This window comes from Ascaphus truei, chromosome 1 (assembly GCF_040206685.1).
Source record: "Ascaphus truei isolate aAscTru1 chromosome 1, aAscTru1.hap1, whole genome shotgun sequence".
In the NCBI taxonomy this organism is placed as follows: domain Eukaryota; kingdom Metazoa; phylum Chordata; class Amphibia; order Anura; family Ascaphidae; genus Ascaphus; species Ascaphus truei.
The window spans coordinates 24,331,281-24,475,459 of NC_134483.1; positions in this window are offsets into that span (position 1 = coordinate 24,331,281).

Below are 144,179 nucleotides of genomic sequence, written 5' to 3' on the forward strand. Positions count from 1 at the left end.
TATGATAGAGGGTTCTTGGTCTTAGGTGTTTATTCATTTGTTTATCGGAGCATTAACAATTAAGAGATAACAATAACTTTAGAATATTAACATTCCATTTTGCAGGTTTAAATGTTGTTTCTACGTTGATCACTTGGTTTTTGTTATTTGTATGTAAATATATTTTATTGTGTCACTACACCCCCATCCTGAGGGTGCTGCTCACGCTGCAGAGTTGGCTCCGGCTTTCTTTAGGCTGGGTCTCGTTGGTGTTGCGCGTGTGACTTACTCTGCGGGGATTTACGTTTGGCGGGTGATATGTTATTTAAACAACTAACATACAAGTGTACTCACACTTTGACAAAGCGCCTTTGCCGAAACGTGTTAGAGCAGTGTTCACCTGCTCCATACCATGTGTGCACTTCTTTAATAAATTATTTTAACTTATCTGGCATCATATCCCCCCCCCCGTTTTTACTTTCTACTGCTTGCTGTGCTCCTTTGCATCAACCTATGGAATTTCATATCCAATAGTAGATTGCTAAAGATAGACAAAGAAAGATAAATAGAGCATACATTAAATACATGTATGAATCATCTGACCTCAATCATTATAACCTGTATTGCAACAAACAGTGATTAACCTTAGCAACTTAGCAACCTTAGCAACTACAGCTCAGTACAAAGTCACATTGCAATAGAACAACACACTGTTCACTTCCTGACACAAAGAAATTACCTAAAGTGTAATGTTTATAGTTGGATGCATTAAGCATCAGATTGAATTTCCAGTACTCTATCTCATTTCCATAAAAAAAATGCACGTTTCAAAGATTAGACTTATTTGCATTTTGCACAGGAAGTCAACTGTATTGACACAAACAAAAAACATTTCTTAGAACCATTACTTTTATACATATCACCTTTTTGCTTCTCACGAGGACAAATTATACAAATTAGAAACGTGGCATCAGATTCTTTTTAAATCCAATCATCCTACAGTAAAAGTAATAATTGTACTTGCGGTACTTGTATTCTGTGAATCTAATATGTTTTTATTTTCTTCTGGTTCACTGAATACATGTTGATTAGCTATGTTGCTTATAATGGCATCATAATTACTTCATCAACAAAGAGCAAAATAAAAAGTTACCTCTTGATATTATAAATGAGAAATAATCCTATTACCAAAAGAAATCTGAATGAAAAAAAACTCTCTAAATCTTTATTATTAAAAAATGTAAGCGTTTAAAAAAGGATTTTAAAAATATTTGAAAAATACTAGTCTTAATTTTTATATGGCTCCAAACACCTACATTTAACCTATTAAATGTCATTACAGTACATCACTGTTGCACTAGGCGGGACTGAGGCAGTCAAACAAAAAAAAACAAACATTTAATAAAACTCATACTTTACAGGAAAAACATACATATGACATCTACTCTGACACATTAACTAGAGATAATAAACTTTGGCTCATAATATGGGATTCTCAGAAAGTGTAGGCCGCAGCCATGGTGCGCGCGCCGGCATGCACTACGGCGCGCACGGCTGTAAAAAAATGCAGGGGCCATAGTGCGTGCAAGGAAGCGCGATGGAGAGGCAGAATTTTCAGCCGACTAAAAATTTGGAATTTGTGGCGCGACGGCCGGGTTACATGCACCTCTCAGCCAATGGGGGCGAACCGATCATGTGAGGTCACAGTTATGCATCCCCGTCACTGTGGCTCACAGGCCACAAATCGCTCGGCTGACAGGCGTGCACAACGCCATGCGCTCCATCGCGCGTGCCTACTATATCCGCGACCTTAGAAGGCTCCAAACACGACTCGGGTCAATGAGGCAGAGATAGACAAAACCTAATTTCCCTTTCTAATTCTTATTGCATTTCCCTCCTTAACCCTTTCAGTGCCCAAAGACAAGTTTCCCCCATGTTGATCCTTACCTCTTCCAGTGCTCTGGAAGGGTACGCGGGGGATTCATTTCAGATCAGTGACTCCTGCTGATCCCTCCTCCTCAGACACCAGGAATGATCTGAAATCCCATGGTCTATTCCTATTTGAAGGGAACAGCAAGCAAGAATGAGACTACCTGTATTGTACATGAAGCTGATAAGAAGGTTTATTTGGACAGTTAATCACCCTTGACTAGAAATAAGCACATTTTATTCAGTATTAATACCTTTATGGCATTTACAGTATTCACACTTGCAAATATTTGGCATTCATAAAAAAAACTATGGTTCACCTTTCTTTAAAAAAAAAAAAAAAAAAACAATAAAACAATTCCACCTTTATTTACTAATTATAATTAAATAACTTAAATTAACAACATTTCAAGTTCTCAGGTGTACCCCTTTGTGCACGTTTCGCTCAATGGCTCTTGTTCTGCAAGGTGTGATAAGCACAGATGGCGTGCTATCGTATGAAAAGCCCCATTGACTTTAATGGGGCTTTTCCTGCAATATCACGTCATCCGTGCTTATCACACTTTTATAGAATAATAGCCAATGTGTTATCTCTCTCTCTCTCTCTCTCTCTCTCTCTCTCTCTCTCTCTCTCTCATCTTTTCACAATAGATTTACTGTATCTCCTGCATCTCGAGTGAGTGAAGCGGGTGTTTCAGCTTTTGGTATAGATATATACTGTATATGAGATGTATACTTGATTAATCTGAGGGCCATACACTATACTTCTGATAAACCTATGTTTACACTTATTATGCTAAATTTCAATGTCTGTATTCTAAGACTGCAGACCGAAATTGAAAAGGGGCAATATAAAAATAATAAAGGTAAGAAGGCATCCCATTAAAGATGAATCATAATGCTTATATACAGTACTGCAATAAAATGAGCTGAATGCTAAATTGGTAAACACATTACATGTAGCTGTAAAATCTTTTTCTCTTCAAACTTGTAAGTTTAGTCATGTTTTTCTAGATAAAAAATGACTTAACATTAAACCATAATGAGATTGCATTTTTTTAGGCATTAATGATATGAACTTACGCAGCATGTTCATTTTCTCTAATAGACTATGATCTAATTAACATCTGAGTATGTGGCCAATTTCTAATGGGCATGATCAACACAAACTTGTATCAACAGAGTGATAAGCATTAACATTTTCTTATATTTTGCTCCTTTCATTTAGTGATAATTAACTAGAAATCATTATCTTTCCATATTTGTAATTTTTACTGTGGTAATATCTTCTTTTTTTTTTTTTAGCCATTTTTAATAGAGCAGCTTTTCTTGTAAAAATGTACTTATTTCACATTCTGTAGTGTAAAGTACTGTAGGTCATATTGTCAATATTTAAAACATGTTTGGCAAGGAAATGTTATAATCAGGCACTGAACGTCCTGTGAAATATGCATTATGTAATGTAGATTAACCAGCATAGGTGGAGTTAAATTTAAGGTATCCTAAAACAGAGTGGAGATCTGTTGGAGTACTACTGTATACATTTGGCACATATAAACTGTTTAAGTGGTAAGCATATTATATAAATAAGAATGTTTTAACTTTTTTAGTAAAAATTAGAAAAAGGAATAACATTTGTATCCACCCAATAAGCTTAAGTGTAAGGCTGGCTAATTGCTTATGTAACACCTTTTCCCCCCCACCCCTATCGCAGATAGGGACCATGTGGGGAATTCTACACTTGTGTTACCTGGTGTGGTGCGTTACCTGATAGGCTCACAGAAGACCTGAACCTCCGCCACTGGGAGCCTGGGGTTACCTGATTCGTCGTATACAGCGCCTCCACCTGTAAGGGTTCCCGCCTGAGTGGGATGGTCCTCTTATAGGAACCTCAATAATAAAACACGCACACAGTGTATGCTAATAACTGTTTACTATTGTAACTACTAATAATAACTTCGGTACCTGTACCACACAGAATAATGCATATACACACACACATGGACGTGCACCGGGTGCACATATCAACATAGGTATTTCCCCAAATTACCTTATGTTCAAACCCACCCAAGTGTGTTGGAGATAGCGCTATCCCTGGACGTGTTGGTGCACTATTTATAGATACCTGCCCGAGGCTCCAGCCCGCGGGTACCGCTATACAACTGGTATGGATCCGCCTGATCCGACGAGACGTCCTCCTACGCGTGGGGTGAATTCCGGCATGGATAATATCACCACGGCTCCGCACGGTCTGTACCTTGACGGGGATCCGTCTGCCGCCAGCAGGCCGAGTCACTGCGTGGCGTGGCCTCCGTAAAAATAGTCTCTATATAACTCTGGGGGGTCTGAGCCCAGGCCCAGGAATCAGCTGTGCGCCACTGAGTGGCTTCTAACTTAACCCAAACAGCTAAAGGGGCAGAACTCCTCAAGTAGGGCCTGTCCCTGAAGCAACCACAAACTGGGGCAAATGGCAACTGTTATCTGGGGCATCTGGGATTAACTAGGCCTAATGCCAGGGGCTACTACTCCCTGCACACACACACTCTAACTCACCCAGCTCCCAGCTCCAACTGACATTATGCAAAACCCGCTAAATGTATTTCTTTCCCTGCTCCCGGGAATCCTGGCCTCTCATTGGCCACTCGGGGACACCTGGTGTCTGCCTACCTTGGCCTCATGGGACTTGTAGTCCTGTGGAGGCTACAGATACATTGGGGCCGTGAGCACGCTCATACTGCACATGCGCAACTTTGGTAATGGCCGCCGCACCTCCCGAACTTCTTCTGCGCATGCACGCGCATTTACAATGGTGGCCACCGCTAGCCGGGTGCGCCGCAGAGCCTTGGAGTGCTCCCTGCTCCGGCCCCCACCCTTGCAAGCAGCTGGCGGGTCCATCGCTGGCTCCAGCGGCACCCGCGACCGTACGGCGATCAAGGAGGGGGGTCTGTGGGTACCGCGCAGGGGACCGGTTCTACATCTAGGTAAAGCACGCAATTGCTCTGTGGTATGTTGGTCAATACTAGAAATAAGACAACATTTTGACTGAAAAAATCACATACCTCTCACACCAGCCAGCATGGTTTGGTCTTTTACAAATGAGTACAGTAAATGCAAATCTGGCCTGTGAGTTTGCCATACAGTATTTTCAATAGTCTGGAAATGGTTAGACTCATATTTAGAAATAAATCATACAAACATTGATTCTTCGGAGGTTACTATTCAACATCATTATAACTGGACAACTTTGTGAGGAATCACAATGCTTAACTAGAGCAAACCCTAAAAAAAAAAAAAAAAACATCACAAACATACAATGTTTCTTTGGGGAAACAAGGTCACGGCTTTATTCAATTATATCGACAAGCATATGATCTTGCCAGGCTGCCTGGTTGTCAGTGAAAACTCAATTATATTTTTTTAAAGACAGAAGCAGTAGGAGATCTGCTTAGAGGACATAGTAGAAAAAGAAAAATACATAACATTAAAAGTTTAGACTTTCTTGATCTGGTGTTACCGTGGTGTGGGGGCCATCATGCTTTGGCCAAAATGTGTAACTAAAACACAGATTTAAATTATTAGTAGAATGATGTGTAGGCTTTTATGCAGCATGGTATAATTAGTAAGAAACTGTTAATAATGATGAAATTCCATTTAATTTGGATGTGAACTGTGTTTTTTTTGCTGCTACAGTATTTAGTTACATACTGTAGGTTTTTCTAAGAAATTCGCTCAAGCTAGATTTTAACTTAATTGTAATGAATTTTAAACTTGAGTGTTTTATTGCAGCAATTTTCTGATGCGAGAAATAGTGAATTAAACGATAGTTGTCAGTTCAAAAATCACGTTCCTTTTTAGGCGGGCAGTATTGTCATTTCAATGTCAGAAGAGTAGGTCTTCATTCACAAATCAATGTAAAAGAATGATACAGCACACATACAGTAAGTACAGATGTAGAAGATGCTATGACACCCTATGGCACGCTATACGTCTGATTAATTTTGCATGTCTGCTGGCGCAGTTTAACTATGTGTGTTATCGCCAATCACAACTATACTGCAATACCAAGTATGATCACTAGGTGATTCCAAGAGCTGTATTGCAGAGTTAAAAGAAAAAGTGAAGTTCCAGCACTCAAAAATTAATTCGAGGAAATAATGGATATGCCAATTGGTATTTTAATATATTAGTAAATGTGTATGTAATGCTCACAAATGCAAAATATGCGTGAAGTATATACCGTATAGTATTGAAAAACAAATGGCAAACGACAATAGTAAATATGTTCACAGTAATGTGAAACCATCAACAACTATAGAATGCAACATGAGGGTAGGGAGGGGAAAGAAGGGTAAGGGGAAGGAGGGAAGGGAAAGACAAAGGGTAAATGGGTATAGGGGAATAAGGGGGGCAATTTTTCGGGTGGTGAGCCCCTTCCTCAGGCCCGTTCCCAAAGACCGATTAGCTCCTGTGGTGAAACCTCCCTACTACATAGGGTATAAGTAAAGTCCCTAATCATGGGTACACAACCTAAGAGATTAGTGAGGCAACCCAGTACAGCACTATAGTCAGTCTATCCTAAAAAAGTGAAATCAGAGACAGCCCACAAGGGCAATGAACTAATGCAGCCAGGGCACAATTCACCAACAAATATTACATTTCCTTCTGCAAAATGTTAAGTGCCTTGTTGGAAATCAATCTGTGACAATAACTGTGGGTAACATGTCAGTATTACGTTTTGTTGAAATCTGGTATCTGCCACAAAACCCTATAGGATCCTTTAGCGTGGTCACAACGTTCGGGCAGTCAGCAAAATGGTTTCTGATGTGCAGCTGAAGCAGGGGCATCTGTAGGATTAGCTGTAATGGAGACTTTAAATCTCGACCAAGCGATGACGTAATTGGGGGTGTAGCCTATGTTAGGGAGCACCATTTGTTCGGGACAGGGTGATGTTGCTAGTCACGTGGGATGTCAGACGGCACAAACCCGGAAGTGCAGTAAAATGTTTATTTTAAGGTTGTCAATTTAACCACCCCCCATCCGGGGCAGCAGGTGCATGTAGCAGGGAACATAGAGAAAAAAGGTTAATAAAGATTAGATGTATAAATCACATAAACTGTTGTCATATGTGCATGAAGAAGTGACACAGAGTACCACTGAAAAACCGGACAAGTGATAATACAGCCCTTGGAGTGAGCAAAGGTGTAAACACCCAGACATGTCCCTAGCCCAAAGCGGAGTAACTGAAGTTCTGTAAACGGAAGGGCAGAGGGAAAGGTAGAGGTGGGTGAAGACCATGGCAGCCAAGGATCGATCACTAAGCACATATGAACGATAACGGATGGCAGACTGGAACAGGTGACGGACAAACACTTAAAATGCAATGGGCAACAGCTCGACATGAGAAGCGGAAAAGTCTGAGGAGAAATTAAGAGCATAACATAAATACAAGAAGGTCCATGCACATTAGTCACCTACAGTATAGAGACTATAACGACATAGGGATAGGCACCATAATGGGGTAATCAACCTGGGCATAATCCACCCATTCATTAAAACCAACATCTTAGAACAAGTTATGTGTTAATACCCTCAGGTGTCATGGTGCCTAGTTGTCTAATCCATTTGGATTTTATCTGTAATGATGTAGGCGTCTGAATAGGATAATGCCCCGATGGCTCTTTTAAACTTCATCTATGATTTGGTGCCGCAGTTGGCTTGTATTGTGTCCAGTTTGTGTGAAGTGGTGTGCCACTGGGGCCTCCTGATCACACCTGCGGATAGCGGCTTTGTGTTGTCTAATCCTGTCCTTGATGCACTGTGTGGTCTCACCAACATAACCCAGCCCCTAAAGGCATTTAACCAGGTAGACAAATTCCTAGACAAGCACGTATAGAATTTTTTTATAAAGAATTTTTGACTGACATTTGGTGAACAAAAAATATTCCTTCTTGCATGCTGTCACATTGGCTGCAGCTGAATAACCTGAAGTTGTCTACTTTGGGTGTCCCTAAAATGGTCTGTGTCACGGGAGACTCCTGTGGCGGGTAGGATCTCGGTGGCCAGAACAGCACGAGCGTAGTAGGGGTCACAAGCAGGGGTCCGAGGCAAGCGGCAGGTAGCGAAGTCAGGTAACAAGCAGGGGTCTGAGGCAGGCGGCAGGTAGCGAAGTCAGGTAACAATGTGGATAGAAAAACCTCTTATGGCGCTGAGGGTAGGTGGCTGGAACAAAAGTCTTGTGCTGAGGTTTCTGTTGTATAAGCTCAGAGAGGGAGACAAGAGAAATACAAACAACACAATAGTGTATTATCCTTTAGACAATGTAAGACATGTGGATGGAAAATGAAGCAATTTATTAATTAAAACAATTGTGACTACAATTGAAATAAAACATGAACTGTAAAATAAACAGTGGATGATCTTCTGTTAATAAAAGAGATAGGGGCTTCTCAGCATTTAAGCAGAGAGAAGCCTTGCTGCTCCACCAGAGGTAAAACCGAAATCCTACTCACCGTCCTGGAGTAGGACATGTGCATTGGTACGGGGTCTTTAGCCAGGGGTAGCTGTCTGCTGTGGGGTGCCGGACGTCTGCTTAGAGCGTGCGGGGAGATCTCAGGAATACTCGTGCATTCAACAACACCGCGTGGATTTCGCGCGTCTCCTCCGCTGACGTCACCGCCGGATTAACTCAGCTACGGTGTCCCTGGATGACCAGAATACCTTCCTACGCGTTTCGAAACACTCGATCACGTGTTTCTTCGTCAGGGAATGAATGCTACACCGGTTGGGCTTCCTTATATACCCCCAATGTTCTAATTGATCAATGGGAACTCCCAGAAGGGCGGGTCCAAAAGATAATGAGTCCATAAACATTTGCCTTGATCATATCATTGGTACAAGGAGATATAGAGACACAAGATAGTTGATTAAATAGATACATCAGTGAATGAATAGTTGCTGCAAGGATAAATACCCTGCAAAAACTTATATATATATATACAACATACATAACAATAGAATGACAGATACAAATAACTCACATGAATAACGATTGGTTTTTGTGCTGATGTTTCTTGAGACCATATTGTTTGTTAAAACCCAATTGATGCCCAATATAATTAATTGAATTGATTATTGGTAAAAGGGTTGATTGGTATATAGATGTTAACCAAAAAGTCAGAGTAAATACAGCACCTTAACCAAGGCTATACACTGGCGACACACTTTATTCGAGCTTGGCTAGTCCCACGAATTCGGGTATACCCGGGTGTATTGAGGTTTGTGACTGTTTTCTGCCCGAGTGCATTGGGTTATTTTCCAGGCAGGGATTTAAGCATTTTATTCCCGCTGGCTGCAATACTGCACAGTATATATATATATACTGCATTACAATTCATGAATTTATGCCATCTGGTAGACACGCGAAGCATTGCAGCCTATTAAATCCTAATCATTATCATTTAACAGATCAGCCGCCCGTCAGCCAGGCATGAACCCAGGCTGGGAAGGCAAACGCAACGGGGCTTGTTAGAGGTGAGGAGCGGCGCATTCCAGGTATCTGCCAGGTACATACTGGGTATTTGCTCGAATAAAGTGTGTCGGTGCAGTACGTGTGTGATACAATACGATCTATGAATATTAGGATGCAGATATTTTAACAATTACTAATACAGTGATACCAACACTTTATCTGCATAATGGAGTCTACAACAAAGTGGATCAAATAAACAAATTTCTATCCTAAATAATGATTCTTTAAACACTATAAAGACTATTATATAATAATACAGACAGTTAGATAATTTAATCTGATAATTTCACAATTCAATCTGTTAGTTGTATATTTCATAATAGCCAGAAAAATGACACATTTGATGTAGTAAACATCAAATCATGTCATTTGTAGAACAATACATATGTATAGGACCACTAAATGAAGTCCTATTTGGAAATGGTCAAGGTGGAGAGGCACATCTCACATGGACAGGGAGGAATTCTTAGAGTCAAATTGAACAAGAAACTTAATGTGATTATTATTTTAAAAGTGTGTTTAGAACATTGATTATAATTAATAGTGCAACTATTTGATTCTCATTAATCTGATAAATAAGTAAATATAAAATCAAATCATAATAATCGTGTAATAAATTGTTGATTTAGTGTAGTAACTTAGTTTGTGTATTTATAATTTTATAAGTGTAACAACAATGTTCTAAACACACTTTTAAAATAATAATCACATTAAGTTTCTTGTTCAATTTGACTCTAAGAATTCCTCCCTGTCCATGTGAGATGTGCCTCTCCACCTTGACCATTTCCAAATAGGACTTCATTTAGTGGTCCTATACATATGTATTGTTCTACAAATGACATGATTTGATGTTTACTGCATCAAATGTGTCATTTTTCTGGCAATTATGAAATATACAACTAACAGATTGAATTGTGAAATTATCAGATTAAATTATCTAACTGTCTGTATTATTATATAATAGTCTTTATAGTGTTTAAAGAATCATTATTTAGGATAGAAATTTGTTTATTTGATCCACTTTGTTGTAGACTCCATTATGCAGATAAAGTGTTGGTATCACTGTATTAGTAATTGTTAAAATATCTGCATCCTAATATTCATAGATCGTATTGTATCACACACATGTATAGCCTTGGTTAAGGTGCTGTATTTACTCTGACTTTTTGGTTAACATCTATATACCAATCAACCCTTTTACCAATAATCAATTCAATTAATTATATTGGGCATCAATTGGGTTTTAACAAACAATATGGTCTCAAGAAACATCAGCACAAAAACCAATCGTTATTCATGTGAGTTATTTGTATCTGTCATTCTATTGTTATGTATGTTGTATATATATATATAAGTTTTTGCAGGGTATTTATCCTTGCAGCAACTATTCATTCACTGATGTATCTATTTAATCAACTATCTTGTGTCTCTATATCTCCTTGTACCAATGATATGATCAAGGCAAATGTTTATGGACTCATTATCTTTTGGACCCGCCCTTCTGGGAGTTCCCATTGATCAATTAGAACATTGGGGGTATATAAGGAAGCCCAACCGGTGTAGCATTCATTCCCTGACGAAGAAACACGTGATCGAGTGTTTCGAAATGCGTAGGAAGGTATTCTGGTCATCCAGGGACACCGTAGCTGAGTTAATCCGGCGGTGACGTCAGCGGAGGAGACGCGCGAAATCCACGCGGTGTTGTTGAATGCACGAGTATTCCTGAGATCTCCCCGCACGCTCTAAGCAGACGTCCGGCACCCCACAGCAGACGGCTACCCCTGGCTAAAGACCCCGTACCAATGCACATGTCCTACTCCAGGACGGTGAGTAGGATTTCGGTTTTACCTCTGGTGGAGCAGCAAGGCTTCTCTCTGATTAAATGCTGAGAAGCCCCTATCTCTTTTATTAACAGAAGATCATCCACTGTTTATTTTACATTTCATGTTTTATTTCAATTGTAGTCACAATTGTTTTAATTAATAAATTGCTTCATTTTCCATCCACATGTCTTACATTGTCTAAAGGATAATACACTATTGTGTTGTTTGTATTTCTCTTGTCTCCCTCTCTGAGCTTATACAACAGAAACCTCAGCACAAGACTTTTGTTCCAGCCACCTACCCTCAGTGCCATAAGAGGTTTTTCTATCCACATCCTGCATATCTGGTTGGAAGATCCCAGATTAACCCTCTACGGCAGCTCCAGGACTACCTACCCCCTAGGACTGTATCTCAGGTTTTGTTTCTCCTGTTTGTTTGCAATTGTTGCACTAGCGCTTGTATACACTTATTTTACACCTTTGAAGTCAGGTAACAAGCAGAGGTCGGCAACGAGGAGACTGAAACAGGACAGGCGGGGCAGGACAGGGACTGAGAACAGGGAGCAGGGACTGAGACCGGGGAGCAGGAACAAACAGGGACAAGCCAGATTAATAGCAAGGGCTTTTACTGTGAACAGACTCAAATACAGGTACAGGTACAGGAACAGATCAGGAATCAAAGACAGAGGCATGTGCATACTGTAGGGGTCTGACTTGAAGTAAAAGCAAAAGCAACAGACAGGAAGCAAGCTATAAAGGACAGAGACAGGAGCCAAAAGAAGACAGACAGAGGAACCTAGAGCCAACAGAAGGCAGCAGCACACCCAGTGGACAAGGAAGCTATGGCTAGGCAGGAGGTCTAGGCGACCCTGACATTACTCCCCCCTCTCGAGAGCGTTCTCCGGACGATCCTCCAGGCTCTTCCCGGAGGCCTTGATGAAAAGTGGACTCAAGGTGACCCACCTCTGGTGGTTTGTCAGCGGGCAGAGGGTACTCCACAGGTACATTGGTTGCTGCAAGGAACCTCCGAATGGGTGCGTTCAGCCCAAAAGAAGGGGCAGAGACATCAGGAATGTGGGCATCAAGGACGGCTGCAGCCTTTTGACATGAGTCATTGGGGACACAGAGTTCGCTCTCCATGGTCTCCTCTTGCGACTGCCGTTTCGTGGCATCACCCAATGAAAAAACAGCTATTCGAGTTTTCAGCTCTTCCTCCAGCGAGGCTCTGGTTATGCTCAGTGTGGCCTTCAGCTCCTCATGCTGTTCTTTGGGGACACACGGGGTACTCAAATAATCTTGCAGCATCTTTATTTTGTAGGCAGTCTGGAAACTTTCTTCCTGGAGAACTCGCTGCTTTTCTTCAGCATTCACCCATTTCTCCTTGGTGTCCTGCAGATGTGTACGCAGTTCTCGCAGCTGACTCTGCAGCATATTTTCTGCTTGTGTGCGCCGCTCCAGGGAGACATGTTCTTCTTGCAGCACTCTCTCTGCATTCTGCAGTGCTGTCTGCACATCTAACTTTTCCTGGGCCAACTGTTTCTTCTCCTCTCCTACTTTATGGAGTTTCTTATCTCCTTCACTGACTTGGACATAGAGATTCTTGCACTCTTGGGTTACAGTTTCAAAACTGATATTTAACCCTTCGAAGATTTCTCTCAATGAACATAGTTCTGTGTTGAAGTGGCAACTCTTCTCCTTAGAGGCTTCCAGCTCTGTAGTAAGCCTGTGAACCTCTTTCTGAGATGCTTCCAGTGCTGCGTCAACTTGAGCCATGAAAGTCTGGTACTGGGCAGAATCAGCGTAGGCCTTCTCCTACTTACTTGACAAGATCACCCTGTCATTCTCCAACTGATATTTTTCTTTTTCCCAGTCACCCTCTGCTTTTTCCAGCGCTAATTGCATCCTTGACTTTTCTTCTATCAATAGTCTCTTCTCCTATTCTGATTCATGGAGTCTTTTATCTCCTTCACTGGCTTGGACAGAGAAGTTCTTACTCATTTGGTTTATAATTTCAAACCTACTATTTAACTCTTCGGAGGCGTCTCTCATAGAACGTATCTCTGTTTTCAAGTAGCATCTCTCCTCCCGAACGACTTCCATTTCTTTTTTGAAGTAGCAAACCTCCTCCTGGGAGACTTTAAGCTCTGTATTAAGCCTGTCAATTTCCTTCATAGAGATTTCCAGGAATTCGTTACTTTTAGAAGCGAGGCGCCGATTCTCAGCAGCATCAGTATATGCCTTCTCCAGCTCAGCTGAAATACTATCCAGGTCACTCTCCAACTGCTCTTTTTCTTTCTCCTGGAGAACACACTTAGCAATTGCTGAGGATAGACAGTTTTATAGTGCAGAATTAGCTTCTTGCTCCTTATCTAAACGTCCATAAAGACAATCAATCGCTTTCTGTGCAGCTTGAAGCGTAGGGGCATCTTTCTTCTCTTCCACTATTCTTGGGATACGTCTGTTAGTTGCCTTAAGCTGCAGCATATCTCTTTCATCAAATGCAGACTCTGAGGTTAAATTTTCATTCTTAATTCCTTCTGCAACTTCCACAGTAATGCCTCCCTTCTTTTTCTTCTTCTTCCTTGCTTTGAGAAGTTCTGAAGAATCAGTGGTACTGTGTTCACATTTACTGCTCAAGACTGTTTGAGTGGGAGCCATAATTTCAGACATGGGGAAACCACACTTCCCAAGAAACCAGTAAAGAGGAAATGTGTTTTTAAAACAGAAGCATTAGAATGAACAACAGGAATATTAGACACAGAGAGACACAAGATCGGAGAGCTGACCTTTTGAGACTTTAGCATCAGTCACAGAGATTTAAAAATGCAAGGAAAAAACATAGACAGAGAAACCTGTAGTTATATGTGAAACTTTAGAAATCAGGCGTAGGGATATCATACAGACAGAGAGAACCTGCAGTTACATCTGAATCTTTAGGCATCAGGCGTAGGGATATCATATAGACAAAGAAAACCTGCAGTTGAATCTGAAACTTGAGATATCAGGCATAGAAATATCATAGACAGCAGGAAACTAATAAAGAGAAAACTTGTAGTTAGATCTGAAACTTTTGACATCGGACATAGGAATATCAGACAGAGAACCCTGCAGTCAAATCTGAAACCTTTGATATCAGGCGTAGGGATATCATATGTTGCAGAGAAACAAACTTTAGGGGAACTTGCAGGTAAACCTGAAACCTTAGAACCAATCATATGAAAAACTACAGATTGCAGGAAAAATCACAGTATGCAGTAAAAAAATAATAGAAGTACTCTTGTCTTTTGAAATGGGAACCCTGTGAACAGCAGTGGTCCAACCAGTGATGCAGAGACAAGCCTTATCCAGGGAATGAAAAGTCAGAGTCTAAAAAGGTGGCAACAGGTACTGCAAGGGTTAACCCAGGCACTGCACAAAAAGAAAAATCTCAAAGAAAGCTGCAATAGTCTCTGCAGCAACAGTTCTAGTCTCAGCAAAAATGTTTTTTTTTTTGTTATAACGCAATAATTCTTGCAGAACACTTAGCAGCAAAAAAAAAACCTTTTCAAAAAAAGAAATGAAAGTACTTATTTTCAACCATGCGGATGTGGTCTGCTGCAGCAGGCAGGAAAGGGTGCAGGCAGAAGAAGAATCTGTTCCAGGGAGATCCAGAAGTGGCCTTTGCTTTCTGTCACGGAAGACTCCTGTGGCGGGTAGGATCTCGGTGGCCAGAACAGCACGAGCGTAGTAGGGGTCACAAGCAGGGGTCCGAGGCAGGTGGCAGGTAGCGAAGTCAGGTAACAAGCAGGGGTCCGAGGCAGGCGGCAGGTAGCGAAGTCAGGTAACAAGCAGGGATCCGAGGCAGGCGGCAGGTAGCGAAGTCAGGTAACAAGCAGAGGTCGGCAACGAGGAGACTGGAACAGGACAGGCGGGGCAGGACAGGGACTGAGAACAGGGAGCAGGGACTGAGACCGGGGAGCAGGAACAAACAGGGACAAGCCAGATTACTAGCAAGGGCTTTTACTGTGAACAGACTCAAATACAGGTACAGGTACAGGAACAGATCAGGAATCAAAGACAGAAGCATGTGCATACTGTAGGAGTCTGACTTGAAGCAAAGGCAAAAGCAACAGACAGGAAGCAAGCTATAAAGGACAGAGAAAGGAGCAACAAGAAGACAGACAGAAAGAGGAACCCAGAGGATGGCAGCAGCACACCCAGTGGACAAGGAAGCTATGGCTAGGCAGGAGGTCTAGGTGACCCTGACAGTCTGTGTTCTGCCCCCTTATTCAGTCTTAATAAGGTGATCTCTAAGGTTCTTCCCTCGTTTATGTAAAAAAGAGGGTAAGTGGTCAACACAGAGGCAATGAGTCATCAGTGCCGCAAGATAATATTTTTCACCCGTCCACTTCAGGTGCTATAAATTGAAACAAAAGGAATGGATAATTCTCTATTCAGGCCCTGATTTGGAGGTCCCTTATGAGGTAATGATGTCCTTAAAGGGATATCAACTTTGCCCGTTGATCCTGGAGGACTGGGGCAGGATACCCTCTCTTCTCATATTTCCTTTGCATTACATTTAGACTCAGTAATACTGCTTCAGAGGTAATAATGATTCTCCTATCCCTAAGAAATTGGCTATAGGGGACATCCTTGATGGTGTCCGGGGGATGGAAACTCTGAAAATGTAGTAAGTTGTTTCTATCTGTTATTTTAGTATACATTTTGAAAAGAGTGGAGATGAGCGCATGTAAGGAGAAGGAGCATAAGACAATAAATTGTGGTAAAATTGAAGAGTGTAAATAAACGGTAGGTTGAGGGGTGGTGATACTATAGATACTCACATGGGCACATGTGAGCAGGATCCCTCAGCATTGCCTTTGATGTTCTTGGTCTGGTCACGAAGTGGGATCATCTACTGGAGCGGATACTGGCTTGCATGGGTCACTTGCTGATGTTTTCTTATATCCGTATGTTCTGGCTCATAAGAGCCGTGGCAAACACACAAGAGACAGACACACAGAGGAAGGTCCAAAGTGAGTGAACAAAGCTAAAACACACTAGGGTGTCACCAGCCAAAGTGCATAAATAAATAAATAAATACACTCACACGGGCTTGTGAGAGTGATGACAATTAGGGCAACTGTTTGCAGCATGTGGTCCACTGTGGGTGGTAACTTTATCTGCGATCTTAGTGTCTTGCAGTAAAACACAGGGAACAGACACACATATAGAGATACAGAGTGAGTGGAAGGATAGAGATTTAAACCACACTATGGTGTTAATAAAAATAATAAATAGTTAAATAAACTCACACAGGCTTGTGTGAGTGTAGGTGATGAGGGCAAAAGCTTGCAACATGGAATCAACTGTAATTGCTGTATCTGTAGTCACGCAGTTTGGACTCGGGGTAGTTGATAATCAGACAGTTGGAAAGATAAAAAGTGATTTTATTAAAACAGATAAATTAAGAGCTCAAAGACTTACATCAATAATGTAGTCTCCATGGCTAGAACCAGTTCTGGTAGCAGTAAGTCCCCTTATCCGCATCCGAGTGCAGGGCTGTGTTCCAGAGGCTGGAAGCAGCTACGGGAGCAGTTGCAGGTCAAAAAGGCTCCACGCTATACCTCGAACGACGCATTTCGGAAAGTCAATTTCCTTCGTCAGGTTCAGGTGATAGCTTAAAATATCTGGAGCTTAAAGTACATTTCTAATGCTAGGCGGGTTGGCTGCAGTCCATGAAAGATGATTGCAAGCATTGATTCCATCTGGCGCAGATTCTGCTGCGCTGTCAGTCGGCGCCATGATGTGCGCATGCGTAGTATGTCGCGTTCATGGTGGGCATCTGCGCATGCATTAAATTTGGTGACGTCAATCGGAATGACGTCCTGGTCAGGGATATACAGATGCTGTGCGCCACTGGGAGCAGAGTGAAAATAGAACAGACAGGAGAGTAATATGGCAGAGTGTCTTTGGCAGAGTGTTAATGCCAATCGAAGTAAATATTAATACAATCAAAGCACATAAAAAATAATGCATACTTGATAATACATAAAAAAGAGAAAATAAAAAATTATAAAAATAGATAATGGCAGTACAAATGAATGAGGGAAAAAAGGGCTCATATAAAAGAGTATTGGATATAAAAAGTGCATAATTTATAAAAAACGAAGCGATGTCAATATCTGCATTCAGACCTCCCGGGGCCAATGTCTTGAGTTTGTAAATCCAGAATGTTTCTTTACGGGATAGTTTTAACATTCTGTCTCCACCTCGCCAGCAAGAAGGTACTTGCTCAATAGCACGGTATGTCAAACCTGTCACATCGCTATTGTGTTTGGTTTGAAAATGTTTGGGCACACTGTGAGTCTGAAGTTGTTTTCTTATATTGCTCATATGTTCCAGTATGCGGACGTGTAGTGGTCTACTAGTGCGTCCAACATACTGGAGACCACATGGGCATTCGAGCATATACACAACAAAGCTTAAATGGCAGTTGATGAACTGTTTCATTGTAAATTTCTTGCCAGTTACTGTAGACTTAAAAAGCATTTTCTCTTTTGAACCATGGTGGCATGCTTTGCATGTTTGCCACTTGTGGAAACCTAAAATTTCATTGAGCCAGGAGGTCTTGATACTGGTACTGTACTAGATTCTTTAAGAACACTTGGCACAAGTTGATTTTTAATATTATCAGCCTTTTTAAAAATTATTCTTGGGTTTTTCGGTATATGCTCTTTTAAAACTGGATCACTTTCTAAGAGGTGCCAGTGACGCTTAAGAATTTTTTGTATTTTATCTGCGTCTTGATTATATTTAGTTAAAAAAGGGGTCATAAACTCTCCACCTTTGGTTTTCTCTCCAGGCGCTAGAAGTGTCGTCCTATCAATTTGGCTGACGTGTGTCAATGCAGTATTTAAATGGTCCCTATCGTAATTCCTTTCAATAAAACGGTTTTCTAAAAGGCATGTTTTTCTTTAAAAACATTGTCGTCGGTGCAGTTGCGGCGGATGCGTCTAAATTGGCCCGATGGAATATTTGATAAACACTTTCGATGGTGCCAGCTGCTATTTAGGAGATAGTTATTGCAGTCCACTTCTTTGAAGAAGGTCTAAGTTTTAATCAGACCTTCCTCAATATAAATGGCAAGGTCAAGGAAGTCTATTGTTGACTGACTCCACTGAGACGTGAATATAAGATTCTGATCATTCTGATTTATATAGTCGATGAACAGTTTCAGGCTCTCTTCGCCCCCCTGCCAAATAAAAAACACATCATTGATATATCTAAAATAAAATTAGGTTGCCATATGATAGGGGTGAGCATATTGAGAACATCTGTGGTATCTCTGAGTTAGGATATCCCAGTCACAACATACTTTTGAAGAAAGGTGTCACGTCCAACTTGTCTGAATATATTGCTCACCCCTATCATATGGCAACCTAATTTTATTTTAGTTACATGTGACGTAGCATCGTTGTATACATCCATCGATCACACCAAGGGGCATGAGACAATTTGTACAGTTTTAAACCAAGATCAGAGTATGGCAGTGGAACAGATCAGATTTCTACTTGATAGTATTACTTTTATCCTTGAACATAATGTTTTTAATTTCGATGGCAATTTTTATCTCCAACGTCACGGTACCGCCATGGGGACCAAGTTTGCGCCTAGTTATGCAAACCTGTTCATGAGTGTGTGGGAGGACAATACCATCTGGTCCCCCAACAGATTTGGCGCAGACTTGGTTCTCTGGCGGAGATATATCGATGATGTGCTCATCTCCACTCTTTTCATCATTATACTGAGGATCAGGGGTTGATCCTATTGATTGAGCCGCAGTACCATAAGGGCCAGTATTAATCCTTTGACATTTAATCCTTGTCACTCTGAGCCTCACATTCTTTCTTGATGTATGCCACCTTAGGGGATCTAAATAGATTCACCCACCATAGGGAGCGCCACTGTTTTCTCTTTTTTCAATTTTAGTATACATATCTGATTCCAACTTCTGATTAATGATCTGAATGGTAGTGTCCAGGAATTAAAAGCTGTCTTAGACTTCGTCAAGGCTGAGAGCTTGCTCATGAGTGTGCGATGATAACAATTAAAGTAAATGGCTGGGTCCATGCTGCACACATGCGTGCACTCGAGCATGCAGGGGCGCAATGCTTGGCAAGACAAATATTTTTTTATTTGTAGTGCTTGCCCTGGTCACGTGCGGTAGTCAGCCATTGATGTTGAAACAGTCACATGAAGTCACGTGCACGCCTCCTGGCATGCCCCCCTTACACGCACAAGTAGCTGGCCAGTAATCGCCCAATCAGCATGAGCGCCTGACGTCACTGTGCGTGCTCACTAATACCCTAGACGAGGCCTTATTAATCACAGAGGTTAAACCAATGGTATCTTGTGAGGAGTTGAGATGCATTAAAAGGTACCAGATTCTTCCCGGTCCCTGCCAGATAAGGAATATGTCATCTATGTACGTCACCCACATACATCCACACATCATGAATAGTGGATTGTGAAAAACAAAATCGTTCTCGAACTGATTCATTTGTATGCTGGCGTATATGTGGGTGCCACTTTCGATTCCATTGCCGTACCTTGTACTTGGATATATAAAGTATCCTCAAAAAGGAAAAAGTTTTCCCTGATGATGATGTCCAAAAGATCATGGGAAAACATGCGTTCTTTAGGCGTGAACAGCCTTTCCAAATTAAGGGACACATTAACAGCCTCGATTCCCTCTACATGTGGGATGGAGGTGTATAAGCTGTTCAAGTCAAAAATCACCAGCAAAACTTCTACTGTAAGTAGTGGAAATTCCTCAGTCTTTCTTAAAAAATTAAGTGTATCCTGGATATACAGTAGGACCGTGAATTAATTACCAATGGGCACAGCAATTTATCCAAAAAGATGGCTAATGGCTGGAAATATTATTCAGTACCTGCCACGATGGGACGGCCTGGAAGTCTCATAAGATTTTTGTGACTTTTCAGCAGAAAATATAGCACTGGAGTTATGTGGTTGTATGCAAGATCTTTTTAGCTTCATCCGAGGAAGGGTTTTGAGTAGCCATTCTGTAGTTAGATATACCTGACAGTTGTCTAATGATCTCTTCCCTATAGTATACCTTTTTCATCACTATAATGGCATCTCCTTTGTCAGCTGGCTTTATAACAATATTGGGGTCCATTTCTTGTTCCCTTATGATGGCCCTGTCGTGTTTAGAGAAATTGGTGTGTCTCATATTTAAGGCAATTGATATTTTTCTGTACCAAGGAGATGTAGGTTTCAATAGTGTGGTTAACGGGAGGGGGATTTAATCTACTTTTGTTCTTGCACTCCTGGGTCAATAGATGAAATTGTGTATCATCTTCTACATCCAAATTTAAAAAAAAAAAAAAAATTAAATGTCTTTTTTATTTGGTGCTGTTTTTTTTTTATTTGCAGCTTGTACTGTACATTGACGGCCATAGGGCATGGTGTGCCACTATGCCAATCAATTGGTTTATTTTCATTTTTTTTAATTCAAATTGAATGTATTTTATATTTGATGCTGATTTGTTTTATTAGCAGCTTGCCCATTGACTGACATAGTGGCAAACTATGCCCTAGGGCATGATGTACTACACTGCCAATCAATGTGTAGAGGAGGTGGGGGTAGTTGCCCCAGGGAGGGTGGTTAGGCCTTCCGGGTGGGTAACGGGAGGGTTAATAACTGCTAAGTTACCCAGGGGTTAGTGGTCAGTAGTTATTTTTTTTTTATTTTATTGTCAGTGCCCACTGAAAAAGAGGAAGAAGAGGGGGACGAGGATGGCCTTCCTCCTTTCAGGGGTAATTTCAAATTTAATTTACTATATGGTGGTTGGGTAATGTTTTGGTAATGTTTTATTTTTTTATGGGCACATGAGCTTTATCCAGATATGGATAATATGGATTTAACCCATTACTGTACTGTACGGTATGTGTTGAGAGAGGGGGGTATTTGTATTGTAATATTTATTGGGGGTAGAAGGGGGTAGTTGCCCCAGGGTGGGTGGTTAGGCCTCGGATGGATAGTGGGAGGGGTTAACCCTTTAATTACCATAGCGGTTACTACAGCTAATGTAATGACAGGGTTAACTCCTCCCACAACCATCCCAGTATGCTTAACCACCCACCCTGGGGCAACTACCCACTTTACTCAACCCCTCTTCCCTCAATAAACCAGGTAGTATGACTTAACCCCTTCATTGCCTTAGCGGCTAGCTGATAAGTTAATGAAGCTGCTTTTATTTTATTAACATATTATTGTAGCAGGGTTCTCCTGAGCTTAACAGCATTAATTTCAGCCTTGGGGCTTGATTCCCAAGTTACCGGCCCTGTTATGGGTTGCTGGTATACCTCTTCTATGTTTACATGTCCCGATCACATGGGCCGTGACGCGGGAGAATTTAAACATGGCCACTGGGATACTGGCACCCAATAACAGGGCCTGTAACTCGGGAAGCAGGGGGTCTCCGGACCTGAAATGAATGTGGTTCAGCTCCAGAGACCCCCATACTGTATTATTAAAATAAAATAAAAGCCCCACCCAATTGCCTGTTAGAGGTGCGCAGGGAGAGTGACTGATTCAGTCTCACTCTTACTGCACATCTCTTACAGACAGGTGCAACCCGGTAGAATTCACACAGCGCGAGTCCCTTTCAAACGCAGTGTTAATCCGATGGGCCATTACAGCCAGTTAGGCACTGGCCACGGTGAGTTGCTTAGTGTTTGGGTTATTTCCCTAAATGGCTGAAGACAAAATTCAAGACTGCATCTGTAGTTCTCATACCCCTCCTCCAGCAACTGTTGTAGGTCATGGTATCCAATGCACTGGTCCCAAGGAGGCCCTCCCTGCTTATCATCCTCCTTGCTCAGGCTAAGAAGGAGCATGGTTGATGCTGCCCGTATTCCTCTAAAAACATAATAGAAACCCAAACTAGTGTACTGCGTATACAAAATGTTAAATCCTCACACCGTCCATGAATTAGTTACCGTAGATAGAGATACAGTGCACTAAACTCACTTACTCTTGTGAGGCAAACTAGAAGTCGCTGCTGATAAATTTTGTCCCAGTACTCCATCAGGAACTGGTGGCAGAGGAACCCGGAGAGGTCTGGGACCTTTTGCCACCAAAGGCACTGTGCAGCTGCCATTTAGCCACTGCTGTTGAGTGTCTGGGACATTTAGCCATATGGCATTTTGCTACTATGGTAATGTATAGGGTAACCCCCTAATCTTACCCTTTACCTTAAAAACCCTAACCTTAACTCATTAACCTAACCCATTAAATCTTACACTAAAATCCCTAACCGTAATTTTTAATGTCAATGCTAATCTTTACCCAAAAACCTTAGCCACTTACCTTAAAACCTCTAACATTATCCCTTTACCCTGAAACCTCTTAATTTTTCCCCTTACCCTTAGAAGCTGAACTTTAACCCCTTACTCTAAAAATCTTGATCTTAACCCATTACCTTAGCCCCGTAAGCTTACCCTAAAAACGTAATCCCTTCCACTAAATCCACTAAAGTTAACCACTAATCACTTACTTTAGGGGCAAAATTACTGTCAGCTAACTGTCCTTACCTAACCTGCCGAATGGTTGTTGAGTGGCTGTGGCTTAGTGGCAGCTGTGAAAAGGACCCTGTTCTGACCTAGAGATACACCTAGCATTGCCGTTGGGCTCAGTTGGGCGAGAACCCTACAGGGAGCTCCCTCTGTCTTATGCCATTGTAGAAATGATTTGAAGATTGTATCTGGGGGGGAGAAGGGGTGTTAAAATGTTGCATATTGTTAAACAAGTGTAACCATTCAGTAAGTGAGTGAGGTGTTGCTGGACCTTTACGAAAATTGTGTCTCATTTGAACAGTCAAAAATTCTCCCCTCTCTGAATGTCTCTAAAAAAGATAAATGTATAACATATTTATAAGGTATGAATGTGTTATTTATTTATGGACCAAAAAATGTGTCCCCTTTTATACCACTACAACTAAAGTTTCACACAAAAGCAGCATGCTATTATGTTCAACGTTAACTCCTTTGTTTTCTGTAGTATAGCTTGGTAACCAGAGGCAGCAAGGGAGTTAATGTTGTTTCTATAATAATATTACCTCTCCTTACCAGCACATCATGGGCAGTTCCTTCCTTACTTGACAGTTGCCCATTCCAGCTCCCTGGGGGTACTGACAGTACTCCGCACTTAACCAATAGTCCTCCTGGATGTCCTCCAAGAAGGGAAGTATCTATAAACATTAGGGAGCCTTCTATTTTTTTGCAGGAGGTTCACCTTCCCTTGTATATTTTGTATACTGTTGGGGAATACACTCACTCAACGATACCCCATCCATCTGACCTTCCCTATTGGTCATTCAGCCTGGGCCCGGGTCTCCTCTCCACATGTTGTTGGGTTTTCAGACAAAGTGGGTGAATGGTCAGAGTCCAACCATAGTTGTCTCCCTCTATCGTCTGACACCATCTTCCTACCTGGCCAAAGATATTTGCATTCATCCCGATTATGGCTCTGGTTCATCTTTACTTCGGTCTTCGGGGCATATTAATGCAACCACTGCCAAAGGCCCCAGACACGCCTGTAACCTTCATTAGGTTCTCCAGTTCCACTATTATGTACCCTAGGTATGGGTAGTTGGCATCACTGAGGCACCATACAACAAGCCCATCCAACTACTACAATGGCAGATGTTTCAGATGTATATTGTACCATGGATTAAATATACTGGCACTTGTGACCCACTATTTAGATCAACATCACATCTTTTTCCATCCAAGCCTTCTTCCACTTGTACTGAAGGGCCGAGAAGGTGTATAGGCAGGTGGGATCAGTTTGTTTCCTTTGCGGGTGTGGTCTTTGTGGAGTCTTTCTGCATGGGGGCCCAGTATGCCCCTTCACTGAGTTTCATTATAATTTACCTGGTGAGATCAGGACCTAATTAACCTTTTGACCACCAGTGGTAGATTATCCTGTTTCTTACAGTGCTTGGCATACTGTAGTGTCACTTATCACCACACCTTTAGTAGCAGTCGGGCCAGTTTCCTTGAGATTGGGGGGCCTCCTTGTGTTCATTCCATGTCTAGAGTGTGCTTCCCTCCTAGGGGGCCACTCAAATTTTCCCCACCGATCAGTCCGATCATCCTTTTTTATGGCCAGCGGGGGGACTATCGTGTGTATTATTATCCCACATTTAGATTTCTCCTGTTCCCGCTACACTATTGGGCATCTGGGCAAGGTCAATATTTTCCTCACACATACACAGAACCTTTGGTATCATAACGTAACACTTTCCTCTTTATTTGAGCCCTTCACCATACGGGTACAGCTCCCAGAACTTTTTTAATGGCTGTATTACCGACTCTGTCAGGGACCATTATTATTGCAACTCATGCAGTTCTTAGCACACCAGATGTTCAAAATGGCCGCACTCATGGTGAAGGAGTATGTTCCAGAATGAGCTGGTTACAATTTAGTACAATTTTAGTATACAATAGTCAGACCATTATTGTAACTCAGGGGAGGGTGTGTGTGTTATTCACATCAACTAAATCTCAGCAGTGCCTCCAATGTATCCCCTCTTTATTTCGATAGGTGTCTTAGTATGGAGATACTAGCAAGGTGACCTCAGTCCTCCTCCCTTGTGTAGGATAGAGAATAATTAGCTTGCAAGAGCCAGGCTGAGGTCATATGACAAATAATGCTGTCTGTGTGGCTCAAAGGCAGACAACCCAGTGGCAAAAAGCCTAGTATGATGTTGAATAGAGACTCATGGAGAATGAGAAGGGAGAGAGAGGTGGAGAGATAACTGCACGCAAGTCTGCAATATAATTAGATTACCAGCTGCATGATGCACAGTGTAGTTGGATCAGTGTGGAGTTGCTTGTACTCACAATGATGCCGTCCTCCGTTGCTCTCGCTCTCTCTCCCGGCGTCACGTATACCAGGAGGGATGATGACATCACTCCATGGCGCGGGCACGATCCAAAGTAAGTGAAAAAAGAGTTGAAATTCGATGCAGCAGCCACTCCAAATGACTGGGACTCACCAGGGGGAAGATTAAAAACTGAAAATGTTTATTGAACTACATAAAAAGGGACACTAAGGATAAACAAAAATAGGGGAACCTCCTCCCACGCGTTTCGGGCATAGACTGCCCTTTCTCAAGGAGTTTTGAGGTCATATGACACTGAGAAATATGTATCTTTAAGTAATCGTACTTTATGTATGCTGAACACAATCTTTACATACACAGGCCATCGTACTCGGAGGACCCTGAACAACACATGTACTGTACTTGCAAGGAGAGATTAACGGTACCTCACTGCACACTTTCCATACAATGTCTCTCAGTCGGTCCCAGTGGTCCCAATACTATCTATAGGGCACTGTTAGTGTCGGCCCAGCATTGGATCGTGTGTAGAATATGTTGGTATTATAGGTTCAGGCCTGTTATTATGCAGAGTTGTGTTATGAGTGTAAAAAAGAATGCTGTAGAGTAGCAGGGGTGGTCCCCTGGATATGGTTCCACATGGTCTACTCACTGCTTCAGAACCCTCAGGTTTATGTGTACCCCCTTTACACTGATGGAGAACTCTCTGGAACATTCCAGCTACAGTACATCCAATATGCACTGCTCTGTCAGACTGGGAAGGTTCTGCTAGATGCTGTATCTCTTGTTATGCTCGACAGTACAGGAATTCCTTCTCTGATGCACTCTGCTGCTCTCCCCTCATCACATCCCACTTATATCTCTTGTCACTCCTCTTTTGTGATGTCATACTCCCAATGTCCTATGATCTTAGTTCTTTCCATGTGTGACACAGTCCTTGACCGAAGGGCATGTCCATCAATATGCATATGTGTGTCCTTAGGGGGGTTACATATATCAGTGCAAATATCAATACAAATATCATATACAGCTAACATCCTTTACAACTGTACAAATAGATACATGTAAAAATGAACAATACTCAAAGGAAAATTAAAAATAGAATCATATTGAAATGGAGGCACCAAGATGTATAAAGGATACATCAAATACTTTAATTAATGTTTATAAAATAAATAATAATGGCGATAAACATACATACTGTAGTATATTTATAATAGCAATCTAATTTAGAATACAAAGGGTTTGCCACATTAAAATAAATAAAAATCATAAAAAATAATTGGTGTCTCCCTTCCCTGTTCGATTATATTTTGCATTTGTTGTGGAGCCAAAAGAGCCTAGGTTGTCCAGATAGAACTGTATGTTTCTGGTGCAGCCAGCCATTCTGGGGCGAGAAAGATAACCTCACCCATGTCCCTTCCTGTAGTAGGTAAAATCACGTGGCTGGGGTTTAGAATTGCAGCATTTAAATAGTTGTTTTCCATGTAAAACCATACTTGAAGATGTTTATCTTAATGCCTTGGGTAAGAATAGAGATGAATTGATAGATCCTAATGGCAGATGAGGTTTAATACAGGTAAATGTAACGTTATGCATTTGGGATGCAAGAATAAAAATGCGACTTACAAATTAAATGGAGATATATTGGGGGAATCCTTGATGGAGAAGGATTTAGGAGTGCTTGTAGACAGCAGGCTTAGCAATAGTGCCCAATATCATGCAGTAGCTGCAAAGGCAAACAAGATCTTATCTTGCATCAAACGGGCAATGGATGGAAGGGAAGTAAACATAATTATGCCCCTTTACAAAGCATTAGTAAGACCACACCTTGAATATGGAGTACAATTTTGGGCACCAATCCTAAGAAAAGATATTATGGAACTAGAGAGAGTGCAGCGAAGAGCCACCAAATTAATAAAGTGGATGGACAATCTAACTTATGAGGAGAGGCTAGCTAAAATAGATGAATTTACATTAGAAAAGAGGCGTCTAAGAGGGGATATGATAACTATATACAAATATATTCGGGGACAATACAAGGAGCTTTCAAAAGAACTATTCATCCCACGGGCAGTACTAAGGACTCAGGGTCATCCCTTAAGGTTGGAGGAAAGGAAATTTCACCAGTAACAAAGAAAGTGGTTCTTTACAGTAAGGGCAGTTAAAATGTGCAATTCATTACCCATGAAGTCTGTGATGGCAGATACAATAGATTTGTTCAAAAAAAGGTTGGACATCTTTTTAGATGGGAAAGGTATACAGGGATATACCAAATAAGTATACATGGGAAGGATGTTGATCCAGGGATTAATCCGATTGCCAATTATTGGAGTCAGGAAGGAATTAATTTTTCCCCTTAATGGGGTTTTTTGTTTGCCTTCCTCTGGATCAATAAGTATAGATATAGCACAAAGTATCTGTTGTCTAAATTTAGCATAAGTTGAACTTGATGGACCTATGTCTTTTTTCAACCTCATCTACTATGTAACTATACTCTATTTACCAATCATACTAATAAAAGACATGGGAGAACTGGTTTGACTCAGTATACATCAAATGAGGACCCTCCATATTTAATTACACAGTTCAGCAATCAGGCCTATGCAATCAAACGGATCATAAAAAAATCACTGGAGTATCCTCTTGATCCATTATTACGAGGAATTAAATCTACGAATCCTAGATTTGTGTTAAAAAAAATCACAAACATTGGAAATATTGTCTCTCCAAGTATGTTAACCCTTTGCGGTCAAATTAATTTTCATTAAGTGCGCCAGTAGGTCTAATTTAATTTTCAGGGAAAAAAACACATACGCTTTTTTTGTTTTTTTTTGCACACACACTGCACACACTCACAGCACACTGTGCACACTACACTCACTGCCCACACGACACGTGCTGCCCACATGACACTCGCTGCGCACACTACACTCGCTGCGCACACTACACTCACTGCGCACACTGCACACTCGCGCACACTGCACACTCGCGCACACTGCACACTCGCGCACACTGCACACTCGCTGAGCACACTGCACACTCGCTGTGCACACTGCACACACACACTGCGAATATACACTGCACACACACACTGCACACACTGCACACACTGCACACACACAATGCACACACACACTGCACACACACTGCATGCTGACACCACACACCACACTCACAGCCCTCTTCTCCCCTTCCTCCCATCATCCGGTGTCAGCTGCTGGGGGGGGGGGTCGGCACAGAGTTGGAGGGGTGGTCAGATCAGCGCAGGGCTGGGGGGTTGGTCAGATCGGTGCAGGGCTGGGGGGTGGTCAGATTGGCGCAGGGCTTTGGGGGTGGTCAGATCGGCGCAGGGCTTTGGGGGTGGGCGGAGCGGCGCAGGGCTTTGGGGGTGGATGCATTGGCGAAGGGAGGGGGACGGATCGGCGCAGGGGGGGACGGATCGGCGCAGGGTTTGACAGATCGACGTATGGGGGGACGGACCGACGCATGGGCGCACACTGCACACACACACACTGCACACACACTGCATGCTGACACCACACACCACACTCACAGCCCCCTTCTCCCCTTCCTCCCATCCTCCGGTGTCAGCTGCTGGGGGTGGGGGGTCGGCACAGAGTTGGAGGGGTGGTCAGATCAGCGCAGGGCTGGGGGGTTGGTCAGATCGGCGCAGGGCTTTGGGGGTGGGCGGAGCGGTGAAGGGAGGGGGACGGATCGGCGCAGGGGGGGACGGATCAGCGCAGGGGTGGACAGATCGACGTAGGGGGGGGGACCGACGCATGGGTGCATCAGTGCGGTGCAAGGGGGATGTGCTGCGGGCTCCACACTCCACAGCTTTCCTCCCTCCTCCCTCCACCCAGTCCGACATTGGACCGCAAGTGGCAAATATTAGTGTCGGATATACTCCAACATTCGACCGGAAAGGGTTAAAACATTAGAAACCTATTAACAAAAGAGAGTTCTTTCCCATCCTAACTGGTTGTTTCTCTTATGGCCGTTGCAAGATCTGTAAATATGTTTTGGAAACAAAAACATTTGATAGTATGGAGGGTACCAAATCATTTAATATCTTGTTTTTCATCAACTGTATCACTGACTTTATTCTTTATGTGCTTGTTTGAGGATGCAATAAGAGATATATTGGCCTAACTACCAGAATGTTCAAACTCCGTATTATGGAGCATATGAGACTTATTCTTAAAATAGAGCTTATTCATCCAGTCTCAAAACATTTTAGCAAATGCCAATCAGGATCCCTTACAAACTTCAAAAGTATTGCTATTTAACACATTAAAATTCACATCAGAGGAGGTGATAGAACCAATATTCTCTATAAAAGAGAAATCTACTGGATCTTCTCTCTTGATACTTTAATCCCAAAGGGGTTACATTCTGAGTGGGATCTCAAATATTTTCTTTTATCAGATTTTAACATCTAATATTATATTGGTCTATCATTTGACTGTGATGTGATTCTGTTGTCTGAATCTGCTATCTCTTTGCAGCCCACATATCCAATTAATGTTGAGAAATATTCACAAGATTACAGCTTTATCAATATTTATCATGCTCGCAAGAATTGCTTGTTTCTATTGATTTGTCAATTGATTTTAATCAAATAATCATGAGAAATTCCAATTTAAGATATATAAATCATATATCTGACTGTGATGTGTTTAAAATAACTCATGTTCTTTATACCAAGTTTCCTAATGATCTGGCTTAAACCTCAAAATGTGCATTTAATATATACATGCTATTTACAATTCCAGTGAAATAATGCTGGATTTGGATAAAATATCTACTGTGCTTGTTATCTTTTTATACAAACTCAATATAGCACTATTGCTTTAATATTAGATTCCATGAGAATTTTCTCTCAAGCAGATTGTATATATTTTTTTTACCATGTAACTTCTAGAGTCTCTTATGGGCTTTGAACTTTGCTACGCTTACCATTTTCTTCCAATTTGTGGTTTGCTTTGTGAAGCTGCTTATGTATCTCTTTTATATGTGTCCTTTACTGTGGATGTAAGAATGTTGACCGTTATGGTTAATACTATAGTATTAGCATTGCTGGTATGTTTACACCTTTGTCCTATGAGACTTTTCAGGCTGTTTGAAAACTTATAATTGTGGATTATTATCGGACTAATCATTTATTGTCATTTGGTTTTGGTTAATATAACTTGTTACTTTTTGTCATTTCTTACCAAATCATGTCCCATATAAATCCTATGTATTATGTTACTGTATATCTTGTCACAAGGATCATTATATTGAATCTTAGTATCAGGTGTTTTCATTTCTACAAATGCCTACTACGTATGTTTATGCCATCTTTAAATGATTACATTAATGATATTCAGATGTCTCTGATTTAGAAGGAGGGGCTATATAACTTACCTGTGTTCCGACCCCAGTATACTCCTTGAGAAAGCGCTGTTAGTTTAGTGTGAAATGCATGGGATGAGTTTTCCATTTTTATCCCCAGTACAGTATGTATGTTCTATGTTTTTTTAATATGTAGTTTAATAAACATTTTTATTTTTCCACTTACCCGGTGAGTTGTTGATGCATTTTTTCCTGGGTCCGATGTCCCACCAATCCTCTGCTGCTTCAAGGGATACTGAAATGGATCTAGCTCTAAGGAGGCTGTGGGGGAGAAAGAGGTACAGAAGGAAGAAATAGGGGGAATCTGATCATGTTATATTCAACATTAGTCCCTAGCATAACTCAGACCGACCCTAAAAATATAAAACAATTAGATAGAAGTGAATAGAGGTTAGAACTGCTATACAATAAATAAATGAATACAGGGAAATTAATGAGTCACTTCAAGTCAATTACAGTCTATTTTGGACTTAGTGGAAGGACATTTGTTTTCTTGATTTGAATCTCAAAGAGCAGATGACCTGGAACCAGAAGACTTTTCACATCACTGAGGCTATACAGAACAAGCCTGTCCCAGACTCCAAAATATAACCACAAATTTACGTTGACAATAAATCTTTCATTTATAACTAAACAAAATGTAAATCCCCAAAAACAAAAAGGCTAATCTGTCACCCAGAAGAAACTATAGAGCAGTGGCAAAACTTGCATCATTTAAATTAGACTATTTACTCAAATATTTTAAACTCTATAGATAGCTGTTTGTACAATTACAAATAAGAACTATAAACGGAACAGCTACTGTATTTAGTACCTCAGAGCCAAAACACTGAAATACTGCAGCAGAAACAAAGACACCAACCCAGACCCAGACAAATATTGGGAACAATGAAAATGCTTTTTGTACAACTGTAAATGTGGACTTTAGGATTAATACATACAGCCCATGATAAAGGCAGATACGATTTATGCATGTGTAAAGTTCCTCACCAAATAATCTTATAACATGGTGGAATAACAGCAATATTAAGCAGCATATAGTGGAAATATAAAGCAACAGTGTGGATATCCAATGACATGTTTTATTCTTGTGTGTTGAAACTTTCTCATTATACTCCGTGTGTTCATGCAGAAGTTTTGATACAAATCAAGGCGGAGAGCCAATGTGAAGGGTAAACAATGTATAATAACAGACCTAAAAAAAGACAAATCAACCGCAGGATTCCGGTACCTGCAGGTCTATGGATTTATAAGACAATCTTTCACGAATACGATGGACTGTGCGTATACTGGATACATATTGCTTACTACACATATGAAAAAAAATGATGGCCACTGTACTGACTCATACGTATCTATTAATATTAATATTGAGCTATATAAATATGGATTAAGCAAATAATAAGATCTATTACTGCAAGATGATATGTTAAGCACTCAGTGAACTGCTCTTCATATAGTATTATGGCGTTATGCTATACTGTATTAGTAAATTATATGGTCGGGGTGCATACCCAATTGTCTTTGATGTTGGATAGATAGGGCTCTATGTATTTATATATTTGGAGTTACTACAGTATATTTTGTGCATCATGTCAACACACATGAATGATATTTATAAAATAGGAATATAAATATTATTGACAATGATAAAAGCTGTTGCAAAGATTTTAATATTTTATGCTAATTTTGATTTATATTTTTCAAGAAGGTCATACAGATTTGGCAGGCATTATTACATTCAATGGTTCAATGGTAGGAAGGTAGCGGGTACTCAAGAAGTTGGAGAAAAGGTTTCTTTATTGAATGCACATATTCCTCCTAAGCGATTGAGTCATCAGGGTTTGGGGAAACATTCACACTTGGGTCCCTTCAATAACCTCTAAGGATTACCCTCCCCAAATTGAAATCAGTGAAATTAGGGCAGCTGGATCCCTGATTCATCGGCATCACATCGGCATCATGATTAACACAATGAGGCCTATTTAAAAAGCCTCGATAACACACTTTTGACAAAGCGCTTCGGCGTGAAACACGTCAGAGGATCCGCCAGAACTACACTACTATGCTACCATAAAAAAATTTCAGTCACAACCTCAGCCTTTGCATTTTTTCAATTTGGCGGTGCACCGTTTCTTTCTCCTGTGGGAGGAGTGTCATCGTATGCAGTGTTGCTTCCGGTAGCACGCCGAGTTGCTGTACCAGCTGAGCAGTTCAGGCACCGCCGGACACAGATCATTCACCAGGATGGACAGAGTCACCTGGTGGATTGCGGTGTGCCTGCTCGACGGAGGATTACATTGTTCACGGGCTCGGCTGTATTCTCTTCACTAACTGTGAGTCACTCCATTTTCTATAGTACTAGAGCTCTGGTGAGAGCCAATTGTTAAGAGAGACTGTTTATTTTCACTGGTTAACATTGAAGATTAGCCGTTGCCCTATCCATATACATTCACTAAATGAGCAGGACTCAGCAACCTTGTTGACTTTTGAGCACCGTGAACTTCTTGGTTTACCTTATATCTACATTGATAACACACTTATCAAAGCCTTTTCGCCCCAAAATGTCTACTGCTATTCTGTAAACCTCGATAAGGGGGCAATAAAGGCATGAATCGCTAATTTTTTCAGCCATCCAAAACAGATCGCCGGGTGACCGGCGATAAACCACTTATTGGCAGGTTCTGAAACTCGTGCAATTCTAGTAGCCTCGATTAGTTTATCAAGGATAATCACGGCTCTAGAATGGCGTTTCTCCCAAAATCCTCACACCAGGAAAAGTTGGTGTGAGGCTGGGGAGAACCTGCTGAGAAGGCGGTGAGAGAGGACTTAGAAAAAAATATGCTTTTTTCCTGCATCAGATTGATGCCGGGAGTCTCCAGAGCCGATACCCATTAATATCAGCACCGGTGACCCCCGGCATGAATCCCATGCAATAAAAATGCATTTACAGGCAACTTCATTATCTAGCGACTAACCGCTAAGGGGTTCACTACCGGTGCCATGTTTATTGTGGGTAGTGGGGGTGGGTGAAGGTGGTATTTGGCCCCTGGTAGGTGTTTTGGCCTTGTGGGCGGGTTGCGGGTGGAGTTAACCCCTTCATTACCATTGCGGTTAATACAGCTATGGTAATGAAGGGGTTAACTCCTCCCGCTACTCTCGGTAGGCCTAAACATCCATCCTTGGGGCTACTACCCCCTGCACCCAATCCTTCTACCAACACTAAAAAAAGCATACAACAACCCTTCTACCCACAACACATACAGTACACTAATGGGCAAAATAACTATTATCAACATATGGATAATAGCTCATTTGCCCATTCAAAATCAAATTTAGCCAGCCAGCATAAATAAAGTAAATAAAAATTTCTACTTACCCCTGCCCTCATGAAGGGCGTCCTCGTCAGCATACTCCAGGTCCATGCCAGCAAGAGTACATGAAAAAAATATAATCTAATGGTCCCTAACCCTTTAATTACCTTAGCGATTAATAACTGCTATAGTAATAAAGGGGTTAAACCACCCTCCCTCGCTACCCACCCAGGAGGCCTAACCACCCACCCAAGGGCCACTATACACACCCTCAACCAATTTATTGGCTCAGTGGTATATCATACCCATATAATATGGGCATGATTAGCCACTATAGCACTCAATGGTCAACCTAATACAAATCATGAAGTCCAAAAATACACAAGAATAAAATAAATGCACAAACACCTAAACACCCCAACAATAAAATAACTAAATAGCTTAATAGTGCACATCACAAAAATGTATCTACTGTATCACCAAAACAGCTAAATAATTAACATTATGTTATTCCAAAACATAACAATACAATTAAATAAACAGCTATCCAAGCAAACTATTCAAGTAATAAAACCAATAGCCAACCAATGAATTAAATAAATAAAAGCACTAGCCAACAAATCAATTAAATAAATAAAACCACTAGCCAACAAAACAATTAATTTAAAATGCTAACCAATCCTAAAATGTACTAAAAACAAGTCATCCAAATTCCAAACAATTTGTCACTGTATTTATTTGTACCCTAAAAGGGGCACAGATTATACATTAACAGTCAATGGGCAATACCAACCATAAAAATAAATAAAAACAATTGTCAATGTTTGCAAACTCACAAACAGGGTTCGTTCAATAATGAGAAGTTTATTGCAAAGTATGATCATACACATTCAAAAGTCTACAGGCTGTCAGGGAGTGCCCAAACAACCTTTTCATAAAATTTTTATTCCTTTGTTCTAAATAGGTTTCCAGACAGAAAATACTAACCACTCCTTAATTCTTAAACCAATCATTGTACAGCTCCTTAAAACTAGATTAAAACAGTTCTCTATAGGAACCAGACACTTCTTGTTACCAGGAATGTGGGTGTTACTTCAGACACAGTCTTAAATCTACTGTGAGCAAAACACATTCAAACCACACACTCACTCTTACACACAAAATGGAAACTGAAAACATAACAGACAAATGTAAACAGAACATTGCCTTCAATCCTTCTCCAGAGAGACCCCCCTCCCCCCTTAGTCCATTTCAGTAATATCAACAGTATTTTCATTTCGGTAATATTACTTCATCACAATCAAAAAAACATTCCGTTCTGGGATCGGAAGTCCAGACCTTCTCTGTGGTCATGGAGCCTAATAAACAGGAAGAAGAAAACAGCGACAGGGGAATTAACAAGATATTTAACCACAAGATCGGAATTTACATTTGACAATTTAGTCAGGGGAAATGGGGAAGGGAAGGTTGGGGAAGAAAAGGGAAATATCATAAATCTGTTAACAATCAAAATATTTCTACAGTATACTGTATACTGTAGAAAAATATAGCATATACATACCAATAGAAGCGGAAGATATAGTAACGATATAAGATAGTTATTTGGCAGGTGGGAGCAATCTTTAGGCAACAATCCTGTGGTTCACAAATGAAAATAAAAAAAAAAGTGAAAAGAAATAAGAAAAATATAGGTTAATTATCTTATATCCAAAAAACAGCCTAAGCTCAATAAATCATTTAAGCCATGAGGAGTTACAGTATTAAGTTGAAAAATCCATTTTGCTTCTGCTCTAAGTAATAAAGTCCCTCTCTCCGTTCCTCCTGTGGATTTAGCAATCTGTTCTATTCCCATTAATCTTAATTGTGAGGCTGTGTGACCATGTGTTTGCAATGTTGTATTAATAGTCAATTCTGTACCTTTTTTGATCACACTTTTATGTTCAATAAAATGCATTCTTAATTCTCAAACGGTTTTACCTATATAGATAACTCCACAGGGACATTTAATCATATAAACTACATGTGTAGAAATGCATGTTATGCGTTGCTTGATTTCAATTTTATTGTGAAAATTAGTAAAAGATTAATTTCCGTTTATATTATTGCAGATTGAGCAGTTACCACATCTGCAGCAACCTGGTTTTGGTTTGAAAAAGGTGCTTTCTGTGGTGTAATGTTTGGGGTTATCTGTTGGGGAGTCATTAGGGTAATTTCATCAAATGTTCTGAGATATTACCACCTCTCTCGTTGGTCATCATACAGGGTTTTTTGAATGTATGTATATCTGTGTATGTATATGTATTATTTATATACTGTAGCAACATTTATGTACATAGTGCTTCACAGCAGTAATACACACAACATAACACATAATTGGCATACGAGCTGCTACAGACATCAAAGTAACAGTAGGAAAAGGAGTCGTTTGTTACTATTTCCTACGATCGATTGCAAGAAAGTGCCAATGCTGCTTTACTTTTTGTTGAACGAATGTACTGGCTGTAGAGTAAGTACATACAAAAGCTGCTGTCGGTTTTTCTTTTGCTTTTATTGGTTAATTGGTGGTGATAATTTGTTTCATATCTGAAAGAGTTGAGGAATTATAGTACCTTTCTGTAAACCTATTTTCAATATCTACCGGTACCAACACTGTATCTAGATTCTCTGTGTGATCAACAATTTTGGTTGCACATGTAATTAGGGATTTTGGAAAGGACTTAATTACATTAGAATGATGGTAACAGCATGTAGAAGAATGTTCTTATCTGTAGGTTTTCTATTCTGTATATAGTGGTAGAAAGTTTAACAGCGCATTAGAGATCAGTGGGAAATATATATGTGAAATGAAAAAGCATAATAAAACAATTAATAAAACATAATGGTGTTCATGCGCAATCATGAACACAACAGTATATAATACATAAATGCATAAATTAGCTTATAACAATATTAATAAAAAGTGCAGTATGCGGGTAGCACAGGGAACATGGGGAAGATGGCAGACAAGATGTATAAACTCTGAAGAACAGTTAATACAAGGCCATGGTGCATATGATTAACTACATGGTTTTTGTAGTTAATTGACCCAATGAAATGCCTAAATTATGCCACAGCAAGCAGACTGGTGGTATGGACTTAGGGCATGGGCTTTATCTTGCATGTTTTTGAGAATTAATAGCTCTTTACAACAAGGGTGCTAACATTAATATTAGAAGCGAAAGTGCATAGTCACGGTGTGCCTTTATACATACTACTTTCTAGCTGCAGTATTGCACGTATTCTCTTCGTTTTATTTCCTCCTTTTCTGCTCTATTCTTTTTGTAATAAAATATATATAATAATATATCAACTGGATTGTTAAAACAAAACTACTGTACAATCTAACTTCCTTGCTCATGCTCAAATGATGCACAAAATACAGTACTACCTATTAAATTGAAAGAAGGGCTGAAGCCTGGATTTTATTAGCGTGCTGAAAAATGTAAAATTCTTCTTGAAATGCCAAAAGCTTGCATCTTTTTATTTTTTCTTAACTGATTAGAAAACTTACCCAATCAGTATAATATTTACAGTGCTTATATAATTGATTGACATTAATAAAATAATATATTGTAGATACAAATTGAATATTATGTCAGGGCAAAAGCAACAATATGAATTTGTAAAACATTGGATGTGCTACTGTTTTGTGATGAGTAACTGTTGTAAACTGGTTATTCCCAGTAGTGCTTAACACTTCTGCATTGTCGGTGTATGGAGAGATTTTGTGCAGTATTTGATGATCTGGTTTGATTTATCAGTGTCAGACTAGTTAGAACTTTAATTCTGTTATGCACATAAAAGCATGTATATTTGTCCATCATAGCTTACAAATTAATTTGAAAAACTTTTCAATTATTTTAAAATACTTAATTACATGCTTTGTTCCCATGTGAGATGAAAAGGTTTAAACATTACCAGGTTGGTTAAAGTGGTTACCTCATATCTATATACGAATGTAACAATATGAATAGACAGTTTTCAGCCTTTGAATGTTACTGCACATTTTTTTTATCAAATCCAGAGTATTTGGCGTGTTTGTTTCTCTTCCATAAGACACGGTTACAAACATAGAGACATGGCAAATAATTATTTTGCCAAGCTATCCACTTTGATTTCTCATTTGTTTCACATTTGTTGAATTCATCCTGCATGAGGCTGCCAAAAATGATTACATGCGCAGCATCAGAAGAGAACTCAGATGAATTATGCATTTAGAGAAACCTACATTTCTGTCAAAAACATAAACTTCAGCGTCTTCAAATTAAAATGGGGACAATGTATTAAATAGATATTGATGGACTGATCCAGGTAGGTCAGCAAAGACCAGTTTAAACACATTTTTTTTTTCAATTAATTGACCTTGATAATGTCTCCAAAGAAGCATTTGCTACCAGTTGAATTCATCAAGAAACAAACTGCAAAATGTTTCTGTTTCTTCTGCTTTTCAGAGGACAATCCTACTTTATTTCATTATCTTGAAGGTTTTTGTTAAAATGTAAATATATGTTACAGTATGTATTTCTAGGCCATCTAGCACTTGCAAATATCAAGTCATTTGATAGCGTGATACTGTATGTTTTTTTCTTTGCACCCTGATGTATTCAGCATTGTTGCTCTCCTATTTCACCAATAGATTATGGCCGTGGATTTCAGATATTATGGGGCAAAAAAATAAATGCTATTTCCAAAAGACCAAGTCTTTCACTTTGCTTTGGCAGACGTGGCATCCTAGACTGATTAGTGGCAGCGGCAGGTCTGATGTGCATAATCTACAGCTGTAGATGTTGTGTAGATGTAATGTTATTCATTAACCTGTTATGGTGCCAATCAGGATTATTATGATAATGTATTTATAACTCAGTAACATATTCCATAGCGTTGTACAATAGGGTTGGAGAAAGAACAATAAGTAATACACATACATTGTTTCAGTAGGTTAGGAGGGCCCTGCCTCAAGGATCCTACAATCTTTAAGGAATGTTAAGTGGAAACATAAGGTACAAGGAGATAGGAAGGTTGGTGTTTTTCTGATAGCTGCTTGTTAGTTGAAGGTGTTGGCTTTTGGGAAAAAGTAAGTGGGATTATGCGGCAGGGGAAGCTGTTAAAATGGAAATGCTTCAATATAAATCAATTTTTTTTTACCAATAATCTAGCAGCTGTAACAGCAGCAAATGGAAACACACTTTGGCTGATGCCTTTGGGGTGACTCAGGTGGTATGTCCCAGAGATTCTTTGGTAGAAGAAAACAGCAGCATAACACACAGTACATCATGTCAGACATGCAGGAGAGAGGGGCTAAGGAACTCTAGGTGGTATTTGATGGTGGTCTTTGATGGTGGTATTTTTCTTCATGCTGTTAACCCCATCCACGCTGACTTAGTTGACAAAGGCAGTGTACAGTGGCGGCCGCCTATAGCCTCGTGCGGCTGTTTCGGCGCGATTTTTAAAATCGTGGACAGATGCGGCATGTTACGGCCATGTTCCGGCTGTTTTAGGCGCCGCGGGCGGTTTTATTGTTTAGCGCTATTAGCGCTGACTAGCCATGAATGCGGCTGAACGCGGCAAAGTGCGTGACATACGGAAAACATCCCCAAATTTTTTCGGGGATGTAGGAGAATAAAAGGGTCCGCAACAGTAGGCATATTGAGGAGCCTCTCTTAGCTAGTGTCATGCTGTGCAGCCCGCAGAACAGACCAGTCCCCTGTACTGAGGTGGGATGTAGAGTATACGCACCGACAGCAGAGGGGGCATGTCCGGAATGTGGCGTAGTAGCGTGGCCAGGCCTGGATGTAGATAAAGAATGGTCAAGTACTTGCCGAGTTCGAGGATATAGAAATTTCCATAGTCAAAATCCGTAGCTGAGTCCGAGGGTCTTAGAGGTAGAGTAGTCTGTAGGAAAGCCGAGTTCAGAAGCCAGAGGGGGTATTCAAATGAGCCGGGTCAATAGCTGTAGAAAATAAACACAAAGAGAGCACGACACAGGTTCCAGGCAACACAGGTAGCAAGGAGCTATGCAGAGCAAGGAAGTGAAAGCAAAGCAGGATATTTAAAGCAGCAGTGACCAATCCGGATGAGGGGCATGGCGGGGGCGTGTCAAGAAGCTGCTCGTGAGTGGCTGACAGACCAGGAAGTAGTTGAAGACAGCTGAGAGTGCTGGAGACATGGTGAAGACTCCTACGCCGAGCGGGGGGCAGAGACAGGCATAATAGGCGCACAATCAATCCTTGAAGGAAGCGCGCACTCTGCAACACCAGCACCAGAATCCAAGATGGCGGCCGCGGCGGAGTTCAAGGTATGCGCTGGGTGGTGGCATGGGTTGCTACGGGGGGCAGGGGCAGCAGCCGCAGCAGTACTGGTACTGGGTAAGGAGGGGTCACGCCGCAAGGGACGTGGCCCCCGATTCCTTACAGGTAGATGGATACCTTTGGGGTGACTTGGCTGTTATGTCATAGAGATTCTTTGGTGGAAATGAAAACCAGTACATAGTACACAGTACTTCATGGCAGACATCATGCAGAATCTCCCATTGGCATTAATGCCTCAACAAGTAATATCACAGCTAAATGAATAACCATCAAATTGACTACATAAGATACACAACCTCTATGGGTCCACATCTGTAGTGTTCACAACAAACTAAAACCTAAAATAATTTGTTGATGACTGTCAGAACTCTTCATGGATCAGTAACCTGCTTTTGGAGGAACCACAGGTTTAAAATGCAACAAACGTGAAGTACTTTTACAGTAACCATGGAAGAAGCAGCTTAATAATGATCTCATGTTACATTATATTGTATGACATTTTCATTTTTTAAATATGTTCTATTTGACATGAGATTTGAGTCTAAAATACTAATGTCTATTTAACTTCAAGTTCCAGTTCTAATCTTAGACACCAATTGAAGCTGCACTAGCCAAAATAGAGCAAACAACAAACTAGTAAAAAAAAAGTCAGACTACAGGAGTCACACTAACCTCTGACCTACTGTTAACAATCCAATAGTTTATAACCTAATACCTACCTGTGCACAAATTGAAACAATGCTTCTAAATGCAACATAGTGTATACAATACCATCCCCAACCCAACATGATTAATGAGTCAGGTGTGAACAAAACCAAAATGTTAAACCAGGTATTTGTACTGTAGCTAGCTTTGTGTAGCACAATACACTTTGGGCTAGGTCCACAAAGCATTCTTAAATCAGGACTCAGTGTCCTAACTGAAAACTAATTGCATGTAAAAACAACGTCTGAAATACATCTAATTGGAAAAGGCTTTACATCACGTAACATAATGTTACGTTATATTCCAATAACATGACGTTATCAGTATTGGAGTTGCGCCTATCCAGACTTCAAAATACAGGTTTTTGCTGAAGTGGAGAGAGAAGATATATAAATAATATCAGGAAATAAAGCTATGATATTTAAATTATGCCCAACTGTAGCACTATACTCAAGGAGACACTGTAAAAGCCATAATTCAGTGTCTGCATGAAAGTTGCTATTTTTATATAGCCGAGCTCACCCTCTTACCTCTGTGCTGGGAGGGGGAGGCTGCAGGCTGGCAATTGGAGCGCCGAAGATCTGAGCTCTGCGGCATACCCGGCAAGCCGGTGCCGCCATCTTGAGTCTTTGTGCATGCGCAGGAAGCTGATGCGCATGCATATTCTCAGTCACTGCGATGTCCATTACAGATGCTCCGCAAGGGACTACATTTCCCAGGATCCTTTAGGGTGGCCCTACAACATGGGGCAGCACAGCTAATAGTGCTCACGGCAGGGAGACAGTTGTGTTTGGCCCGAACAAGGGACCACGCCAGTCAGGAGCACGACACCAAGGGAAGAGGTAATGTCCCAGTTTTCAGTAGCCTTTGGACTAGGCCTTGTCTACCCACAGGTCCCAGCTAAGCCCTGACTCTCTGTAGATTGTGCTTGCTGCAAGGAAGGCCCCAGATAGGGATGATCCCCTGAGCACTTTAGTGATAGAGTGTTAGTACACTGGTGACGGACGCCACTCGGTGAACTGAGGCCTGGGGTCTGGCACCAGACCACAGGTAACTCTAAGAGACATTAAGAGACACCCTCCAGCTGGAGCTCTCTCAAGAGACGGACTCCATCGAGAAGGAGAGGGAAAGGATTAGCCGGACACCGCGTTGTGGGATCACGTTCCGGTTCTGCGGATCAACTATTCCAAGTTGTCCTGGTCTGGCCTAAGACCAGGAAGGTACCCACATACACCAACGGCCACAAAGACGGGGTAGCACTACTCCACACACTCATCGGGTGGGCTGGCTTGTGGACAACGGGGTGGTTAGGTGCCCAGGGCACTTTGGGGGTTCCCCCGGCGGTGGTGTATATTGTGCGGGTACTGTATTGTGGGGCCTTGTATTGTTATTGTGTTAGTAAAGATAAGTTTGTTATACCAGTGTGTGTACATCCTTATTCACTGACTGTATTGGGTCCTGTGAGGGCTATCCTGCAGCGCTAGGATTCCTCCCAGGTGAAGGCGCTTTATTCAGTAAGAACGAGATCACCCCAGGCTCCCAGTGTGAAGGAATAGGCCTCCTGTACGCTAAACAGGTACTCAGCATGCGTAGTTCCCTTAGACACGGGGGAAGGCGGCTACATTTAGTAACAGGAACAATAAGTAAGAAGGTATTGTTGGATTTTCAGTACAAGTTTTAAATAACGAATCAATGTAATTGAGCCAAACACACACATATGGCAAGGGAGAAATCCTCTTGATCATTTCCCAAATGGTGCATTAAAATAGCTACAAAAAAAAGACTGAAAATTACAGATGAAATATCTGTATATTTTGCAGTTGATTAATGACCAAAAAACATTAATCAAGTTTGATACATTAATACATAATTGTATTCTTTATAGCAGAAATTAGTTTCCCACTGACATAGAAAAAAATTCCTTAAGGATATTGACAGGCCTTTTCAGCATCTGGTTTTCAACAATTCCACATCTGTATTTGATTTTAAATGCCTTGCATGTTGACGAAGCATGACGCCAAGGTTTATTTTATATTTGTTAGTGTACATTTTAGCAGCAATAATGTGTGCACAGGGAAATATTTATGCTACTAACCTTGCTGCATACTGTAGGTGAGGACATTTCTTGTCATTTGTTCATGCCAATCCACTAATTAAAGTAAAGACATGAAAGGGGAAAGAGATAAATAGAAATTGTTTGGTAATAGCTAAACATTGCTGTAACTAAATATTTTATTAGATATTACTTTGGCTATTTAGAGATTCAAATGAGATGATCACGGAAGCAGAACGTCAGCTAATCGAAAAACAAAATATCTATGCACATTTCATCTTTAGTTATATTTGTATTTAGTATAAGGATGTGATCACACAAAAAGAAAAAAAACAGAGAGAAACCACCAAAAGAATGATGTAATGGAGAAGAAACAGCATAGCAACAGTGGTAATAAAAAAGATATATTATCCTAAACATATTACATAGTTACATAGTTACATAGTAGATGAGGTTGAAAAAAGACATACGTCCATCAAGTTAAACCTATGCTAAATTTTGACAAGAGATACTTTATCCTATATCTATACTTACTTATTGATCCAGAGAAAGGCAAACAGAAAACCCCAGTGACATATCCTCCAATGATATCTCATAAGGGGAAAAATAAATTCCTTCCTGACTCCAAGAATTGGCAATCGGATTAATCCCTGGATCAACATCCTTCCCATATATACTTATTTGGTATATCCCTGTATATCTTTCCTTTCTAAAAAGATGTCCAACTTTTTTTTTTTTAACAAATCTATTGTATCTGCCATCACAGTTTCCATGGGTAATGAATTCCACATTTTAACTGCCCTTACAGTAAAGAACCCTTTCTTTTGTTGCTGGTGAAATCTCCTTTCCTCCAACCTTAAGGGATGGCCCTGAGTCCTTTGTACTGCCCATGGGATGATTGCATATAGTTAGGGTTATGGATATGCATTGACCTCAGGGAAAATAAAGTTTTTAATGATTTTGATAATGTCTCGATATTAGCCCAGAGTTACATAGTAGATGAGGTTGAAAAAAATATATATCATATGTCCAAATTTTAGCTATGTTAAATTTAGACAACAGATACTTATCCTATATTTGTATTTACAATTAACATACTTCTGTGGATCTTCAAGCCAATAGATCTTAATATCTGCATACTGTTTTACTATACTGTACTAGATTTGTACACAATTCATACTAATAAAGGATTCATTTAGACAGATTTAAAGTATTCTGTCACTGTCATAATACAGTATGTTAATCTGCAATTAGGCAAGCAGCAACTGTATTGTAGCCTTGTAATGTATCATAATTAAAAAATCAAGAGATTTGCTTTAAGACACAGGTATTTCAGAGTACAGAGTATCCTCTAATGTATATGTGAAAAAAAAAAAGAAAAGAAAAAATAGTGAAACTCTGTACACAATAATCAATGTTGAGTGGCTGTCTTACATTTTGTGGGTACCCTTTCTTTTCATATTTTTAAAATTATTAATTTTTTATTATGCTTAATAACTATATTCCTCCTTAGATTGCATTTTTCTTTATACTTTTTATAGATATACTGTAACTTTGTGCCCGACAAAAATGTATAAACGAATTACGTATTTGTTTTCTTACATGTTACACTAGGTATTTGACACATTGGTTCCACTTTGTCTGCCTTATTTGATATATATTCAATATGAATTCTAACTAATATCTCTTTTTTATAGAAACATTTCTTCCTGGTTTATATGTTTGTGAGCCAGGTCCCATTGGTTCTCCCTTCAGTTCCCCCCCTTACCTCCGCTGTGCGAAGGGAACTTGCAGCCAGTGCGGGTGTTGGCGAGGATGGAAGCGGACTCAGCGGGAGGCAGCGGGAGGTGCAGGTTTTGCAGGGGGTGGACAAGTTAGGAAGGTGCGCATGCACATTGACACAGGAGAAGTAGCGGTCATATTCTTTATAGCTCCTTAGGGAAACTAAATCTCAGAGGATCCACTGGGATGGCCAGATCACGTGGTGTGGCTCAGCCAATAGGGCTGCTGCATTCATGGTAAGGAAAGAGAGGCATTTTGGCGTGAAGAAGCTCGCTCTGACAGTTGGAGACAGTTGGAGCCAGGATAGAGAAGGGGAAGATAGGGTCTGGGTGTCAGTGGCCCCAAGACTAGGCCAGATTTGCCCCATAGGTCCAAGATAGGCCCCACTCACCTAATCAGATTGTGGCTGCTACAGGGAAACCCCAGCTGCTAGGGACATTTCCCCAGTAACTGCATACAGTTACTGAATAGTGCCAGTGACGACGCCACACATGTGAATGGCAGCCTGTGGACTGGGACCGGATCACCACCATACTACCAGAGACTCTCTTCATGGTGGGACCATCCATCTGGAACCCACCCCACGCAGAGGCAGAGGCTTCGCTGATGACAACGTTATTGGATCAGCGGATCCCTTTTATTTTCGGCCATACCCGGGTGCTGGAACACCTGGGCAGGTACCTCACAACGTGCACCAACTATAACACTTTCAGTTACTGTGGGCAGCGCTGTCACATACATTATATGGGTTGGATCTTGTTGATACCAGGGAGGTTGGGTGCCTAGGGGCACCTCAGTGCTTTGTGAGAATCCCATCAGGGTGTGGACACTGTGGTTGGAGGGCACTGTGGGGTTATGGCTGTGCGAGGCCTATATTGTATGGGATAGTGATATACCTAGTTTTACCTGTGTTCAGTAAACTGTTATTATATACAAGTGTGTGTCTATTGTATTGGGTCCTGTGCAAGGGGGTATCCAGCAGTGCTAGGATTCTTCACAAGTGGAGGCGCTGTCAGCAGATGGATCAGGTACACCCCGGGCTCCCAGCAGCAGAGGTTCAGGCCTCCTGTGAGCCACAGGTAACACACCACACACGCAGTAGCCGCCATATCTCCCATAGGGTGGGGGAAAGTGCTCTACATTTGTAGTCCCTCATTATTAATTTTCTGCTTGTATATGTAAACTATTTATTAATGTATGGTATAGCTTAAATTCCACTACAGCTATTTTATAATCTGCACCGTGATGTTATGAGACTATATACTATATATAGCACCCAAGATTGAACATTCCACAATCTCTGAGGAAGCTCATAGTGAGTTAAATGCTTTGGATTATAGAGACACAGTGAAGTGAATCCAGGAGTCCCAAACCCCCAGTTGTTTTCAGAAGAATTGCCAATACCTCCCAACATTCTATAGTGATATCATCTGGACACGATGCAGTGTCAGAACACGGGAGGATTCGGCCTCTGATGCTGAGGACACTGCTCCAGGGTCTTTCTATAGACCTTGATGGTCTAGTTTGTGAGTTCAAACCAACAAATTATGAGTTGGTACTCTCATTATGTCATTTTTTTTTTCATTTACCAACATTGTTGCACTATATTCTGTGTTTCTGTCTTATCTTATATATCGGAAGACATCTTGGAAGACCACACGTACCTCCAGATGCATCCGAGTCTCTCCAGTCATACTACTTGATTTAACCACTAAAAAGTGAGTAATATTACTACACTGGCGACACACTTTATTCGAGCTCGGCTAGTCCCACGAATTCGGGTATACCCGGGTGTATTGAGGTTTGTGACTGTTTTCTGCCCGAGTGCATTGGGTTATTTTCCAGGCAGGGATTGAAGCATTTTATTCCCGCTGGCTGCAATACTGCACAGTATATATATATATACTGCATTACAATTCATGAATTTATGCCATCTGGTAGACACGCGAAGCATTGCAGCCTATTAAATCCTAATCATTATCATTTAACAGATCAGCCGCCCGTCAGCCAGGCATGAACCCAGGCTGGGAAGGCAAACGCAACGGGTCTTGTCAGAGGTGAGGAGCGGCGCATTCCAGGTATCTGCCAGGTACATACTGGGTATTTGCTCGAATAAAGTGTGTCGGTGCAGTATTCTTTTCCACTCAACGTTGATTGTTATCTACAGTGTTGCACTATTTGTTCTATTTTTATTTTTTGACATATACAGTGGCGGCCGACCTGAGTCTAAGTCGGCTAGATCCGCGGCTCTCAGATAATCCCGGTCAGGTGCGGTTTTTGTTTTTTTTCGCCCGGAGTGAATTGCGTTATTTTAGCGCTCGTAATATTAGCATTTTATTCTCGCTGTCTGCAATACTGCAATGCCGTGTAAAAACTCAGGGGGGCGTTTGCGAGCTGTTGTCTTGGAAGTCTAATACCTTCGCGGTTCAACCTACGTCAGAACACAGTCTGTGTGTGCGCGCACAGTAATTGTAAATTTGCATATTTAAAGAATACATGCATTTGCAGTGCTGTGCTGCTGTACAGTATGTCTCATTTGAAAATTGTTGAAACGCATAGGCGTGTACAGTGTCACATTTCGGCATATACAGCGCTCTCCCCTCGCTCAGAATAATTAACTGCACTGCAGGGTATTTCAACTTCTTATCTTCTCTACAATGCAGTACATTTCTCCCACACCATTCCTTTGAACGTGTTTCTGGTTTCAATCACATTCCTGCTTGACAGCAGGTGATTACTACGCATGCGCCTGTTACTTCGCCCACCACTGCTTGCTTGCTTGAGTGAGTGACCAAAAAAAAAAAAAAATTGTATTCTAATTTTTTTATTTTGATTCAGCAATGTGCAGGCATTATTACACAAAGCGATATTATCCATCGAAATCCCTCCATTAGCCGTTTTCTTTTCTGAGGAAAAACAAAAAGAAAAGTTTTACTGTAATGGTCAGTCCCCTAAAGAAGTTCCCAGCCAGTCCCACCAATAATTTTCTCGGGGGGCGTCTCCTGTTCACATGCGCACGCGCCTACCGTCGATGCGATGACACGCATATGCATTTCAAGAAGGCTCCAATGCGCATGCGCCTAGCATTCCACCAATTGTTCAGTATCTGCAGTACTGTAGAAGCTGCTCAGCCAATGATATTGCTTACAGGAGAATCGCTTGACTTTTGAATCGCACCGATATTGATACTGTATTGTCAAAATAAAAAAAAACACAGAAAATAATACGGCAACAATACTCAAGATAGAATTTCCCATTCAGCTGGCGCCGGCGCCGGGCTACTGCCAGTCCAGTGTTCTTGATCATACACGTTGATAGTTGCAGCGGGACTACTACATCAGTCAGCTGATGAGGCTGGAAATTGCTTAGGTACATGCAAGCTTGATCGAAACTGCACGCGAAATATGGCTCAGGCTTCCTGGACAGACAGCAAGAGTTGTCACTGACGGTGGGACCGTTATTGGAAGCCGGTGCTGGTGCTGGCGCATTGCTTGGCAGCGACTGTCGTTTCTTAGTTGGTTTTAACACGACCTTTCGCCTTTTGCCGTCTGCATGATCATAGATACAGGAAAAAGCCGGTGATACACACCAATACCCTCCAAAAAATTGTGGCTCAATACGATAAAAACATGGATCGCTACATAACCTTTTCCTTATTGCACGCTTCCACACATGAGGAGCTGGCGAAAATTTGTAAAAGTCATAGTTTTCAATAAAATACTGATAAATTTGAACAACTGTTGCCATCTTATCATCTGTTGCATTAATCGCGGCCCATATCAAATACGCGTAACTTCTGTCGAGTTTTTGGAAAACGGGCTGCACTTGAACACTCATGGCGGCAGGTCTCTGGAGAATGCTTTAACAGAAACTGGTCTTTGTCTTTCTTTAATGTGAAAAGCCTAAATTGATACAATATTGCAACCTCTTCCTTCAGTCTCAAGGCCAAGTTACAATAGCACTGTGGACGGACGTTCACAGAGGTACACAATTAGGAGGCTTTATAATGTGAAATTATAATAGGCTTTATTGTGCCTGTTCCTTTTCATCAGGAAATTATCCAAACACAGGGGGGGGTGACAAAGCTTCCATTCACTTGGGAGTATTTCTAGTGAAATCCTATGCAATTAGTTCACATCTCCCTTAGTCAAGCAGTTCTCGCAGCCCCAAAACATATAGCATGAAAATAAGCAGATATAAGCAGTCTCTTAAGAATAAAAGTCTTATCTGTTTCTTGGAGGGAAAATCTCACTTCCTGGTTCAGCTTCAGGTGCCAGAGCTCAAGACCGCTCAGCTCCAGAGATCTGGGTTTCTTTTGGTCAGTTTCTCCTGGGACTCAAGAACCTCTGCTCTGTCTCTCCAAACGTCAGCTCTCAGTCAGAGCTAGGGAGGAGTTACTTCCTGTCTGAAAGGCAGGCTTTTTCTACTACCTGTAATCAGGCAGGTGGTGCTAGTTAATTTGCTACCAGCAGTTAACCACCACACTGCTGGATTAGAGGCACCTTTGTGAACAGGGATAAGTCCCCTGTTACATACCTCCCCTGTTTGTGGGAAGCTTAGGCTTACCACGGCCAAAGCCCATCCTTCCACTCTCATTCGAGATCTTTCTGTGACTTGAATGAGAGTGGATGGAGGAAGAGAACCCTCTGTCCCGCTGGGATTAGAGCCCTTTCTCCAGTTTATTTTTGTCTCCTCCCGAAGGTGCTTGAGATCAGCACTCCTCAGTCGCTCGAGGAGGACTTTTTCCACGTAAAGTCTTTTTATCGCTTGCGTGGTCATGAGATTTCTGTTGCGTCGGGCACTCCTCTTTTTATAGACAAAGTGTATGGCAACAGTTGTAGAGCAGTTAGGACTAGCCCTTAGAGTTTTCTGCTCTTCTCCACACCACTGAGTCGCCAGTTCACCTTCTTTGGGACTGAGTTGCACCTCCACCTCCTTTTCCAGAGAACGTCCTATTTTTTCAGCTTCCTCAGCTAAGGATTCTTCTGGCTTTCATTCCGCACTCCTACCTCTGTTTGTTGCCTGTTGGGCAGCTGTAGGTTTGGCTAGTGCTTTCTTAGGTGGCTGTATTAGAGTCTCCTTCATATTCTGGAGCTCCGTATTTTTTGTTGTCAAGGTTGCTGCTGCGTCTGTTTCCTCCTTGGTGTACTGACTCAAGGGAATGGAACAGTCTCTCTGTCTCTCCAGCTCTTGTTCCAGTTTCTGAGCCTTCTCACGCTCCCTCTCATACAGAGTCACCTGGTATCGAAGCTCCGCCTCCAATGATGCTCTGAAGACATGCAGCGTGGCCTTTAGCTCCTCATACTGCTCTGTGGGGACGTACTGGGTATTCAGAAGTTCCTGCAGCGCTTGTACCTCTTTAGCAGCCTGCAGCTTTTCTTCCTGCTTCTCCTCAGAATACTGGAGGTGTGTACGTAGACCTTGCAGTTGGTTCTGCAGTCGGTGCTCTGCTTCAAACATTTCCTCTTTCAAAAGTTTATTTATTTCTTTAAGAGCCTGCAGCTCTTCATTCTTTCCCTTGACGTATTCTGTCAACTCAGAATTTTTTTTTTTTAATCTTAAATTTTCACTTTTTTCAGTCTCTGTACTATTCAGGGCTTCCTTGCAGTCCACCTTCCATTTTTGCACATCTGCTTGGAGGCGGGCTGTCTCCTGGCGTGAGACTTCCATCTCCAGGTTTAAGTTCTGAAGCTCCTTCTGAGAGACTTTGAGATCTAAGTTAAGATGTAGGATAGTTTTCCTTGAAATGTCCAGCTTCTCAGTGAGACTGTGTAGTTCCTTTCTGGAAACTTCCAGGTCTGTGCGGCAGCTGTTAGTCTCATGATGTGAGGCATCCAGTGCTCTGTGGAGTGTCTGAACCTCTTTCTGAGCTACGTCCACCTCTATCTGGACACTGTTGACCTCCTGTTGTGAGGCATTCAGCTCTATGCGAAGAGTGTGAACCTCTTGCTGGAAGACTATCATCTGCTTCAGTGCCTCCTCATACTTCCACTTTAGCGTAGCCACCATTTTATCAGATTGGCTCTGCTTTTCATCCATGGCGGAAATAGCAGCACTTGCTGTATCTAGCTCAGTCTTGAGATCGTCCAATTCTGTCCTGGCTGTAGAGTACATTGCGAGCACATATTCCAGTAGCTTCACATTATTTTTCAGTAGCTCCGCGTAACCATCTTTCTTTTGATTCAATTGTTCACGGAGTAAATCACAGTCACGCCTGGCAATTTTCAGGGCGTCTTCAGGGCTGGTCAAGGGATTGTCACTCATTGGTTCCAGCTCAGCTTCCCTGGGATGACTGGTTGAGGGTTCCTCACTGTTGGCACCGGACAGACACTTCTTTGGGGTACACGACTTTTGCCTTGGACCCTCTGGATATTCGGTTATACGCGGGACGAATTCTCCATTTTCTCTAGCCTGCAGGGCATCTCGGTCCCCCTTTTTCTCCACAGGATCTGCGGACGTGTCTGTTACTTCCACGGTAAGTGAAGAACCGCTTTTCTTTTTCTTCCTTTTTGATTTGGATTACACCGTCCCTTCAGGGATACTGTGGTCTCCATCTTCATTTGAAGTTTTAGCAGCGTCACTGGATCCACCCGGCTTTCTTGCAACTGTAATAGCTGACGGAAATATTCGGTGATCCACTGCTCCCGCTGATCATATTCGTCATCAAAGGGAGCGGTCTTTTCTGTTCATGCCGAGTTCAGGCACCCCCACCATTCTTGGGGTGTTTTGTGGGTGTGACTCGGTTCGTGTTCCCCGTAAGAGATGTCTTCCTCTTTATTGGACTGGAAAGGCCACTCTTCAGTGGGGTAGGGTTCATTATAGGAATGCTGCATCTTGTCCTCCATTTTTAGGCTATCAGGTGTCATTTTCTTCCTGACCTCAGGAGGCGCTATTGCAGCTGTTGCCACTGTATTTGCTAGAACCCCCAAATGTGATAGTCCTACAGATGGGCATATTTTGCTTGTAGAGTTTGTGGCTCTCACAGGCATCTCTGTAGATTTTTCTTTCTTGGGTAATTTTTTTTTTTTCAATATCAGCAGTACTGTGCATGCATTTTCTTTTATCAGGTATACAAGATTGTGCAGTTGCTAGGTAAAAAGGTCTATTTGCTATACACCATTTATTTGCTAGGTACATCCCTCCGCTTCTGCAACAGAATTTGGTTTTCTGCCTGAGTTCAGTCATTTTCAGTCTCATCTTTGGGTATTATGGCATTCACACTTCACACTTTGGGTGTCTGTTTTGCTCCCAAGATAATAGGCATACTTTTTTACTTGCAGAAAAAAAAACATTCTTTGCAGTGGACTCAACACTCAGCAATTGGCTTTGAAAAACCTTTTTCTTTATAGGGCAATTTTACACTCAGCATTTGTTTGCTAAAAATTCCCTTGCTTCAGCACAGTCTTGTATCAATTTTCACACTTTTCTGCATATACTCCATTCACAGCTGGTAGCCCTATGCGGTGTGGCAACCTTTATTTGCAAAATTAGTACCACTCGTGGGTCACCATCTGTATTCACTGCTTCAGCAAAACTTTGAAAACAACAAACACATATCCCTTTCCAAGGGCTGACTCACTTCTTGAACCCTGACTATGGCTGAAAGGCAAAGAACCCTATTTCAATGACCATATTACGCTTTGTGATAGGCAAATAAAGTTTTAGCTGATTCAGCAGTCTCTCTCCTCTTGGGATTGGGGTAAAGAGTCCCTTTGTGTTTTTGTAAGTTTCAATGCAGTGTAAGTTTCAGTGCAGTGGTGTGTCCCTTTAATTCTGATCTCTGCTGCATGAGGTTTTTTTTTTTTTTTTCTCTAAGTTTCTCAGACTTGTTTGTAGGCAAAAAAGCATAACAAAAATTTCACATAAAACTCTCCGGTCCTTTTTACCTACAAAGACACCTCTTGTCCCACCTCGGAAACCATATGTGGATGGACGTTCACAGAGGTACACAATTAAGAGGCTTTATAATGTGAAATTATAATAGGCTTTATTGTGCCTGTTCCTTTTCATCAGGAAATTATCCAAACACAGGGGGGGGGGGGAACAAAGCTTCCATTCACTTGGGAGTATTTCTAGTGAAATCCTATGCAATTAGTTCACATCTCCCTTAGTCAAGCAGTTCTCGCAGCCCCAAAACATATAGCATGAAAATAACATGTTACAAGCACACTGTGGTATCTTTTTTAAACGAAACACCTGCAAGTCGACACATTTCTGAAGCACATGCACATTACAATTCATGAATATCTGCCATCTGGCGGACACGCGAAGAATTGCAACCTATTAAATCCGAACCATTCTCAATAAACGCATCAACCGCGCGTCAACCGCGCATGACCCGTGGCTGAGAACGCAAAATGAATGCGGCATGCTCCCGGTGAAGTGCGTCGCATTCGAGAAAAAGGCCAGTAAAAAAGCGGCGATGTTTTAGAATAAAATGAGCCGCAGCAGTACATTGGAGGATACTTTGCACTGTGTAATTGCTGTTATATATAATTTTCCAAACTTCAACTCCTTTTTCTTTACATTATTATTTACTGTATGTAGTATTGTATGATTATTTATTATATATCACTTTTTTATTATACAATTATTTATATTGCTTGAACTTTTATTTTTTATGGAAATTGCACTGCATTTGAATTTGAGCGCTTATTTTTCTCTGTTCTTTGTCACAAATTACTTTTATAAATTAATCTTTCCAGTTTAACCTTACAATCATTTACTGATGTTGAAGTCACTGCTATTATTATTATTATTATTATTATTATTATTATTATTATTATTATTATTATTATTATCTATGTTGAACACATAAAATATGGTTTTTGATAATTTAATTCAAATGAGACCATGTGATCACTGTTTCCCAAATGTTCTCAGACTTCGTTATAATGCTAATATCATTACCCCAGTCTATATCTGAATAATTAAAATCACCCATTATGTACAGTATAATAATTTCTTGCTGGTGAAGTACCTTTACCCCCAACCATATGTGAGATTGGATCGTTACCTGCATGTTTCCTAGTGATGTGCATACCTTTGAGTCAAGAGGAGGGCTCTGAGTTGCTCCGCGATGGTGTGGGGAGAATCAGGACAGCTTTCAAGGTGCTTATTCCCTGTTGGCAGCGCCTCCAGTCAGCGAGGAACCTGGGTCTGTAGGATGATCCACGCTGACACCTCTCTTATCCCAAGGCAGTGAATCCCACACTTATATGGTTCAACGGATGTTTATTGCATACAGTATTCCAGAACTCGAAAAAAAGAAAAAGAAAAAAACTTGGCGCCAAAAGTTCAATGGAAAATCCTGTACTCCTCAGTGGATCAGCACACTTGCTTGACAGGCCATGTATAGGAAAAAACACAAACAGACAGATCATAGTGCAACTCTGCAGGGTTAAAACAGTTCTATACTACACATACAACATAGAGACTCCTAGTGACTATAAAAATACTATTTATTAAATAAAAAGAACTATGCCATAAAATGGTAGGACAAATTAGAACACCGCTGGTCATCCAAGGTGGAAAAATCAGAGCCCTACTTACAAGCAGCAAGGCATAAACTCGCGATGTAACATAGAGTCCTCTTGGTGCTGATGATATCTTGGCAGAGATGTTTTCCTGCTGTGCCGCGACTCTCGTGCAGACCCTCCCTTCAGGGGTTACCAGGAACAGTGGCAGTGACGGAGGCCCGCTTGTGGGGCACACAGCTCTACACCACGTGAGGCCGCTCTCCTCACTCCCTCCTCCGGTTCCACAGGCTGTCTCTGCGCGCCCACGCGCGAGTGTTCCCGTGCCCTTAAAGGGACAGTACGTGCGTCCTGTATGCCAAGGGCTGACAACTGCAATGAGCCTCCAATTCGAACCAAGTGTCCCAAAAAGTCCAGTACCAAACACAAAGTGACTGTGTCACCTGCCCTACGTGTTTCGTAGACGTTACTCTACTTCCTCAGGGGCCCTTTAAGGGCATAGTTCTTTTTATTTAATAAATAGTATTTTTATAGTCACTAGGAGTCTCTATGTTGTATGTGAAGTGTAGAACTGTTTTATCCCTTCAGAGTTGCACTATGATCTGTGTCTGTTTGTGTTTTTTCCTATACATGGCCTGTCAAGCAAGTGTGCTGATCCCCTGAGGAGTACAGGATTTTCCATTGAACTTTTGGCGCCAGGTTTTTTTTCTTTTTTTCAAGTATTTTCTATTAGTACTGACAGTATTACTAGGCAGCCTTTTTTATTTGTAACTTGTCACATTGGTGTTTTAATCTTTAGCGCTTGTTCACATTTTTTCTTTTTCATATTCCAGAACTCACAGCAGTCCTCATTCCCTGGAAGGTTACCTTAAGGCTTGAGGCCCATCTAGGTTCCCTTCTGGTGCTCCTCTTGAATTCCATAGTGGGATACAGGATATATGTCGTCCACCTGGGGGTTGGGCTTGTAACTCTGCCCCATAACAGGGCAGGTCTGATACTGACAGGCATCACATCAACGGCATGTGACCTAGTCAGTATCCTTCGCCAGGCTACACCCTCAGTTTGTTGCTAGGCCTGCGCTTGGATAAAATAAATGTATCCAAGGCTGCAATAGCAAACTAGACCTTCATGAGGAATTAACCTCTCCAGTGCCTAATTATAGTCCTAGTCAAGCCAATCGAGGATATTGATCACAATAATAAAAAAATATTTCTCAAATTCTAACGGCAGCAAGATGTTTGATCTCAGTGTAATGGAAGAATCAGAATACTCCTTCAAAATGTATGATTGAGAGGAGAATAAAGTAGGTTATGAAGATGGAGAGGCTGACAGCCCTCCTGTACCATAGAATGAGTTCCTTTTTTTTTTAAAGATTTCTGAGTCTTGGATAAATGCCTAAATGTAAGGAGTCCTATGATAGAGATTTGGATTTGCCATCCAAATAAATCCTTCAGAATACTCAACTAGAGATTGCTGTTAAAGCCACTCCAATTCATCAGCACAAGTGTTTCGCTTATTGAATGATGTTGATTGGTAGTTGAAGATTTGAACTATGTTGTTTTATGTTTTGAAATTATAAGCCTTTATTTTGTGAACATTGTGATGGTTCACCATTTTATGTTTCCCCTCACCCTCCCCCCCTTTTTTTCTGTACACTCTCTCCTATTGAAAACTCAATAAAACTATTTGTACAAAAAATTATGCAAACATGACCTAGTGATGCCTCGTCCATTTGCAAAATTATTTTTGGCTTCCTTAATTTCACAGATATTTTGTGGTTTGTAGCATATCCCTACAAACATTTTCCTTTTACTTTTTTACCTCCACTACAAATTTCTATCTACATTTTCATAATTCTTTTCATACGCATCTTCCCTTTATAATAGGTTTTAGATCCGGTTCAGCATATAAACATCCTACACCACCTCTTTTATTTGCTCATTCTCTCCGAAGAAGGGAATATCCCTCTAAATTAACTTCCCAGTCGTGAGTTGCATCCCACCATGTTTCAGTAATGCCTATGATATCATACTTATCTCTTGTAGCTATTTATTAAAGTTCCCCCATTTTTTCAATCAGGTTTCTTGAAAGTTTTTTTTTTTTTTCAGTCTATGCTATTATCTTATATAGCTTCTGTAATTCTGTTGTTTTGGACTACAAGTTCCTGCTTAATTCATCACTTGCTCAATTTTTCTTCTTGTTTCTGCTTTCCTTTACCCCCATGCATTCCTTCATTGTTTAGCTTGTCGTTTTACCCATCTTCTCCTTTTACCATAGCTTTTTGTTAATTCATATCCCCTTGCCCTGCACTTTGTTACCATTTCCTTCCTCCACTTCATTTCATATCTGATGTTGAGTGTACAGTATGTGCATTGTGTGTTTTGTGAGTTTATAGGCAGGGATCTAGCTGTAATCGACAAGCCGGTGGAGCCAACCACAAGAGTTAATTACCTAACTATATCTGACAATCAATTTTTTGAGGAAATCGGTCAATACCAGGTAAGAACAAATAGTATAGAAAATTACTATTTTGATATAAGATCCATTAGCATACTGATTCCTGACCTTTTGCTATATAGTGAACCCCTAATTAGTAAATGTTATTGCCTAGTCAGACTATTGTGAACAAAATTGTTTAACAAATCCCAGCAGTACTGTGTCCTTGGCTTGTGATTGAACACATGCTTAATAGGGCACCAAACTGCACCTCAGTGTGTGCAGACTGCATCGGTAGTATAGATAGAGGGGAAACAAAGTGCAAAGAACACTCAGTGTAGTATGTTAGTAATTGTATTGTATATAAAAGGTAAGGGCTACAATATACTCTCCAATATTTCCAAAGGGGAGGTTATATTCCAATTATTCAATGCTCTGGGTTTTCAAATTGTTTTTCACTTATGTTTATTAGCCTACTTTGCACCTCACTATAAATTAATTCTATTCACCCCTCAATGATATTAGTTCACTATTTAAGTGGTATACACATTTAGTGCACTTTTTGGTTTGTGTTTTTGCTGTTCTAGGAGTGGATTAGCTGTCAATTACTGTGGAAGCCTCCAAAGTGTGGCTTCACAGTGCATGCAAAGAATTGTGGGGACTGACATCTGAAGCTCCTACTGTACTTGACAGCTATACCATCCATGGTAAGGTGCAGTTTGAGGCCTTAATAAGTGAATGTCACGTGCTCAGGAACCAAATAGAGTGCTTGGGATCCACCATTACATATTATTTATGGCAAGCCCCCTGGAGACACATCATAAACCCCTAGTTGTTCGGGAACCCTCTGTTGGGAATTATTAGTTTAGCAGGCTTAACAGAAGTGCAATTCCAGCACTCTTAGTCTGTGTAACAAAGCAGTAATTAGTAGCATATTTTGATCAAAACATGATTCAAGCCTGCTGACCCCATCAAAGAAAACTCTATATAGCAGGTACCTACAGTACACTCAATAAATACAATTTCTTCTGTGCAATCGAATTCTGTATTGATAAGGGAGTAGGGACATCATATTATATATCAAAAAATATTGGGAAAGGCACTAACAAAGCTGATTTTGTTTAAAAGGGTTCCAAGTATAAAAAAAATTGTCTGCTTATACAAATTCTAGAATTTTCAGAGATTTTGAAACTACAGCACGTTGAAGAAAAATGCAAAAAGGCATTTAATGCCAAGACAATTATTGATTGAGAACAATGTTACTGATATTCTCCATTTAGTTACAGTAATATTTTTCCCAGAAGACAGAAGTGAGAAGAATACATGCATTACATTGTGGATGCAGAATAATTCACTAGGAAATATAGGTTGTAACGGCTGATAGACCAACAGCAAAGTAACATCTTTTACTTTACTTTCCATTTCACTTCTGCTTTTGAAAGAAAATAAAGTGCGAAGCCATAAAAGAAAGATGTGAGCATCAACATGTACAGCATTTTCATGTGCGTGCTGATAAAATGTTACATTTGAATAACAATAAATAAGCACGCTATCTATACTAGGAGAATATCTGAAAAGGTTTGAACAGATCTTTGAGGCTTAATCTCTTATATGGACAGATAGAAAAAGATGGAGAGATATATACATTAGATAGATGATGGACATATAGGTGACATGTAGTGTAGATTTATGGATGACAGAACAGTGGAGCAGCTAATGGCTTTACACTCAGTGAGGATAAGTGAAGATTAAATTGTACGTCAAATATTTTATTTATGCAAACTGACTTGTGTTGCATCCACCTATTTAAATAAAAAGAAGCCTTGTCGTACTGTAACTACTATTTATTGAGTGTTTCAAAAAGGGCACTTCAGAATTTGTATATTTTGTAGAGATTTGCTTCTCTGCAGGTTCGAGCAAATGTTTGCAAAATCTGAACATAGTTTGCTATTACCTTTTGGAGCTAAAAGTTCAGGCGAAGTTGCCCAAATTGGCAAAAATTGTTCAAGATTTTCTATTTTGCTTGTTTTGTATGAATATCAGGGAACAGGCCAGGATCGTCGGGGTCACAGGCAGGTGTTCAGGGTAAGGGGCAATAATCATAGTCCGGTTCACAGGAGGTCAGAGGCAGGTGGCAGTGTAGCGTAGTCTGGTCACAGGCAGAGGTTTGCAGCGATTAGGCAGGAACTGGACTGGGACAAAGGAGCAGGACTGGGACAAAGGAGCAGGACTGGGACAAGGAAGCAGAAACAAAGCAACAGCAGCACAGCAGCAAGGAACAGTGAAAAGAGGAACCAAGCAGGTGCTGGAGGAACCAGTATAAACAGGTACTGATAGATAGGAAGGGGAGGTTTATAAAGGCATGCTGAGAGACAGAAGACAGGTGCAGGGTATCAGGTTTCAGAGTCTGGAAGGTTGTTTAAGAGAACTAGCAAGAGCAGCATCAGTCCCAGTGGATGCACATGGGTACTACAGGTCAGGACATCAGGAAGAACCTGGCAGCTGTATTCAGTGCTATAAAAGAGAGGGAATACAGTACATTGAATTATAATACAATTAGTGCAACAAACAAGATCAGACAATAGGAAATAAATTCCTGCCCCATAGAACTTACAATGTTTTAGTGGCTAAATAGCAGACTTGCAACTTTCTTAAATATTTTTTTAAAAATGTTTGCATGAATTTCTAAAGAGAAAGTAAGCAAAGTTTAACAAACATGTAATATCCCTTGCATTTTAAACGATAAGAGAACTTGTTGGGAGATTTTGGATCGAAGCAAACTTTTTCACTAACTACTGTAAAAAGGCTAAAATCTGTAAAGTTGTCGAATAATGTGCCAACTCTCTAATCTTTGGTATTGCAGAAGCACCATTTTTAACCCCCAAAAATAAAATGAGAATTTTTATGGATACAACTGTACCAAATCCCCAAAAAACACTTTAGGTACGTACTGAGAATTTTCTTTAAATACTCAATGTTTAATTTTGTTATGTTTTATGTATGCCATCAAAGTTATTTTTCATTATTTTTTATGATAGAGTATTGAAGCATTTCTCTTATATTTCAGTGTGTTACTTGTTTATACTTTCTACTTCAAAATATTAATAAGAAATATGTAGTTTTTAGTAACTTCCTTAAATAACAGCAATTTCACATTAGCTATGCAGAATAGCAATGGAGAGGTAATAAAGTAGAATCAAATCGGAAATCCAGTTATCTTTAGGTCAAATTAAACCTTGATATAAAATCATTTGTAATGCTCTTTTGTTGTGAGCTATTCTTTCAACATTCATTATTTGCATTCACTATCTCTCATTTAACCAATACTTTGTTTATACATGTAACCCTTCTATGGTACCCCACCCGACATGAGATTGGGGGGTACACTCCTTCTGGTCACTCTGAGTGGTCTGGGTGCTGTGAACTGCTGGTAAATAGGAGGGCTGAGTGCTCCGCGGTGTTGTGGGGAGAGCCCAGGACAGGGACAGGAGGTGTGGTGTGGGACAGGTTACCTTGTTCTCTCAGGGTGCACAGTGCCTCCAGCCAGTAGGGATCCCCTGGGGCCTCCAGAGGAGAGACCCCCACTGACACTCCATTCTCCATACACAAGAACAGGGACACACAGCAGCTTCTATTCTGTGGATCTTTATTCAGCATAGATGTGCAGACAGCAGACAGCATGGTGTAATCTCTACCTTTCTGCTCAAGGCAGCTTAAATTCCCCCCATCCTTGCCCAGGTGGGGCAAGAGGGGGAGACCTTTTCTTGGCTTCTGATCTCTCTCAGCTCTTTCTCTAGAGTAACTGATCACTAACTGAATTTGGGAATATGTCTCAATTTGAATATCCTCAGGGAGTCTCTCTAGCTTTGAATCATTACAACTCAAAGCTGGATACCGATTGGCTCACACACACATCAGGGGGTGTTCCATCCCATATCCACCCTTTGGATTAACACATTCAAATGTTGCTTAGGCCTGCCCCTGAATATTGCTTCATACTCAGAGCTGAAATGCAAAACAGGCCATCTGAAGGAATTAACCTTTCCACTGCCTGTTCTAACAGGACTGACAGAGGAAAGGCCCAGAAGAATACATAGCTGCCGAAGGCCAGGCTATATACAGTACAACAGCGCTAAACTTGATAAAGGCTGCAAGATGCCACCAAAGCATTGGATCATTTTGGCTTAATACATTTCTGTGATATAGAAACTCAAAGGACCTTACTATTGTTTCTCCTGTTACCAGTTACACTCTGGAACTGCAGGATGTCCCTCTATTAGTAAAGAGCACTGGCTTAAAAGTATTATTAGGGATGAATCTTTTCACTGAGTGCCTACATTATCCTTATTCTCTTTACACTAATACAGAGGTGGTAAACTCCAGTCCTCAAGAGCTACTGACAGGTCAGGTGTTAAGGACGGCTTCTGCACAGGTGGTTCAGTCATGGACTGAGCCACTAGTGCTGAAGCAGGGATATCCCTAAAACCTGACCTGTTGTGGCATGATGGATGGAGTTGACCACCCCGTAACTAATAAAAACACTAATATCATATGTAAAACAATTTGCTGATGTATTACATAAGTACTCTAGCAGACACATCTTATCTTCTACAAGCATGTTTATTAAATCATATTAATTCGAATTTGAAATACCATTTGCAAGATATTCATTTGTATGTTATCTGAAAATCTTTGTAGCCCTGGTAAGAATTTGGGCAATATGTCTTTCCTCCTACTGGTCTAAGTCCTGCTAAGGGCAGGCTGCCAGTAGTTATCACGGGTTTCCCCCACCTTAAGCCCTGCCTTGAGTGGTGAAGGTAGACCACCTGACTCTGTGTCTAAGGCAAGAGACACAGGGGAGGGGTCTGCTGACATCATGATGGGCAGGGCTGTCTCAATTTAGTGGAAGTTCCTGTGAGTTCTGAGTCAGTTAGTGTGGAGTGCCTGACTGGACAGTCAGAGAAAGAGTTAGTTAGGAAGGTTCCTGAGCCTAGCCTAGTTAGCTAGAGGTGGACCAATGCCCCTCACCCTGCTTAGGGGGTGAGGAAAGAGCTAGCCTCACCCTGAGTGCCTGTGATTTGGGGTGGTGGCAGGGGAATAGAGAGTCCCAGACAGCCCATCCTGAAGGGGTACAGTCTGGCGGGAGAAGATCTGCTGTACCTTACTTCTGCTGCTGTGTGCTATGTACAATAAAGAGATCTGCTGCTACTTGTTTTACAAAGACTGTTTGAGACTGAAATCTCTCGCCCCACCGGGGGTTCTCTGGAAGAATTTCACCCTACCCTGATAGGGCTTGCCAGAGATGGAGGTGCTGTATCACCACTGAGAAATGAAGGCAAGAACCCCAGAAACCTGTCCCTGTTGTCCCCCATACCATCGTGGGAGACTCAGGCCCTCCTATTGCCAGCAGGTATGCTCCACCCAGACATATGTAATCAGCCCTCAGGGGTCCGATCTGCGACCTCGGGGGGGGGGGTAGGTGGGTTACATTTGTAGGCGAGCTGCTGAGATCAAACAGGACAGGTTTACAGCGAAGCAGAGCTGGAAGTGTTAGGTACATCTTCCATGCAAGTGCTGTAGAAAGTAGGGTACAGATGCATATCAGGGGTAGTCAGGGGAGCATGGACTCTCGCACAGTACGCCCTGGGTGCCTTAAGAGGGTGTTGTAAGAAGGGTGTGTGGCTATAGCTGTTCTAGTCCCTTGAGGCATATAGTGTATGGCAACTGGGGGGGTTAGCCTGTTAACTAGTCCAGGGTCCATGGCCCAGAGTCTGCACTATGTGTGGCCAAAAGTAGGAGATGCCCGTACTTAGGGAGATGCCCGGTACACTAGCCAGCACCCACATAAAACACACCACAGAGTACTTGCAGGAACCGTCAGCGAGTGCGGTGTACCAAGAAGGATTTCTGCCTAGCCTGGGGTATGCCATACATCAGATCAGTGGGTAAAAAGATGCAGAGATTATCAGAGAGTATCAGTGAGAACAGTCAGTGTCTAGGAACGAGTTACACACTAGACACTGAGAATAGCGACAGTATACATTTGGAGGGCTCACTAAAGATGGCGGCCACCAATACATGTGCTCTGCGGAGCATGAAGGAGTTAAAGATGGCGACAGCAGCGTCATTTATGGCCCAGCAGCTAGCAGCCGTCCCAAAATGGCGACTCCTGGATCGTGCACGTGCCGCGTGCAAGCAAGCTGCAAGAGAAATGTGGCGAGAGATGTGCAGGGGTTTGGCGCCAAACCCAGATCCCCTGCAGAAGGAGCGGAGCGGCGCGAAAGCCAAAGATACGCCCACCTGTGCTGTGACTGGCCGACAGAAGAAGCCATGTCACGCTGAACGAGAGAGTGCCCCTCCTCTTGTTTCCACCAGAGGGCGGGGGCACTGTAAGAGCCAATCAGAGTTGTCCTCTCCAGAGAAAGGAGGGACAGGAAGTGAGAGCGAGGAACTTCAGTTTTGCCTAACCATTTAAGAGCAAGGAGCTAAGAGCGAACTGGACTGTTCAACCCCCGCGAAAAAGATGTCTGAATTAAACATGACATCCTTTCAGTTTCCAGGAGGCTTCCTGGTGGTGGAGGTTGATGGCCAAGAGTATCTCCGGTGCCTGTGCTTACACTGCAGGACACCCGGACCGGCCCCAAGCACGACAACACGATGCCCTCAATGTGGCATGTTCTACCTATGACCTGTCGAGCCATGGCCTATGAGCAAGACCCCGTGGGGTGCCTCGCCAGGAAACCTAACGGATGTGGCGGAGGCATCGGAGAAGGCTGCCCTGGTTCCCTGTATCACCACTGAGGTGGGAACCGAGGCTCAGCTAACCAAAGAACCGAGAGATGTCCCGGCGGAGAAGAGCACGACCGCACCGGAGCGGGACCATTTCGTACCAATACCCACTGGCGGTGCGGCAACAGATCCAGGTGACTCCCAAGTGGAGGAACCGGCAAAGTCGTCTTCGGAGGAAGGAGATGGCAAATCATCGGTGGCGATGCGCCTACCGGCGAACCACCCCAGCTGTAATAAAGATGGCGGTCCACTTACCAGAGAGAGGGAGCAGACAAGTCCGGACACCCCCCGATGGCGAGTGCTGGTGCGGCCTGAGCCGCATAGAAGTCCCCCCACGGTGGCGACTCCCAGTGCGGCGGAGACGGGATCCGAGACGGCTCCGGAGGAACCAAAAATCATCACCCGGCAGCGGAGCGGTAAGGAGACACCCCCACCCCCTTACTCCCGCCAGGCAAAGACAGAACCTGCAGAGGGCGAGAGAGAAAAGCTTGCGGCCTACCTGCCTGTCCGCGGACCGGATGATCCACCCCCACCCCTTCCGGTCCTCGACACACTTCAGGTGCGAGACCACGGAGCGGATGGAGATTCCGCGGGCACCAGTGATGACATCACTTCCGGGTCCAGCTGGCAAAGAGGCCCGGGAGCATTGTTCTCAGAGAGGTGAGTGGCTATGGCAGCGGCGCTTGCAGCACTAAAGGCCCAAGGCGTTTCTCGAGGAGCACGAAGCGCGCCAGAGAGGGCAAGTCAAAACATGCCCACTGGTCGCAGCATTGCCCGGCTTATAGACACTTTACCGGATATTGCCGATGCCCCAGTCCCAAACCCTAGCGCCCTTGCCCCGGCACGAGTTAAGACACCAGGCCCTAGTGGGGATAAGTTAACTAAGAATCCCAAGTACTCTACAGATTGGAGGGATTGGGACCTAAGTGATGAAGGGTCTGATGGGGAGATACCTTATGATTGTGTTATTCATGTACCTAATCCTGTGGCTTTTTCTCTTGTACATAGAGGTAGGGCCCGAGGGTCCCACACTACTGCAGAAGCAGGGCCTGTGAATAAGGTGGTACACAAGATGAACCCCACAATTTACACCGATGATACCAGAAGTAGACGCAGCGGCTCGCACTCTACTGAGGCGGCCACGTCAGGTGTGTCCTTACAAGTGGAGTCAGATACAGGTACCAGTGCAGTGTCAGGGTACGAGCACCATGATAAGTGGTTGGCACCTCTGTTTACAGGGTACCACAATGGGATGGACCGTACACAGTTCCTGTTAATTAAAAATAACATAGTTGACTATTGGTGGACTGTAGGTGCCTTTTCTCCCCAGGAGGTATCCGATGATTTAGAAAAGAGATACATGGAGATTGAGCAGAAGAACATTCTTCCCAAGGGTGCCGCCATTCTGTATGATGATACTGCCCAAGAGGAGCCGAAGTTTTGGGTACTGCCAAGCAGGGCAGTTAACCGGAAACAAATCAAACAAAGCAGAGCAGACAGAGCCATAGTGGCCAGGTACAGACAGTCTCATGGCTATGAGTTTCCCTATATGCCTAAGCCTATTATGCAGGAAATAGAGGAGCAGAGAGATACCTGGCTCCGGGAAGCAGTTATGGAGTACTTACGAACTAGGTTCGGTAGGGCGGGTTATCATAACGAAGAAAAGGTCTGTGACGTTATCCGGGCCTGGAGCATTGGGAGAAGCATCTACATGCATAGTGTAGTGTATCAGCCGGAGTATGGGTCGGTACAGCCGTACTATGTAAAAGTTACGGATCACAATGGGCGGGAAGTTAGGAAGCCTGACCCGCGTCATTATTATTAGTAGGTTCTCCATGTTGGGAGTTACAGCGTGTGTCTTTTGTTCGCCATCTGGGTGTAACTCTCTGAGGTATGAGCACTAAGAATAAATTTGTGTTTGTTTTCCAGGTTGTTCACCTGCAGGATGGTGCTGCAAAATTTAGGTCCAAGTGGGGACTATTGGATTTCACCTGAGGGAGAGTGTAGCCCTGGTAAGAATTTGGGCTATATGTCTTTCCTCCTACTGGTGTAAGTCCTGCTAAGGGCAGGCTGCCAGTAGTTATCATGGGTTTCCCCCACCTCAAGCCCTGCCTTGAGTGGTGAAGGTAGACCACCTGACTCTGTGTCTAAGGCAAGAGACACAGGGGAGGGGTCTGCTGACATCATGATGGGCAGGGCTGTCTCAATTTAGTGGCAGTTCCTGTGAGTTCTGAGTCAGTTAGTGTGGAGTGCCTGACTGGACTGTCAGAGCAAGAGTTAGTTAGCTAGGTTCCTGAGCAGTAGGGCCTAGTTAGCTAGAGGTGGACCAATGCCCCTCACCTTGCTTAGGGGGTGAGGGAAGAGCTAGCCTCACCCTGAGTGCCTGTGACTTGGGGTGGTGGCAGGGGAACAGAGAGTCCCAGACAGCCCATCCTGAAGGGGTACAGTCTGACGGGAGAAGATCTGCTGTACCTTACTGCTGCTGCTGTGTGCTGTGTACAATAAAGAGAGCTGCTGCTACTTGTTTTACAAAAACTGTTTGAGACTGAAATCTCTTGCCCCACAGTGGGTTCTCTGGAAGGATTTCACCCTACCCTGATAGGGCTTTCCAGAGATGGAGGCGCTGTATCACCACTGAGAAATGAGGGCAAGAACCCCAAAAACCTGTCCCTGTTGTCCCCCATACCATCACGGGAGCCTCAGGCCCTCCTGTTGCCAGCAGGTATGCACCACCCAGACATATGTAATCAGCCCTCAGTACACCCTAGGGGTCCGATCTGCGACCGGGGGGTGGGGGGTAGATGGGTTACATCTTATTTAATGATTTCACATCTTTTAACATGTATTAATGTAAAATCAACAAAGTGATTCAAATAATAAACATTTAATACTTGTGTAATATTCCTAAACAATATTTTAGGCCAACTTAGTGACTGGCATTGTCTGCAGAGAAAATCATTATTTTGCAGAGGTCTTTACATATGTGAACTTGCATGTATGAACACATACATGAGCTTACATGTATGAGTGGAAAATATGAAATCCGCTCCGTGCTTGATGTTCTGATAAATCCTTGTCATTTTCAGCGGCACTTTTAGAAAATGTGGTAGCATTAATCGAAATCATCACAATTTGTAATCTGGACTACTACTGCTATCAGCGGAAATGTCACTGTCAAGTTCTACATCAATGCTGCTCTTGTGCTGTAAGCTTTTGACAGTAATGTTTTTCCCTAGACAAAATATTCATTCTGCAATCTTTCCGTTTTGTATCTTCTGAGCGCAGGACAGGATCTCGACATTGAACTTTGTGTTTTTTTTTTTTTTGCATTATAGCATTATCATTCTTAGGTCTATTCTACCTCCTAAAAAACGTATTACTTCTTTCAAATGCAGAAGCAATGTATTTGCACTGCTGTTTCATTTAAATAGCTGGTCCTTTATAACACCTAAAATATTTAGAATATAGAAGCGCAAATTCAAGCATTTGTCAACTCTGTGCCATTCTGTTTACACTTTTCTTGTCTTCTTATCTCTGATATTTTTTGTAAATTATTTCTGCGAGAACGTCATCCTTCTTATTTGTGAAAAACAATTTTGCTGTGTTGATTTTCTCCTTTTTTTTCTGCAGAACCAGTATCAAGCTTATCTTGTTTTATTTCTGCTAATTAATAAAGAATTATCAGGAATTTAATTTAATTTAAACAGCACCAGAGGGGATCTAACACAATTGATAGAATAAGGACATAAGGCTCATATTTACTAAGCAGTGATATCCAACAGGACACCTTCCAGCACTGGACGACTTTTGGCACATTCAAGAGAATGAGTCAATAAGGTGTATTTTGACACTGGAAGGTGCCTTAGTAATATGGCATCAATTCCTTGATATGGTCCAAAATGTTGCAACAATTAGAGACAGCCATAGATTGGCCAGTTCCTTCCAGCCCTGGAATCTGGTGGATCAATATCAAAAAGGCCAGTTTTTTTTTTTTTTTTATCACTTGTAATCCGCCCAACTGATTTGGACGAATCTGCAAATATAAAATGCATCTGCAAACATAATCCAAACCAGCAAATTATAGTGGGAGGCATACATAAATAGGTGTCAATCAAGTTTGCGTAGGGGTAGCACCTTGTTGTACGCAGGGTCGGATGTGATGGGTTGATTAGGGCTGCTGCTCCTGTAATAGTGCTATAGTTCCGACACATACATTACTTACTTAATAAACCTTCTAGTTTAACCAGTGACTGACAGGGCTGATCAATGTCTGATCAATGTCTGTGTGTGTCCACCATCCAGTTTGTTTCTGTGTCCATTATATAAATTATATTGCAATATATTAATATTTAGTAATATGAATAACAATAGATTAAAAACTTATACTCATGCTCTGCAACGAGTGTGGCAGTGTGCACCCAAGCCGCTGAGGACAGCGAAGCCACCGCCATAGTGCTTTTCGATTTGTAGATTTGCCACATTGGTACAACTGCCAGTTTTGCTGCTGCAGCAGCAGCTGCACCCAGTCCGGCAAATCGTGAACACTGTGCAAAGTGCAAAAGCAGGACCAGGAGCCTTAGCTTCCGCTTCTGGGAGCCTGGGGTGAACTCTTTCCCTTAGTGTAGCGCCTCCACCTATGAGGGATCCCAGCATTGGTGGGATGACTCCTCATAGGAACCAATACAAGCAGTAATAACAATATCACACCAGATATATATAACTCGTCTTTACTACACACAGTATACTCCAACAACACAATAACGTACAATAATATCACACCCTGAGTAGTTCCCCCAAAGCACTGAGGGTGTCTGGGCACTTATAACCCCAGTGACCGCCAAGCAATCCCACCCAAGTCTGAGGTAGCACTACCCCCTCTGTGATGTGTAGGTGCACTTTGGTACCTTCCTGGTATCAGGCCTGACCAGGGAATAATACTAAGAGGATGCTGGATCAGGTCCCACGCAGCGGGGCCTCCAACACAACTCCCCTCACACCTTTTCAAGGGTGCAGTCCGCGGTGTAATCTCCAGGCGGGGGGTTCCACTTCTCTGCTGCCACATGCAGCACTTGTCCAAGGCCGGATGTAACCGCGTGGATGTCCGTCCTCCGGCGCGGTAGTGTAGCTGTAGTTCTAAGAAGAAGGGTTCCAATCTGGGGCCTTCCCTACATTACTGCACTACAGCTGTCTCAGGGCCTAACTGGGGCCTAGGGGGCAAGATCTGGCCTAGTCCATGAAGTTGACTGCTCCCTGGACACTACCTTTCTCCTTGCTGGTCTCCGGCAGGACTGCCAAAGTCACCTTGAGCCCTGCAGAGGATATCCTGCTTCACAAGGGCTCATCTCATTCCATTGGCTGGGACAGCCCATGTGTTCTACCCACCCATCCCTAAGGATCCTGGGACTTGTAGTTCCTCTACATTACATGCGTAGCCATACAAAGATGGCAGCCACAACCCTCGCTCAAGGCTTCTGGGAATTGACTAACACAGACCAGCCTCACAGTGCGCATGCGCCAGACCCTAGGGGTTACATTAGTTCAAAACAAGCGCTATAAATACCTTTCTAATTCATGGAACACCCCCCGCATACTGGCCTTGACAAAGCATACTTGCGAAACGCGCGCGTCGGTATCATGCAGTCACGTGCACACGCAGAGCCCTCGTTCACAGACGCTGGCTTCATTCAACTAGGGAAAGTCAGCGTGGCTTGGCTGCTGCACAGCTACGGGCTCTAAACAGACCTGATGGTCTTGAGAGCCAATACCAGAGGGAATGATTAAAATCTATCTGGCTCATTACTATTTACTATCTATAATACTAGGGACTACAATCCTGCTACTATCCTACCACTATATTATGTTAAGGGATATTATATACATTACAGTGTCCTATCCAGCTACTATTAACATCTAAAGTTCTGGAGTGCCAGTTTCATACCCTATATGGAGCAGTACAACACCAATTAGGATAAGGTGTAGTACTTAGCAGTTATTCCTTATCTAACCATATAGGAGTCTCAGCAGTGCCCCCACTCTCATCAGTAATTAACCTCTTGAGTACTAGTGTTAACTTCAGATCTGCATACTTCAGATCCCAGGTTTACACGATATAATTTTATTCTCCGCGCTCACGCATAATTAATCCTAATTGGCATCAGTGATCATGATTTGGTGCATAACTACCTAGGATTGTTACACACAACCAATATTACATTAACTGGCTGCAAAACATAGCAGCACAGTATAAGGTCTCTGTATATTGGTGCACCAACTAGTACTCAATTACTGTGGCACTACATATAGGGTTACTACTTTCATTCCCTCACCAAACCATTCCCTAGATAATCACTGCATATGAGGATTACTAGGGCCAGTGAATTCACCAACACTGGACTTTACTACCTATATATATACCTCCACTCCTCTGGAGTATACCTACCCCTAGAGTTTATACAGCGCTTGGTAATATTTAATTATTGCCCATTGTTTTAACGAAGTTTTGAATAAATCATGTTTTAAATTAATTCACCATCTCACATAGGAATAGAGTGCTACATAGGGGTTCTGTCCATCTTCAGTTCTACAAAAATGAAATCTAAGCAATGCCATTTTGACTGTATCTCACGTGCCTCGAAATATGTACATTATTTATAACCCAATTGAATCCATATCAACCACTGTGCATTTCATAACATGATGGCCAAATGCAAATCCAAAATGTTTAACTAAAAAAGAATCCAATTCACAGGCTGTCCCTCATTACAGTGTAGAATGATTAGTAACTTCTTTACCATAGAATTATATATTTTTTCAATAAATGGGAACAATATTCCACTGTTAATATTGTTACCTGTTGCCATTTTTTATGAACATATTGTTTCATATATTTCATTTTCTCAGAAGTGTAAACTTTTATATCTGTATTTCTAAGCAATTTCAATCATTTCAAAATGCATCAATGTGTAATCACAGATAGGGTTGTTCTTCTAAGATATCATATTATTACGTTTAAATTCTGTGCATTTATGTCACTTTTTATGACACTGATGGCAGAGCTTGACATCCCATTTCTGAAAACATTTTTAGCATTTATGCTGTGTCATACAATCTCCCATGGCTGTTTATTCTTTTGCATCTTTGGGAGTTGAAGAACATTTGTTATACAATACAGATATTAATTCATATTTACTGAACTGAACTAAACATTCTTGATGCTACAATTTGGTAGCATGAAACGACTGATGGTGAAATGTACTACACATAGTGAAAATTATATATATATATATATATATATATATATATATATATATATATATATATATATATATCAAAAAGTGTTTATAATTTACCTAGAGAGGTTACTCACGTTCTCTTTTAGAGATATTAAAACATATTAATACATATGTATGGTTTGCCACTAATACAGTTCTTATAACAGTACAGTAGTGTGATGGGCTTATAGTGGTGAAATACCTTTAGTGACTGAGGAATCTAATGTGGAGTAGAGCATAAAGGAGATGTTGTTTTTGTTTTAGCTGTATAAATAAAGGCATGAAGAGGGGCTATGATGAAGGAGGATGGTGCCAGGTTTGACTTGTAAAAGTTCTTGCATTAGCAGACAAGACACAACCTTAGTCCGTACGGTTCTTCAGGTGGCCTGGTGAAAGGATGTTGAGACCAGGTGAGTAGTAGGAGCCAATACAAAGTGTAGATGAAAGTTTGTATCCAATGTTCATCCCTCCCAAATCCCAACTCTGCCCTGTAAAATTACTGGATGGAAAAGATATGTGTGATTCATTCGTATTTAGGGCCACATAAGAAATATCTATTTAAAAAAGACAATTAGATAGGGGAACAAAAAAAAAAAAGCATTTACACATACTGTAATAGAATATTGTTTTACTTGGAGTGTAAGGTTTTAAGTTGGATTCAACTATTTGGGGGCATAAATTGTGTATTGGAACTGATTTATTCCTGTTTTCTGGATAGAACTGTAACTTTTAGGTACACATAAAGACCAGCTGTCGATAAGTAAATAAATATGACTGTAGGAACTTAAAGAGAAATGGAGCTTTTCCTTTAAGTTACTGTAACTATCCAATCCAAAAGGAAACAGTTGATACCTTTATTAACATAATTAATTATATTGATTGGGATAAACATTTTAAATGTTTAAACTATGGTTCAAGATAATCAAAAAGTTTAAAGGATGATTAAAGCATAATAATTTAACCAGGGATGATGATCTGGCTACAAGGTCCAAAGAAAGACATCTATATACCATATATAAAAATCTTTGGTATGTTTCCGTACAAAGGTACAACTGTTGCAGGGTTGCTAAGAAACAACCGGAATGCCTCCTCAAATAGAGGAACAAGAAGGGGAGGAGGAAGAGCGTGAGACAGCAAGGAAGGGAGGAGACAGCAACGAGAAGAGGAGACAGAGAGACAGCAAGGAGAGGAGGAGACAGATGGAGGAAATGGAGAGCAGTGGGCAAATGGTGCAGGAGAGAATGCAAAGATAGGAGAATAAAGACAGCAATGTGAGTTGGAGGAGGAAACAGAGAGACAGATAGGAGAGGAGGAGACAGTTGAGATGAGTAAGAGAGGTGGGAGTGAAACACAGAGAGGAGCAGACACACTACAGTAAGGCAGGGAGTGTAAAGAGAGGGGAGGAGAGTACAAAGAGAAGCAGGGCATGTTGGAGGGGAGAGGAAGATGGGGAGGAGAGACAGCATGGGGGAGGAGAGGCAGTGACAAAGACAGCAAAAATATGAGGAGATAGCAAAGAGAAAAAGAGGCTGAGAGAGAGAGCAAGGAGAGGAGAAGAAAGATGGATGACCAGAAGGAGGGAATGGAGAGGTGTGCACATGGGGAAGGAAAGAGTTCAAAGAGAGGGGAGGAGAAACAGCAATGTCAGTAGAAAGAGGAATAAGATAGACAGCTGAGATGAGTAGGAGAGGAGGGAGTGTAGTGTACACAGACAGAAGTAGACAGAGCAAGGCAGGGAGCGCAAAGAGAGGGGAAGAGAGATTACAAAGAGGATCTGGGCATGATGATGAGATAGTAAGGTGGGGAAGAAGGGACAAAAGATAGAAAGACATTACCGGGAGGGGTGAAAAGAGAGAGTAATGTTTAATTAATAACCTATAAGAAGTGCTAGATGGGCGTATGTTATGCCGGGCACAGCTAGTTTTGAAATAATTATCTATTAATGAAATACATTTGTAAATGTTACAGAGCGACCTCACTTTGAAATTTCAGAAATAAATCAAACATACAATGTCTCAGATGCATTTTCTTAAGGTATTATTTACTAATATCTAAAGAAGATTGTATTATTTAATCATCCAACGTTAACAAATGATAAACATGCACTTAAATTGTTAAAAAATATATACTTAATAATGTGCAACAACAATGGCCATTGTATATCTCATTAGCTTAAGCTTTACACCATGTTAAGTTGTGTTTAGTATCTTACCAAATGGTGGTGTTACTCCCCATGCAGACCCTGAAATATGTTTTTTTTTCCTGGAATATATGCTAATGTAAGTCATTTAAATATACGTTTCATATCCATTTTATCATATATCCCAAGAATTTCAGGTGTGCACGTTTTTGTGTTAAGGTACAGATGTAATTGCCTGTTCTCTACCGCTTGCCTTGAGAATTCGCCACTTTATCCTGTCCTACGCCGCGAGATTCCAGCGACCAGACTAATAGCTCATTGTATTGACACAGCGGAGGTCCCTCGTTTTAATTGGACTCGCGCTGTGCGAATCCTATCTGGTTCCACCTGTCTGAAAGAGACGTGCAGTAAGAGAGACTGAATCAGTCGCTCTCCCTGCGAGCCTCTACCAGGTGATAGTGGGGCTTTTATTTTAATGATGTAGCCAGGTCCCCCCAGGTTTACCCTTATATCCGCAGCCGGGAGAATAGGGAGGTTGCTGTGTGTAGGGAGTGCTTCGGTACATCGGAGGTACGACGCAGTGACCCGATCAGATAGGGTGCCACCATGTTGGTGTTCGCGCATGGGCGGTGAGCCCATGGAGGGGGTGAGGGAACAAAGGTTGCGCATTGTGGCAGGGAAGGGGTTAACTGGGCTTATAATAAAGTTCAGGCCCACTTGGTTAACCCTGATCCGTGTGTTAGGGTCTTAGAGTGTCAGCTCTGGGACCCAGATGTCAAAAATGTATTACTGCAACTGTATACTGATTTTGTGACATTAAAGAATGATGTGATTTTATTTCCTCTCTGGGGATGCTGGGGTCGGGAGATTTCTAGGCTGTAATTTTCAGGGTGGATTTGGCGGAGAAAGTCTTTGCAGAATGCGTCTATGTAGCGGGGTTCCGGGTTATGGGATACCCCAAAAGTTGTATACGGAGATTGAGTGATACCCTCTGATACTGCTAAGCGCATTACTCCGCCAACCTTGTACCCTGAAAACGCTCTTAACACTCTAGAGTGAGGAGCAGGCTCGTGGTTCGTGTGTCCTATTAACTAAGGACTGTCTGGTTTGCATTACTCCTGATTTGCCTCCTCTCTTTGCTGTTCTCTGGTGTTCTCAGTTGTTGCTAGTTCACTAATACATTGTAGCTGTTTGCATGTTGTTAGACCCTGAATATATCTATACAAAAGTTAAACTGTGGATTTATTTTGCAAATTAGATTAGGGAGATTGTATGTGTATTTAATTAAAATATTACTTAGAATTTGTGGAGGGTCTTCTATTGTTTTTACTTGGGGTCAGTTCTGTTGTTGTGGGTTGTGGGGCAAGGGAAGTACCCTCTTGTCCCCTTGGGACTGAGGGGAACGGGCCTGACGAAGGGACAAGTCCCGAAATGTTGCCCCCCTATACTCCCCCGTTGTGACCCACTTTTTTTGTTTTCTTTGTTCCCCTTCCACCATTCACCTCATCTTCCCTTCGTTGTCCCATCCTACTTTTCCTTTATCCCTTATCCGCCTGTACATCCCACGTATGGCCCTACCTATATGTTATCTGTTCTCCCAGTGTGCCGTTGTCAGTTGTTTGACTTATTTGTGCACTGATTACATTTTCTAATTGGTTATATACCAGTGATTTTGTATCTATTATTAGGGTGTGCTGGATTTTCTTCAGTACTTTTTTAAGTTATAGACTCTGGAAGGCACAGATGGTTACTAGGCTCGGCTCCATTGTGTCTGTCCAGGGGCAATACTTTAAAGGGCTCAGAGATGCCTAGGTGTGAGGCCATATGGGCCCTGCCATTATTATAGAGCACCCATATCCTGGCATGAAACAAGACAACCTAACACCCTTTGCTAAACAGCCAGCCGCTGTGGAGCCTCGCACCGTGGGGGGGGGGGGCATAGGGGCAGAGGGGGCTATTTCACCTGCCCGGGGAAAAGGCTCAGGGGTGGGAAACCCTGTATGAGTGTTTTAGATTGGTCGTTATGCGGTTGCAGTGGTTTGAAAAGCCCTGACACAGGTCTGATTTTTCTGTTCTAAGAGTTCCATCTAAGAGTTTCATCAGTTCCATCTTGTGTGATTCGCCTGAGATTCAGTCCCATTGGAGAAGTTCCACCTCTTGAGTAAATCGTCTACATTTGTCAGAGGATAAGTGACCGGAATATTCAACAGCCAGAGGCCTGGAATATTCAACAGCCAGAGGCCTGGAATATGCGGCTGTGTGTTTGCAATTAGGAAAGATTAGTTTTGTTATCCCAGTTTTTCAAAGTAAGTCTGTCTTTTTTTTTCAACTTCAAAATTTTTATTGGGTTTCACATCAAAAACATTATGCCACATCCCATTGTAAACGATTTGAAACCCCCCGAGGTTTACCCTTTTCCTTCTCACTATCGGGGGTAAAGTCACTCAAGAGCAACGAGGGACTAACAACATACACTCACAAGACTAGACAAACCTGACTTACTGGACCAGAGACTAGACAACAGAGGAAAAAACACCAAAGGGGGGAAAAGGAGAGGAGGGGGGGGGGGGAAGGGAATGGACTGCCACCCTTTTCTTTGGTTGTGGAAGATCTGCTGTCGATCCGTAAGGCGTCCTTCTCCGTGGCTCCTGACGACTCCACCTCTTGGTTCCAATTCGAATAGTCGGGGGGGGGGGATCCTACCTGTCATGTGCCTATGTTATAGTATGTTCCGCTCCGTCACCAGAGAACGCACTTGTGTGTATTATAGCAAAATCGTGCTGGCATCTACCCCGGGGATGTCGGATTGGATGAGCCATGGCTCCCATACTTTTAAGAAATTTCGGCCAGAGTCGTTGACCCAGCTAGTCAACTGTTCCATCTGGCAGACTTGCCACAATCTGTTTCGAATTTTAGAAATGACTGGAAGATCTTGCTGTATCCACAATGCTGCGATCTCGCACCGTGTGGCTGTAGCCATATGTGCCACCAGTTTGTGTGCCGATTTCGACAGCCCCTGAGCCCGCCTGCCCAGTAAGAACAGCCACGGGTCCAGGGGGACCTCTAAATCAAGGATACTTTGTGTCCAAGCTCTAATGCTCTCCCAAATCGGAAGTACCTTCGGGCAGGACCACAGCATGTGGACTAGGTCTGCTGTTTCCCCGCACTGTTTTGGGCAGAGCGGGGAATAACCGCCGACAAATTTAGATAAACGTAATGGGGTATGATACCAGCGCATCATGACCTTATATGCGTTCTCTTTTAACGTAGAGCATATGGAGCTTTTGGCTGCCGCCTGTAGGATCCACTCCCAGTCTTTGTCCTCTAAAGTCTCCCCTAGGTCTGTCTCCCATTTAGTCATGTAGTTCAGTTTGTCGGCGTCAGGTCCCCTTGGGCAGATCACTTCCCGGTATAATCTAGAGGTGAGTCCCCGTGTGTCCGTGGCTCTAGAACACAGCTGCTCGAAATTGGTCCTGGCTGGTCTAATTGGAAATTCATTATAGAATGCTCTTATCTGAAGGTAGCGGAATAATTCAGTGTTTGGAAGGCCTTTTTCTGATTTGACGTGTTCGAATGTTTTAATATACTGAGGCCCCTTCAGATTCATTAATCGCTTATATCCCGACTGTATCCAAATTTTAAAGTGCCGCTCTCCGGCCATCCCCGGGGCGAAATCTGGGTTATCGAATAGCGGGGTCATCAAGGAGTGTTTTGTCGTTAGTTTATGTTTAAATTTGGAACTCCTCCACACCGCCAGAGAGTTCACCATGGTCCGTAGCAGCATCCCCACTGTGTTGTCGCAGCGTTTTGGCAGCCAAATTAAATTATACAGCTCAATTGGAGCACAGCAGGTTTTCTCCAGTGCCACCCATCTCCGCAGGGACGGGTCCAGGTGCCACTGGACGATCTGACCCAATCTAGCTGCTTTGTAATATGCCATCAAACAAGGTACCGCTAGTCCTCCTCTAATCGTGGGTCTAATTAATATACTCTTAGCAATTCTTGGACTCTTCTTGTGCCAAATGAATTTCATGATCTTTGACTGTAAGGCGAGGATATCTGCCCGCACCAATGGTATTGGCAGGGCCCGGAACAGGTAAAGCACCCTTGGCAGAAGATTCATCTTAATGCTATGAATTCTTCCAAACCAAGAAATTCCAAACCCCGCCCACACCCTCATATCCTCCCTTAGAGCTTGAAATAATTTGGGATAATTAGCTTTGTATAATGAGTCATATGTCTTGGTAATTTGGATACCTAAGTATTTGATTGAGGAGGCTTGCCATTTAAAGTTAAAATTTAGTTCGATTAATTTCTCCATTGGGCGCGGGAGACTAATATTTAGGGCTTCAGATTTTGTCTGGTTAATTTTAAACCCGGAGATGAGGCTAAACGCACCCAGAATCTCAAAGACATTGGGCAGGGAAGTGAGCGGTCTCGACAGGGTCAAAATGACGTCATCAGCGTATAATGCCACTTTGTGGGGTTGGTCCCCTACGTCTATCCCTGTTATATCTGGGCTTAGGCGAATATGGGCCGCCAGGGGTTCTATACATAATGCAAATAGCAAAGGGGACAGGGGGCACCCCTGTCGCGTCCCGCTACAGATGTTAAATTGCTCCGATGGGAAGCCCTGGTGGCGCACCCTAGCTGTGGGGCCTTTATACAGGGCTAAGATGGCTTCTAGGAGGCGTCCCTCGAACCCAAACGCTCCTAGTACTGCCCTCAGATAGGACCAGTCAATCCTATCGAAGGCCTTCTCGGCATCCAGACTCAACAGCATAGACGGGATATTCTTTCTATTGGCCAGATCGATCAAATCAATGATCCGTCTTGTGTTGTCTGCTGCCTGCCTTCCTCCAATAAATCCCACCTGATCCGGATGGATTAGCCCAGGCAGGACAATGCCCACCCTGTTAGCTATAAGTTTAGAAAATATTTTCACATCGGAATTGATCAGGGATATGGGCCGGTAGCTCTTACAGTCTACCGGGTCCTTGCCAGGCTTATGGATCAGGGAGATTGAGGCCTGGAGCATCTGGGATGGAAAGGCGCCCCCCGCTAAGATCTCGTTAAATAGTTTTAATAGTTGTGGCGCTAATATTTTAAGGTATTTTTTGTAATATAAATTTGAAAAACCATCTGGTCCCGGAGCTTTAGCTGGCTTAAGGGCCTTTATAACCTCTGATAGTTCTTCGAACGTAAAGTCACCCTGTAGTGCCTCCTTTTCTGCCCTGCTCAATTTGGGAAGGCGCGCCTCTTTTAGGAATTTCTGGGTTTTTTCCTCTATTTTCTGTGTGTGGCTGACCTTATCTCCATCATAGAGAACTTCGTAGAATTTTTTAAATTCCTCAACAATTCTTCTGGGATCGGAGGTAAGGTCCCCCCCCTTGGTGCGGATAGAGGAAATACTATAATTAGGGAGTTTGTTACGTAATTTCTTGGCAAGTAAGGTATCTGGTTTGTTGGCTTTGTCGTAAAACTTACGCTTGGACCAGGCCAACTCCCTCTCGGCTCTGGAGTTTAGCAACAAATTGAGTTTAGTTTTGGTGTCAGAGAGTTCCTTAAGGGTAGCGCTCTGTTTATTTAGACTATGACATGCGGAGAGGTGTGCCAGTCTCCCTCGCAGATCTTTTATCTGGGACTCCTTAGCTCGTTTGGTTTGTGCTGCTAGATTCATTAGAAGACCCCTCATGGTTGCCTTATGGGCTTCCCAGAGTGTAGAGTGGGAAGATACACTCCCCGTGTTAATATCAAAGTATTCCCTGATTTTATCTCCTATCGCCCGCTCCGATAATGGGTTTTTTAGCAGCAGCTCATTTAATTTCCAATTCACCCCCGGTCTGTCCAGGAGCTGCAGAGCACACCGCAGCTCGATCGGTGCGTGGTCCGACCATGAAATATCATGGATCCCAGTATGGGTGACCATGGGAACCGCTTTCTTAGAAACCAGGAAGTAATCTATCCTACTGTATCTGTTGTGGGGGTGTGAGTAAAAAGTGTATCCTCTCTCCGTGGGGTGTTTTTCCCTCCAAATGTCAAGTAACTGACAATCGTGCAGCCCGTGGAGTATGGTTAGTACGTCTTGTTTCTGTGGTAAGTTAGTCCCCGTGCATATGTCCAGGTCTGGGTCTAGGGTGCGGTTCATGTCTCCAGCGAGGAATATACAACCCATTGCCACCTTGTGTAATTTATCGAAAAATGACGTAAAGAATTGCGGGGCCTGTTCGCAGGGGGCGTATATTGAGCTTAATGTGACCTCCTTGTTATTAATTGTGCCTGTGACTATAACGTATCTTCCGTCTGAATCTTTATACGATTTAACCATTTGGAAGGGCACTCTTCGATGCACTAATATAGCCACCCCCCTTTTCTTTACTGTCGCCGAGGACATAAAAACGGTCCTGTAGTGCCCGTCCAGGTATTTGGGATGATTAGATTTAGAAAAATGAGTTTCCTGAACAAACACTATATCCGCCCTTCTACGGATATAGTCCCGGAAGGCAATTCTGCGTTTTATTGGGTTATTAAATCCCTTAACATTATGGGAGATAAGGATCAGATCGTTATTCATCTTGGGGAGAGGTTGAACCTGCGACATGTGGCGATAGTGTTATGTGTTTCGCTACTAACCCTGACCGAAGTAAGGCAGTCTCCTTTCTGCTACGCTCGTGGTGATCCTCGGGTGGTGGGTCCTGCGGGATGGGGTGAGACAATAGGAAAACCTGGGGGAAGACACACATAAAACAGTAAACAATTAATGTCCTCCGAGCTGTGGCCCTGCCAACTTGGCTCAGAGTCCAATGCCTTTGGGGACTGGGCACTCGCCCTGGAACTCCCTCTGTCACTTCACCTCTTAATCCCCCTCCCACCCAAAGGACTTCGCTGGGACTACCCCCTCCCAGCCCCTGGCCCATGCGGACCGCAGAGCAGGCCGAGATCCCTCAGCTCCCACCCCGCTCCTCTAAGAACAAACTAACTATAACCTTCATATCTTATTCCTATTAACTCCTATGTTCGATGCTAACCCAGGCATCTGTTTCCGCCGCTTTAATCCCAAATCTATGATCCCCTATTCGGTTGGGTGGCCTCTACCCCTTACTCTATTCCCCGAATACCCTCTGTGGTGCACTCTCCCTTTATGCCTTATAGTGTCTCATCTTCCAACTTGCTTGACCCTCTCAACCTGCTTAACCTTCTTATCTCACGTCTACTTGTTATTGCTTACCTTCCTCCTTCCGTAACGTCCTCTCTCCTATATGGACACCTGCTTTTGCCTTCTTCTCTCACCTCCTCCACTTCCCTTGCCCTTCGCTATCCTACCCCTCTCCTTCTTTCTGCTTCCCGTCTCCTTCCAGCTACTGACACTTCCCTTACGCCCTCCCCTTACTTACTTTCTCCTACCTTCGTATTCCTTCAGTTTACCTTCTCTTATCCCGCTTAGACCCACCGGCCTATGGGTAACCCCCCCTACATCTTTCCTCAGCCCTGGTTGCTGTCCACCACCTTGTAAGCCCTCTGTATTTTGTTTAATTTATTGCCCCACTACCCTCCTCCGAAGACCTCTCCACCCGATTCCCTTTCTAGAGTGTGGGGATAGTGTCTCTTTTCCTCCGTCGCTGTTCACCGCTGCCTCTCCGTCTGTAGCTGTAGCGCTTGAGTAAATTCAAATCTCCCGCTGGTCAGGGCCTCTCGTGTGGTGCGCGTCACTGCCTCGCGACAACTGGATCTCCTCCTTGCCCCCTGCAAGATGGCCGCCCGCACCCTTCCGGTTTCAGCGCCCGAGCATCCGGCCGCCGCCATTTTGGGAACGTCTTTCGACCCGGACGGATGTGTGCGTGCTCTCTGCCTGGCTGATGGTGGTTTCCTGCTCCTGCGTTCCAGACTGGATGCTTCTCCTACCTCGTGTACGTCGCCATCTTTGGGCCTTCATCTGTTATCTCCCAGGTAAGTGCATAGTCTCTTACAGATAGGCAAACGAGGATTTTTTCCCACCGGAGGGGATCTTATTGCGGATTCTTCAACAACGGGAATACAAGCCTGTAACATTTTACCGGGCAACTTTAACTTTAACTGGAAACTGGGAAACATGGTTCCCTTACAACACGGGATGTAATAAGCGTTAGCTATGCTGGAATTCAGCTTTTGGTGCGTGGGGATCGGGGAGATTGTCCCGCCGTTGCCCAGCTGGGGCCCGGGGTCTCTTCCACCTCCTCCGGTGGCACTGGTGCCCCCTTAAGCCCCAGCCTGTGAAGGAAAGCCTCTCCCTCTCCGATCTCCTTCATGTAGTGGGCCCTGCCATTTTTGCTGACGGACAGCCCGAATGGAAAAGTCCATCTATATCGCACGCTGTGGTCCCTTAACACTTTAGTGATTGGGGTGAGGGCCCTGCGGCGCAACAAGGTCAGGGGGGACAGGTCTTGGAAGATAAGTAGTTTTACCCCCTCAAATTCCACCGACTGTGTTTCACGAGACCTGCGTAGGATGGCCTCCCTGGTTTTATAGTAATGCAGGCGTGCTATGATGTCGCGCGGCTGCTCCGATTGCATAGGCCTCGTTCTCAGGGCCCTGTGGCAACGGTCCATTTCTAGTCTCTCTTTGGGGATGTCCGGCAGCAGCTCGCCCAGCCATCTCAGAACGAATTCCTCGCACTCCCCTGCATCTTCAGGGACCCCACGAATCCTGATATTGTTCCGCCGCTCGCGGTTTTCGGCATCCTCCTGCTTCTCTTTTAGGTCAGTGATTTGGATATGCATCTCCGCTGCCTTTTTTGCGTTGCGTTTGGCAGCCGTGGAAGTTATATCTAACTGGGTCTCCACGTGTCCCGTGCGCTCCCCCAGGCTCCCGATCTCCCTCCCCATCTCTTTTATTTCTGCCTGAAGGAGATTTTTAAGATCTGTGTAGAGGCGATTAAAATCGCAGAGCCGCACTGGTTGGTATTCTGGGTTGTCTCCGTCCTCCCTCTCTCCTTCCCGTTCTGAATCAGAGCCCTGATTCAAACTCGGCGCCATTACTGCCTCAGCCGCGCTGTTTCTCGTGCTGGGGAAATATTGTGGGAGCCCCTTTGATTTCGGGGTTTTGGCTTGTCGCTTCGCCATCCCGACAGTTTGACAGATTCTTAGGAGTTAAATTCCCGGGTTTTAGCTTATAATAAAGGTTGATTTATTTCAATAGATTACGAGCGGGGCTCAGAGCAATGGGATCACGCATCCATTCTCTCTGCCCTCGCGCCGTAAGTCTGTCTTTTTACTGTATTTTTGTGTAACATAGTTGTGTGCGTTCATTAGGGGAATAAACACAATTTATTTTTATCTCTCTGCTTGCTCAATCAATGATCCCAGTAATTAAAAGTTTTAATAAGCTGGTTTTTCCGTGACACACAAGCGCAAGAGAAGGTTGCGAAAGCCCGTAAAAGAGGAACGGCTCCTATAGGTGGAGTGCACGGGACTACGAGACCAGGTGACGCCAGGGAGCCAATAGGGCAGGCGGAAAATCGGGAGGAAGAGTTAGGAGGTTGCGCAGGGGTGCACGCTTGGTAAAACCGAGCAGGAGGAGGAAGGAGTTCTGCGTGTAAGGAGGCCGGTAGCCCCCTACACTAGGCCTCATACCCCAGCCCAGTTAGGCCCTGAGTCCCCGTAGAGTGGAGCGGAATTAGGGACTGGCCATCAGATAGGGCACAGCCCCTTAGTCCAGCAGAAAAGTGAGACATTCAGAGACTATTGCATAATCTTAGCAGAGGTCTGGGCTCAGACCTCAGCTGCACAGCACAGCCACCCAAGTGGGATCGCCCCGGGAGGTATCCCTGGAAAATCCATCTGTCGTCAGATCCTTTGTGAAGTTCTTTGGCAGGCCCGAGCGCTGGGCAGGTAATCCCATCAAGTGCACCAACTGTATACATATATTCATATTCGAACACAGTGGCTGCGCAGTCACACACGTATACCTCACTTTGGAGGTGGGGCAATATTGAGTGTGGGAAGTGGACACGGTGTGGTTACATGGGGAGGGGGTCGCATCCTGCGAGACGCAGTTGTATAGTGTCTCCTCTAAGGAGGGACACCTGTTGATTATATGCAAGGTTATGGTTGTTAGAAAAGTCATCGGTTACATATATATACTGTGTGTGTGTGAAATACATTATTGTCCTGCGAGGAACAACTTCCACTCTGCTGGGAGCCATCGCAGGTGGAGACGCTGCACCAAGTAAGAGGTATCCGTATTCATATAAGCTGCCCCAGGCTCTCCGTGGCAGAAGCTCAGTCCCTGCGAGCCAACAGGTTACACAGCATTGGTAGTGTACTGTATTAAATAGGAAGCAGGGCTACAACAACATATTATTGTAGCAGGGGGTATCCAGAGTTGAATAGCATTGATTTCAGGTCCGCGTACCCTTGCTTCCCGAGTTACCCCATTATGGGGTGCCGGGAACCCGGTGGCCATGTTTAAATTCTCCTGCATCACGGATCAGGAGATTTAAACAAAGCAGAGGGATACTGGCACCCAATAAAAGGGCCTGTAACTCGGGAAGCTGGGGTCCCTGGACCTGAAATCAATGTGATTCAGCTCCGGAGACCCCCTGCTACAATAATATGTTATTAAAATAAAAGCCAGTCAAAGAAAGTTCAGTCCGCGCTCTTGCTTCCTAGTGTTGCAGAAATTGATTCTTCTCCCTCCTCTTGCTGCTACTATGACTTGAAGTGTCTCCCCTCACTCAAAGAAACAGACTCCGGTTGCAGTTCCGTTCATGTGGAGGTCCCGTGCGCTGGGACTCACTCTGTAGCACTTGCTGCAGGAATCGCCTCCGCGTATATGCCTATTTGTTGAACATCTCGTAGATTCGGACATGCACTTACCCTTACTTACATGTAAGTTATTTTATTGCTTTGTTGTTTAATACATTTTACAATCATCCTTATCTTGGTGCGCTCCTGTGCTTCTTTTCTTAAAATAAAAGCCCCATGATCGCCTGTTTGAGGTGCCACGGTTTTCTCCCGTGATGCGTTAGAAAACAGGCAGTTGTAAAAAATTGTGTTTGGGGAGTAATGTACTGTACATGTATACAACTTGGGATTCTAATATAATAGGAACTAACTAACATAGTTAAATCCTTGTGTTTACCACTGTATAACAGAGCTCTGTGTATAAGCGTTGTTAGAGGGAACATGTATTTTGCATATAATAAGCACTAATGGCCGTTAAAATTAACACAATGTCATTTGTGGATGATAGCATCACTTAAGCCAGTGTTATGAGCTGTAAATATAAATGTTAGCACTTAGCAAGTTGTTAACTTAGTTTAATACCTTTTTAAGTCAGTAACGGACCACTGTGTATATACGCTTATGTCAGCGATGATTTACCATTTTCGTGCTCGGCTTGAAAACTAATACATTTAACATTATTTATCATATGTTTCTTACTAACCTCTAATTTAAGTCACTAAATATATAATGTTTGATATACAGAATTAGTTAACACATCTATATTTGAAGTTATTTTGTGAAATTGATGACTACATGTTAGAAATGCATGTATTAAACTTTAACTTAGTTAAACACATTGGGGCTTATTCTAGTAGCTTCGATAAAATCACTGCTATCTTGAAAGGTAGGGCATGTTCCCACCGAACGGTTTGTCATTTGTGTTATCACGGTATTCAGAAAGAATTTGAAACCATTTCCACAAGTATCAAACCGTGAGGTAGGAAAATGTCAATACCACTCGGGACAGCAGCGATGAGATCTCAGCCTCTCTCAAAGTTCTCCCCCGTGCAATCCTGCCACAGTCTGTAAGAGCTGCATAGAGAAAACTGCACAGAGAGCCGCTTCTCCTTGCACAGCTCTCATAGGCGATCGCACTTCTTTTATTTAAATTTTAATACTAGTGTATGGGAGCAGGATGTCTCTGCAGTAGAACCGCATTAATTTCGGGTCTGGGGACCCCCTGCTCCCTGAGTTACAGGCTGGTATCTCCTATGCATTTAAATGCCCCGGTCACGTGACGCCTGACATTTAAACAGTGCAGGGGGATACCGGCACCCCATACCGGGGCCTGTAACTCGGGAAGTAGCTCCCATACACTAGTATTAAAATGTAAATAAAAACAGCTTAATTGCCTTAGCGGCTAGCTGTGAAGGCAATGAAGGAGTTAAAACCGGAGTACAATGTTTATTGGGGGCAGAGGGGGGTGGATGAAGGGGGAAGTTTCCCAGGGTGGGTGGTTAGGCCTACCGGGAGGAGTTAATCCCTTAATTACCAGAGCAGTTGTAACTGCTATCACCAAATCCCTCTACCCCCAAGAAACATTAAAAAACATAAGAACTCTACTACCTACCTCCTCTATTCCCAACAACCCCCCTTAACACATACAGTACAATAAGGGGTAAAATGACTATTATCCAGATCTGGATAATAGCTCACTTACCCATTAAAAATGAAATAACATTTCCCAGAAGTTTCCCAGGGTGGGTGGTTAGGCCTACCGGGAAGGTTGCGGGAGGAGTTAATCCCTTAAATACCAGAGCAGTGGTAACTGCTATGGTAATTAAGGGGTTAACAACTTCCGCTACCCACCCGAGAGGCCTAACCACCCACCATTGGGTCAACTACCCCCTTCACCAAATCCCTCTACCCCAAGAAACATTAAAAAAAACATTAGAACCCTACTACCTACCTCCTCAATTCCCAACAAACCCCCTCAACACATACAGTACAATAATGGGTAAAATTACTATTATCCAGATCTGGATAATAGCTCACTTACCCATTAAAAATGAAATAACATTTTCCAGTCAGCATAAAGTAAATTAAAGTTGCACTTACCCCGCCAGGATGAAGGCCACCCTTATCACCGTCTCGGCGTCCATGTCCTCTGTGGGCAGCAACAGTAGAATAAAAATCAAACCAATGGCCACTAACCCCTTAATCACCTTAGTGGTTAGTAACCACTATAGTAATTAAGGGGTTAACCCACCTCCCCTGCTACTCACCCGGGACACCTAACCACCCTTCAAGTGGCAACTACCCCCACCCTCTACCTATTGATTGGCAAAGTGATACATCATGTCCATATAATATTGGCATGATTTGCCACTATGGTAGTCAATGGGCAACCTAAAAAACAAGTAAATCCATCTTCTTCTTTATTCTTTCTTCTTTATCTTCATCTGTACTTGTAATCCAATGGGGTGGATATGGGCACGTCGGTTTCTTAAGGTCAAATGAGATGGGACAGGTCTTATATAAGGCCTGTGACATCACATTTGAGTGTCAGATGGTACTCCCCCATCCAATTAGATGGCGTACTATGTGACAGATTTTTTTTTAAAGTTGTGATGTCATAAAAAAAGGGAAGTACGTAAAATCCATCACCATGGATCACATGCCAAAACATGGTACTAAAACCAATCAGATTGTGAGATATACCACGTGGTACACCCCTAATCCGATTGGTTGAGGGGTAAGTGAGGGTGGTATTTAGCCCGTAGTGGGTGTTTATGCCTACCGGGTCGGTAGCGAGAGGGGATAACCCCTTCATTACCTTAGCTGTAGTAACTGCTAAGGTAATTAAGGGGTTAACGCCTCCCACAACCCTCCTGCAAGGCCTAGAATAGCATGCTCTTTCAAAATGATGATCTGGAGCAGTTTTTCAGCTACCAATCGGTGTGTTAGGGCTGCGGCATTACCGCTCGGGAAAATACACTTCCCGAATGAGTTTGGCAGGTCATCAGAGCATTCTGAATAGCTAACTTGCCAAATCATTTGGGAAGTGCTCAATAAGCTTGATAGTCATCGAAGTTTATAGAATAGGCCCATTTGTGTCTAAATTAAAAAAAACAAATGTTTGTTTTTACAATTTTTGAGATAATTTGTATAGTAGGTTGTGATATTCTTTATTCTGTGATGTTACATTAAATTACAGGGCACAGTTTTATTTTATTGTCTCAGATATTTCAATGAAATGCTGTCCCTTCATTAAAAGGAATGCAAAATGTTATTGCATGTGGTTCTCTGATTACACAGATACTGTACAGTACCAGACAAGGCAAAACTCCCCCCTAGCTTAAAAATCCCCCCACAAACATATATATTTTTGAAAGAACATGCCCCCAGTGATTGAAAAACAACATGAAAAATATATTACTTCTTTCAAATGACCTGCTGCTTAATTTAAATAGCTATTCCTTTCTAATAGCTGGTTAAAAAAGTAAGAATATATTAGTGCAAAATCCCAATTTTTTTTTACTCTGTGTCATTCTGTTTACACTTTTCTTCTATTCGTATCGCTGATATTTTTACTAAATTATTTCTGCGAGAACTTCATCCTGCTTCTTGCAATTGTGCAAACTAATTTTGCCTGGTTTGTTTTCTACTTTTTTTTTCTGCCACTTTTGCCAAATCAGTATCAAGCTTATCTTGTTTTCTTTCTGCTAGTTAATAAAGGATTATACAAGCATAATGGGGCTTTCTATGGAACAGCACCAGAGGGGATCTAACACAATGTATAAAATAAGGGCACAAGGCTCATATTTACTAAGCAATGCTGTCCCACAAGACACGTTCCAGCAGTGGAATACTTTTAGTACATTCAAGAGAATATACATAAGCTGTCTTTTAGCACTGGAAGATGTCTTGTGGAATAACACCTCTTATTAAACCTGGCCTTATTTTATTGAAAGTGCCTTCGTTCTGCCACTGAAATTTGAAATATGGAGAGGAAAGCTGAAGGTTTTAAACATGTTTTCCTCAATTAGTTTCTTAAAGGAATTGGAATAGAAAGTACTTTTGAGGAAGAGGGCCAGAGGAAGGCTAGTTTAAGTGATTTAGGCTCTCTCACTGTGGATACTGTCACTATGGGATGCAGGGAAAGCACAAGGAATGCTGTAAGGAGACAGGGATTAAAAACTGTGAGGTAGACTGTGTATGAGGGAGCAGGGTTCGTAATTTATGGGGACGGAAGAAAAAGAGTCTGAACATCTGTAGGGGGAAGATGAGCAAGCAAGGTCTGTCACTCTGGGAGAAGAGACAGACCCAGGTTAGTGTGGGAGGGGAAGAGGTGAAAAAAATGCACTCAGTGGGGTCTCTTTCTGATGTAAATCATATTTTTTTAGATCTTTGTGAAATATTGCCAGACGGTGAGTGAAACACAAAATAGTGATAAATTAGGTGCTTCCACAAAGAGTGGTCACTAATAATACAGTGATCAATAATAAGTGCTGTGATACAAAGTGTACAATTGATATAACAATGCCAGCAAATAAATTTGACATGTGAACATGAATTGTGCTAAAAATATTTATGCAATAGGTGAAAAAATAGAGTTGTAACTCCCTGCTCAATACCCTCTGGTGGGGCCTATCTTCACTGGTCCCAAACGCTGTAATTCTTCTCACAATCCATGGGAAGCATAAGGAGAAATTCAACAGAACAAAATCTACAGTAAGTGTAGAGATTCATCAATACAGGAAGGACGGCAACAGACTGTGAGTACTATCATTCCCTCACCACATGTTGGTTGTTATTATGGGAGGATTTTCTGCTGGATTCTGCAGGGTGTACTGTACAAGCTCTAGGGAGGCTGTTTTATACACAGCAGTAATCTGCATTATCTACCAGGACGTTGTATATACCTGTATATACCTCCCCTTATTGTGAGCATTTCACCTGCTTCATTTCATTATCATTCTCACATCATGTTGCCATGATTATTCTTTCTTCAAGCAAGCTTATATATTTGTTATGTCTTCACATCAGTCTTGAAACTGGCTTGTGTATGTAACCAAGTTTTGGCAGCACCGATCCATGGAACTTTGTTCTGTTTTAGTCCAAAATCTAAGTGCAGATGGTAGTGAAAAAGGAAATGTAATATATGTGAGTCTTGGCTCCTATAGATTGCTTACTCACCGTGTGCAGGAAGCTCTGCCAAAGGGAACCTCCGACTCTACACATTTCGCCAATGGTAGTTCGGCTTCATCAGGATTGTACCCCCCCCCCCCTCTAACTAGGCAGTTTATATAGCATTGGTAATTCCAGACATAATATTAGTTAAAAATTACAAGATACAAATTCTTTGCTGCGCTTCAAGTTGGTATTGTTTATGCACCACCAGGAGTGCAAATGATAAATTTAAAAGTAAGATGTGTACCAAATACAAAATATAAAATATCTAACACAAGTGAACAATGAATAATTCAAAAAAATAAAATAGAAGCCAATAGTCAGGATATCAATCACATTAAGAGTAGATAACCAATTTAAATACACTATAGTAACACCATTAATATTGGGAAATAATTATACAGGGAGTCAGAATGATCATATAGGGAACAATAGACATACATGCTAATTACATTAGGGTAAACAGTCTTAATGACAGTTTTCCAAATGCATGGAGGATATAAGGGGTTTGTAATGGATGCATATTTTAGATACCAGAAATTCAATCATATGGTTGCATATTGGAATGGTAATCCCTAATATTCTTTTTAAGTCCTATGACAATATACAAATACTGAAATTATTAATACATTCTATTTTAATGAGCTTATTGTTAGAAAATGTAACACTATGTAAATTAGATTACCCAAGATATAACCACATGATAATTGAAGCATAACATGAGCTATTTAGCTGTTAAGAATATCCTAAAATCAGATGGGTTGCTTAACTACAATTAGTTAAATACAAAAATAGATGGATATCATAAAACCATCTATGTATATGTAACCCTGTCCCCCCCCCCCTAGACTCATCTGACATATCTAGGGTGTGTGAGGGCGGATTACATGTACTGTGTGGTGAGTACCTGCGTGGAACAGGAGGGCCTGAGTCTCCCACGATGGTGTTGGGGGATAACAGGACCAGGCTTCTGGGCTATTAGCCTCCATTCTCTCAGTGGTGGTGCAGCGCCTTCATCCTCTATACCTTCCCAAGGTATGGGGTAGGACCCGTATAGAAGAGTGACCCCAACAGTCCTTAGTAACAGATATTGTCTCTCTTTATTGCTCCGAGCCACGCCCGTCCGTAGTAGCACAAGCAGCTACAACAACAACAACAGCAATGTCCGTAATATACACGACCCTCCACTCTGTACAGGCCTTTCCTCCTCTCCTTCCCTCCAAGTGTGCTCTCCGACAGGATGGACTGTGTTGAGGCCTCAATACCCCACTGCCCACCGCAGAGGGTATTCTCCGGGTGGGGGATAGAATCTCTCCATCACCCCATCATCAGGGTGAGGGTCATTGGTCCACCTGAACTTGGCTCGTTCTTCAAATGGAATAGGCCAGAGTTCTTTCCCTCTTGCTCGCTCCCAGGACGGAGCTGTGTCTACTCCTCCAACTTCCAGGACAGACTCCGAAGCCTCGAATAGACTGGAATAGACTAGACTAACTGTCACTTACAGGAATCGACTGCTAAATAGGCTTAGCCCCACCCCTCATGATGTCAGCAGAACCTCCCCTCTGTCTCATGCCTTCAGCAGAGTCAGGGGCCTGCATCTATCACTCAGGGCAGGGCTTGAAAGGGGGGAAAACCCATGATTACTACTGGTGCCTGCCCTTAACAGGACTTACCACAGTAGGAGAAAGATATGTATAGCCTGTGCTGTTTACAGGGGGCTACATATACAAATATCAAATGATTTTTTATAAAAAAAATCACATACAATACATCCATTCAGTGTCCCTGAATTTATGTATGTATATCCATAGGGACATAGATCAATTCAGGGGCATTACATGGAATTTAAAAAAAAAATACACATGAATAAAAAATAAAAAAATCCTGTAAAAGTTAAAATAATAAACTTTTTTCTTTTGTTTACTTACCTTTAGATGCCCACTCACCAAAATCCAGGAGAACCGGAAGGTCTCGAACCAATCCACAGGTAACCATAAAAAAAAACCCATTACAATCCACGTCTGTCTTCTTTCTTCTATTTGTAATCCTTTTTGTCAGTGTTGGTGTCTTCTTTTATTCTTTGGGGTCTTCTCTGTCTTCTTACGCCATGCCCTTCTTCTCTTCTTAGGAGGGGAGGTCTTCCCTACTCGGCGCCTGGCTTCAAAATGAGACGACATAGGCTTTTATAGGCCTATGACGTCACATTTTGGTCAAATGTTTCCCACGGCCCTGATTGATTGATTATTTTATGGTTACCTTTGGATTGGTTCCAGTGCTTTCGGGTCCCCTGGATTTCGGTGAGTGGGCATCTAATGGTAAGTAAACAAAAGAAAAGGTTATTATTTTAACTTTTACAGGTTTTTTTGATTTTTTATTCATGTGTTTTATTTTTTAATTTCCATTTAATGCCCCTGAATTGATCTATATCCCTATGGATATACATACATTCAGGGACACTGAATGGGTGTATTCTATGTGATTTTTGGATGTAAATGCACTGTTTTTTATGCTCTATTATTGCCCCTGTATGTTATGTATATCTATCTCTATGGATATACACACAGGGATAATTGATTGTTTTTCTAATGTTTATGTTCTTTTCATGTATTACAAATGTATTTAGCAGCTTTATTTATACATTGGTGTGTGTAATGTAATTTTTATTTAGTAACATGTAATTTGTAATGGTTTATTTCTGGTAGTTAGATTGCAATGATTGTGGTTACTTTGACTTAGAATTTATTTGGCAATGGTTTGGCTTTAGGAATTGAATAGTGAATTGTATAATTGATTTGGATATAGGCCTATAGGGAACCATGTTAAAAATGGTTTTTGAGGCAAAAAGTAACACTGTGTGCTCATTTGCATGTCATTTCCCAGAATCCCATGCTGCAGTGGAAGTGCTGTATGCTGGGTGATGATGGGGAAAGGCGGGGTTGCAGACCTGCCTAAGACATGCAGATGAGCATACAGTTGTATTTGTATATATATATATATATATATATATATATATATATATATATATATATATATATATATATATATATATATATATACACAGTGGTCGACAAATCACCCCAAAATCTACTCACTCAACAAAAAAATCTACTCGCCACCTAGTCCCGCCCCCAACCCCACCATAGGCCCGCCACCAACCCCGCCCTGGTCCCACCCCCAACCCCGCCCTAGTCCCGCCGCCAGGCCCGCTTTAAAAAAAATAAAAAAATAAATTTAATAAATTCCTAGTAAGAACAACATTCGTTTTTGACATAAGTTTATTTATTGTATTACATTATACTACAATTGGTCCTTGTTACGTGTGTGTGTGTGTGTGTGTGTGTGTGTGTGTGTGTGTGTGTGTGTGTGTGTGTGTGTGTGTGTGTGTGTGTGTGTGTGTGTGTGTGTGTGTGTGTGTGTGTGTGTGTGTGTGTGTGTGTGTGTGTAAATGTCGGATTTACAAAAAAAAGCCAGATGTGAATGACTAATTTCCTGCACCCTTTATCCAGTGTCTGGATGCCCCCACTTCACAATATCTAAAGCAGCAATCCCACCTGGGATCTTACCTGATCCGCAGTCCTTCAATGTCCATGTACCTCATTCCCGCAATGTTATAAGTTGGAGGGGAGGTGTTTTCTACCTGTCATCTGGGTTAGGGGGGATTCCGATGTCTCCTGTCTGAAGCTTGAGAGTCAAATCTGGAAGAAAGCAGTATAGGTTATTTTGGTTTAGTATAGGACAGTTAAGATATATAGGGTAAATAAGATATCCAGATAAAGAGAGGGGAGAGAGAGAGAGGGGAGAGGGGGGGAGGGAGAGGGGGGGAGGGAGGGAGAGAGAATGGGGGGAGAGAGAGGGGGGGAGAGAGAGAGGGGGGAGTGAGAGGGAGGGAGAGAGAGGGGGGAGAGAGACAGAGAGAGGGGAGAGAGACAGAAACAGAGCGGGGGGAGAGAGAAAGGGAGAGGGGGGAGAGAGAAAGAGAGAGAAAGAGAGAGGGGGAGAGGGTGGAGAGAGAAAGAGAGAGGGGGAGATGGGGGAGACCAGAGAGGGGAGACGGGGGAGACCAGAGAGAGGGGAGACGGGGGAGACCAGAGAGAGGGGAGACGGGGAGACCAGAGAGAGGGGAGATGGGGGAGACCAGAGAGAGGGGAGACGGCGTGACTGACTGGGGAGTGGGTGACTGACTGTTTGGAGAGGGGTGACTGACTGGGGGGGGGTGACTGACTGGGTGTAGAATGGGACAAATACATTAGGAATAACTGTAGACAGCATAAAAGACTTGTTACAATCAACCAAGCAGCCCCCCCCCTGCGAGAGGCAGAAAGAGAGAGAGAGGGCGAGAGGCAGAGAGAGAGGGCGAGAGGCAGAGAGAGAGGGCGAGAGGCAGAGAAGCAGGGCGAGAGGCAGAGAGGCAGGGCGAGAGGCAGAGAGGCAGGGCGAGAGGCAGGGTGAGAGACAGAGGGCGAGAGACAGAGGGTGAGAGACAGGGGGGGTGATTGGGTGGGTGGGGTGATGGGGAGATTGGGTGGTGTGACGGGGTGGGGTGACGGCGTGATGTGACTGGGTGGGGTGACACACACACTGTCCCCCCACACACACACACTGCCCCCCCCACACACACTGTCATCCCCCCACACACACACTGTCCCTTCCCCCCCCACACACACACACTGTCCCTTCCCCCCCACACACACTGTCCCCCCCACACACACACACTGTGTCCCCTCACACACACTGTGTCCCCCCACACACTGTGTCCCCCCACACACACACTGTGTCCCCCCCACACTGTCCCCCCCACACACATTCCCCCCCGACACACACACAATCCCCCCCCCACACACACATTCCCCCCCACACACATTCCCCCCCCACACACACATTCCCCCCCCACACACACACCCCCCCCACACACACATTCCCCCCCACACACACATTTCCCCCCCACACACATTTCCCCCCACACACACATTTCCCCCCCACACACACACACACTGTCCCCCCCACACACACACACTGTGCCCCCCCACATACACACTGCCCCCCCCACACACACTGCCCCCCCCCATACACACACTGTCCATCCCCCCACACACACACTGTGTCCCCCCCCCCTACACACAAAGCCCCCTCCCCTGTTACAGGACCACAAAGCCCTCTCACCTGTTACAGGACCACAAAGCCCCCTCCCCTCTGCCAGGACTCACAGCACCGCTCCTCTCTCCCGCGCTCCTCCGATTGTTGCGCGCCTAGCCCTTCTCTGCTCTCCCTCCTCCCGTCCGGGGAGCGCTGCGCATGCGCCCCCTCTCTGCACCTGTGAGCGCGAGCCACCGGGAAGCTTGCAGCAGGGCATGTGCGGGGCCTGTCCGGCTGAGGGGGGAGAGTGACGGCCACCAGGAGGGGGGAAGGTGAGCTGCGGGCCGACTGATGGGGGAGAGTGACGGCCACCGGGAGGGGGGAAGGTGAGCTGCGGGCCGGCTGATGGGGGAGAGTGACGGCCACCGGGAGGGGGGAAGGTGAGCTGCGGGCTGGCTGATGGGGGAGAGTGACGGCCACCGGGAGGGGGGAAGGCGCGCCGAGGGTGAAGGTGACCTGCGGGTGGGGATCCGGCGGGGAGGTGAGCTGCGGGTGAGGCGCGAGCCTTCGGGATCCTTGCAGCAGGGATGGGGCGGTGCCTTTCCGGCTGACGGGGGAGAGTGACGGACACCGGGAGGGGGGAAGGTGAGCTTCAGTCCGGCTGATGGGGGAGAGTGACGGCCACCAGGAGGGGGGAAGGCGCGCTGTGGGTGAGGAGCCGGCAGGGAGGTGAGCTGTGGATGAGGAGAACAGGAGAGTGGCAGTTGGGTGACGTCATAGAGCCACGCAGGCCAATGAGAGGCATGCGGGGGCGGGCCATGGAGCAATCTGATTGGCCAGAGGCTGTCAGGTAGGGGGAGTTTTTTTTTTTTCAGCGCTCTAGGGAAAATTTAAAAAAAACAAACACGTGTGCTGCTTGGGCCAATAGGAGCTCGCCCAGATATTAAATCCACTCGCCCCGGGCATGCAAATGTATAGGATTGTCGAACACTGTATATGTATATATATCCCCGTCGCGTCTTGGATGCTATAAAGATGGCGGCGACACTGGCACCGATGCCCCATTTCTTGCCCTGTAACTCGGGAAGCAGGGGGTCTCTGAGGCAGAAATCAATGCTGTTCAGCTCAGGGGACCCCCTGCTCCGGCACACTATTATTAAAATGTACATTAATGCAGCTTCATTACCGTTGCAGATAGCCGCTATGGTAAGGAATTATTGTTTATTGATATGTGTATTTTGACAGTAGTGTAGATGTGTAGGGGGTCTCCAGAGCTGAACCGCATTGGTTTCAGCCTCAGGGACGCCCTACTTCAGGATATACAGGCCCCATTATGGGGTGCCGGTATCCCCTGCAGAATTGAAATATCCCAGTCACGTGACGCCACCGGGAGGGGGGAAGGCGCGCCGAGGGTGAAGGTGACCTGCGGGTGGGGATCCGGCGGGGAGGTGAGCTGCGGGTGAGGCGCGAGCCTTCGGGAACCTTGCAGCAGGGATGGGGCGGTGCCTGTCCGGCTGATGGGGTAGAGTGACGGACACCGGGAGGGGGGAAGGTGAGCTGCGGTCCGGCTGATGGGGGAGAGTGACGGCCACCAGGAGGGGGGAAGGCGCGCTGTGGGTGAGGAGCCGGCAGGGAGGTGAGCTGTGGATGAGGAGAACAGGATAGTGGCAGTTGGGTGACGTCATAGAGCCACGCAGGCCAATGAGAGGCATGCGGGGGCGGGCCATGGAGCAATCTGATTGGCCAGAGGCTGTCAGGTAGGGGGAGTTTTTTTTTTTTCAGCGCTCTAGGGAAAATTTAAAAAAAACAAACATGTGTGCTGCTTGGGCCAATAGGAGCTCGCCCAGATATTAAATCCACTCGCCCCGGGCATGCAAATGTATAGGATTGTCGAACACTGTATATGTATATATCCCCGTCGCGTCTTGGATGCTATAAAGATGGCGGCGACACTGGCACCGATGCCCCATTCCTTGCCCTGTAACTCGGGAAGCAGGGGGTCTCTGAGGCAGAAATCAATGCTGTTCAGCTCAGGGGACCCCCTGCTCCGGCACACTATTATTAAAATGTACATTAATGCAGCTTCATTACCGTTGCAGATAGCCGCTATGGTAAGGAATTATTGTTTATTGATATGTGTATTTTGACAGTAGTGTAGATGTGTAGGGGGTCTCCAGAGCTGAACCGCATTGGTTTCAGCCTCGGGGACGCCCTACTTCAGGATATAAAGGCCCCGTTATGGGGTGCCGGTATCCCCTGCAGAATTGAAATGTCCCGGTCACGTGACGCAGAAGCTTTCGAAGTGCAGGGGATACCGGCACCCCATAACGGGGCCTGTATCTCCGGAAGTAGGGGGTCCTCGGACCTGAAACCAATGCGGTTCAGCTCCGGAGACCCTGTGCTCATGTACACTATTATTAAAATGTATTTATTTTGTGTACTGTCACCTGTAACAGCCTTGCATGGAGATACAGAATCTCCATGCAAATGTTACAGGCGGCTTATTTTTTCTATCAGCTATCGTACGTGAAGTTTAAGAACACTAGCAGGGGAAAAAACCAACACGTACGATGTGGCTGTTTTGAGCATGTACGTTAGAAAATGGGCTCAAGTCATTAGGGAATCGCGTCTCCGGCCTCATTTTTTAACGGACGTGCTTTTTTTCCCATCCGGACGCAAAAGCATTGAGCTTAGTGCATAGCCCCCTATGTGTGGCAATCCTTCTCTTAATATTACTTAGATGTTCAATGTTCCGAGTTTTTATTGGTCTTATGATCTTTTCTAAATACTTTCATACATACAAATATACTACGTGATCATATCTACACGTAATAAGTGTGTCCACTGTATAGATATCGTTTATGGAAAGAGAAAACCGGGCGCTACCTGTATGTATAAGTACGGGATAAAGGTATAATAACAACTTTAGAAGTTCATAAGGTATCCCTCTGCTTCTTTGTCTCCTCCTGTGACTCAAACAACCCCAAAAAAGGATCTACCCAGGATCCTTAGTAAAACAGGGAAACAAGAGAGAGAGATGGGGGAGCACAGGTGGAAGGGTGAAATGGAACAAAATATGGTTCAGGTGTGTAAAACCCTGAAGCAATGACAATGGTGTTTTAAAGTGTGTATTAACTCTTAACACTCACACGGCCTTGTGCAAATGCTGTCGCATCAAGGTATCTTTAGGTCTTCTCCTCTCTGTCTTGTGGAGTCTTTCTTCCCTCTTCGTCTGCGAACTTCTTCACCTTCTTCTTTGATGTGGTATCACACTCGGGATAAACGAATGAACAAATGAGCAAAACACATTAACAGTTTAAAAAGTTTAAAGAATGTCCCAAGGAATAAAAACAGGGCTAAAATGCACTATAACACTCACACGGGCAGGTGTGAGTGCACTCTTTGGGGAGGCTTCTTTATGCTCCAGGAAATGGTTCAGCCTCTCCAATATAGTTGGAAGGTCTCTACTTAAAACAAAAGATAAGTAATGGAATGGGAGGTTTGTAACAGAGTACTAATACTCACACAGCCAAGTGTGAGCACACACTTGGAATGGTATCTTTGTTGCTCCTCCTGCAGTATCCAAATCGTAGTCCAAAGCAGACTCCACCGTCTGGAGTGGGACAAGGGAAGCGCAGCACTACATCCGGACGCGGAGGGAGTTTGCTGCAAAACCACGAGTCCTGCATTATATTCCCTATAGACTGGCTTTTTTATCTGTAATAGCGCTGCTCACTTGTTGAGTTAGCAGCACTTTTTTGTTTATTGTTTTAATAAATACCTTGGCTTTTACCTCTGGTTTAAGACCTTTACTTACCCTTCTGGGGTGAGACTTTATCACCCTATTCTGCTTTGGACTACGATTTGGAGACTGCAGGAGGAGCAACAAAGATACCATTCCAAGTGTGTGCTCACACTTGGCCGTTTGAGTATTAGTACTCTGTTACAAACCTCCCATTCCATTACTTATCTTTTGTTTTAAGTAGAGACCTTCCAACTATATTGGAGAGGCTGAACCGTTTCCTGGAGCCTAAAGAAGCCTCCCCAAATATTGCACTCACACCTGCCCGTGTGAGTGTTTATAGTGCATTTTAGCCCTGTTTTTATTCCTTGGGACATTCTTTAAACTTTTTAAACTGTTAATGTATTTTGCTCATTTGTTCATTCGTTTATCCCGAGGGTGATACCACATCAAAGAAGAAGGTGAAGAAGTTCGCAGACGAAGAGGGAAGAAAGACTCCACAAGACAGAGAGGAGAAGACCTAAAGATAACTTGATGCGACAGCATTTGCACAAGGCGGTGTGAGTGTTAAGAGTTAATACACACTTTAAAACACCATTTGGAGACAAATATAAATTGCCATTTATGCCCCCAAATAGTTTTATCAAACTTTGGCTTTTGATTTAAACGTTTCACTCCGTCCAACAATATTCTATTACAGTATGTGTAAATTCGTAGCTTTTTTTTGTTCCCCTAACTTACCATTGTCTTTTTTTAACAGTTCTTTCTTATGTTCATTCCATAAAAATGAATTAATCACACATATCTTTTCCATCCAGTAATTTTACAGGGCATAGTTGTGATTTGGGAGGGTTGAACTTTGGATATAGATTTTCATCTGCACTTTGTTTTTTCTTCCTCTATTCACCTGGTGCCTTGATATCCTTTCACTAGGCCACCTGAAGTGTGAACTGTACTGACTAAAGTTGTGTCCTGTCTGCTAATGCAAAAACTTGTACAAGTCAAACCTGGCACCATCCCACTTCATGCCTTTATTTGTAAAGCCAAAACAACAACATCTCCTTTATGCTCTACTCCACATGTAGAGTCCTCAGTCACTAAAGGTATTCACCACTATCAGCCCATGACACTACTGTAATGTTATAGGAACTGTACTAGTGGCAAAGCATACTATGCATTAATACGTTATAATATCTTTAAAAGAGAAACGCGAGTAACCTCTCTAAGAAAATTAAAAACACTATTTGATATATAAGTGTGTGTGTGTGTGTGTGTGTGTGTGTGTGTGTGTGTGTGTGTGTGTGTGTGTGTGTGTGTGTGTGTGTGTGTGTGTGTGTGTGTGTGTGTCTGTGTGTACACGTGCATATGCGCGTGTGTGTATAAAATACATTGGAACATTGTTTTCTATTTCTATTTATTTACAATATGGTTATGTAACCTGTATATCTGTAGTACATTTCACCATCAGTAGGTTCATGCTAGCATATTGTTGCCTTTACAATATAATGTTTAGTTCAGCTCAGTAAATATGAATTAATATCTTGATTGTATAACATAAATGTTCTTCAGCTTCCAAAGATCCAGCGGAATAAACAGCCATGGGAAATTGTATGACACAGCATAAATGCTAAAAATGTTTTCAGAAATGGGATGTCAAGCTTTGCCATCAGTGTCATAAAAAGTGACATAAATAGATAGTCTCTAGATGCACAGAATTTAAACATAATAATATGACATCTGATAAGAACAATCTTTTCTGTGATTACACATTGATGCACTCTGAAATGATTGAAATTGCTTATAAATACAGATATAAAAGTTTACACTTCTGAACAAATGAAATATATGGAAAAAAATACAGAAAGCAGACGTCCTCCTCTGCAGACTGAACTGGTTCCTGTTGGAGATGACTGCTATCACTCCCATCTCCAATTAGAGCTATGCAGACTATTATATTTACTACATACCTTGATAGCTCACCCGGTGGAGATTATTAGATTGCATTCTTGAGACATACAGTATCTCTAGGAGTCCACTCCGAAACAGAACCCAAGGGAAGATTGCTATTCCTCAGATTCTTGGAATTTTAATATCTGGAGCTTTTTGGACGTATTACTTTTTGTAACCTGTTTACACGATAGGTAGTATTATACTACTGAGGGTATTAGAGGGAAGTACCACTGAGATTTATTATGTAGGAATAGGAGAGAAGAAGAGGCTCACCTGCCAAAATGTTGCCCCCCTGATTTAATTTTGCATTAACCTCTCTTCCCCTCCTCCCCCATTTGTTTCCTTCCCTACTCCCTCTACTCTCGCTCCCCCCCCCCACACCCTTGGTTGTGGTTCCAATTGTTCAATATCTTATCTATTACTCCCTCCCCCCCTTTTTTTGGTATTATTTCCATGTTGTTGATTAGCATGATACCATTTTCTAGCATTGCCTGATCTATATGCATAGTGTATCTTGTAATTAATACTTTTGCTTATTTGTATATTTTAATCATCCAGATGATTGGATTTTTCTAGTCAGTAAAATACAATTTTGCTAGCTATATTTTGCCTGCATTGAGTGCTGGGAACCTCTGTTGCGTTTTATGAGGAAAACAAATGTTTTGACCATTGATAAAGAATGGTAACAAGTAACAATATCAATAGTGGGAAATTGTTATTCTTATTTATTAAAATAATTGTAATGTTCCGTAAAGGAGTTCATGCAGCCGTCTAATGAAGAACAAACTGTGCATTAGATTATTTTATAGTTAATGATTTTGAATTTGCATTTGGCCATCATGTTCTGAAATGCACAGTGGCTGATATGGGTAGAATTGGGTTATAAATAAATATTTTAAGAGAAGGGAAATTTTCTTCATTAATGCAATGTTAGATAGAGTCAAAATGTAATTGCTTCGAATGAATTTACATTTCAAGGATACGGGTGCAGTCGTCTGGCGTTTTGTGCCATTCCATGGTGAGTCACGGGAAAGCCTGAATTCCTTTCAGTACCACTGCACTTATATGGCATATGGCAAAGAAGGGAAAAAGGCACTCCAGGTAGTCGATAATAGGACTCAGGGTTCTTCGGTCATGGTTGTTGTTATAAAGGACTACCCTTGACCATGTACTTTGTGTTGTAAGTAGTGATGATAATAATCATTCTGAGGAGGAGTCTTGGTATTTCACAAAGTAAAAGGGTGCACCTCACAACAGATGTGAACTAGTGTAAATGGTGGAGGGGATTACATGACTGGAACCGTCCATTGAGTGTGCATGAGTGTGTTGAAGGTGATGGTGGTACTGTTGCTAAAACTCAAGGGACAGTGAGTGAGCTGGAGCATATGAGGCGTTGGTGTGATCAGTGCCCACACTGAAGCTCTGACGAATATTCTTTTCCTTGATAAAAAAAAAATCAGTTCTGCCCACACTGAGCAACACTGGCCATATTAATTACTGGAATCCTATATGTAAAAGGCAGGACTTCCTCCCAAAATGTAGACCTTAATGCTGACTGTTTGCTGCCTGCCTTGACCTCAGGCTGTGATCCGGACTCTGCACCTTTACCGCCTGCCTTGTTCTCAGCCTTTGTCCCCGACTTCACTATACTCAATTCAGGACTCTGTATCCTAAATTGTTTTACCAGGAAATAATACATTGAGAGTTACCTTTCCTTTTCAAGAATGTCTTGAGCAAAGTGTTATGATGACAATACAATACATGGTTACATTAAATGAAAAGAGACAAATGCCCAGATACTTAAAAATAGTGACAGGGCCTAGAATGGCGTTAGAGTTGGTTCAGATCTGTAGCTCTGTTGTGGTAGCTTTAAAAATGTAGCCTTAGTCCCAAATACTATCATTACAGTTTTGTCTGTTTTTAAAAACAGTTTGTTTTGGAAAATTTAGTATACAAGTCATGAAAAATTAGATTATCCAAGGACAGTGAGGCTAGAGCTGTGTGCATATAAGATTGTATCATATGCATACATGTACATTGAAGCTGTCTTACAAGCTGTAATATTGAATATTGAATATTGTGAGCATTGCTGTGAGGGATAGGGGCTATAGCACATGTTGAGCTTCATGATCATAATTAGTTTGTACTTTAATAGTAGGGTAGTATCACACCCACAGAGTATTCATTGAATGTGTTTGCAATGTCAGCGTGATTTGTCAGATTATATCATTCTTTTTTTTATATTATGAACAAACAAAAGAAAGAAAGCTCCCTATTAGCCGCACAAAAGAACACCTATGCCTATATTAAAAATTACTATTTATTAATAAATGATTAAAATATGTTTATTGCAGCAAAAACTAACGTGAACCAAAGTGATTAAAATAAATAAAAAACGGAGGAGGTAACTGTATGCCTAGTTCAAACTAACAGTGTATGCTAGGAATAACTATTATGAATCAGGATATCCCACTGCTATAAAATTATACTAACAGTGGTAGTTATACCAATACAGTTCTATGTAGTTTGAGGACTACACCTAAATTAGAGAATGGAGAGTATAGCTTAATATAGTGTGCACGCTCAAAATAATTGTGGTGTATTTAATTGAGCCAGCTAGATGCTAATATATATGAATATATACACACACATTTGTACCAGACCAATAGGTTCAAAGGTTAATGAACCTATAGGTCTGTCATGGTAAGCAAGACAGCTATCTCAAGATCACAAAGTATGTGTCTTGTACTCGGAACCATAACAATAGGAGAGTAATCAGAGTGTTGTGCTTCCTTTAGAAGGCTCCGAAACACTCTAAGTGAGAAAAGGCAACAGACCTCTCCGATATAGCCAGCGCACTAGGTGGTGGAGCCTTGCCTGCCCAACATACGTTTCACCGTTGTGGCTTCATATTTTAATCACTTTGGTTCACGTTAGTTTTTGCTGTAATAAACATATTTTAATCATTATTAATAAATAGTAATTTTTAATATAGGCATAGGTGTTCTTTTGTGCGGCTAATAGGGAGCTTTCTTTCTTTTCTTTGTTCATCATTAACCCCATCCCTGCCAGCACCACCTCCGCACCCTTTATTGCAGTTTTTGTTCCGTCATCACACATTCACAATTTATTGGTTCCCCACTTCTTCATTGGTGTAGTGCAAGGTGCACAACTTGACCTTTTTAGGCCATTCTACCTTCCTTTTTTTTTTATATTAGATTGATATATTGTTGGATTTTATGTACTGCCGCTGCTCCTTTTATTCTCCAACATCTCCGAATTTTTTCGGGGATTTTTTCCGAATGCCACGCACTTCATCGCACTTCACCACGTTCATGCCGCATTCTGACCGCATTCATACCGCATTCATGTTGCATTCACACCCGTGGTTGATGTGTTTATTGATAATGGTTCGGATTTAATTGGTTGCAATTCTTCGCGTATCCGCCAGATGGCAGATATTCTTGAATTGTAATGCGCATGCGCTTCAGTAATGTGTCGACTTGCAGGTGTTTAAAAGAATACCACAGTGGTCCATTGTAAATTGGCCTTGGGACTGAAGGAAGAAGTTACAATAATAGATCAATTTAGGCTCCATTTCCGGTCTCACTGGTGATGCTGCGCCATGCGCGATTCGTCTCTTCCATTTTTTGGGAAAACCTTTATAAACTGTGGATTTAACAAGGGAGTAACATTCTTTGACAAAGCGCTCACTGCGTATAACGCATCAGATTGGACATCCTTCTACCCTCATGTTGTCACTTGTTTGATAAAATATCTTTTTAACAAAAGTTTTGCTTAGCCCCTGTTTTTTTAACGCTGTGCACCACTTTTTGGATCTCATAGTTTTCAGGATATTCCTGCTTCAGCACAGGTGGCTCAATCAGTGGCACAGGCAAAGTCAAAGCCACCTGTGCTGTAGCAGGGATATCCTAAAAACCTGACCTGAAAACCTGAAACATTATATCTATACCTTGGGAAAATTAACTGCAGTTGGAAACAGCATGGGGATAAATCTGTGTTTGTAATCAGTGAATTAGGGACAAATAGGGTCAGGCCCAGAACAGAAAATGTTGGCACCATAAGGAAAAAATCTTTTTAGTGCTTGGATTACGAATGGCAGTGATATCTTGGAATATGAATGGCGATATCTACTGTTAACTTTCCTAGAAAGCAAATTGTAATGAATCAATAGGATTTGCACTCTTGCAGTAGCTTTCAGAAATGTTCCATTGGGGGCCAAAGTTTTGTTGCTCTTTGTATGTAATCTCATTAAATTGACATGGTTTTTGCATGTGCATTATTTATTTATTGTCATCAATGTGCCTTCTATTTATGATAAAGCATGCTATGACTTTTCTGACCAATACACTAACTGCACCATGACAAGCAGTTACTGTATATGACTACAGTTTTGTCAGGGTTCTCACATTAATGTGAAGATTTTTTATCTTTGTTTTACATTTGAAATGTAAATTATTCCATTTCTGTAAATTTTTACTTAACTGCCATCTGGGGCAAGGCTGTATTCAGTAGTTTGCATAGACACAAAGCTGTTTGTAGTCGTTATTCAAAATAATACTACAGTATATAATTAAATTCATACTGTATGTAAAATGTGTAGCATACATAAATCATACTACAGTATGTATATTCCGTATAGTATAATTATTATTAGGGTCTCCTTAAAGCTTCATGGCTTCATCATAAGTTTATTGCATAACAAAACTACAGCTATTGTATATTCATCATAACCTCGAGAGGAATTTGATCAGCTCCCAGCTACATTCCAGACACCAAAAATACTTTTGTAAAGCGTCTTCAGCAAAAAGGATTAATTAGTGATGTGCTAGTCAATTGCTACTGTACCAACTAAAAAACATTATATTTGTTTTATTATAATGACAAAATGTTAATAGCCATATGGGTTCTTCATAAGTGTAATTAACTTATAAGTAGTAATTTTTTATTAAATGGACCAATATTAAAGCCCTTCATTGATGACAGTATAGTGTACGGATCTATAAAAACTTTACAGACATCTTCATCATCTGTGCTGTGCAGATGAGCACAAGATTTGTACAAATTAGAAAAGCTATTTGCACTATACAGTATGCTTATGTCAAATCAGCATACGAGCAAAGGCAAAAACAGAACAAATGCTGACACATATATTCTTGTTTTTTTAGAGAGTAGTTACATGTAATAAATTGTCAGCTTTAACCATTCTATTACATGTTACATATGTAGCCAGGTTCCCCCCTGTCATGGCTGACCCCCTCCTCCCTTTCGGCAGACGCTGTGTGCGAGGGAGTGAGGGGGGGCCGCGCGCGCGAAGGAGCGATCCCTGGTAGCTAGGGACGCGAGCGGCGAGCAGGCCGGTTGCCGGGGACGCGATCGGGCCGTCGCTAAGGCCGCGATCGCGTTGCTACCGGCCCGGCGGCTCGGGAAGCAGGGCGCCGCCATGTTAGGGCTGTTGCGCATGCGCAGTGCCCCAACCCAGCGCGGGAGGACCAGATAGTTCGCGCATGCGCGAGATGAGCATGCCAGCCCCCAGGGTGCATAGGGGCAGAGACACCTGACGCCAGGGAACCAATAGGGCTGAGGGATTTGCCTGGGGAGAGATTGCTACATTTCGCGGGGTTTTGCAGCCACGCAGGCAGTCAGGATCCGGACCAGATAGGGGTAAGAGGTGGATGCAGGGGTCAGTGACCCTCTGCATTAGGCCAGCAGCCCCCAAGGTCCCAGTTAGGTCCTGAGTCATCTAGTAGCTTGTGGAGCTTAGGGACAGGCCCTAGATAGGGACTGCCCCATTTATTGGTTGAATGGACAGGGACACAGTGTTGAAGCCGTGCGGCTCGGTGAGGTGGGTTCTGGGCTCAGGACACCACCAAAGACCCTGCGACAAGGAGTGACATTGTTCGCGCTGGACATTCAACCCACGCGGTGTGGAGGACCACGTCGGATCGTGCGGATTTATATCGCGGTACCCGTGGCTGGAGCCCGGGCAGGTAACCTGCAACTCACGTGCACCAACCAGGCCTATCACCCAACATAGTGGCTGCGCAGTCACACTTACACATGTACAGTGATATTTGACTTCGGGAGCACGAGACATTTGGGTGGGGGTTACTGGACACAGGGTGGGGTCACATTGTGGGTGGTTAGCGTCCGCCGTGACGCCTAGAGGTGATAGCGTCCGCCGTGACGCCTAGAGGTGATAGCGTCCGCCGTGACGCCTAGAGGTGGTAGCGTCCGCCGTGACGCCTAAAGGTGGTAGCGTCCGCCGTGACGCCTAAGTGTGGTTAGTGTCCGCCGTGACACCCAGAGTGGTTAGCGCCAGCCGTGGCGCATGATGAGGTTATGTTGTTATGCTGTTATGATGTTATGATGTTACGTGATATGTGTGTTTCCATGCAGTAAAGCCAGTCCTGTTTTATATTCGGTAGTGTTGTGTGGTTGTTTCCTGTGAGGGCCTCCTCCCACTCCGTTGGGATCCCTCCCAGGTGGAGGCGTTGCACCTAAAGATGTATGATATGTATGTACCCCAGGTTCCCCAAGCAGAGGCTTAGGCTCCTGAAAGCCACACAGGTTGCACAGCAAGTAGTAGCGGCGGTATTCATAGGGAGCACCCGTTACATTTGGAGGCGCTGCTGAGATTCAGACCTGGGGTGCCCGAACTCAGTAAAAATGTCGTTAGGTTACACGTTACCTTCCCGCCAAGAGGTGTACACGTGGGCGGTAAAAAGGCAAGTCCCGCCCTCACAAACCCTTGCTGTAGGACAAGTTCCCGCCAATGCCTCATCCTATGAACTATGTTTAATCCTAATGCAGTACCCAGGCTTAGAAGATGCCAGAATCTTGGGTCGCTGCTCCGACCCCGACGGGTCATGGTGCACCGTATTAATCACTGGGGGATGTGAATTGTCGCCACAGCAAGGCCCATCCAACTTGCGTTTCCACGGGGCCCTCAGCTCAGGGTGTCCTGTTATATATCCTGAAATGCCGATAAAACCCGAACCCTGTAGCCCCAGAACAGACCTGCTAGAGACTAGTATGCGCATGTCCCTGTCCCCACCAGAATGTGTATGCGGGGATGAGGCCAGTATATTATCCTGTGCTAATTGTCGCTCAAGCAGACGGAGCTCCAGCCCCAGTAGAATGGGAGAAATCCAATTACTAGCCCAGGCCATCCAACAACTGGGTAGGCCCAAGCACGAATCCCCTTCCCCTCAGCCATATCGCAAGTTAAAGCTCTTTTCAGGGGTAAACCCTACTCCCACTGGTGAAGAGGCTTTTGATGTTTGGAAGGAATATGCTTCACAGGTACTGGAAGAGTGGACCTGTCCTGATGAGGTGAAAAGACAACGAATCATGGAGTGCCTGCGCCCGCCTGCGTCCACTACCATCAAGATGTATAAAGATCAGCATACTGAGGTTACCGCACATCAGATGATGGAGTCGCTTACCCGGGCATATGGTAAGGAAGATGATGTGAGTGAGTTATGGACTAAGTATTACAATCTCCGCCAGAAAGAGGGGGAAGACCTATCCGAGTTCATACAACGGATCCAATTGCTCTTGTGGGAGCTACGTTCCCGCCAAGTCATCAAGGCCTCAGAAGTAAATGAGTATAGGTGCACTCAATTCCTGCGGGGAGCCATACCCACGCACCATATCGTGGTAATGATCAGATGCACGCTACAGAAGGGGGACCCCCCTACTCTAGAAGACCTACTGGATGAGGTGAATGGTCATGAGGCCTATACTAGGTTGCATACGCCCAAGAAGGCCAAAGACCCTCGCAAGGATGAGACCAAGGAAGCAACAGTGCCCAAAGCAAAGGGAAGCAAGAGCGGTCAGGATACGGCCACCCCGGAGGTGCCTAGGTCCGCTCCCAGGTCACTTGACGGTCCGGGTCCCCGCCCAGACTTCCGTTGCTTCAACTGTGGCGAGCAGGGCCATGTTGCAAGGAACTGTTCGAACCCCACTAAGGCCCAGACCTACACAGTGACCGTGCGGAAGGCAATCTCATCCCTATCAACCGTACCCGAGGATGTTGCCGAGGAGTCGGGGAGGCCTTCCACGGAGGAGACGCCCCCGGCCGATGCTTACTGCCGAGTAGGGCCCACCGCTGTAATAAGAGTCGTCGTGGAGGGAATATACTCTTCAGCACTTCTGGACACTGGATCACAAGTGACCATCATCTACCGTCCATTCTACGACCAGCACCTCAGCCATCTTCCCTTGCAGTCAGCCGAAAAGATGAAGCTATGGGGACTGAGTAAAGATGATTATCCCATAGACGGAATAGTGGCGGTCAAGCTGGATATCTTGCAGTTGAACACTAACAAGTCGCATCCCATGCTGGTGGAAGCTTTGGTCTGTCCGGAGGCTCGAGAACATCCCAGTGCCCCCATCATACTAGGCACGAATGCAGATATTGTGAGGTCGGTGATTCTCTCATTCCTACAAGAAGCCGGCGAGCTACCGTTGTCATCCCTGAATATAGCCCCTGGCCTGCGGGAAGAATGCTATAGGGTGGCGTATGAGGAAGAGTATGGTGAAATCTTTAATCAAGAGCGAGGTTTATTGCAGATTCCACCAGGGGGAGTGAGGCACGTGACAGCGCTGATCAAGTACCCCAGTCGGCACGAACACGACCGATACTTCTCGCTGGAGACCCTCCCCGAGTCTGAGAATCAGTGGGGATACCGAATGATACCTGAAGTACGGGATTGGCCATCTACTGTCCCCAGGAAGATTACCTTGTCTATCCAGAACATGTATCTCCATACCGTGCCGCTGGAAGTAGGACAAAGGTTGGGTAGAATTTATCCTGTGGATCCTGTAGATGACCCAGTGACCGTTCACACTGCCCGTGTGGGAGAAGAGGCCGAGGCACTACAATTCGACTTCGGAGAGTCTCCCCTGGAGGAAGCATGGAAAGAGAAGCTACGTGCTCAGTTGAGAGAGAGACGAGATGTGTTCTCTACTAGTGAGATGGACGTGGGATGCAGCAGAAGCGCTCAGCACACGATTCGTCTGAATGATGACACGCCATTTAGGGAAAGGTCGCGCCGCTTAGCTCCCAGAGATGTGGAGGATGTGCGGGGTGTCCTGAATGAGATGGAAACGGCCGGCATAGTGACCGGATCTCGGAGTTCCTATGCCTCACCGATTGTGGTGGTACGAAAGAAGAATGGGTCTGTTCGATTGTGCGTGGACTACAGAACATTGAACAGATGTACTGTGCCTGACCAATACACGCTACCCCGAATAGAGGAGATCCTCAGCGCACTGTCCGGAAGCCAGTGGTTTAGCGTGTTGGACCTTCGATCTGGGTATTACCAGGTTCCGATGAGCCCCACTGATCAAGAGAAGACGGCGTTCGTCTGTCCTCTGGGATTTTATCAGTTCACTCGGATGCCCCAAGGTATCTGTGGCGCTCCAGCCACTTTCCAACGGCTTATGGAAAAGACGATTGGAGATATGTGTCCGCGTGAGTGTTTGGTCTACCTAGACGACATAATTGTGTTCGGAGCCACCCTTGAAGAACACGAGACTAGGCTGATGAAAGTGTTGGATCGCTTAGGGAAAGAAGGCCTGAAGCTCTCCTTGGATAAGTGCCGCTTCTGTCGAACATCGGTCACTTATGTGGGTCATATCGTGTCCGCAGACGGAGTGGCCACCGACCCGGCCAAGGTGGAGGCGGTGGTGAATTGGCCAAGACCCGAGAATGTGATGGAGCTGAGGTCATTTCTCGGGTTCTGTGGATATTATAGACGATTCGTGGATGGATACTCCAAGAAGGCAGCTGTGCTGAACGATCTGCTGAAGGTCTATCCAGAGGAACCCAAGCAGAAGAGGACCCCCCCAAGGACCCCCTTCGGGGATCGGTGGACGCCCGCTTGTGAAGAAGCATTTAAGAGGCTGAAGAATAGTTTAACAGAGGCTCCCGTTCTAGCATATGCTGACCCGGAGAAGCCTTACATTCTGCACGTGGATGCCAGCCTCAACGGATTGGGAGCTGTGCTACACCAGAAGTACCCCACTGGGCTTCGTCCTGTGGCATATGCAAGTAGAAGTTTGACTCCCAGTGAAAAGAATTATCCAGTTCACAAATTGGAGTTCCTCGCCCTCAAATGGGCCATATCGGACAAGCTACATGATTACCTATATGGGGTCACCTTCGAGGTCCGAACAGACAACAATCCGCTGACCTATGTACAAACCACGGCCAAGTTAGATGCGACCGGTCACAGATGGTTGGCCACCCTTGCCAATTACCAGTTTTCTATGAAATATAAGCCTGGACCTCTCAATATAGGAGCCGATGCTCTATCTAGGAGATCGGGACTGGGCGAGACCGCCGACGATGGCCCGTGGGAAGAAATTCCAGGACCAGGAATGAGAGCTATGTGTTCCACTGCTGCTATTGTAAACGACCGAGTGGCATTCTCCGAGCTACGAGTAGTGGATTCTTTAGGGTGTCGACCTCAAGCCCTTCCAGAAGCTTACTGCCACCCCGATGTCATGGGTCTAACACAAGACGTTATCTTCACGGTGAAGGAACTGGTACTAGCGCAGACACATGATCCTGCGGCTAAGGCTGTCCGAGAGGCCCTACACAAAAATGACTCTTCACTGGTGAAACGGGCTCCTCGCGAGGATGTGAGTCTTCTCATGAGAGAATGGGATAAGTTTGAGATGAATAACGGCCTACTCTATAGGGTTGTTCAATTCCACAATCATCCTGACCGTCGACAACTATTTCTACCTCGGCGTATGCAAGGCCTCGTTTTAAGATCACTACATGATGATCATGGACATTTGGGGGTGGATAAGACCTTGGGTTTAGTGCGAGACCGGTTCTTCTGGCCTAGAATGCGGGAGTCAATTGAACAACACTGCAGAAAATGTCTACGGTGCAATCATAGGAAGACCCTTCCCACCCGTGCTGCTCCAATGGGCCATCTCAAAAGTGCTGGGCCTATGGATTTAGTTTGTATGGACTTTTTATGCATAGAGCCAGATTCAAAGGGTATAGGAAATGTGCTAGTAGTGACAGATCACTACACTCGATACGCTCAAGCCTTCCCCACGAAGGACCAGAAGGCTACCACAGTGGCTAAAGTGCTGTGGGAGAAGTATTTTGTGCATTATGGTCTGCCCAGCAGGATGCACTCTGACCAGGGACGGGATTTTGAGAGCAAGCTGATCAAAGAGTTACTAACACTGTTGAACATTCAAAAGTCCAGGACTACTCCCTACCACCCAGAGGGAGATGCGCTCCCTGAAAGATTTAATCGGACATTGCTGGACATGCTAGGCACTCTGAAAAATTCCCAAAAAGGAGAATGGAGTAAACATGTTGAGGCCTTGGTGCATGCCTACAATTGCACTAGGCACAAGTCCACCGGATACACCCCATACTTCATGATGTTCGGGAGAGAAGCCAGACTGCCAATCGACATCCGCCTACGGGTATCTACCGACGGGATACCCAACATGGCTCATTATCGATATGTGCAGAGACTCCAGGACAGTCTGCACCGTGCCTATCAGTTAGCTGAAAGAGCCACCGCTCGACTGAATGCCAATAATAAAAGACGGTACGACCACAAAGTACGCTATAGAGCGCTCCAACCGGGAGACGCAGTTCTCCTACGCAACTTAGGGATTCCAGGCAAGCACAAGTTAGCTGATCGCTGGAGAGAGGGGCCTTTTCAAGTAGAGTCCCAAATGCCGGGCCTCCCTGTTTATCGCATACGTGACGTGAATGGCAGAGTAAAAGTCTGGCACCGAAACCACTTGTTACCTATCTCCCAACTGGGAGAAAGTGAACCCGAAACAGAAACAGTAATGAACGACAGTGAGCCTGAAGAGTCTATTGAGAATCCAGGGCCCACAGATGAGACAATTCAGGATCCTTTGGAGGGAACATCCAACAGAGACTGGTGGGCACCTCCCGAAGGAGCAACAAGTAAGGGGCCGGTTGACAAAGTACCTTCATCAGAATTTTCACCAAGTAGTCAATCATTAGATCCTACCACTCCGAGTTTTGTGCCTCAAAGAGACAATGTTCAGTTGCAAAGAGACTTTCCCCAAACTGGTTCACCCTCTGCCAGAGAGTCTAGGCCTCAAGCCTACGATGGTCTGTCTCAAGAGGAAGAAATGGAGACTGAGACTCGCAGGAGTCAGCTAGTGAGACGCCCTCCCACTAGAGTGGCTTATGATTTATTAGGGGCACCTCACTATGAGTCTCAGCAGCAAGCTAAAGCCAAGCTAGCCTCAGTTATAAATATGTTTGTTGAACTGTACAATCTCGTTTAGAGTAATCGTTAAGTTGTACTTTAACACTGCATTTTTATTATATAATTTTTGTACATGTTGGAAGGTTATGTGGTTCAAGCGAGGACGTTGGAGTTCTCACCAGGGGGAGGATGTAGCCAGGTTCCCCCCTGTCATGGCTGACCCCCTCCTCCCTTTCGGCAGACGCTGTGTGCGAGGGAGTGAGGGGGGGCCGCGCGTGCGAAGGAGCGATCCCTGGTAGCTAGGGACGCGAGCGGCGAGCAGGCCGGTTGCCGGGGACGCGATCGGGCCGTCGCTAAGGCCGCGATCGCGTTGCTACCGGCCCGGCGGCTCGGGAAGCAGGGCGCCGCCATGTTAGGGCTGTTGCGCATGCGCAGTGCCCCAACCCAGCGCGGGAGGACCAGATAGTTCGCGCATGCGCGAGATGAGCATGCCAGCCCCCAGGGTGCATAGGGGCAGAGACACCTGACGCCAGGGAACCAATAGGGCTGAGGGATTTGCCTGGGGAGAGATTGCTACATTTCGCGGGGTTTTGCAGCCACGCAGGCAGTCAGGATCCGGACCAGATAGGGGTAAGAGGTGGATGCAGGGGTCAGTGACCCTCTGCATTAGGCCAGCAGCCCCCAAGGTCCCAGTTAGGTCCTGAGTCATCTAGTAGCTTGTGGAGCTTAGGGACAGGCCCTAGATAGGGACTGCCCCATTTATTGGTTGAATAGACAGGGACACAGTGTTGAAGCCGTGCGGCTCGGTGAGGTGGGTTCTGGGCTCAGGACACCACCAAAGATCCTGCGACAAGGAGTGACATTGTTCGCGCTGGACATTCAACCCACGCGGTGTGGAGGACCACGTCGGATCGTGCGGATTTATATCGCGGTACCCGTGGCTGGAGCCCGGGCAGGTAACCTGCAACTCACGTGCACCAACCAGGCCTATCACCCAACATAGTGGCTGCGCAGTCACACATACACATGTACAGTGATATTTGACTTCGGGAGCACGAGACATTTGGGTGGGGGTTACTGGACACAGGGTGGGGTCACATTGTGGGTGGTTAGCGTCCGCCGTGACGCCTAGAGGTGATAGCGTCCGCCGTGACGCCTAGAGGTGGTAGCGTCCGCCGTGACGCCTAAAGGTGGTAGCGTCCGCCGTGACGCCTAAGTGTGGTTAGTGTCCGCCGTGACACCCAGAGTGGTTAGCGCCAGCTGTGGCGCATGATGAGGTTATGTTGTTATGCTGTTATGATGTTATGATGTTACGTGATATGTGTGTTTCCATGCAGTAAAGCCAGTCCTGTTTTATATTCGGTAGTGTTGTGTGGTTGTTTCCTGTGAGGGCCTCCTCCCACTCCGTTGGGATCCCTCCCAGGTGGAGGCGTTGCACCTAGAGATGTATGATATGTATGTACCCCAGGTTCCCCAAGCGGAGGCTTAGGCTCCTGAGAGCCACACAGGTTGCACAGCAAGTAGTAGCGGCGGTATTCATAGGGAGCACCCGTTACACATAAAAAATGGAATAACTTCAGGTTATACTGCTGGTCTTATTGCTTGTTAAATTCAGGCACAAAGACAGAAATGTTTTCTTATATTTTAGTAATTCTGCATAGAAATAAAAATGGAAAAATGAACAGCTTTGTTATAAGTGTGAGATGGATTAACATGAAATCCACCTGTGGAAATGTGACTCATGAAATGAAGGATCCTAAAGGACAAGATCTTTTCAGAATGCAATAAAGATGAACAACACATTTTGGTTGTAGTACAGAACATCATATGCATTTACAGCATGTAAGATGTGGTTAGATTGTGTCAAGTAAAAATCATTTGAGACTCAAATTCTTAAGCATGTCTAAATTCCACATACTGTACATCGTACATCTCAAATACATTAAAATATATTGTATTACTATCAGACAAGATTTCTTATGTTCAGAAAAATAACGTTAGGAAACTATAGTGGGAAAAGTTGTGCCCTGTATGAAAATGCAATTTTATAGTCGAGAGTATATGTTACTTCAGTTTGCCACTTATTAAATAATACCGTATCACAGGTTGCAGACAACTAAATTGGACAGCTGCATCCTGTATTCCTACTACTTGATACATTGCTATTCATAAAAATATAAGCAAGTTTCACTATCACAGAAGAAACTACAGGTAAGCTAAATGATTAATAATATTATATTGTTTCCCCTTTTTCGTCCAAAGTGGCAGGTTTATGTGGCTATAAAATGGAAAATATCCTGCAAAAAAACTGCTTTCATTTTCCTCCTCTACATACAAATTCACCATTAAAAGGAAATTGTGTAAGTTTTTTTATTAGATTATGGGGAAAAAAATGTTTTTAGTGAAAGACAAATTATGTTTGCCTACAAAGCACATAGAGATTTGTGGGGATGCATTGAATATAATCTTTGGATTGTTAGCTCAGAACAACTATTAAGGTTTGAGTGTTTTAGGTTTTTTTTTTCCATTTCAATAACTGGTTTTTTTTTTTAAATACTTATAGCTTTCAAACAGTACTATAGATCAGGAGTGGCCAACTTCAGTCCTCAAGGGCCACCTCTAGTTCAGGATTTCAGGATGGTCCTTGAGACCTTGAGAACTGGAGTTGGCCACCACTGCTCTAGATGAAATCAGGATGAAATGTCCTGTACCAGTATAGGCAAAGCAGAACCATCTAACTGTCAACCAACTATCCTCATCAAATTACAGTTCTTTTTAATGTAAAGATCACTGTGCACTTTTGATTTGCTGAGTTTATTAGATAATAATTAATGCTTTGATCTTAACAATTATTTACTCTGGTTTTAAATGTAAAATCAGTGTTTTACCCTTAATCTGTTAGAGGTAATAATAATAATTTTTTCAGAAACTAGTAAAAGGAGATCTGATATGTTTACTCTTCGCCTAAAGAAAAACGAATGTAAATCATTTTCATGCTAATTCTTCAACAATAATTGAATTAGAAGCTATTCATTCATATATATCTATAGATTAAATTATAATTAAGACGTCAGAAAAGGCAAGTTCAGTGGTGGTGCTTTATAAACAAGACTACCACAACTGTTGGAGAGTGATGAATACAGTACAAGATATTGCTTTATCAACCCATAGTTCATTTCAATAGTGAACTTAATTTGCTACTTGAAGTAGGTTTACCTGTGGATTTTTTTTTTTACTAATCAGATATATACATATCTTTATACTGTACAGTAGGTCTGATCTAATAGTGCAAATCTTTTATTAATTAGCCCAAATTCATACAGTAATTCTCTGTTTCTCCTCCGCTACGACCAGTAATTTGGCGAATTAGCTCTTTGAATTAAAGACTATCTCAGTATATTGATAAGGTCCTGTAGCCTTTGTTCAAATCTCGTCCTTTTTTGTTAGACACCATAATTGTTGAATCTTTACTTTATTTGTCCTGGGATAGGCATTTATTTTACCGTAGTTATGTTAAGCTGTTTTATCCTTTTGCACCAGTATACAAAATCTCTTACGTTTCAGTCCACACATTTGTCAATGCATGGGATATTTTAGATATCACAAAAACATTTTTCTTATTGAATCTATTGAGTTGTTAACTCACAACTACTAATTTAAAGTCAACATCTATGTATTTATTAGAAACACTCAAGTTAATAAATGCATTTGTAAACCCTCTTGATTTTACCTCAGATTATATGGTCTATCACTGAGGTGGGAGCCTGAGTCCTATGGGTTACTGTTTAATTCTTATAGTGTGTTGTACATGTTGTGTGAGACTGTAGTGACTAGACACAACATAGTGGTAATTAATTATAACAAGCTTTATATACTCATATAGCTGTAATTTGTGGGGTTACATATCTCATATGAATCAGTACTGTGACTCTAAATCTCAGAATCACTCCATACACATATATACTTAAACAAACTATAACAGCAGTGCGAACACTGCGCTACACAAATAATAACTTTTATCTATGCCCGGCCTCCCAATCATGGGGTACTGGCCTGTAGATCCTGGTGTGCTAGCACAATCGTTGGAGCTCATAAACTGTGTGTGTGTGTTGCAGGCCTGGTGCTTCACAAAGATCAAACTGTGATGGCAATATAACAGCAGTTTATATCCTTTGTGGGTTAGCTCACCTACTCCCACCTGATGTAATTCCTGCATAGCTGGGCTCCCTAATCTCTCTCTGTAGTAGCCTCTGTCTGCCGGCTGTTTTCTGCACTGTCAGGTCCTGGTTTCTGCTGGGCCCTGTTCAATGCACTGGTCCAATGGGGCAACCCTCTCTCTGCAGTTCCCTCTCTCAGGGGTCCTGCATGGACTCTCTGTGCAGGATGATCCTGCTCACCTTCAGCTCCCTTTCCAACTGTCAACAACTGTCATTCCACTTGCTAAGCACTGTCACATGGTCAAGTGGAATGTAGTTCTTAAAGGGGCCATGTCCTGTGCTGATAGCAGACACAGGGGATTATACATTATTCAGATATAAAGTAATTGTCTCAAGCAAGGGATGAGATTAAAATCTTTAAATAGAAAAGTGATTCCATCCCTATTTTGTATAACAGTGCCCTAGATCAGTGGCGCACAAACTTTTTTTGCTGTGCCCCCCCCAGCCTGCACTCCTCCGTTGTGTGCTCCCCCTCCTTACCTCACGCGGTGGCATGTGACCCGCGGCATCATTTGATGTCATGTTACAAAGGCAACTGTGATATCACATGACCCGCTGCATCATTTGCAGATGCGTTGCCATGGTCACGCGTCCTGAAGCCGGCTGAATCCCAGTAAGTAGATGTTGTACAGGCCTCATGAGGTCCCCCAGCATTTAATTTAAATGCATTGGGAAAGAGCGTGGGACCTCTGCAAAGGCCCGCGCACCCCCCCCCCAAAAAAATCTTGCACCCCGCTAGGAGGTGCGCCCACTAGGAGACGTGTCCCCTAGGAGGCGCACCCCCCAATTTGCGCAACGCTGCCCTAGATACATTTAAACATATGGTATTACAGTATATGACTGTAAAAAACTATGGATTGTAAATAATTGTAACAGAATATTACAAAATTAGCATACAAAACCATTAATATACTTAAAAAATCACAATATACTGATCTAAAGGGCAGATAAATGAGGTGCTACAGTTATCTTAGATACATAAATGTATGTAAAAAAGCATTAAGCCAATAATCTAATACTGCACACTATTATCTTCTTAATAATGATCCAATGTTGATATTTTAAATAAGAAATAGACCAAAATATAAATGAAACCACTATAAGTAGAGTGATTTGTTAGAAGACTAAACAATTCTTCATTACAAAATTCCTAATTACCCTGATACTATACCTCCTCCCGCATGTCCATAAAGATATGCGTAATCCGCCAGGAAGATCTATTAGTATCAGGCATGGGCTTGTTATTCTAACCATTGTCAATATATCTTGACCATAAGAAAAGTTATGTACCATAGACGTGAAAACCTTATACACATTGATCCCTCACATGGGTGTTTTCACTGTGTACAGGAAGCACTCTGTAAAGAACAATGTGATAACGCTTTTGTGACCTTTCTAACTGAATTACTTACATTTGTCCTAGAAAATAATTGTTTTGGATTTCAGGATGATTACTACTTACAGACACAAGGCACAACAATGGGGGGAAATATGGCCCCATTGTTTGCCAATATCTTTATGAGGCAGTAATTGAAAAATATTTTTTTAATAGACCAGAGATAAATTCACATATCCTATGTTGGTTCAGATATGTGGACGACATCTTTATGTTATGGAAAGGGACTGGTGAAGAACTTCATCGAACTATGGAGATTGCAAATGTACTCATGAGACAATTAAATAAACTTATAGAACAAGCAGTACAAATATACATATTTATATTTCTGCTAGTTAAAAAAAGATGGAAGGTCAAATTTGGATCTTTATAAAAAATTAACAGATAGGAATAATATGCTGATAGCTTTCTTCCTTCAGGTCTAAAGAAAGCCTTCCTGGAGTCAATTATAAAAAATAAGATGGATAACTGTTAATGATACATTATACTGTATGAACGAAGGGCAAATGAAATGATTGTAACGTTTATAGACAGAGGGTACAACAGATACGAATTGAACAGATACAAAAAGAGCAAGTGAGGAAGATACAGCGACAAACCTAATGAAAAGTCAGAGAATAAAAAACAGAAGAGGATTCATTTTATTACAGCATTCAATTATAGTTCATTCAGTACAAAGAAGACAATTCTAAAATATTGGCCTCTCATGCAAAGTGACCAATATTACGGAGATGCTTCCATGAACTCCCAATATTTTCTATAGAAGAAGGAACAATTTAGGTAATGTTCTAATTATAGAAGATATTAAAACTAAAAAAAAAACTATTACACCATCAACTTTAAAGGTACAGTGCATTCCCATGTAAGGATGTAATTATACACTCCACCAAAGGATACAGTATAAAATCACCCTAAAGTTTTTCTCCACGTGTGATACAATATGTGTATTATATTTTCTAAAATGCCCTTTTTGGCTTTATTATATAGGGCAAATAAAAAGACAAGTAAAATATCGGATGTTTGATACAAAATTAATATTTGGAATTATAATCCAAAGATTGAAAAAAATCTAATATGTGTGTCAAAAGGAGTACTTTTTTAAGTATCAGGTTTTTCCATGTACCTGTGCAGGATAGGTCCACTGGAACCATGATCCCTCCACTGCAGAGGGAAATGAGAATTTTCATAGGTAGTGTTATAACCTGCATACTGGTCATGCCCTGAAGTGTCTGCCATCTCCTAACTCTTTTGCCAAAGGGTTTAACTAAATGACCCTAATTCATGAGAATACTAACATTCAAATATTTACCTTATTTTGTCACATTGGGTATCTTTGTCTTTTGTTGCTACCCCTGCTACGATACTGTGTTATTAAAATAAAATAAAAAGCCTGCAATCACCTGTTAGAGGCGCACAGGTAGCGTGACGGATTTAGTCTCACTCAGTGCATGGATCATAGAGACAGGTGCAGCCCGGTAGGATTCACACAGCGTGAGTCCCATTCAAATGCAGGGATCCCCCCCTGTGTTAATCTGATGGGTCATTAGAGCCTGCTATGGACTGTGCTGCAGAGTGTTTCCGAGGGGCTTTAGAGTTTCCCGTGGACAGTGGACCCTCCCCATCTTTATCTACAGACGGGTACCCGCAAATCATACACTCTTTGCGGGTAACATAACAGTACTACCGGAAACTCCGGTCAGCAATACTTAATACAGTGTTTTTAACCCTCGTTGCTCCCCAATATCCACCCTTAATGTCCAGCTTCCAAAGTCCCTGTCCTGCAGCTATTTACTAACAGAGATCCTAATTACACCTGGCATCCCTAGCTTACATTCCTGCCGGGGACCGTAAAATGAGAACAGAATTACAGGGAAACATATCAAGGTGCATAACTAGACCCAAGAGCTGACACTTCAGACCTTGACATACGTTTTTAGGGGCAGCCAGCCAGGCTTCACCTTTATTTATGAAGGCCGGCCACCCCGTACCATCACACATAGCACTAGTGGGTCTTAAATAATGTAATTATTATAACTAGTAAATGTATTCATTGTTAAAAGATCACATGCAACGTTTAACTTTTATATATCATTCTCAGTTGCAGATTTAAAGATTTGGGTCACTTTTAAGGAAAGTTCCCCTTTTCATGGACCTCAAATTCTGGATTACATTTTGATTAACTGTAAAGTTGTTTACTAGAATTGATAAAAACTGATAATTGAATTGTTTATTTTGTGAATTCTATCATTTTGTAATACCCTTATATGTTTCAGACATTAATTTAGAGACTAAAAATTAGTGTTTACTAAATTCATAAAAATGGACCACCTCCGACCTTGCAATTTGTGTGATAATTGCAGTTTTCTGTTCTGGTGATTAAAAATTAATATGGCCACCAAATCAAGTGGTTTTGGTTCGTTATCAATATAGTTTATATTGTCAGCCATGTTGGATTTTACATGAAGGAGCATAGGGACATAAAACTGTAAGAATCTCAGTGTGAAAAAAATGGCTTCAGAGGAACCCACTTTTCAATTTACAGGCAGTCCTCGTTTTACAACGCTTCGTTTTACAACGAATGGCTTATCCAACGCTATGCAATGCATACCTATGTTCATTTTTACAACGCCAAAACGGCTTATCCAACGCTCTTACAACGCTTTGCAAAGTTGTTTATGTGTATATAATGTATATATTATATTATATAATATATTATATTATTATATTTTATGTTATATTATATATATAATACAGTATTAACACTATATAATTTCTGTGTGTGCTGCATATCTTATTGCCTGCATAAAATATTTTGTGTATTTTAGCATTAAAAATGCCTTCAGGAACGGAACCTTTCATTTAAACAGTGTTCCTATGGGAAAACGTGTTTCGCTTTAAGACGTTTCGCTATCCAACGCCATTTTGAGTAACGCATTGTGTCGGATAACCGAGGACTGCCTGTATATATATTAAAAAAAAAAATTTCGGCAAGACTGCTGCTGTAAACATAATTTCTGTAATCTACTGCACACACCTTCGAATGAGAAATTAGTGTTAGTTCTGACCGACTTTATGATCCCCTTGAGTCTGTTCGGTGCGTGTTGCTTAAGGCCTGAATTACAAAAAAATCTGAAGTATTTTTTAGTACGCTTAATCCCAATAGAATCTTAGCAAGCCTAAAAACAGTGCCAAACAATGACTGTTATTTGACTCCTTCATATACATTTTCTGTGAGCATATTTGATCAGATATAGAAAATACTGTATTACTAATGTTCATAATACATTCCTCTTCTGTTTGTTATAAAACTGTTTATAACAATAAAAACGCCCTTTACCTTTTGCAAGTAACAAGGGTTAATTGCTTTCAGATAAGAAAAAATATATATATTGTATCAAATCTAAAAGGTTTTTTTTGTATACAAGAAAAATCCTGCTCCTCATCAACAACACATTTAGCAGTAGATAAGAACATATTTTTAAATGCAATGGTCGAAGTGTAATGCTTTTTTATTAACAAAATTTAAGATCCACTAGCTTTTTTTACACACTTCAAAAATGTTTTTAAAACTTTCTTTTTCTGTTTTTAAGACAAACATATTTTTAGAAACACTAACATTATAATGAAGTTGCTAAAAGTTTCACAACTATGTTTTGTCAAATATTGGATATCGCATTAAGCTCTGGTGCTGTAGGTGCAAAGTGTGTTTACATTTGTTATGAGGGAATATAACCTCACATGTTAAGAGGCTACTAAATATTTCCTTTAAAATCTGAATTTTTAATTAAGTTTTTTTTTATGTTTAGATTGTGCATAAAACGTTATGAGAAAGTCTTGGAAATGATTGAGAAACCTGAGCAGAAAGGAATTGTCATTGAGAATAGCCAGACTTGCTGTCCCCGGAGCCATAAAAACTCTGTGGCTCTGAGTTACAGCTGCCTATTTTTTGTCTTTTTTTTAATGGGTTGGCATCCGCCAAATGGATGATCTTCATGGATTCATTTCTTGGGGTCGTAGACCCTGTAGAGCAGGCCTGCACAACTCGTAAAGCGAGAAGGGCCGAACTGCTCCAAGGAAAAAAAAATTGGGCTGCACGGGTAAAATCATCATCATCATCATCATCATCATCATCATCATCATCATCATCATCATCATCATCATCATCATCATCATCATCATCATCATCATCATCATCATCATCATCATCATCATCATCTCTCCTCCAGCACCTCTCATCATCATCATCATCCTCATATATCTCCCCCAGCACCCCTCATCATCATCCTCATATCTCCCTCAGAACCCCTCACTATCAACCTTTGCGATACTCCCCATCTATCTCTCATACCCACATATCTCCCCCTCACCCACACACATAATACTCCCTCTCCACATCAAACACACAATACCCCCTTGCACACCACACACGTCCCACCCCCCCTGCACCTCACATCCTTCTCCCCACCTGCACCTCACATCACTCTCCCCCCCTGCACCTCACATCACTCTCACCCCTGCCCCTCACATCATTCTCCCCCCTTGCACCTCCAATGACCCCCTGCACCTCCAATGACCCCCCCTGCACCTCCAATGACCCCCCTGCACCTCCAATCACCATCCCCTTCACCTCCAATGACCCCCCTCTTCACCTCCAATGACCCCCCTTCACCTCAATTGACCCCCCCCTTCACCTCCAATCACCCCCCTGCACCTCCAATCACACTCCCCTTCACCTCCAATAACCCCCCCTTCACCTCAAATGACCCCCCCTCCACCTCCAATCACCCCCTACACCTCCTGCACCTCCAATCACCCCCTACACCTCCTGCACCTCCAATCACCCCACCTGCACCTCCAATGACCCCCCCTGCACCTCCAATCACCCTCCCTGCACCTCCAATCACCCCCCCTGCACCTCCAATCACCCCCCCTGCAACTCACATCACCCCCCTGCACCTCACATCACCCCTGCACCTCACATCACCCCTGCACCTCACATCACCCCTGCAAATCACATCACCCCTACTGCACATCACCTCCCCTGCACATCACCCCCCTGCACCTCACCTCAATGCACCTCACCTCAATGCACCTCACCTCAATGCACCTCACCCCTCTGCACATATGCACGTTGGGATCAGGGGGGGGGGAGCGGCTGCAGAAAAGCTCAGCTGGCTCGCTGTGACTTCCCCCTCCGTCCCACATTGCGAGCGGGGGGGAGGGAGCAGGGAGGGCGGAGCGGGCCCTGCACATGCGCGCCGAAACCGTGGGGAAACGTCGCCAATTTTTTTTAAAAGTTTTTTTATTTTTTATTTATTTATTAAACTGGCGCCCGGCAGGACTCATCGCGGGCCGCACAGAGAGGGCAGGCGGGCCGCATGCGGCCCGTGGGCCGTATGTTGTGCAGGCCTGCTGTAGCGTTACAAGGAGTACATCCCAAATGAGTAATTGGTTTTATTTAATCCTTAATCCCTTTAGTGTCAATATTGCTATTTATGCTTTCTTCATAGGGCCTAGGTAGCCTCACTGGCACTAAGTGAGTACCATATGTTGATGTGTGTGTTGTGGTGGAGTTGGGTTGGGTTAGGTGCTCTGGAGTGTAAGTTAATGCCCCCACAGGAAAGGTAGGTGGGTGGTAAACCATTGTTTTTCTATAGCGGTTAGTAATGCATTGCCAATAATGCCTTACTAGCCTCTTTGGTGTACAAGGAGATTATGTAGTCTAGTGTTAAGGTATATATTTACCCCTTTTGTAGCCTTAGTCACCAGCTAGCCATGAGTTGCCCATAATTAGTTGGCCACTAACGCTAATAATTGGATTCATATATGTTTGGATAAATGTTTATTTAATTAGCTTTACCTACTATTGTAGGTATTCACTTTCTCATAATGTAAGTCAGAACAAACACCAGCGTTTGTAGTGACCTAAATGGCATATTATTTCCCAGAGTTCATCTCAACTGACCTTAATGATGGCTTTTATAATGAATGCTATGCATTTTACAGGAGAAGAACCAGGTTAGTTTTACTTTATTTTCTCTATTGAATTCAGTGCTACAATTAAGGGAATGTTATTTTGTGCAACAACAGCTTATTGGTGCTCTAAAGGATAAAGAGACAGAGTAAAAACTTGTAAAAAAAAAAAATACTGATAAAACAATGTGTTCAGAATTGTCCCTTTCTTGATCGCAGCATGTGCTTCAAAGTTGTATCCCGTATATTGAGATACAGTATGAATCCATGCACAATGCTTAAAGGGACAGGAAAAATGTAAAGGATGCCTTTGCCGGTATAAGAACAACCGCAGTTCTCCCGAATGAAGTCCCAGATATTCAGAGACTGGACATGTAGAAATCCTATCTTAATAAGAAAGGTAGTCACATTTAGGCTTTGTCCATAGTGAAAGCAAGCGCGAGCGTTACAGTGCTACTTGCCTCACCCGAGCTTTCCTCTCCAGCGATGTGTGGACTTTAGGTTTTTGGGAAGCGAGCAAGGGGGTGGGCGCGGTCATGACTTTTGGGGGCGTGTCAAGGAATTGTCATGCATGAGAACACGGCTTTAGCAAATAATAAACTGCATAATGCCATGTAATTTACAGACATATACTGCAAACATATCTGTAACAGGGTATGTCCCATAATACCTCTCTTTCCCCATATTCCCCTCTGTTATGTAAGCCCTTAGTAATTCAGGGCATTAATGGGTTAATCTGTGGGCTATTGACCCCCTTGTGCTCCTCCTTTGATGGACAGGTGTGCAGTCATGACTCATGACCTGTGTGTAGCCTATCCAGGATAGGTGCAGTCCATGGGCCCGCTCCTGCTTCCTGAGGAAGAGGAGTATCCAAACGTTAGTTTGTTAGTCTTTCTCTGGAGAGAGAGGAGAGAGCATGGGCTGTCAGTCTCTCCCATTGCGAGGATTAGCTGGCCCACTCCAGGCTCAGGCTTGGAGAATAACAAGACTCATTACCCCTACTACCGGGGTAGGCACCCTCCAGAAGTCTGGGACTTCAAACACCTTACAGCACTGTACGATGAATTCAGGATGCACAATAAAGATCCTTGTTCACTTTTCACCTGCCTGAGTGTCAGTTCCTGGGCAGAGTGGAGTATGTGTGCAGTGGTGGGAACTGATCTCCGGAATACCCTGGAGCCCACTACAGCTGGAGGTGCTGAGTACCATGAGAAGAACTGTAATAACAGGAACCCAAAAGCCTGTCCTGTTCGCCCTGTAACAACGCGGCAGCTCAAGATTTCCTGCTCCCAACAGGTATGCACCATGACACCCCATGTAGCAGTAGAATTTCCCAGAGAAGGGGGGAAACAGGGCTACGTAAATATACACTATGTCATGCACGAAAACATGCCTTGTTAAAAAAAAAAATATTGGATGCATTGAAATAAGAATTGTACACTACTAAAAAATTTAAAGGTTCATGTTTGTAAACCTCAAAAATAAAATTTTCAATAGTTGAGTTGTCCATTTTCTCACAGCAAGCACAACTCAACTGACAAAAAGTAATTTGAACAGTATCCAGGCAGAATAGCTTACTAAATTGTCATTGGCTGTTAGCCACTCACATGAGCAGGCTGTCTCGATGCAATAGCAAACAAGTTTGTCTCCTCTGCTTTTGGTATCCTTGTATCTCATGTGCACGTGCAAGCTCGCGCTCACTATGGCCATGCGCTTTGGAATACACACGTTTGTTTGTAGCGCGAGCTATGTAGCTCGCTCCGTATCTTGCACTATGGATGAGGCCTTAATATGCTGCCAAGGAATGTCTGGTCCAAGGATTTCAAGCAAGCATGCTGACAAACGTAAAAGTCCATGGTATAAGAAAAAAAAGCAGTGCCCTGCAAAAGAAACTGAGAGGTCTAGGGTGCAAAATTAATGTAAAAATCATGTACAGAATTAATTAGTTAGCCATTAAAAGAAAGCACAAAATTCCCCAACGCATTTGATTAAGCACCATGTGGGCGTGAAATGCATTGGAGGAATTTCGTGTCTCCTTTAAATGGCTAACTAATAAATACATGCTTTTAAAATGAATGTAGCACTCTAGCACTCTCTGTTCTTTTTGCAGGGCACTGTTTGGGGGATTCTCTTCTTATGCTATTAAGGTAATGTTAACACTGTCTAACGGAGCTTAATAAATCTAGCTCAATGTAGATAATTGCTAACTAGAGACTTTGATGTTTAACAGAAGCCGGCTGTCTGCACGGCTGTAAGATTAAAATTTTTATTAATGAGTAGAGATGTGAAATTGTTCCATTTCACAAACATTTTCATTGGCAAGACTGAAAAATAGAGGCTATGATTAAGGCCTTTTGCAAGAGGGAATGCAAAATATATGTTCACAGGTATCCCAATTTGTTCTACAGGGGAGTGTTTTGAACATTGTATATATGAGAGTCAGTACTTGAGTATTAGGATTCTCACCATATCTCTCTTTCTGTCAGTTTTTACAAAAATGTGAAATCTAAAAATAAATCATGAAAAATTTGCACCAAAGTTTGGGACACTTTCGCACCTGGTGCCATGTATTTCTGTTTTGTAGCTTGCAAAGCCCAGTGACTTTAAATGCTGGGCACACAGAGGTTGAGACCCTTTGACCAACTTTATTATTCCATTATGAAATTCAGGCTAGTGCTTCACTAACCACTACATTCATCTTTGCAAGGTCATCTCACCTGTTTACCTCCTCATACAGATGTAGCAAGACTGAGGGTCTCTGGCACCGGGGAAATATGTGGGAACGTGGCCATGGCTGCCCTGGCACCTGAGGATTCATGCTGTGAGGGACCAAATTCAGAAGAATGGACCCCACCACAGCGATGTTGCATCCGGCACTGTCTCAGAAGCTAAGATTTTTCAGCCACGGTCCTTGAGGTAACGAGTCAGTCTACATTTATTCTTTCATTTTTCTACTACACTTCTAGTGTCTTACTTTTTAGTGCCCCGTAATGCTCTTATTTTATATTCATTAATGTGGAAATACAGAATTATGAGGCGTTAATCACAACATCGTTAATTAACACTGATTTTTCTGACATCTTCCAGTAAACAAAATGTGAACGTTTAACATTCCTAATCTTATGAATCAGACATAAAATTGAACAATATCATGTACAATTATCTGTGAAATTTAGGGGCACAGGTGACGATTTTATTAACTGAAACGATTTATTTTCCAAGAATGAGATAAAGATGTATAAAGACTTAGACATGTATTATGGTAAGCATCTGGCACACGCGTTTTGTGTGTACAGTACAGGCAAAGCTATGACGTGTGTGTTTAGGAAGCATGGCCATGACTTCACAAGGGTAGACCTCCCTGTGATTGGCTCACAGTGTCACATGGCACGGCAGCCGCTGGAAAAGACAAATTGCATAGTCTTTCTACCCAGCTGCCATGCCAACGTTGTCTGCCGTGCGCACGCGCGTCGGCAGTGCATACACTGTCATAGGGAGACATGTATCTTTCATTGCCATGCGTGCGCACACTAGCGCACACGCGTTTAGCATAATACAAGCCTTACTGTCATTAGCACTGAGGCAAGCTGCAGGAGCACGACTGTGATTGCTCCGGTGCTGGAGGATTCTCGCTGCTGTAGGTCCTGCAGTACTACTGTATCTCCGGAGCTGCGCTTTTAAGCTTTTTCAGCCGGAGACTGAAAGTCTTGCTATATCTGTAAATAAAATCAAAGAAGATTGCAAAGCACTGCAACAAATAATAATAATATATATTTATATACACATACGCACACACGCACTTGAATAAATATGACAATATACATAATTAAATCTAAGAACAGATACTGTATACTTTAAGTTAACAGCATAAATACAGACACACAGACAAACGTATATACTGGAAGTATGTTTTATTATTATTATTTCAGCTAATAAAATTCAACTGTTGAATCAAATATTATACGAATAAATAATGTTGTTTTCATAAAACATAATAACACAGATTGGTTGTTCAGCATACATTATCAGATAAATACTGTTAGCGCATTGCAGTTTAATCTTTATCTGTGATGGAATAAAAATTTAAATGCTTCACTACGATGATGGAAAAGAATACACGTTTCAAAGGCTACTCAGTCAAAAGGTAATGTTTGAAGATTTGACTGTGCGATGTTCATTTAAAGGGAAGTGGTGCCACACAGCAGAATAAAGTGGAATAGCAGCTCTTGTATGTCTAAATATTTGAGCATCACTGTTAGAAATTTGTGTGAGATAATATAGGAGGGATAACAGTTATTTCTGCGATACAGAGTTCTGCTGATGAAGAGATATGCTGCCATCCTTGTTTGGTTTTCTTGGATGACAATTTAGCCTTACTTATCATTTGAAATTGTAAGAGGCTACATATTTTTGCTAGTAAAGTTACAGTGACAGAGAGCATTTTTTTAAATTTAATTTTAATTATTTCGTCTCCCTACACTTTTAGTTATTCTTTCCCTCTTTCAACATTTTTAATCTACAGACCCCTTTATTTCTTAATCATTTTTACATTTTTTAAACCATATGCTTTTCAATCCCCATTTGTCACTTTACATTATCTCACATGCTCTTGCAATTTTTCCTCCTCCTGTCACTGAACCTGTCGCTGCATCAGTTCAGTCTCACCCTTTTCTTTCTATTTCTATCTTTCGTAGTTAATTTATCTGTTTATTTTCCTTCTTTATTAATTTCTCTTACCATGTCTTGCCTAATTTCATGTTATGTCTCTCTTGATCAGTATACCTGTTTGCAGGATTTTTAATAGTATTGAGCCCTTTCAAGATTTCTCTACTTTAGATGTGTATATAGATGATTATATTTTATGCTTCAGATTTTTCCGTGCAAAAGTAGTTTGACAGTATCAGTACAGTACAGTTCCTAACTGAATAATATATTCCAGGAAGTTTCCAAAATAAGCTTGACAAATGTGGGATTTAAATATAAAGACTACTGTTCCTGCAGTATATGCAAGTTCAATCTAATCATGAAACTGTTGCATTTTATCTGTTTAATTTCTGTGTTATGTTGTGCTTCTTTTTGTATGTATGGGATAATATATTTTACATACCATGATTATACTAAAAACATTCTGTTGATAAACATTGAAACATATTTTACTCTACAAAAGCAATTACTCAGTCATGTACACATACCGTACATTTATAGCATGTAATACATAGTTCTGCTACTTTGGACAGATTTTTAATCATCCTGTAATCCTAGTCAGAGTGGCATGCAGCTTTTCTACCGTACATTCTGTCACACATTTGCTATATCCTATCACACTGAATAAATCCCACAATTGGCATTCCTGAACCTTAAGACACCAGAACTGAACTGGCACCAGGGCTGGATTATCTGTCACCCATAGAGAGGATTAATCTTTCAGGTCAGCAGTAGGAGTCATGAGAAATAGAGCACTGTACTAAATAAATATAGCAGGTTTAACAACACTGCTACAGGTTATATCAGAAGTAGAAATAGTAACATTGGAGGTGCCTTGCAAGGTTCTGATTTTTGTGTATCATTCTAAAGAATGTATTTCTATAGGTTTCCAAAATTAATTGAAAATGTGCTCTACTTTTAATGTTAAACCTCACCTACTTGTTTAAGGGGTAAATATTCTAAGTCAGATAAACAAGTGCAGTAAATATTTTGAGTGGGTTTTAAACTGTTGCAAGCATACTGTACATAATGTATGGAAATAATGTTAGCCACAATGTAACATGGATTTGTAATTTTGTTTCAGTGACCGGAGACCCCCTGCTTCAATCCTACTATATATTCTAAAAATTTAAATTAAAAAAAGCAGAGCTTCATTAACTTGGTGGCTAACCACTAAGGTAATGAAGGGGTTAACCTGCCTGCTACCGATCATGAGGCCTAACCACCCTCGTGTGGGCAACTACTCCCTTCACCCACCCCCTCTATTCCCAAAACACAGTAATGGGTAATAGCTTTTTCCCATTTTTGAAGCATACAAATAAACACATTGCAAAATATAATAAAATACAGTTTACATTACAATACAATCAAACAGCCACACGGGAGGCCTAACTACCCACCCTGGGGTAACTACCCCCTTCATCTACACATCTATCCCCCCAAAAAAACACTCCCCACAAATGGGCAAAAGCCCTATAAGCCAAATATGGCTAATAGCACTTTTGCCCATTAAAAGCAATCAGTGGCCACCCTATAGTAAATAAAAGTAGTACAGTATTTACATAGCCACATAGCAGATGCAGTTGAATAAATGCATTTTTCCATTAAGATTAACCTATGTTAAATTTAGATTACATACAGTACACTTATCCTATATTTGTATTTACAGCATATACAGTATATTGATCAAGAGGAAGGCAAACACAAATGGCCATGACAAAAGACATCCTCGTCTTCAACTTCCTCAATGGCACCAAAATTTAAAGACTATCTACTGGCTAGAAACCCCTTAACTACCTTAGTGGGTAGTGACTGCCATGGTAATTAAGGGGTTACACCCTCCTGCTACACACACACCCCTGCCCGGAAGGCCTAACCATGCTCCCAGGGTCAACTACAACCATCACCCACACCCTCTACCCACATCACCACACACACAGTAATGGGCAATATCCCTATTAGCCAAATATGGCTAATAGCGCTTTTGTTCATTCGTGATACTTTAATATAACTAAGTAAATTAAGTACAAATAGCAATACAATAAATCTATTGATTGTCACTTTGGTTACTTATGCTCTCAATGGGGTGCACAAACAGGCACATTAGCATTCAAGGGGTACCCTGTAGTCAATACATGTGTTTCTTACCCTTGCCAGGATGATGGCTCATATTCCTTATTCAACTGTAGCACAAATCAACTCTTGTTAGATCTTCTTACTTTTTCTTTTAGGTGTGGGGAAGCTGCGATTGGGTCATGCTAAGGCTCCATTCAGCTGCAGTTTCCTTGTGCCCAAAACGAATGCTGCAAATAATTATTCAACAGTGTCAATATATTCTATTCTACAGTAATCAATTATGGGAATGATACATTGAGCAGAAATACACTTTTTTCTTTATTAAACTTGTGTTAATTGGATGAGCAAGCAAAATAAAGACATCAACTAGACTTGTGGGTGTGTATTTGTTTTGTCTCTCTTTGTTGTCTGTTCTCTCCCCAAAGGCCAAACACCTTAACCAATTCTGATTGAAATTTGAGGGTATGTTTCTGCCATCCGAACTTAGATCTACCAGAAGTTTCAACCAAATCGGTGCTGCCCCCTTTTTTTTTTTTTTTTTTTTCAGATTTGTGCATTTTCTCTCTCCACAGGCAAAACACCTTGACCGATTTTTAAAAAAATGATAAAAATTATTAAACGGTACATCTCATCGACCGGATTCTTGATACACAACATTAAATGTATTATTTACAACTTTCACAACATTTCCAAACAATTGACTTGAACAGTTTCAGTGAAATTAAATATTTAAAATGAAAATAAATTTGTAACAAACACTGTACAACAACAACCTGTAACTTTACTTTGACATCTAGGTGTCCATGACATTTATTCAATTATTCAATGCCCAATAGGTTTGGATTAATTGTTTTTTCAGGAGGTGGGGAAAAAAACTACTACTAGTTTATGCACATATTGCCCATTGAGGACTTGGGACTAAGGGACTTGGGACTTAGTCTGAGATATTCAGTTGAGGGATAAAAATTGGATTACAAGAAAATGCATAATTACAAATTCTCTCTTGTGTACAGGAAAATCTACTGAACTGGACAAATAAAGTTTATTTGCATTTTTTAAAGGTTTAATTGTTTTTATTTTGTTATGAAGTGTATGCATGACATCAAACGGAATATTTTCTTTTATAGGACACCTTAGGGCTATCACTGATGTCTTACACACACCACTAGACAATATACCCCACATTCCACTCTAGAACTCACTCTTTGTAACATTTCACACCATTTGAATTTTACCTAGCGCACCCCCCCAAACACCTACGTGCACACACTCTCCTTTTTAGTTAGTGACATGGGACAAGATAAAAAGGGGAGAGGTGAGGGGAGGAGTGGTATATTTGGGTGAGTTCAGCATTTAGATAATACTGACAATACTAGGACAATTTGATGATACCATCCACAAAATAATGGTGTTTTAAGTTTTGTTTTGTTCATGTTTCATTCTGTGTTATGAATCTTTGTTATACAGTGGCGGCCCGCTTTAGTCTAATGCAGCTTTCTCCGCGGGTATTTTTAAACCGCGTGCAGACGCGGGCTTTTTTTTTTTGTTCCAGTGCCGCAGGCGCTTCCATTGTTCAGCGCCATTAGCGCTGAATGGAGAAATGGCCGGCGCGCGGCCGCGAGATGCAGCTGGCGCGCGGCCAAGTTCGGCGGCTAAAAAAAAAAGCCCCGAACAATTGCGGTTAAGCTTTAGATTAAGCTTAGCCGCAACAGTATTAGTTTTACTTTCTTATCAAACAATGCTGTATAAAATATAGTGTTTTCCTACAGTAGTCTATTAATTTTGGTGTGCTGGTGACTCAAATTTTTCAGAGCATAGGTGCCATATAATGGGAAATACAAAATTGCCATGTATGTGGTATATGTACAGTATATGTACAGTATATATACAGTATATGTACAGTACAGTACATCAGTCACAAACTTACTGAAGTAGGTAACAAAGAAAACAAAAGAAATTATAGCAAATGCAAGATTTGAACATAAAAAGAAAACAAAGGCTCCATGGTGTAGATACACAGAAGTCCATCGTTTTTGTGCTAATAACATGACGTTACCAAAATCAGGAGCGGACCTTATTTTTCCAAAGTTTAACAGGTATCGTCAAATAGGTATTCATTCAAAATGAACATCCATTAGTCTGCTCATTTGCATATGGCTAAAGCAGCATTAGCCAGCTAGCGTAGGGATAAGCACTATCCTGGTGCTAACTGGCTTGCTTTAGCCATAGGATAAGGAAGATAACATAGGATACCTGGCATCTTTTCTCCCAATAAAAATAATAATTAACCTTTTGGAAACCATAGTGGCCATGAAGGCATATATTATTTATGCCTTTATGGCCACTAAAGTAACCAATCAGTTAAAAAAAAACTAAAAACCCTAGTACCCATTGTATGGCATAGCGGTACAACCATTATGGCATACAGGGGGCTAACCCATCCACCCCCCACCAATAACCCCTCCAGCTGACCTAACCTCTATCCTTGAGGCACCTACCTCCATAACCCACCAGCAACAATACAACCCCCTTACAGTAATGGGCAATAGGCCTATTAGCCAAATGTGGCTAATATAGCATTTGGCCATAGAATATTAAACATATAACATAAAATACATGATAAAGAAATGTAAAAAAAAAATTAAAAAAACTTTACAATTATATTTTAATCCATTGATTGCCACTGTGGCTTCCTTAGTGGCTATTAAAGCATTGCTAAGCAAATTCTAAATTCTAAAGTAATGAATGGGGTAACCACTCCTGCTCCAACCCCCAGAATGTCTAACAACCCACCCTCTGATACCTTCCCCATAGCCCACCCTACCAATCCCCAACAAAACAAACCCCTGTGCACACAGTTATGGCTAATAGGCCTATTAACCAAATATGGCCAATAGGGATATTGCCCATAGAAAATTATTGTAAAATAAAATATATAAATATACTGCATTACTTACCCCTGCCAGGCAGAAGTCTGTCCTCAGGGGCACTGAAACAGACAGCCAAAAAATGGTAAATACCCAACCATAAAAAAAAAACTCAAAACCCTGGCAAAATAATCCATGATGATGAAAAAGTTAAAAAAAACAAAAACCACAAAAACATTTACAAATAATTCATTCTCGATGGCAGAAAAATAAATAAAAATGTAAAGTCAGGAAAAATGCAACCAGACCCGATGGCCTTCTTCCAATCAGATTAAATTCTATGCGGACATTTGTGAATTCTCAATCTGATCCAAAGCCGTTGATTTTACGATGATAAAAGAGTAGTCTCCAGTGAGTTTTTGGTATTTTCTTCTTTTCTTCATTTCTTGAAAGCTGTCTTCTTTCTTTTTCTAAAATGTTAACTCGTCGTGTTCTTCCTGTCAAATGAAATGTCCCAGGCCTTATATAAGGCATATGACATCACATTATACCAGTCGCATGGTTCATCAATCAATCTGATTGGTTGATGTACCATGTAATCCCTACTCTTTAAGAGTCATCCACCGTCATCATAAAAGAAAGTAATCACATGGCACATCAACCAACATGTTTGCTTGATGCACCATGTAATTGCCTAAATTTAGATTGAGAGGTCATTTTCAGTCAAAGGCATAGGATCACATAGTACATCAACCAATCGGATTGGCTAGAGTACCATACGACTGTTCTAATGTGATATCAGAGGCCTTAGATCAGGCCTGGAACATCTCCTGTGACAGGAAAAAGACAACGAGTCAACATCCAGGAAGAAGAAAGAAGAAAAGAAAAAAGACCGTTTTTAAGAATTGAAGAAAAGAAAACTAAAATAACAACTACTCACAGGAGACTGCTCTTCAATAAACAGAGAATCTATTGCTTCTGCTGTCAAGATGAGGATCTACCGACAGACATCCAGGATGGATGCGGAATGAAATTAGGCAATCAGGCTTGGATTTATTGTTCTGGATTGATTTGTTTTAGGTTTTTTTTGTGCCATTGAAAATATTTAATTTTTCTTTTTTTTTTGGCCATTGGGCTAGAATTGTTTTTAATTTTTATTTTTATGGTTGGGCATCGGACCTTTATCGGAAGTCTTTGTCTGTTCCCCGAGGATACTATTATTAATATCATAATCTTCATGAAAATAAACTATTAAAACTATCATAACTAAACATTTTACATTCAAAATCTCTACTTAATTAAATTGTTATAGGCGTATGTAGCTATTAATTTATTTTTTTATACACTAAAGACAAGGACATTAGTATTTTCAGACATTCAAGATTAAACTACTTAAAGAAAATGATGAGGTTTGCAAATGGACAATTCTACAATAGGAAATGATTCACAAAACGCATGTATAGTATTTTGGCTGAAACATACGCTACTGCTTTCTGCCCCCTGCCTGCTCTCAGATCCTGCTCGCCCCCCCCCCCCCTTACCTTTTCTTTGGCATCAGCGGCATCATTTGTCATCACAACGTCATGTGACATTGCGATGCCTTGGCAACGTGTTGCCATTTGACTCTACGGAATAATTTGACTCTGTGTCGTCAAGGCGACACACTGCCAGAAGGCGGCCAGAGACAAGGTAAGAGACATAAAGAGGCCTTGTGCGCTCCCCCGGCATTTACTTTAAACGCCTCTGTTAGGGCCAGGCCACTCCCCCAAGATAAGGCTGCCCCGCCCAGGGGGCGCGCCCCCCAGTTTGCGCACCCCTATGCTAGTGTATATGGATACATATATTGCCCCAATACTTGGTTTCCCATAAGGAATGTACTACATTAACATGGTCAAAATGTTGCAACCATATCACAGGTTACCAGCAACTAAAAATGCAAATACAATGGTTGTCCCTTTGTGGAAATCATTGTGTCCTTCATTTCATTTCAGTTTGTAATGCTTCATTTATTTTAAACAACTCAAGTGTAAGACATGACAACATTTGTAGAGATCTGTCATAATTACGCTGTCAATCAAGCATGTGTTGTCAGCACTATGCTTTCAATAAAGCCAATTTAAGGATCTCTAGGCCTTTTAAAAATAACTTTGGATTAGACCTGCCAAGATAGATTCTGTAGAAGACGTTATATAGAGCAAATGAATGATGGAAATTATTAGCCACCAACTGCTTGGATGTATTTCTGCATACAGTACCAACACATTTAAAAAGCTTGACATTTTGCAATTAAAGTAGCCGAACTGAAACCTGATTTTGTAACGTTTGTTTTTTACTACTTGCTCTCGCATAGATATTTGCAATTGTGTAACTTTAAGTAGAACTTTTGGACATTTTTTTATGTCTGGAATTGATTTGTTTAGATATTAGCATAATAATAATAATAATAATAATAATAATAATAATAATAATAATAATAATAAGTTATTCTCATAGGACAATAGATTTGTTAAAGCTATTTAAGGGCCCTTTAAGGAAATTCTTTGAATTATGTTTTAAAACATAAACCACCCCAGTGTACAGCTGAGTTGCCCCAAAAGCAGACAGCCTTTGGCATAGCCGAAGGGTAGCCAAAGGGTGTGAGCCATTTGCTGCTGTTCGGCTGCTGTTTGGTGATGTTAAAGTGCTGTTAAAGCTGCTCTATTTCAATCAGAAAATCACAAGCCGTTTATCCCCTGTAACCAATTTTATCCATGAAATGTCTGTGAATTGACTGTTTAACCCTGTTCTTTTAATGTAACCATGTATTTTTATAACTCTGTGCCCAGGACATACTTGAAAACGAGAGGTACCTCTCAATGTATTACTTCCTGGTAAAACATTTTTATAAATAAATAAATAGTCTCTGCTCAAATGTTTCACCAAATTGTAACTTTCATTAAAAAGATTCAGGAACTTTACCCCAGAAATGTTTGCACTCTCTCTATGTTCTAACTTCGGCAACACTTAAACTAAAATTGGAATGAAACAGAAAAAATTAGCATTACCTAGATGACATAGAAATTAATAAAGCAATTAATACAGTATATTCTATATTTTAGTAAGTACTTTGACACTGTACCCCATAGAAGACATAATAAACAAGTTGTAATGCTTGGGATTAGACTCTGTGCCGCCGACCAATATGCAGAAATCTGCAGTGCCAAAAGAGCACCAAGAACTATAACGTTTGTGGCCCGGGAGGATTAAAGTGGGACACCATACATCATTAATCCTCCAGGGCCAGCCTGTCTGAAAGAGTTACACAGAGGGACAGAAGCAGTCTCCATGTCTCCCCCAGTGACTGCAAAGGTGAGAGGCAGTAAGTCCGGTCTGTCCTGCCCCTTGATGATGTAGTTGACCAAATATGGTACTATACTAGAGTATCCCCTCTTGTGATGTAGATACCCATATTCAGGCATCTACTGTACATCATCAAGGGGCAGGGCAGACCAGACTAATACAAAAAGAAAGTACAATATAATATCAAATCATCCTTCATTATCTTAGTGGTTGATCACAAAGGTAAAAAAGGGGTTAACCAATCCTGCCACCATCCGGGGGGCCTAACCACCCTTCCTGGGGTAAGAATCCCCTTCACCTCACCCCCCTTCCCCAAAAAAACACTTTAATGTGCAATAGTCCAATTAGCAGAATCTGACAAATAGTACGTTTGCCCATTCAAAAGCATAACAAATATACATTACAATAAATAGATATTAAAATACATAGAAACATACTGTACCGTAATAAAAAAAAGCCATTAAGTTCATGTATTGTCACTGTGGCTACCTAAGCACTACAGTTGCTTTTTGTTAATTCTCAAAATTTCAACAGCCACATTTGGCTAATTGGGATATTGGCCATAAGTTTAGAGGTGGGGGTCGGCTTGTAGGATGTTGGGGTGAGTGAAGGAGGTGCCTGAGGGTGGTTAGGGGAGTGGGGTAGGTTTTGTAAAGATTTTTTGTACATAAAGATTTAGCCACACTTTCTCTGTGCCACTGAAAGACTGAAAGTGGCAATTTGTTTTCTCCTTTGCCAGCCATGCCTTTGACAAAGCATTTTTGCTTGGCTTAACAAATACTGAATAATTATGTAATATACAGGAAAGAGATGGATGAATTTGAATTCACTGTAAAATTGCCTTTTTTTAGCTAATATAAATTTTCACAAATGTATCTTACAGAAGTTCATAAAAAGGGACCCAGTTTATTTAATGTTTTTTTTTTTTTATAACTTGTATTTTATTAGTGTGTAAATACATGGTATACATGAAAAACAAATCCAATACATGGTGAACAGGGTAGCATAGATTATATAATGATATAGGTATGACATATCTATTGAGCCCACGCGGCCTTTCGAGCCCTACTCCGCCGCGTAGGTAAAGATCTTATTTTAGGTTATATGTATCCACGGTAAAATAATACTTGTTACAAACAAGGGAAAATAAAAAATAAATAAATAATTAAAAAAAAAAAAAAAGGGGGAGGTAGGGTAGAGGGGGGCGGAAAGAGGAAAGGGAGCATATAGGGTGAGGATATAATGGTTTCTGGAGTCTACTAAGACGGCTCATGAGCTATGGGACCACGTAGAAGATCATGTGGCAGTATAAGTAGTTAATAATGAGTGAATGGTGATCCAGCTGTAAACTTAGTTTCCACTCCACCCAAGGAGAACGCATCTATTACTATTATAGCCAAATTGTGTCACGCTCTACCCCGGGGATGTCTGTCTGAGCTAGCCATGGGGCCCAAACTTTTAGATAATTGTCGGCAGTGTCATTAACTAGGCTTGTTAGCTGTTCCATCTGGCAGATATACCAAATACGGTTCCGAATCTTTGGAATAATTGGAATTTCGGGGCGTTTCCATAATGCTGCGATCTCGCACCGCGTGGCGATTGCAAAGTGTGCAATTAGTTTGTTTTTGGATTTTGATAGGCCCTTTAGAGGTGTGTTTAGGAGAAATAGCCACGGGTCTGGGGGAATAGTGAGATCAAATATTCTCTGGATCCAATTTCTGATCTTTTCCCATATCGGGGATATCCGCGGGCAGGACCACAGCATATGTAACAGGTCAGCTGTTCCTCCACATTGTTTAGGGCACAATGGAGAGGACCCAGGTATGAACTTAGATAATTTGAGCGGGGTGAGGTACCATCTTATGAGGACTTTATATGCGTTCTCCTTCAGTGTGGTGCACATCGAGCTTTTTGCGGCTCCTAAAAATATAGTATTCCATTCCTCGTCCTCTAAGGTCTCCCCAAGGTCTCTCTCCCATTGGGTACGAAATGAGGGCATTTGTTGCTTTGAAGTTCACCTCTCCGTATATATTGTAGTTATGAGTCCCTTTGTGTCGGTTTCTGCCAGACAGAGCTTTTCGAAATTCGTTAATGGGGGGTATGGGGCGAATTTATTATAAAATGCTCTGATCTGAAGGTATTTGTAGAATTCAGCATGGGGGATATCATTTTCTGATCTGAGTTGGTCAAATGATTTAATTTTTAGATCGTAGCCCTCCAGATATTTGAGTCTATCATATCCTTTGTGTCTCCAGATTGAGTGATTATGACCAATAACACCCGGCGCAAAATTAGGATTGTTCCAAATAGGTGACATCAGCGAGTTTGCTGATGTGAGTGAGTTTTTCAGTCTTGACACTTCCCAGACAGATAAAGAGTTAGTCGTTGAGGTGAGTGGGAACAAAGTGTCTTTCCTTGACGACTTAGGTAGCCAAATCAGATTATTAAGCTCTAATGGGGAGCAAGCAGCAGTTTCTAGCTCCACCCATCTTTTTAATTTAGGGTCGGAATGCCATTGAATGAACTGGCTTAATTGAGCTGCTTTAAAATATGACAACAGGCAGGGTACCGCTAAGCCCCCTGTTAAGGTAGGTCTCTTCATATTTAATTTATTTACTCTCGGTTTTTTACCTCCCCAGATAAAGTTGGATATTTCAGACTGAAGTGAGAGTATATCCTTCAGTTTGAGTGGCACAGGCAATGTCTGGAAGAGGTATAGGATACAGGGAAGTAAATTCATCTTCACGCTGTGTATCCTTCCTATCCAAGAAATCTTCTTGGAGGACCATCTGATTAGGTCTTGTTTTAGAGTCCGAATTAGTTTGGGATAATTTGCCTTATAGATGTGTTTTGCATCTTTGGTGATATGGATCCCCAAATATTTGAGTGAATTCTTTTGCCAGTTAAAATTAAAATTCAATTTCAGTAGTTTCTCTATATGTCCGGGGAGATTGACATTCAGAGCCTCAGACTTGGATTGGTTTACCTTAAACCCAGAGACCTTAGAGAATTTATCTAAAAGGTCAAATAGATTAGGCAATGATGTGAGGGGGTTGGAGATGATTAATAGGATATCATCTGCATACAGGGCCGCTTTGTGTGATTGGGAGTATGCGTTTAACCCTGAGATATCCGGATTTTCTCGAATACGTGCCGCCAGGGGTTCAATACATAGGGCAAACAGGAGGGGAGATAATGGGCACCCCTGTCTCGTGCCACTTTGGATAGGGAAAGGGTCTGAGGGGAAGCGAGCGTCTCTCGTAGATATGGCCAGTCTATCCTATCAAAAGCTTTTTCTGCATCCAGACTTAAAAGCATGCTTTTTATGTTATTTTTGTTTGCCAATTCTAACAGATCAATGAATCATCGGGTGTTATCCGCTGCCTGCCTCCCCTTAACAAACCCAACTTGATCTGGATGTATTAGTCTGGGTAGGATTAGACTCAATCTATTGGCCAGAAGTTTGGCATATATTTTTATATCGGTATTGATTAGAGAAATTGGTCTATAGCTTTTACAATTGAGCGGATCCTTGCCAGGTTTATGTATTAGTGATATAGATGCCCGTAGCATATCCTCTGGAATAGGGGCTCCTGCTAAAATAGCATTAAACATATGGAGCAACTGTGGGGCGAGTGATTCAGAGAACTTCTTGTAGTACAACCCCGAGAAGCCATCAGGACCTGGTGCTTTTGATGGTTTCAGTTCCTTGATGGCTTGCGACACTTCTTCCAATGTGAAGTCAGCGCCCATAGCTTCTCTGTCACGCTCTGTCAATCTCTCCAGTTTCGAGCTGGCCAAGAAATCTCTCAGTGCTCTGTTCGTGTTTTTATTGTGTGCCATTTTCTTTCCATCTTATAGAGAACCATAGAATGAACCAAATTCTTCTACTATTTTTTTAGGGTTGGCCGTGGGAATACCTGATTTTAAGCGTATAGCTTGGATATTAAACTTAGATTGCCTATCCCTTAGTGCTCGAGCTAGCATCGTATCCGGCCTGTTAGCTTTTTCATAAAACTTTCTCTTAGACCAACATAAGGAATTATCTGCTCGGGAAGTCAATAGCATATTTAATTCAATGTTTGTGTCTTTCAGTTCCCATGCTGTAATTGGATCTGAATTGGTTTTATGATTTGATAGCAGGGAATGTAATTTGGATTGGAGCGTCCGAATTTTGGAATCTCTGACTCATTTTCTTTTGGCAGTAATACTGATTATTATGCCCCTTAAAGTTGCTTTATGAGCCTCCCATAAGACCGTATGGGATTACACAGAGCCTGTGTTAACCTCAAAAAATTGAGTTATTTCCTGTGCTATTGTAGTACAAATTTCGGGTATTTTAAGAATAGATTCGTTGAGTTTCCAATTTGCGCCTGGTCGACTGGTCACAATATTGTTGCACCTAAGCTCAATTGGTGAATGGTCAGACCATGAAATATCATGGATCATTGTATTAGTGACCTTCGGAACCATGTGGCACGAAACGAAGAGATAATCGATTCTACTGTACGAGGTATGTGGGTGAGAGTAGAAGGTATAGTCCCTAGATGTTGGATGTAACTCCCTCCATATATCTACTAATTGGATGTCTTTCAATGCACTGCGTAGGGTGTCTTGAGCTCTTTTATTATCAGAGTCGCCTCCTCTTGACCTGTCCAGGGAAGATTGCATCGTAATGTTGAAATCTCCTCCAATTATGATATATCCTTTAGCTACTGAACTTAACAGGCAAAAGAATCTGTCAAAGAAAGATGCCTCTTGTACATAAGGAGCATATAGGGAGGCCAATGTGATGGGCTGCTCATGGATTGTTCCAGTGAGAATGAGATAGCGACCTTCTGCGTCTTTCTTAATTGTCTGGAGTACAAAGGGTATGGTATTATGAAATAAAATGGCAATGTTTTTAATTTAATTATGTAAAAAATTCTACAAAACGGATACAAACATTTCTTTAATTGTGCAGTAATTCGACTAAGTAAAATTACATGTCCGGTTAAAGTTTCATAAGAAATTAAAGTAAATGGCAGAGATGAAACAGGAAAATAAGGAAATGGCTGGATTTGAAAGCTTTTGTGTGTCTTTTTAATAACAGATGGTTAAACCGAAGAAACAGAAAAGTTTGTCTGAAAGTTCAGGGGCCAATCATTGAAACATTTGCCGCCATCACTATTCAGGACAAGGATTTAAGCATGTAATGTTTAAAACTTGAATATAGCAAGTGCCTTATTTCTGTATGCGCTTGTCCTCACCTTCCACATGCAAATACCACTCCTTCTGGTGTAAACCCCTCTAACCTCATACCCATCCCCTGTCACCCTACTATCTCTCTCCCTTTCTCCTGTGCCCTTTGGAATGCTTGCTCCCAATCTAATAAGTTCCTCTCTGTGCATGACTTCTTTCTCTATCACTCTCTGCTCCTATTTGCTATAACTGAGACTTGGCTCACTCACTTTGACTCTGCTCTGGAATCTGCCATCTCTTATGGTGGCCTTTTTTTCTCCCACACTCTGCTCTCTGGTAGCATGGGCAGAGGTGTGGGGCTACTGCTCTCCTCTATCTGCCACTATCAATCTCTTCCTATTCCTCCCTCTCTTGCTTTCTCCTCCTTTGAGACTCACACTGTCCAGATTTTCTCTCCTCTCACTGTCCATGTGGCGGTCTCTATCGCCCACCTACCTCTACTCAACCCCCTTCTGTCTTTCTCTCTCACTTTGAATACTGGCTTTCTTTCTTTTTCTCATCAGACTCCCCTGTTCTTCTACTTGGGGAATTCAACTGCCACATTGATGACCCCTCTCTCCCTTGGGCTTCCAGATTTCTCTCTCTAACCTCTTCTTTTGGCCTTCAACAGTGGACTGCAGCCAGCACCCACAAGGATGGCCACTATCTACTGTAGATCTGGTTTTCACTAAAATCTTTTCTCTCTGACTTCTCCGTTTCCCCCTTTCCTCTACCTGACCATCACCTCATCTCATTTGCTCTCTCTCACTTCTCCCCTTCTACACCTCTATCTACCCCTTGTTTCTGCAGAGACCTGCACTTTTTTAACCTACCAGCTTTTGATTCCACTTTACGCTCCTCCCTCTTCTCTCTCAGCCCTGCTCCATGCACAACATGGTCAGGAACTACAACTTGGCTCTGTCCTCCTCTTGATCTAAATGCCCCGCTTTTTCTCTACCATTCTAACCCTTCTAACTCCAGACCCTGGCTAAATTCCCACACGTGCATGCTGCCCTCCTGCACTCGTTCCTCTGAACGCCTCTGGAGGAAATCTCACACTCTCGCAGACTTCCTTTACTACAAAATTATGCTGTCTTCTTTCAACTCTGCCCTCCCTCAAGCTAAACACACCTACTGTACTTTTCATCACTAATCAACACGCACAAGTCGAATCCATGCTGACTCTGCACTAACTTTGACTCCCTACTCAGACCACCCTATGCTGCCTGTTCTTCTTCCTCCATCTCATCTCAGGACTCTGCCAACTATTTCAAGGAAATGTTGGAATCCAAACATCAGAACATACCCTCCCATCCTTAACCTCTTCCTAACTCTCCTCCTGCCTTCATTGTCTCTTTTTCCACTTTCACAGAGGAGGATGTGTCGTTGCTGATCTCTTCTCCCTCTACCACTTGTCGTCTTGACCTCATTCTCTCCCATATCCTAAAACCTCTTGCTCTTAAAATAATCCCTACACTCACACCCATTTTTAACTCCTCCCTCTACTTTGGTACTTTTCCCTCCTCCTTCAAACATGCAACAGTTATACCATTACTCAAAAACAGCAAGCTTGACCCTACCTGTCTTTCTATCTATCGGCCTGTCTCCCTCCTCCCCTTTGCCACTAAACTCCTTGTATGTCTTGTATTTTCTCGCTTGCTCCATTTTCTTAACACCTACTCTCTCCTAGACCCTCTACAATCTGGCTTCTGCACTACTCACTCCACTGAAACAGCCCTCACTAAAATAACTAATGACATCCATGCTGCCAAAGACAGAGGTCATTACACTCTGCTACTATTAGTTGACCTCTCTGCAGCATTTGATACTGTGGACCACCCTCTTCTCCTTCACATTCTCCAGACTCTTGGTATTCGTAACAAAGCTTTATCCTGGATCTCCGCTTACCTCTCCCACACTACTTTCAGTTTCTCTTCTGCTAACACCCCCTCCTCCTCTATCGATCTCTCTGTGGGGGTACCCCAGGGCTCTGTCCTGGGACCTCATCTTTTTTCTTTATACACTCTCTCTAGGTGACCTAATCACATCTCTTGGGATCAAAAATCACCTCTATACTTATGACACACAAATGCACTTTTCAACCCCTGAACTTACAACTGCTGTACAAACTACGTTTTCTGAATGTCTCTCTGCTATATAATCCTAGATGGCATTCCGTCGACTTAAATGTAACAATGCAAAAACAGAGTTCCTCATACTTCCACCCAAACCTGGCCTTACTACCACCTTCCACATTACTTTTGGAAGTACTATGATTCACCCACTAGCCCAAGCACGTTGCCTAGGTGTCAAACTCGACTCCTCTTTCACATTGAAAAGGTAGAGAAAACCTGTAGTTTTTTCCTCTGCAGTATTACAAAGATACGCCCTTTCCTCTGTTGCTCGACTGCAAAAACTCTGACACAGACCCTCATTCTCTCCAGTCTCGACTACTGTAACCTCCTGCTGTCCAGCCTTCCTGCCTCTCACCTGTATCAACTACAATATATCCTAAATGCTGCTGCCAGAATCACTCTACTATTTCCTAAATCTGTCTCAGTGTCTCCCCTGCTGAAATCCCTCTC